General features: G+C 41.9%; 2 protein-coding genes and 1 long non-coding RNA gene across 5 annotated transcripts; 2 read left to right on the forward strand and 1 right to left on the reverse strand.

The window, feature by feature from the left end:
- Nucleotides 1–6,566: 6,566 nt before the first annotated feature.
- Dcaf5 (DDB1 and CUL4 associated factor 5) lies at nt 6,567–103,684 on the reverse strand. Of its 3 annotated transcripts, none has more exons than XM_048362913.1 (9): nt 103,422–103,681; nt 85,925–86,068; nt 83,034–83,070; nt 80,570–80,709; nt 78,470–78,599; nt 51,787–52,000; nt 28,967–29,033; nt 19,119–19,246; nt 6,567–11,176 (listed from the first exon to the last, which is right to left on the reverse strand). In XM_048362913.1, the coding sequence occupies exons 1-9, from the start codon at nt 103,633–103,635 to the stop codon at nt 9,407–9,409; spliced, it is 2,844 nt and encodes a 947-aa protein (XP_048218870.1). In that variant the 5' UTR covers nt 103,636–103,681; the 3' UTR covers nt 6,567–9,406. The 3 variants fall into 3 exon arrangements, with proteins under 3 accessions (XP_048218870.1, XP_048218871.1, XP_048218872.1); XM_048362914.1 differs by having other exon boundaries at nt 103,601–103,667; XM_048362915.1 differs by lacking the exons at nt 6,567–11,176; nt 19,119–19,246; nt 28,967–29,033 and adding an exon at nt 50,599–51,213 and having other exon boundaries at nt 103,422–103,684.
- Nucleotides 52,329–52,893, forward strand: LOC125363631 (cyclin-dependent kinase 2-associated protein 1-like). Its single transcript, XM_048362916.1, has one exon. The coding sequence runs from the start codon at nt 52,333–52,335 to the stop codon at nt 52,660–52,662; it is 330 nt and encodes a 109-aa protein (XP_048218873.1). The 5' UTR covers nt 52,329–52,332; the 3' UTR covers nt 52,663–52,893.
- An 831-nt stretch (nt 103,685–104,515) lies between the features above and the next one.
- Nucleotides 104,516–111,771, forward strand: LOC125363632. Its single transcript, XR_007213256.1, has 3 exons — nt 104,516–104,793; nt 109,670–109,731; nt 111,244–111,771. It is a non-coding gene; the product is annotated as an uncharacterized LOC125363632 (long non-coding RNA).
- The last annotated feature ends 10,613 nt before the right edge of the window (nt 111,772–122,384 follow it).

The raw sequence follows: 122,384 nt of genomic DNA on the forward strand, positions 1-122,384 counted from the left end.
AAACGAATCACATGCTCTGAGTTACACAACAGTCCCACTCTAGTGTAAAAGGCCAAAGGCCACCTTCTTCCTTCTATTGTATGATCCAGGACCCTCCCTCAGCCCCTCAAGCCTCTTGTCTTTCTGTGACTCACTACTTCTCTTCTAGGGCACCTGAGTTCTGACTCAGAGCATGGGGCTATGTGTGTGTGGGGAGATGATTCCTTGGAACCAGAAAGGGGCTAAGAGTCTGGTAGACAATTTGTGAAGTTGTAATATGCTTGCCAGTTCCTCTCTGCTGGGACTGAGGGGTGACAGCAGCAGAAAGATCAGTAACCAGAAATGGGCAAGAAGGGACATGGGTGGCAGGGTAAAGGGGCATAAGACCCAAGCACAGTGCAGAAATTGGCTTTCAGACTCACCCTCTGATTCCACTGTCCTTCAGAACGTGGTGCCCAGTTGCCTTCCTCAATAGGGGAGTTTGAACAGCAGAAGCAGCCTGGGGAAACTGGGCAACTGAGCCCATCCTGAGCTGCAACATCACCCTGAGGACTGAGAGGAAAAGTTCAGGTAGCCAGGCTGGGTGAGTGATCACATGTGTGAGCTAGGCCCCTGTTTTCCTTACACTCATCCTTGTAACAACCTGGGCTGCTGAGCTGGCTGCTCATGGGGTTGGAAGAGGGAAAGCAAGAAAGACAGTGGGAAACTGGATGCCGGTGGCTCACACCTGTAATCCTAGCTCCTTCAGGAGGCTGCGAGCAAAGGACTGAGATTTGAAACCATCCTAGACAAGGAAAGTTTGTGAGATCCTTATCCCCAATTCTCTAGCAAAAATCTGGGAGTGGAGTTGTGGCTCATGTGGTAGAGCATTTGCCTTGAGTGAAAATGCTAAGGAACAGACCCTAGGCCATGAATTCAAGCTCCAGAAGTGGTGTGCATGTGCCTGTACACATGCACACACACACACACACACACACAACACACACACACACACACACACACACACACAGATATGAGCTGAGACAAGCTGCTTATTACTGCTACTTTAGGAGAAAGGTCTTACCACAACCCAGGAGACAAGAAGAGAATGATGGGGCTGGGGATATAGCCTAGTGGCAAGAGTGCCTGCCTCATATACACGAGGCCCTAGGTTCGATTCCCCAGCACCACATATACAGAAAACGGCCAGAAGCGGCGCTGTGGCTCAAGTGGCAGAGTGCTAGCCTTGAGCGGGAAGAAGCCAGGGACAGTGCTCAGGCCCTGAGTCCAAGACCCAGGACTGGCCAAAAAAAAAAAAAAAAATACAACAAGAAGAGAATGATGGTTTGGATTTGCAACTGGGTATATTCCACTTAAAACTTGTCCTTTCTTCTGGCCCTTTCTTACAACATGAAAGGTCTTCTCCTATTCTTAAGCCCCTGAATACCTAAAACCCCAAAGAATTCAGTTTCCATCCTCTAGTCCCTTTTATCTTTTCTTCCAATCCCTAGCACATTTACTGCTGTTCTCTGAAAGTCATCCAAAGGATTTATTTACTCCCAGATGCTGAAACACCGGAAGAGCATTCAACAGCCAGGGGGAGTGGTCAGAGTTGGTAGGAGAAGTCTAGGCTCTGAGTGTACAAGGTTTTTATTTAAAAAAAAAAAAAAACCCTCTGCTCAATTCCACCTTCCTCTTTACAGGCCATTTGCAATTCCTTGCTGCTGTGGCCTGCTGTGATCAAAGCCCTAGCTGGAGTCACACTTGCTAAGGGTGGGAATCAGGAACCTGGTCTAGAAAGCACTAAAGACAGGAGGCTAGCTGGGCCCACCACTAACATTGATCTATCTCTGAAATGGAGCAGACGTGGTTGATGGAACTACCCAACTCAAAAGTGCTTTGACCTTAAATGTAAAACCATTGCCCCTTTTCCATCAGTAATGCAAATTCCTCCCTTCACATTTCTCTGCTATTCTCTTCCAATACTACATGGCTCCAACATTCCTAATCCTGCTTGAAGACATAGAGGACCAGCAATGAACTCTGACTCCTTTCCCCTTGGCCTATTCAGATTTCCTTGCTGGTTTTTTTTTTTTTTTTTTTTTTTTAATGAACCTTACCTCCCCCGTACTGGGATTTAAATTCAGGGTCTCGTGTTTGCTGGGAAGGCATTTTATCAGTCTGTTGGTGGAGCCATACACCCAGACCTTTATGCTTTAGGGACACCCAGATTATTTGTCAAGATGGGATCTCACTTTTGTTTGTTTTTTGCCAGTCCTGGGGCCCCTGGCTTCCTTTTTGCTCAAGGCTAGCATTCTACCACTTGAGCCATAGTGCCACTTCTGGCCTTTTCTGTTTATGTGGTGCTGAGGACTCAAACCCAGGGCTTCATGCATGCTAGGCAAGCACTATATCACTAAGCCACATTCCCAGCAGGATTTCATTTTGCTGGCTTCAAACTGGGTTTCTCCCAATTTCTGCTTCCTGAGTAGCTGGGATTACAAATGTGAGCCACCATACCATCTTGGTTTAGCTTCTTCTTCCATCAGATCCTAAAAAGTATTTAACACCAGGCACCCGTGGCTCACACCTGTAATCCTAGCTACTCAGGAGGCTGAGATATGAAGATCACAGTTCAAAGCCAGCCTGGGCTACAAAGTCTTTGAAAATCTTATCTCTAAGTAACTAGCAAAAAAGTCAGAAGTAGAACTGTAGCTCAAACCCCAGGACCAGTACACACACACACACACACACACACACACACACACACACACACACACAATTCTGCACGGAAAACTCTGGTTAACACTCTTCTTTGGCACACAGGGAATTTTCCATGGCTTACCCCTTTGCTAGTTCTCTTCGGATGGCCCAGTGCCAGGACAATGAATTTCAGCTCTGAAGGCCAGAGATAAGGTTGTGGTCCCAGCTCCTGATGTCTAGGCCATCTCCAGCACCACCATATTAAGACTCTAGCCTTCTGCTAATTCCAACCCTCGTAGGAAGGATCTGTGTGGCCTCTGGCAGACAGGCTTGCCTCTCCTTTTTCAAAGGTCCTCAGACAGAGCTGGCTCCCCAAGTCAGAAGTGGTGCCAAAGGCCTCAAACTCAGCTCTGTCAAGTTATCTATATTGGGAAATAACTTGCTCTTTTCCTGTGGTTTCAGATTAAGACACGCAAATAAACAGTACATTCTTTCTCTGAAGAAGAACTTACGTGACATATTCCTTGGCAGATCCCATCCAACTAAAGCCTTCTATGCACACATTGGTGGTATATCAGGAACAAATAAACAAAAGGATATGCCAATGACGGCAAATTCCCTATGCTGCATGTTTGTCGTTAATGTGTGTATAATTTCTATTATATATGTATCTTATATATCTCATTTGTTTATATATGTATATATATGTAATATATATGCTCCATAGGCTTATTCAGTCCTCTGACAATAAGCAGACTAGTTAGGGTACCATTTTACAGAGTATATTGAGGCTTTGAGCAGAGTACACTTGCCAAAAACACTGGTCTACCAATTTTTCTGGTGAGCATTATTTATCAAGAACGTGAATGCTGAGCTGAGAATGTAGCTTAGTGGCACAGTGCTTGCCTTGAATGCATTAAGTCCTGGGTTCGATTCCTCAGTACCACATAAACAGAAAAAGCCAGAAGTGGTGCTGTGACTCAAGTGGTAAAGCACTAGCCTTGAGCAGAGAGGCTCAGGGAAATGCCCAGGCCCTGAGTTCAAACCCCAGTAATGGCAACAACAAAAAAAAGAAGAAGAAAGAAAGAATGAGAATGCAGCCAAATGAAGTAGAGTACACCCATCATTCCAGTACCTGGAAGCTGGAAGCTGTATGGTGAGTTTGAGGCCAGCCTGGTGCACATCGTGAGATTCCTTTCTCAAAAAACCAAAAAACACCTGAGATCTAAGTGGTGGAGTGCTTGCTTGAGTTTGCCTTCTAGCACTGAAAGAAAAAAAAAAAAAGGAAAGAAAGAAACAACAACAAATCCATTGGGTGCTGGTGGTTCTGGATTGTAACCTTAGCTACTTGGGAAACGAGATCTAAGGGCTGTGTGGTTCAAAGCCCTTCTGGACAGGAAAGGCCATGAGACTCTTGTCTCCAGTTAACCACCAGAAAACTGGAAGTGGTGCTGTGGCTCAAAGTTGTAGAGCCCTAGCTTTGAGCAGAAGAGCTCAGGGACAGTGCCCAGGCCCTGAGTTCAAGCCCCACCATCAAGGGGGAAATCAACAAAACAAAAACTTTATCACCACCTTCTGATCTCCATGGCCACATGCATATAGGTAGGTACTGGAATGGAAGGAGTCATATTTTAGAGCGGAGAAATTTGTTTCTTAAAGAGTATGGGTGTCAAGGCACAGGCTACTTCACTGAAGACCCAGTAGAAAATCCCTGTCTTGTCAGTTCAGAGCTATTTCCATTCATAGATCTGTTAAAGGTGGAGCATCTAGAAATGTCAGAAAATATCAACTCTGAGACATGAAAATAAGGTAAGTGAAAAATGTAGGAGCAAGCCCTTTATATAGGGTCACTAGCCAGTTTAGGAATAATGAGGCATGCAGATGTTATCCAAAGAAAACCCAGCTCTATCACCGATAGCCACACATGTGGCCAGTGTGGGTACATGTTACATACACTGGTGTTCTGGTCATGTCTGATTTTTTTCATGATATGTATGCATTCTAGCAAAAAGATCTGCAGAGAAACTTTCTGCTTTTTTATTGACTCCCATTATAAATGAAAGGTTGCGCTTTGGGAGTGTACTTCAGGCCAGCTGCAAGCCATGCTGAATGCTGGCTTTATAGATTAGGAAGCTGCAGAAGAACCACCTAACGCTTCATGTCTCCCACAGTAGTCTCCCTGACCCCCTTCCCTTCTCCATCTTCCCTCTCAATTTCCCTACACCACCACACTTCTCTCCAGCCCAAGGCCTCCACGTGGGCAGCTGAGAACCTTAGCATTTTCTTGTCTTTCCCTAGCTGTGGTGGGGTATTAACAGGGATAGATAAAGGTTGGCTGGAATGCTCCATTATGACTTGGCCCACGAAATAATAAAAGATTTCTCAACTTCAGCTATTTGAAACACTAGCCCACTTCCTTATGTGATAAGCTCTGAAGAATCCTTCTGCAGTCCAATTAAACCCTGTTATGAATCAAGTCATTTCTCCCTGTTTGCCCTGACCATATTATGTAGGGAAGCTTATCTTTGCCCCTGCTTCAGTCCTGACAAGCATCTCACTAACCTTTGTATTAACAATGAAGTACAACGAGTACAGATTGATCAGATTTTCATTATACTCTCTTCCACATAAGCAACACTGGTTCTTTGAAAAACTTTCTACATGATAGGAAACTATAGCTTATTCAAAGCCAGTATCTTTAAGTTGGGTGTGGTAGTCTATGCCTGTAATCCCAGCACTCAGGCTAAGGCAGAGAGATGGCAAAGTTGAGGCCATTCTAGGATAGCACAGGCTATTTTACTTTGACTCAAGAAAAGAAAAAAAAAAGCCCCTGGAGGCAAGTCTTCCTCACCTTGGTGTTTCTACACTGGCATAAAGCTTTGCTCAGGTCAAAAGGGAATGGGGGTGGGGTGGGGGGAGTAAAGTTGCAGGGGGTGTGTGTGAAAGTGGGAGAAAACGAGGGGGGTAACACTCTTCAACAAGAAATGTACTCATTATCGTATATAACCGAAACCCCTCTGTACATCACCTTTACAATATATTATTTTAAAAAAGGGATGACAGGCACTTGGTGGCTCATATATATATATATATTTGTAGCTACTCAGGAGGCTAATATCTGAGGATCAAGGTTCAAAGCTGCCCTTGGCAGGAAAATCTGGGAGATTCCAATTAACCACCAAAAGCCAGAAGTTGAGCTGTGGCTTAAGTGGGAGAGCACTAACCTTGAGCCAAAAAGCTAAGGGACAGTGCCCAGGGCCTAAGTTCAAGCTCTAGTGGGTGGGGGTGGGAGGAATGACAGCCTTCCTTTGCAATTGTCTCTTTCCCTGACCAGTCTTAGTTGTTATGAATATTTTGATAAAAACAAGACATGAGTTTCATCCATTTTTAGGAAAAGATGTTTGCTAGGTGTGGTGACACATGCCTGTAATCTTGGCACTTGGGAGGCATAGGCAGGAGGGTCTGGAGTACAGTCAGCCTGGGCTACATAACAAGAGCCTGTCTTAAAACATCATTAAAAAAAGGATGTGAAAGCCATGCTTGGGACAGGTCAGGAAAAGCAATTTGGTATTTGGAAATAGCAGTACACATGCTCGCGTGGGGGGACGGGAGGGGAAATGGGTGCTGCTGATGGTTCTGTCCCTTCAGTGCAATGCTCCTCAAGCTCCAACTCATTTGGAGGCCCTCAAAGCCTGGCAAACGAGAGCAAGTACTCACCACCCCCCTACCCCACTTGTTGTCAGGTGTAACCTTGTCCCAATCCTAGAAATGACAATTATGGTGGTCACAGGTGTGGAATGTCTCTACTGTTCACCATGGCTTAGAATCAAATTTCCAAGAATGAAAACAACAAAGTAAAGGGGGGGGGGGCGTTCAAGAAACCAAATCTTCCGGGAAGAGAAGAGGACGGGACAAGTGAATAACCGTTTATTTGCATATACACAAGAGAAGAGTCGGCCTCGCTGGGTGAGGAGAGGTGGGACAGTGAGGAGGTAAGGCCAGCAGAGGAAGGCACCTTGACAGACAACAAGACTCTCAGCTCAGTAAATTGATCACAGTTGCCAACTTCATTTTCCCCAAGCCAACAACTTATATAACTCATTTACTTGCTGTCCACGAGAATCATTTACAAAACCAGGTGGAAGTAAAGTGTAGAGAAAGGGTTTTATCTATCTGAACCTGCGACTTTAAAACTTTATGTACAGGATGTGAGGGGAAGGGGAAAATATAAGACACACTTTCAAATAGTTATTAATCTATCAGTGCTCTCTGCCCTGCTAAGGAAAATACTTATCACGGGAGCATTTGGGGGTTACGTGCATCTCAAGTTGGGACCTCAATTCTACAGTGGTGCAGGCAGAGGAGCTATAGGAATAGTTCTGGCCAGGGGTTCAGGACCAAGATCACACACGTAAGATGTGAGGCAACTAAAATAAATACCCACTTCCCAGATGCTCAGTGGGTTTGTTCTGGGGCTCAATCTTCTGGCCAGTGGAACTGCAATGCGGCACATCTCTCTCAAGGACGGAAGGCATCCTTCTGAACCCATATTCTTTGACTTTTAGGCAGGCGCTCTATCACTTGAGCCATGCCTCCAGTCCTTCTTGACTTCTATAGTTAACCAAAATAAAACCTGACTTTATGAACATTAGGAACTTCTCTTTTGAGCAACCAAAACAAAGTAAAGGCTTTTTAAAAATCAAAGACCCAGTTCTGCACCTGGGGACTATAACCATCAACAGCTAGTTACCAAGAGAACTTCATTTTTTTTTTCTTCTTCCAGAATATGTGAACTGTCTTTAGGAGAAATCAGAAGAGGCTATCTGTTGATCAGGTTAAAATAAAACAAACTTTAAGGATTGGGCGTGCTGACTAAGAAGGGGAAGAGAAACACACACTGAGTGGTTATTTCTTTTTTGTATATAAAGGATTAAAAATTCAAATTTAATACATTTTGGAAAAGCAAATGTAAAATGACTTGGGCTTATAAAACCAGAATTTACAATTATCTGTGAATAGTCAAAGACAAATTATAGAACCATTTAGGTTACAAATTCAGAGTAATTCTATTCGTTACAGAATCACTATCCCACTTCCCCAGTAAGAGTCCAGTTGTTGAACCATATGCATCCCTGCCCCACACGCTCCATCTCCTGCTAACACAGCACTTCACACCCCAACCACAGCACACACATTCTAGGCACACCTTCCCTTGCAGAGCGAAGATGGTTACCTCCTCTACGCTTACACCAAGCATATAGAACCCAGCTCCACCACTAGACTTCATTTATGGTTTAGCCCCCACAGGTCGAGGTCCCAGCAGGCCAGATCCTTGGTAGACAAGGAGTGCTGGGTCAGTGAGGCCAACTGGGCTTCCAGCTATCTAACACCTCTGCACTGAAGTTATTGTTCTTTCTCTTCCTTGTGTTTTTGCCAGTATTCTGCCTTTAGTGTCATCCATGCCAACAAAACACCTGGTCATTCCTAGGTTTTCCTGTCTTAACCTTTCAAGGAGGGATGCTAAACACCACTACAAGGCTGAAAATCTCTCTCTCTCTTTTTTTTTTCCCTCTTAGTCATTACATAGCTCAACAGAACTGAGTCTCTTGTGGAGCCAGGGGTGAAATCAGATACCCCTCTCCCTATATCCTCTGCCTCCTAACAGACCTACTCAGTAAGAATGTCACTTTGAGATGCCTACCATTCTGCAAAGATCAGTCAGAACTCCGAAGCTTCTTTACTGTAAGCCTGAGGAAAGACACCAGGCCCACCAACACTGACAAATGGTTTTGAGTTGAATCAAAAGAATATGGTAGCACACTGTTTTTCACTACATTTCATTAACACACCTCTAACATCCACTTTAGTAGTTTGAGCACAGAGCTCTTGAAAGCTGTGTTTTCCCCTTCTTTCAATATGTCAAGCCTCCATCACATGAATCCAAGGAAGTACCTGCTGGCCTACAAGCCCTGACCTAGTGCCTGACTGGCTACTTTGTGTTATCTGCGACTAGTCATATTGTATGGCCCCTGTGCAGTACACATCGCCACACACTCAGTTTGCAAACAGCAGAATTTATTAGGGAACTATGTGCTCTTGAGTCTGATCTTACATGCTAACCTCTCACTAGCATTAAAAATGCTCTTTTAGTATGTGCACATTTAATGTTCAATGAAGTGTTCCTTTGAGAAAATATGGAAGATTCCTGTAAGAAAGGAACAGTGCTCTCCCCTCCAGTGTAGCCAGTGGGCTGAAAGCCTCTTTGCTTTCTGCCAGCATAAATCTACAACTCACTGGCAACGCAATCTGATTGAACAGAGTATTCACCATTAACACCACAACCCCTATGGCATGTGAACAGGTGAGATGGCAAAAATTACAGACCCACAGATTCTTGCTGATGGCTAAAAGAAAGGTAACATGAGACAAAGAGCTCACATGCACCAGTGCACACATGCACACAAGAACAAGTCAAACGTCCCAACAGGGATTTCCTTTCCCAGAACCTTGCTCTCGCCTCACTATAAAGGAGCCACATGGATTTGCTCCTCAACACAGCACAAGCCAATGGCTAGACATTCAAACCCACTGGTGAATGGTGAATAGAAGGGAGCAGCAGTGGACACAAAATTCTAGGCCCTGGTTTTATGTGCCTTTAATACTTTTTTCCTTTCCTCCGTGTTCACTAACAAGATAAAATGTGTAAGGCTACTGTTTGTAGCTGTTTGTTTTCCCTTTGTATTTATCATGTTTTCAATTTCTTCTCTGAGGAGGAATTCTCTGAATCTGTGTCTTCTAATTCAACCCGGTGCCTTTTGAGGCCACTGTGGCTGTAAGCAGCCCGGCTGCTGTCTGGGGCTGAGCGGTCGGTGGGGTCCTCTCTCGTTCCAGCACTGGCGGCCTCGCTGGCCATTCCGGACACACAACAATCTTTGTGTAGGAGAGTCCCTGACACAGACAAGTTATCATGGTCAGTGCTGGAGTGTCCTGGGGAAGAAAAGGCCACTGCCTCTAGTTCCCCAAAGTTTTGCCCATTGTTGTGGGGGTGTGGGGGCCAGGGGTGTAAGCGTCCATTGTTGTGGTTGGCACAGATGGTTTCAAGGCTCCTCTCCTCACTGTCATCAGACTGGGTTCTGGGGCGGTTGCCAGACCCACCATCAAGAATAGAGCCAGATGGCTTAGGGACTGGAAGAGAGGGTGACTCCTCAGCCTGGCTGCTCAGGGCCTTGCTTAAGGACTTTCCATTGAGTTTCTTGGTTTCAAAAGAGTGTTCTAGAGAGCCACCATTGTTAGTGTCCTCAGAGGTGCCCTCTGGTACCTCTGCCCAGGAATAGCTGCTGTGCTCATGACCTGGGCCATTGCTAGGATTTCTAGTGGAAGTCCCTTCTTTAAAAGCATCCTTGCTAAGCCCTTCAGGGGGCTGGTCCTGGCTCCTCTGGGCCACAGCTATGTTTACACAGGCTTCCTTACTAGAAGAAGGGACTGGGTTGTCTTTGTGGCTGGTTCCTGCTCTCCCTTCATCTGCCTCCCCAGTCACAATGGAGGGCTCTCCATCTTTGTTATTTGAGTAAGAGATGTAAGAGTAGCGGAGCCATTTGTAAGCTTTATAAATCTTTCGTTCAACCGATTCTATGTTGGAAGTTGGTGATGCTCGGTTTGGCTGAATCTCCAGGGTGGAAGTGCTCCGCTCAGGGGAGGAGGCGGGGGAGGAGGAAAGGTCGTCCACCTTGATCTGGGGGTAATCATAGTTGTCTTCTCCAATGTAGGTGTTTGTGGGCTTGATTGGAGCACTAGGCCTCTCTTCTCGGGGTGTCTTTTGTCGCCGACGCATGGCATTTCGCTGCCGGGTGGAGGCTCGGCGTTCATTCAGTTCCTCTTCATCCTCTGAGCTGCTGGAGCTGCTGGAACTGCTGGATTCATCTTCAGGACTGGGTGACCGTGGCCGGGGGAAGAGATCTGTGTCCAGTTCAACCTCGCAGGCATTCTCTTCTGAATCGGACTCGTTGGACAGAGCCAGAAGGCGTTTATCCTGGTAGCGCCTCAGAGCAGACAGGCGCTGCTGGCGGGACGCTGTGTCCTCACATGTGGATGTTGGTGGGGTCGGGGCCACGGCATTTGTGCTGTTGACCCTAAGGGGGCCCAGGTGGAAGGCATTGTCAGCAGACTCATCTACTGTGGGAGGCGGGGAGCGAGGCAGTGAGGCCGAGGACTCTGAGTCAGTGTAGCCTGAGCGCTCACTGACTCCTGCATGAAGTTGAAGGATAGTACTTTCACTGAGGTCACTGTCTGAGTCGGAGCTCCAACCCTCAATTTCTCGGCGAACCAGGGAGTCAAAGAAGGCCATCATCCGGGGGTCTTCCTGGACTGACTGATTGGCATAGTCGTGGGACAGACCACTCCCACTATTCAGCACAAGGCTGATGTATTCTTCATGGGTGTAGAGGCAGCGGGAATCATCTTCAATCCGGCCATCGAGGTCTCCAGTACATCCTGGCTGCTTGTAAGGGCTCCAGATCTGTATAGAAGATGAACAACAAGAGCAACTAAGACTGATTGGAAAGTGATCTATATTTGGTAGTTAAAAATGCCATGAAGTCAGAGCTTTTTTTGCATACTCTATGCTATCTTAAAGTCACTACCTTTAAAAGTGTATTCTTTGCCAGGCATGGTGGTACATGCCTGTAATCCTAGCACTTGAGAGGTTGCGGCAGGGGGATTGTAGTTTAAGGCCAGTTGGGGCTACACTTTGAGACTCTGTCTCAAGAATCAAGGCCAACGAGGCATACTTCTCAATCAACAGCTGAGTACAGTGGTACCTGCTCACAGGAGGCTTAGCTTGGGAAGATGGCAGTTCCAGGGCAGTGGAGGAAGAAAAGTGTGAGATTCCAATCAATGGAAACAAACATGCCTGCTAGCTGTGAAGGGAAGCCTAAAACAGGGAGATCTTAATTTAGGCATGTGCTCAGAGGGGAAGCAAGACCCTCTTTCAAAAATAAGTGCAGGGGGGGGAGGGAAGGTGGGAGAAAAATGAAGGAGGGGGGTAACAAGTATGACAACAAATGTACTCACTAACTTACATATATAACTGTAACCTTTCTATACATCACCTTGACAATAAAATTAAATTCAAAAAATAAAAAATGCAAAAAGTGTGGAGGTGTAGCTCAGCAGCAGATTGCCTGCCTAGAAAATGTAAGGCCCTGAATTCAAACTCTAATATTTCCAGGGGGAAAAAAAGAACAACAACCAAAACACCAAAAAAAAACCAAAACCCAATTCAAGAGGCAAATGTTAGGAAAATCATGGTTTGAGGCCAGCCCAGGCAAAAATGTCCACAAGACAAGTGGTGTGCACTTGTCACTCTAGCAATGCAGGAGAATAAGACTGGGAGGATTTTAGTTCTAGGCCGGCCAGACAAAAATTTTTTTAGACTCCAACTGAACAGGAGAGGTGCACAGTACTCATCCCAACTACAGTGGGAAGTTTAAGTAGGAAGAGCATGGTATGGGCAAGCCCCAAAAGTAAGACCCTATCTTAAAAATAACCAGACTAAAAAGGACTGGAGGTATGGAAAAGTGGTCAATTGCCTGCCTGGCAAACCTGAAGCCTCTAGTTCAAACCTCAGTACTGTCAAAACAACAACAAAAAATTAGCAACAACAACAACAACAAAACATGCTTTCTAAGACTGGATCATGTAGCTGCAAATGGAAACCGAGGATCTCAGAGTTAGGTGGGAAAAAGCATGATTTAGAACAGAATTAGCCTTGTATCTGGAGGCCTACGCACTGTCTCTAGGTCCAAGATGGCCACATTTTGTCTCTCTTGCAACTTCTCTCCCCTTTGGTTTCCTCTATTTGAAACCTGGGAGTTATAATCCTGATCTAAAATGTTGGAAGGAGGAGACTGGAAGACTAGTCAGTGTGTTAAAGAGATCTTCAGAAGATTAACACTGTGCACAGAGAGGCCCCACTTGTTCAAAGTGGAAAACAGACTCAGCAGTCAGTCCTCTGAGAGTGTTTCAGTCTACAGCTCCAGTCTGCAACTCTACTCAACTGCAATATTTCTATTTTAACCAATGGGAATTGCTTATTGGAGCTTGATAAGAATAGCCCACTGCCTACACTGCAGCTCCCACTTGGACATGCAGGCATCAGTTACCCAGGAAACTGGGTTCTCTTAACCAGGGAACTATTGGTTTGCTCCGCTGTTCTGTTAGCTTCAGAACAGGTAAGATGCACCCTGCAGGAGTGATGGCAATCCCATCCCTAACACATCTCCACTCTCTAATTAGACACATGGACTCACAGTTACCAGGTGACAGAACTAGGATTCTAACTCAGGTCTGTCTGATTCAAAGGCTCAACTTCACAGGTTGGATAAGTTTGCAAAACTAAAGTTAAACATAATTAAGCTGTCATAGCAAACAAGAACGATTAACTCCACCTGGTCGCCAGATTGGTCCATAGAGCTGCAGAAAATCTGTTACATCATTGAGTTGCTGTGGCAACTCAATAAATTCTGGGTGATTTTCTTGCCTGACAGGCTGATGTTTATCTTTAGATGGCATCTAACCCAAAGAAGAGTAACCTCCCATTCTCCATTCACTATCAAAACAAAAACGTTTCCCCCAAAGCCATCTAAGGATGAATTTGCCTCCTTGTGGGGACTGTATTGATGCGCATTCCTCTGGTGCTTTACTTGGCAATTTCTGGAAAATAGCGTCTCCTTGGAGGAGTTCAAAAGAGGCTGAAGTAATCCAGAGCAGCTTCTCCAAAAATTCCCAATTCAGATTCATTCTTCAGTTTTGTTACCTATCTCCAATTCCTGTCCTCAGGTGTTCTCCTCTCTTTAGCTTCATAATCTCACTCAGGGGTTTTAAGGTGGTGGTTTACAAACTCTGGAGTGCCCAAGAATGACCTGCAGAACAATGCTGATTCTGAGCCCACTCTTTATTTATTTATTGGGGGGGGGGGGTGGAGCTTGCACTCTGGTACTCTCCCACTAGAGCCATGCCTCCAGTCTGGCATTTTTTTTTTCTGGACAATTAAAGATGAAGTCTCAGGGACTTTTCTATATGGGTTGCTGATCCTTGGGTCTCAGCCTCCTAAGTAGCTCATGGATTTGACCCACGAGAGCCTGGATGAAGTTCTACTCTTAAAAGATTGTTGGTCTTCACCCTTAAAGTATCAATTTCAAACATTGTGAAGTAGTTCATTTTTTGACCTTGAATATCAACAACTCAAAATCAAAGCAATGAAAAAAGAAAACCCAAACTCAACTTCCTATTACTTATTAAATGTGGGCAGGCATGGTTCCTCATTGGAGCTAGATTCGGAAAAAAGGAAGAGGGCTGAAATTTCGCTCTCATCCTATGAAGAGTTTGTTCAAAGCCTGAGTAAAAAGATAAAGTTATATTCTTTTTCCAAGAACATTCAAGTGGAAAGCCAGTTAAGTATCAACTATCTGAGTGGCCACCCCCTGGCTTGATATATCAGCTATATGCTCTCTTCTCTCTGTTTGTCTGTGTACTGTGTACCTATGTATAAGGTCCTAAACTGCTATTGGAGGGATTATTACATTCTCTAATGAGGCTTCTAAGGCCTTCTGGAGCCTGCTTCTTCACTTAACCTAATTGTTTTTTGGTTTTTTGGTTTGTTTGTTTTTTTGTCGGTCATAGGACTTGAATCCAGGACCTGGGTACTGTCCCTGAGCTCTTTTGCTCAAGGCTACTGCTCTACCTCTTTGAACCACAATTCCACTTCTGGTTTCCTGGTGGTTAATTGGAGATAAGATTCCTTTCCTGCCCCATGCTGGCTTTGAACTGCAATCCTCAGATCTCAGCCTCCTGAGTAGCTAGGATTACAAGCCTGAGCTACCAGCACCTAGTATCAATTATTTTAATAGGTCTTATGTGCTCCTGTTTCTGAACATGTTTGTTTATAAGCACAATGCCTAGCACACAGTAAGCAGGGACTAAATGTTTGGTCCAATGGAATAAATAACCATTCCAGCTATTTGGGATGTTCCTCCCATTCTCAAATATTATCCTTTGCTGAAATTACCTCAGATTAGGGGAAAAAATCTCTCCTTCCTATAGTACTTTGTGTCCCTTGAGCACTTGTTGCATCTCTCATTATGTTGCATTTTTCATGTGTTCTCATGTTTCCTATTTTTCCCTCTTCATGTTCCCCATAGGACATAGCACAATGGCTTATACAGGTATATATCACAAATATGGGGAGAGTAAATAAATATTGGGCTTTGAGGGGAATAATGCCAGGATTTGCCCCATTCCCCCATATTTATAACACATTTACTAAATGTGGGCATTTGAAGAAATGGAAGATCTACTGTGGGTTGGGGCAGAAGGTTGGTCCTACAAAAAAGATTCTTCTCCAAGCTAAAAAGTGGTAGTGAAGGATAAGGACAAGGAGGAAGTAGAATATAAAGAAAAAGGCAGATCTCATGCTGGTCTAGATACTCTGTGAGCCACTTGACCTTCTCAGAAGTACTAAGCAGGAAAGTGGCATGTGTCTTAACAGCAATTGTCAGACACTGGTAATTCCAATTTCTAAAGCAATACTGGGTGGCAAGTCCTCACTTTAGAGTTGAGAGCAGACTCAAGGACACTGAGACTCAATGGACTTGCAGGATAATGTAAGCAGAACTAAGGGTAGTGCTTCCACTGGCCAGGTGATCCTTCTCCTTCCCACTTCCCCTCCTGCCTTTGAACTGGGGCCTCCAGCTCTCACTCACAGTTGACAGTCTACCATTTGAGCCATACTCCCACTTCTGGTTTTTTGCTAGTTAATTAGACATTAGGAGTCTTAAGATTTTTCTAGTCAAGATAGCTTTGAACTGCAGTTTTTCAGATCTCAGCTTCTTGAGCAGCGAGGATTATACGCATGAACCACTGGTGTCTGGCTTAGCCTGGAACTTGTTTTAGCCTCCAGAGTATTGGGGGTACCATCATGCCTGGCCTGCAATGCTTTTAACACTGTGCCATTCCCAACCAGATGGTGAATATATAAGACATCTGTGGGAGCAAAGCTGAGAACTCCAGAGCTTTTTGCTTTCCTTGTCACTATTGTCATCTGTGCAGACTTAAGGTTTCAAATGGCTAAACGTGCCTCCTGGTTCCTATGGGAACCTGGGAGCAGTAAGCTCTGTAGCTCAGTCTGGATAACCTCACAGAGAAAACATTTTCTTCTCTCTCTTGAGAACTTGGCTAGTGTCCAACATATGACCTTTGGGGTAAGGATTTCAGTTGACTAAACAATAACTGGGGAGGACTTAGCACAGAAGCATCCCAGAGTGTATGGCCAAACAGGAATTTCTCTTCTAAAGGAGATGCCCAAGCAGAAAGCTCTCTGAGAAAGAGAATGACGTCAACAGGCCTAGAGAGGACGTGTTACAGTGCCAACCCATTAGTCATAGGCCAAAGGAGAGGAGAAAGCAATGTGAGGGGCAGGGCTACTTCAATGACTGCCCAAGTTGAAGGGCTACTGAGATGCTCTAATCAAGCTTCCCATACCTTCCCACTGCTAGCAGGGTGAGTGTGGGGCATAATGTACTAGCTCTGTCCTGCTTTGCCACTTACTAACCGTTGTGACCTCAGAATAGTAACTTATAATGTATATCTCATCATCTGTAAAAAGAAAAAGTTGCTTAAGTGATCCACAAATCCCACTCTAGGCTTCTGGGGAAACAAGCACAGCCATGAAAGTCAGCCTTGATGCCTGGGAGCAACCAGGGCTAAACAGAAGTCAGAGTGAAGATAAATAAAAATGTTGACTCATATACCAATATTATATTTCTGCCACCAAATACAACTTTAATTCCAGACAGTTAAAAAAACAAAAGTAAAGAAAATGAAAATTATTAGATCATCATAAACAAGTTTTGACTTTTTCTTTCAAATCTGTCTCAGGTTTTAAGAAAAAAAAAACCTGAGGAATCTAAACATTTGTGGGGCCCATCAACACTCGTTAAAAGTAAAACTATCGGGGCTGGGGATATAGCCTAGTGGCAAGAGTGCCTGCCTCGGATACACGAGGCCCTAGGTTCGATTCCCCAGCACCACATATACAGAAAACGGCCAGAAGCGGCGCTGTGGCTCAAGTGGCAGAGTGTTAGCCTTGAGCGGGAAGAAGCCAGGGACAGTGCTCAGGCCCTGAGTCCAAGGCCCACGACTGGCCAAAAAAAAAAAAAAAAGTAAAACTATCACAAGGCCCTCATGTCATCATTCTCTTGAGCCCCTATTTTTTCTGATGTGGAAAATGGGTTACTAGTACTACTACTATAATGTGAGTGATGGGAAGCGGGCTAGCCTCCTATGGACATTTGCCAGGCTGGTCTCTCTTGCAGATACAAAGATAGTGCTTAGTGGAGGTGAATTCATTCAGTTGTCCACTTCATGTGTTTAGGATTCATATTCAAATAGTCCCAATCACAACCACATGCAGTAAGTGTAGGTATGTGTGTGTATCTGTGTGTGTGTTACCTAAAACAACATATCCTAAGACAACTTAGCTATGGTTCTGATGATCAGTTAAAATCTGTGCCAACTAGGACAACAATTAATGCAAAGTACACACTGACAAACTGAAGAGATAGTGGCTCTCCTAACTTTCAAATGAGGTTTTGACAAAATTCATCATAATCAAGATAAAAGGCAACTGAAAACATCACACAGCGTACAAGGTAGTGTCTAGAACATAACATCTGTTCAAAAGCCTGGTGATTAGATTTAAAAAACAGTTCTGAAGCCCAAGGTCATAGGGAGGACAGGGGACTTTAGAACTGTAGCTCTAGCATGTTTGGAAATAGCTCGAGGGTCATAAATTCTAGACTGAGACTGCTACAAAAAACCCACACTTAGGCCGGGTGTGGTAGCTCACATCTGTAATCTTAGTGAGGTAGAGTTTGGGAAGATAAAAGTCAGAGGCCAGCCTGGGCAAAAAGTTACCAAGATCCCATCTCAACCAATAAAAGCTGGGCATGGTGGTTTGTGCCTGTCATCCCAGACATGGGAGAAGTGTAAACAGGAGAATAGTGGTCTAGGCTACCCCAGGTATGAATCTGAGATGCTATTCTAAAAATTGCCTATAATCTTAGCTACTCAGGAGAGTGAGATTTGAAGATCACAGTTCAAAGCCAACCTGAGCAGAAAAGTCTGTGAGACTCTTACTTTCAACTAGCCAGCAAAAAGCCAGAAGTAGGGCTGTGGCTCAAGTGCCAACCAGCCTTAAGCAAAAAATGTTAAGCAAGGGCACAAGGCCCTGAGAATTCAAGCCCCAGGATCAGAACAAAAGCAAAAACAAGAAACTAAAAGCAAAATAGAGGTTGGTGGCATGGCTCAAGTGTTAGAATAGCTGCCTGGCAAGAATATAGCCCTAAGTTCAAACACTACTACTGTTCTCCCAACACATAATTCCATGTTAAAAGAATGTTTATGTTATATGCTTTTAAACGTAGCTATAACAATGCACGTATATGTAAACTATAGAAAGCTATCTGTGTTTACACATACTTACTGATCTAGAGTCCTTTACCAACAAGTAGAAGAAAAGACATTTATGTTTTTTATAGAATTATGTATACAAACATATATATATATAATAAAACACATTCAAAACAATTCTAGAAAAATATTTTCAATCACTTTCATTTATTTGCGGGGGGGGGGCTTTAACTCAGAGCCTGGCCACTGTCCCTTAGATTTTATGCTCAAGGCTAGCACTCTATCACTTGGGCCACACCTCCATTTCTGGCTTTTTGGTGGTTAATTGGAGACAAGAATCTCACATATTTTCCTGCCAGGGCTGGCTTTGAATCTCAATCCTCAGATCTCAACCTCCTGAATAGCTAGGACTATAGGCATGAGCCGCCAGTGCCTAGTTTCAATCATTTTTAAAGTATCAACTTTCTAATATTTGGTGATATGTCAAAATTATTGAGATTTTTCTTTTGTTTTTAAGACATTGTCTTACTATACAGTCCATGTTGGCCTCTAACTTACTATATAGCCAGGCTAGCCTTAAACTCATGATCCTTCTGCCTCAGCTTTCTGCATGCTGGGAAATTCAGCATGTGCCATCATACCTAGCAATCATCAAAAAATTTGATAACAGGCTGGGAATGTGACTTAGTGGTAGAGTGCTTGCCTAGCATGCATGAAGCCCTGGGTTCAATTCCTCAGAACTACATAAACAGAAAAAGCCAGAAATGGAGATGTGGCTCAAATGTTAGAGAGCTAGCCTTGAGCAAAAGAAGCTCAGGGACAGTGCCCAGGCCCTGAGTTCAAGCCCCAGGAGTGGGGGGAAAAAATTAAAAAATTTTTGATATTTCTTTAATTTACTATGTTTAGATATGAGATCTTATACACGATGTTCTAGTTTATTCTAATTATGAACTATGGATTCTCAGAAAAGGCAGAAAGAGAAGGTGCCTCACCTTGATAATCTTTTCTACGCCAGAAGAGCAGATCATGTAGGTGTGGGGATTAAATCGAACCTGGTTAACAATGGACCGATGCCCTTTCAGCACCATGAAGGCTCCATTGACCACCCTGCCAATGCCACCTGGGAAGATGGAAGGAAACAAAACAAATGAGGAGATGGGTACATACATTCCAGTAATGGCAAATAAACAGCTCTGAACAGAAGCATGGTCTAGCATGGTCTGTACAACTTTGCATGTTTTATGCAAGGATACTTGGTAAATAAACAAATTGAGATAAATCCTTTCATTGGGTTCTCTAGGAAAAAGCTTTAAGGAGAAAGCTAGAGCTAGTAAAATGAGGTTTGGTAAGGTAGATAACTCCACTGGTAGAATTAAGAGTTTCCTACAGTGGGGCTGGGAATATAGCCTAGTGGTAGAGTACTTGCCTCGTATACATGAAGCCCTGGGTTCGATTCCTCAGCACCACATATATAGAAAAGGCCAGAAGTGGTGCTATGGATCAAGTGGTAGAGTGCTAGCCCTGAGCAAAAAGAAGCCAGGGACAGTGCTCAGGCCCTGAGTTCAAGCCCCAGGACTGGCAAATAAATAAATAAATAAATAAATAAATAAGGCTTACTACAGTAAGGGACAAAAGACTGTTTCTCCTCATGGTATATCTAAAAGAGGTGCCCAAGCAACCTTTTTGCATTTTCTAAAAGCCTGAATGAACAGTTACAGGGTTGTCAAGTTTTGAACTATAAAAAGACATATAATCAAGGATACTGACAACAGGGAGAGCAGTGGCTGCCTCTCAGGGACCATGTAACCTGTTAAGAGATGAGAGAAACCAGATGGGAACAGCCAGTGCTGTCAGTAAAGCTTAAAGAACTCCACAAGCAGTAATGCTTAATGTACAAAAGAGCCCATTATACTGAGTTCTTTCATCATATGTACTTCACATATGTTTGCAGCCAAGTACTTGTGGCCAATTAAAAACAGTTGTTTTTCCCAATTACATGGGAAGACAAAACAGATGCCTAAGCTTAACTCACTGAGAGTGAATGCATGCCTACAAAAAGGGACAGACACAGCATGTGCACATGTAGGCCCACGAATGCACACTTACAGCTGTTTCCATCCTTCCACTTCCACAGCCTATTCCCAGTGGGGTGGGTACAGTGTTTTGATAGTGAAAATTCATGTGTCTCACTTCCATTCAGGGAAACATTTGTCAAATAAGGGAACACTTGAAACTACTGATGAGTCAAGAGCAGCATAACATATTAGAACTGCTCTATCTGTGTCCAAAAGAGAGACAGTCTTGATTTCTAAGGAGTTTTTTTTTTCTCCTTCTTCTTAATTTTCTGAACTTCAAAAGATTAGGCAAAAAGTTTTAATTTAGCATGTCCAGCTAAGTGTAAAGTGCTTCTTGATCAGAGACAACCCCCTCCACCATTCTTCCCTTAAGAAGCTTTTTGTTTGTCTGTGGCTTGACACTCAGGCCTGAGCTGTTTTGCTCGAGATTGGTACTCTACTACTTGAACTACAGATCCACTTCCAGCTTTTTGATAATTAATCAAAGATAAGTCTCACAGACTTTCCTGCCCTGGCTGGCTTTGAGTCATCATTGTCAAATCTCAGCCTCCTGGGTAACTAGGACCATAGGTTTAAGCCCAGTGCCAGGCTTTAAAAAGCAGTGTTAAAAGGAGGTGGGCGGAGTATATTTTTTCTTTGTTGTTGTTGTTAGTACTATTGGAGGTTCGAACTCAGAGCCTCATGTTTGCTAAACTGGTAGATACTTCTGAGCCATGCTGCTAGTCTTGTTTTTCACTGGTTATTTTTAGGACAGGATCTTACTTCTTGTCAAGGTGCACCACAGACACAGGATCCCCTACTTTTAGGCATCCAGTCAGCTCACAGGTATGTTACCACATCCAGCTTCCCTTCTATGAAAGTTTCCATGACTCTTTTTCCTAGGTTGACCTCAAAGCTTCATCCTTCCATTCTTAGCTTCTCAAGTAACTAGGATTACAAGCTTGAGCTACTGTCACTGACTACTGTCACTGGCTTTCTTGTATTCTTTTTTTTTTTTTTTTTTTTTTGGCCAGTCCTGGGGCTTGAACTTAGGGCCTGAGCACTGTCCCTGGCTGCTTTTTTTTTTTTTTTTTTTTTTTTTTTGCACTCTACCACTAGGCCATATTCCCAGTCCTTCAATGGCTTTCTTAATGAGGAATAACAATCATTCGGTAACCAAGAATTCTCACAATAACCCTAAGAAGGTTGACATTATTTTCTTGTTGATAATGTTAATATCATTATTTTACAGATGAAGAAATAGATTTTAGTAAGACTAAGTATTTTTCCTAAAGTCCCTAATTATAAGATGAATGCATCAGGAATTTAAAACCAGTCTTACCAACTCAATTACATTATACTTCTTACCATTAACAGTAAAGGTCTTTGACTAGAGGCATATATCAGAAAGCCACTCTATGAAAATAGTAAGTCCCCCCCCCCCACTCTTTTAAGCAAGAATTCGTTTAGATAGAAGGGAAATATAGGTATTTTTAAAGATACTCATATCCCCAACATTTTGTCAAATCCATTACTTCCATACCTCAGTTACTAAGCAAATGCTCTGGAAATCAGAGGTCTACATTGTTCATTAACAATGTCATATATTTGATAGCAAATCATTTCCAGAAGGTTCCTGAGATCATTAAAATTCAGAATATAAAGCAAGTACAGAAGGGATTTTACAGAAGAAAAGACAGAACTGCTGTTATGTAACTCACCTAGAAGTACTCTTCTAGTTAGTGGAAGAACTAGACTTGAATCCATGTAGGATTTCAAGATTAATGCTCCTTCATTATAATATACCACAGTGGCTCTATATGTAACAGTTAAGTCTATTTATTTTATCTTCAGAATTACCATGTAAAAATAGACCTCTTCTAACCTACTTCAGAGGCAGGAAAAATTCTGATAGGCTTTTCTTTGCTATAACACAATTCTCAATTCTATTCCTCCCTCTCATTTTAAAGGAGATTTTAGAAATTATTTGACATCAACTAAAAAAATGGTATATAATCTTGCCAGGTAGCAACTTTCACAGTGGATATGGGTCTTACATCTAGAATGTTCTCCTCAGCCCACTCGGAATCCTATGTGAGTTACTCAATATATTAAGTCAGAACTGTTTATATAATAAACAAATCTCATTTTTCAAAAAGTTGTGAAGCATGGGGCTGGGCTTAGTGGTAGAGTGCTTGCCTTGCATGCATGAAGCCTTGGGTTCAATTCCTCTGTACCACATACATAGAAAAAGCCAGAAGTGGTACTGTGGTTCAAGTGGTAGAGTGCTAGCCTTGAGCAAAAGCAGCTCAGGGACAGTGCCCAGGCCCTGAATTCAAGCTCTAGGACTTGCAAAAACAAAACAAAACAAATTTGTGAAGCATTAAAAAAAAAAAAAAGACTGATAGAGTCTTTGGCTCACACTCAAGATTTTCTCAGCATTTAGCACACTCTGTGAAGCACATGCTAGATATTCAATAGCTGCTAAATGCTTGTCATCTAGCATGAAGTAGTGATTATGCCATTAAGGTATGTAACAGTAAGCCAGCTTCTCCTTATGTGCCTATTCTAGTATCTTATATTGAACAGAGAGAGAGAGAGAGAGAGAGAGAGAGAGAGAGAGAGAGAGAGAGAGAGAGAGAGAGAGAGAGAGAACAACGAGAGAGAACAAGTTTTCCTTTCTTGGACCATAAGGAAACATTTAAGTCTAAGAAGCAGGAGTAGCTGTGCCCTAGGGTCTTAATTTCTTATCCTACCTACCCGAAGACTGAGATCAGGAGAATCACAGTTTGAGGCCAACCCAGGCATACACATCATACTCCTTTCTCAGTCAATAGCTAGGCATGGTGGTATACATCTGTCAACCTTGGTACACAAGTGACTGAGACCACAAAGAACATAACTCGAAGCCAGTTGGGACAGAAAAATATGCAAGACTCTATCTCAGTGGAAGAAATTGGGAGTACTGGTTACATGTCCATGATCCTAGTTCTAACAGGAAGTGAAGAAAAGCAGGATGATCATGGCCCAGGTGTGTGTAAAGGTAGGAACCAAAACCTCAAAAATATTTAAATAGGAAGCAAAATCTCAAAAATAACCAGAGGAGAGAGAGCAAGGGAAAGAGTGACATTGTCCAAAAAGAAATATACTCTTTACCTGACCTATGTAAACTGTAAGCCCTCTGTACATTACCTTTATAATACAGTCTTAAATCTCAGTTTGTGGGCTGGGAATATGGCTTAGTGGTAGAGCGCTTACCTCGTATACGTGAAGCCCTGGGTTCAATTCCACAGCACCACCAGAAGTGGCACTGTGGCTCAAGTGGTAGAGTGCTAGCCTTGAGCAAAAAGAAGCCAGGGACAGTGCTCAGGCTCTGAGTTCAAGCTCCAGGATTGGGAAAAAAAAAAATCTCATAGTTTTACAACTGAATAGATTTTAAACCTGTGCACTAACTGCTAAAAACGAAGAAATTAATATAAAAAAGAGATATTAATAATTGAAGATAGGAGCTAAAAAACATGTATGAAATTGTGCTTAAAAACCACACAAGCTGAGGTCCAGGGGGTTTCCAGCTGAAGTTGACCTAAAGAGATTTTACAATGGAGACAGAGCACAGTTGTGGAAGGGATGAAACGACAACAACAACAAAAAAAACTGTATATAGATCTAGACAATTCTATTTCCCTACTTGGCTCTTGGAACCACAGTTAACTGCCAGGCAACTAGTCTTCCCACAGGAGAAAATGCTTAGGGACAGCGCTCAGGCCTTGAGTTCAAGCCCCAGAACTGATAAGAAAGAGGAAGGGAAGGAAGGAAGGAAGGGAGGGAGAGAGGGAGGGAGGGAGGGAGGGGAGGGAGGGAGGGAGGGAGGGAGGGAGGGAGAGGGAGGGAGGGAGGGAGGGAGGGAGGAAGGGAGGGAGGGAGGGAGGGAGGGAGGGGAGGGAGGAAGGAAGGAAGGAAGGAAGGAAGGAAGGAAGGAAGGAAGGAAGGAAGGAAGGAAGGAAGGAGAAAAGAAAAAGAAAGAAGCCTTATAATATTATATTTGGTTTTTTAATTACATACTTGCATCACTTAAATTAACTAATTAAATTACTTAATTACAAAAATGGCAGAAGTAGAAAAAAAGAGCAAGAAGGAAGTTTAGAAAGAAAACAGAAAGACTCAGGAATTTAAGAAAGAAAAGTCTGGGTGCTGGTAGCTCACACCTGTAGTCCTAGCTACTCAGGAGGCTGAGATCTGAGGATCACAGTTTGAAGCCAGTCTGGGCAGGAAAGACCATGAGACTCTTTTTTTTTTTTGGCCAGTCCTGGAGCTTGGACTCAGGGCCTGAGCACTGTCCCTGGCTTCTTTTTGCTCAAGGCTAGCACTCTGCCACTTGAGTCATAGTGCCACTTCTGGACGTTTTCTATATATGTGGTGCTGGGGAATCGAACCCAGGGCTTCATGTATACGAGGCAAGCACTCTTGCCACTAGGCCATATTCCCAGCCCACAATGAGACTCTTATCTCCAATGAACCACAAAAAAAAAAAAAAAAAATGGAAGTGGAGCTGTAGGGCTCCAGTGGTAGAATACTATCCATGACCACAAAAGCTCAAGGACAGCACCCAAGGCTCAGAGTTCAAGACTGAAGACTGGCAAAAAAACAGGGAGGAGATGTTTCAGAATTGTAGTTATTCCCCAAATGAGCTGAAGTTTGCTAAAATAATATTTTTAAAAAGGTGCTTTAGTAACATGTGGAGCAAGGAATTTCCGTGATTGAAGATGTAATGTTGAAGAAAAATCAAACTTCTCAACTACAGTTAGCGAATCCAACAAGAGGGGCAATCATAAGGCCCTGGTTCTTATACACAGAGAAACCCAATGTTCTAGAACCAGCCAGAGCCTGTAAAAGCAACTGGCTTTTAGCCAAGTGTACTTGCAGTAGGTTGTAGGTTGTATGGATTTCAAAAGAGCTTATGTGATACTGACTATACTTTCTGAAATACCATGCACCACACTTCAGAATACACAGTCAAATTTTCTCCACTGGCCTAATCAGACTATTATACATCTGTTAATTCTTTCAGTTAGTCCTCAAACAGAGGTAATACTAATTCAGAGAAGAGAAATCAGAAGCAAAAGAACCAACATCGTTTCTTTGAGGAAAATAAGCCTGTGGGCACATCTCTGAAGGCCATCTAGAAGAGGACATCAGAGCTATGTTATTAGAAGAGGAGATATGAAGTGATGCATGTGCACAGGGAGAAGTGGAGATATAGCAAGAAGGGGGGGGGTGTTGCCATCCCACTCGCACTCTGACTTTGGACTTCCAGACTCCAGAACTGTGAAAAGGTAAATTTTGTTGTTCAAGGGGCCCACAGTTTGTGTGGTACTGACAGACTAAGTGGTGCATAGCCTGATGCAGTACAGAAATGGCCAACGAGGGCTGGGGATGTGGCTTAATGGTAGAGTGCTTGCCTCATATGCACAAAGCCCTGGGTTCGATTCCTCAGCACCACATACACAGAAAAAGCCAGAAGTGGCACTGTGGCTCAAGAGGTAGAGTGCAAGCCTTGAGTAAAAAGTAGCTCAGGGATAGTGCTCAAACCCTGAGTTCAAGCAGGGAGGGGGGGACAGGAGGGGGAAGGGAGGAGGAGGGAGGAGAGGGAGGAGGAGGGAGGAGAGGGAGGAGGAGGAGGAGGAGGAGGAGACGGGAGGAGAGGGAGGAGGAGGAGGAGGAGGAGGAGGAGGAGGAGGAGGAGGAGGAGGAGGAGGAGGAGGAGGGAGGAGGAGGAGGAGGAGGAGGAGGAGGAGGAGGAGGAGGAGGAGGAGGAGGAGGAGGAGGAGGAGGAGGAGGAGGAGGGAGGAGGAGGAGGAGGAGGTAGGAGGAGGAATGGCCAAGGGGAAGAAAAAGAAACAAACCTACAAAACTTCTTAATTTTTTCCCCAATTCATTTTTTATACAAATATGAGAAAGAAGGCAAAGAACAGTCCTGGAAAGAAGGAGGAAGAGTATTCTTTTGCTATTTTAAAAGTCTTAATAACTAAAAGCTTTCATGTTCAAGTAAAAGAAAAAAATACAACTAAACCCGAAGATTATTTCTCAGGTGTTCAGTCTAGGATTTGTGGGGTGAGAGACTTAATCCAGAATGACATCCAAAAGGTAAGCTGCTTTCCAAATCTAGAAAGTGAATGCCTTTCTGTAACTTATTTAGTAACTAGACCAAATTAACTGCACAGTTATACCCAAAGTAGTCCTCAAAAAGTTTAGAAAGGCAAATGTTTGGTAACCATATTTCCATTTTTTAGCAACAGGCAAAGCTTCCTTCAAATGTGTTTGAACACTAGACAAATTTAGTGTCACACATCCAACATAATCCTCTTGTTCTTCTAACAGCCATTTTCCAGCTCCATGTCATGTAACATCCAGAGCAGACAGTTATTTGTATTGAAAGTCCTACCATAAGGTAACACTATGCAGGTAAGGTATTAATATAAAAAATAAAATTTGAGCTGGGGGTGGTGGCTCAAGGTTGTAATCCTAGCTACTTGAGAGGAGGACATGAGGAAATTGTGGTTTGAGAAAAGCCCAGGCATGTAAGTTTTCAAGACTCCATCTGAATCACTGGCTCCATCCGCAAGCTGTCTTATGCTTGCTATCCCAGCAACCTGGGGGAAGCACAAATAACAAAATTTTATCTCAAAATAAACCAACACAAAAAGGGCTGGCAGAAAAGCTTAAATCGTAGTGTGCCTGGCTAGCAAGCATGAGGCGTGATATTAAAACTCAGTTCTGCCAAAATTAAAAACACTGAAATTTGAAGGCTTAGATTCAAGCTTATGGAAGGAGCTGGGTGCTGGTAGCTCACGCCTGTAAATCCTAGCTACTGAGGAGGTTGAGATCTGAGGATCACAATTCAAAGCCAGCCGGGCAAAGTCTGTGAGATTCTTAACTCCAATAAACTCCTCAGCAAAAGCCTGTAGTGGTGCTGTGTCTCAAGTGGTAGAGCACTAGTCTTGAGTACAAAGAGGCTCAGGGACAGTGCCCAGGCCCTGAATTCAAGCCCCACAACTGACCAAAACACAACAACAACCAAGTTCATGGAAGGCCATGGGCTTTTCCGAGAATATATCTAGAGCAAATGCAAAAATATTTCTTTGGTGTATGGGTTACCAAAACCTCAGGTAATGCACCTGTCCATCAACAGAAAAGCCTCTTTTAAGCGAGACCAACAGAAAGAAAAGACCTAACAACTGTAAAATAACAAGCAGGATATGGAGATGGGCAATAAAGAAAAAGCATGTGAATGCAAGTATGTGATAGGAGAGAAAGGAAATAATAGAGATTTTTAAAAAATAATAATTACTTATTTATTGTCAAAGTGATGTACAGAGGGGTTACAGTTTCATATGTAAGGCCATGGGTACATTTGTTGTACTATTTGTTACCTCCTCCCTCATTCCCCCCTCCCCCCTGCCCCTCCCCATCAGTTGTTCAGTTGGTTTACACCAAATGGTTTTGCAAGTATTGCTTTTGGAGTCGTTTGTCTTTTTATCCTTTGTCTCTCGATTTTGATATTCCCTTTCACTTCCCTAGTTCTAATACCAGTATATACAGTATCCAGGTGAGATACAGTGATAGCGCCGGGACAACCACAGGAAGGGGATACAAGAGGATCATCAACAAAAGAAGCTACGGTTTCACATGGCATGTTGAAAGTAATTACAACAGTGATATAACATTCGTTCCAATAAAATGGGAGTTCATTTCACTTAGCATCATCTTTTTTTTTTTTTTTTGCCAGTCCTGGGCCTTGAACTCAGGGCCTGAGCACTGTCCCTGGCTTCCTTTTGCTCAAGGCTAGCACTCTGCCACTTGAGTCACAGCACCACTTCTGGCCTTTTTCTATATATGTGGTGCTAGGAATCGAACCCAGGGCTTCATGTTTACGAGGCAAGCACTCTTGCCACTAGGCCATATTCCCAGCCCACTTAGCATCATCTTATGTATTCATAAGGGTATAGCTACTGGGCTCTAGTGATCCTCTGCTGTGACTAGCCTAAACCTGTGCTAATTATTCCCTATGAGGGAAACCATAGAGTCCATGTTTCTTTGGGTCTGGCTCACTTCACTTAGTATAATTTTTTCCAAGTCCTTCCATTTCCTTACGAATGGGGCAATGTCATTCTTTCTGATAGAGGCATAAAATTCCATGGTGTATATGTACCACATTTTCCTGATCCATTCGTCTACTGAGGTGCATCTGGGTTGGTTCCATATAATAATGGAGATTTATGAGGTCTAAAGAAAGGCTTTAGGGAAAAAAAATCTAAGCATCATTTATAACAGGTAAGGCTATGAGTGAAGAATACAGTTAAATTTAGCGTCTAAATTTTATTTTAGAATTCTTTTAGTCACTTTTCTTTTCTTTTTTTTTTTTTTTTTTTGGCCAGTCCTGGGCCTTGGACTCAGGGCCTGAGCACTGTCCCTGGCTTCTTCCCGCTCAAGGCTAGCACTCTGCCACTTGAGCCACAGCGCCGCTTCTGGCCGTTTTCTGTATATGTGGTGCTGGGGAATCGAACCTAGGGCCTCGTGTATCCAAGGCAGGCACTCTTGCCACTAGGCTATATCCCCAGCCCTATTAGTCACTTTTCTTATAAACTCCTTAAGTTAAAAAAGAAATATTTTCAAGTCCCATGACCAAGAAGAGAAATATATTCCTATGTAAGTCCTCTTGGGTCACTGCAGGCCAAAGGCAAGTAGAATCAGCCATAAGAGTGGATTCATCCTTAATACATACACACCTGCTTCTGGATCTGCAGGAATTCTCCACATGTATAGGTTGAAGTCATCAGAGCCTGAAAGGATATACTGTTGGGACAAAAAAAATTATTATTTTGCAATTGGACATACAATTATCCAAATATAATAAATACTACATAACAAGACATACAGATTTATGATCCAACTATTTGCAGAGATACACTTTTACAAAATGCACAAGATAAACAGGCTTATATTTATAAGGCAACATAAAAACACTTGTGGATGCCAGGTGCTGGTGAATCACACCTGTAATTATAGCTACTCAGAAGGCTGAGATCTGAGGATCACAGTGTAAAGCCAGCCTGGGCAGGGAAGTACCCATGAGACTCCTATCTCCAATTAACCACTCAAAAAATGGAAGTGGAGCCGTGACTCAAAGTGGTAGAGTGCTAGCCTTGAAAAAAAGAGCTCCGGGACAATGCCCAGGCCCTGAGGTTCAAGCCCCACGACTGACAAGAGAAAAAAGAAAAAAGAAAAAAAAAAGGCATTAACTAAATGTGAAATTGATCCAAGTGTCCATTACAGAATTTGGTAAAAGTATAATGGAATATTTATTATTCAGCCTTCAAAATGGAGAAAATTCTTATACATGCTGCAAGATAGGTGAAGCTTGATGACATTATTCTACATAAAAGTAAGGTATACACAGAAGAAAAAGGACAAATATTAACTGATTCTACCTGAATGAGATACTGGAGTAATGAAGTTTATAGAAGCAGCAAAAAAAATGTGGCTTCAAAAGGCCCCAGCAACACAATAGCCAAAATATGGAAACAACCCAGATGCCCCTCCACAGATGAATGGATCCAAAAAATATGGTACTTATACACAATGGAATACTACATAGCGATTAGGAATGGTGAAATATTGTTATTCGCAGGGAAATGGTCAGAACTTGAACAAATAATGTTGAGTGAGACAAGCCTAGAACACAGAAAACAAAGGGGCATGATCTCCCTGATATATGACTGTTAACAAAGGGAGATGGAGAGACAGTAGAGACCAAGTCTGTGAATACTGTATATGTTCTTGATACATTGTATATTGCATATATGTCTACCTGACCTAGACAAGGGATAGAAAAACAGGTCGTAAGATATCACAAGAAATGTACATACTGCCCTACTATGTAACTGCACCCTCTTTGCACAACACCTTGTAAAAAAATTTATGTTCAATTAATAAAAAAAAAAAAGGCCCCAGCAAGCCATTGGCCCTCACCTGTAATGCCTAGCTACTCAAGAGGCTGAGATCTGAGGATTGCAGTTCAAAGCCAGCCCACCTAGGAGCATCCATGAGACTCTTATCTCTAATAATCTAATCAGAAAAAGCCAGAAGTGGTGTTGTAGCTCAAGTGGTAGAGCCTTGGGCAAAAAGCAGCTCAGCCATAGTGCCTAGGCCCAGAGCTCATGCCCCAAGATTGGGGGGGGGGGGGGGGAAGGGCCTCAGCAGCAGGTACACAGTTTCAATTTGGGATGATAAATGTGTTCTTGAGATAGATAGCAGCTATAATTACAAAATAATGAATATACTTAATGCTACTAATGTTATTAAATTGTATGTACTCTTTGTGTGTGTGCTACTCCCGCACTCAGGGCCTGGGCACTGTCCCTGGCTTCTTTTTGCTCAAGGTTAGCACTCTACCACTTGAGCCACGGCACCACTTCCAGTTTTTTGTTTTGTTATGTTTTTTGGTGGATGATTAGAGATAAGAGCTTTCCTGCCTCAGCTGGCTTCAAACTGCCATCCTTAGATCTCAGCATCCTGAGTGACTAGGATTACAGGTGTGAGCCACTAGTGCCTGGTTGGACTGCACATTTTTATTTATTTTTGTGTTGTTGGAGATTGAACCCAGAGCCTTGCACATGTCAAACTACTAAACTACATTCCCAACCTCTGCATTGTACTTTTTTCTTTAAGACACTCACTATCTTGCTATTCTCCTGTCTCAGCCACTCAAATGTACCACACATACCACAATGCCCAGCTTGAACTATATATTTTAATTGGTAAATCTCACATTATACATACCTTACAAGACAATTTGATTTTTTTTTTTTGCCAGTCCTGGGGCTTGAACTCAGGGCCTGGGCACTATCCCTGAGCTTCATTACTCAAGACTAGCACTCTACCACTTGAGCCACAGCACCAATTGTGGCTTTTTCTGTTTATGTGACACTGAGGAATCAAACCCAGGGCTTCATGCATACTAAGCAAGCACTCTACCACTAAGCCACATTCCCAGCCCACAACACAATTCAATAAAAAAAAATTAATGCAGAAAAAGTCTAAGAGCTTCCCAGAGATATTTTTTGCAGGGCCAACCATTCCAACCTTCCTGGCTGCCAGTGACATCCTTGAGCAGGAAGTTATTGCCCAGGTAACCACAAGTTAGTGCCAGGGGCACAAGCAAATTTTTATGAGACAGATTCATATGAAAAAACATACCATTGCCAGATCTATTCTAATTTAGATTCATAAAAAGCATTATCTAATGTTAACAAGCTTCAAGTAAGCAATTCTGAGAGCTTATTTATTTCCAAATAGTAACAAAACTGACTTTAAGTTGAGGTGAAGCTTACTTTTGTGTTTTGGCCCCATTTGCTTATTTTTTTTCCTGGTGGTAGGGTGGGGAGGGAAGAGGACTTGCTGGGTCCTGGTGGCTCATGTTGGTAATCCTAACTACTCAGAAAGCTGAGATCTGGAGGATCACAAGTCAAAGCCAGCCCAAGCAGAAAAGGCTGTATGAGTCCATCTCCAAAAGCAAGTCAGACTGGAGGCATGGCTCAAGTGTAGAGCACCAGCAAAACCAGTAAGCCAACAGAGAATGTGAAACCCTGAGATTAAGCCATGATACTGGCAAAAAGAGTGAAAGGAAAGGGGAAAGAGGGAAGGAATTAAAAGAAAAAAAAGGGAGGAGAAAGATGGCGCCGAAAGAATAGGGAGGCACCCCGACTCGCACCAACTGAATAGCGAACTGGGAACTCCAACACCCAACACTCCACCAAGAACCCAGCAAAACCAGCATCCAGAAGCAGTGGAGAAACGCAGGAAAACAAAAAGGAGCAAAAAAGAAGAACCGAAAACCTACACGGAGCCGGAGATTCATCAGGGCACCCTCCCCCCACCAGCCGACCCTGGCCCAAACAGGGTCAGGCTGGGAAAGGGAAACCCGGCGATCGGCAGACAGGTTGCCAGGAGCGCAGAATCCATATAGCGGGAGACCCCACGGACACAAGGCAGGGTGCGGACCAAGACACACCCGGCAGCGACGAAAAGTTCGGGTCCACACCGGACTCGGACAAGGGAACCCAGCGCGGCAGAAAGAGGGAACGGGGGAAGCCACCACGACACTTCGCCAACCCCTGAAGGGCCAACGGCGGCGCGGGACACACACACAAAGCAGCAAAAGTGAGTCCCCCATAATCCCTTCCCCCAACGGGAGACCCAAGCCCGACAAAGAAGCTATATCTCCCTCCCTCCCCCTCCCCACTCCCGTGGGAACAAAGAACCCCCAAATCAGGCGGGAAGCTCCCATCAGGCGCTGGGAAGCCAGTCTAGCAGGGGAAGGGCGGAACAGCCCCAAGCCCCCAAAGGTTCCTGAACTGGCAGAACCGGCCCCGTCCCCTTCCCAACAGGGGCCGGGGGACGGCCAGCAGGGCAAGCCCCACCCGAGGCGCCTAGACCTTGCGGACTCTTACAACTAAAATCACAGGCGCTGGTGGGCAATACCAGCCCAGCAGGGTCACCTGAGCCTGATCTCGTTCCCCCTCCTCGCAGCGGAGGCGAGGTCTGAGGGTGCCAAGCCACACCCAGACAGTCGATCCCACTGGGCCCCACACATACTGCCTCCCCCCCCAACGGACTCGCGGGAGGGTGCAAGAACAACCCAACAACCCAGGGCTCGCTCTGGGAGGCAGACCCCGCTAAAGTGCCTGTTGTAGGGGACTCACAGTGCACAGGAGGGCGGGGCCCCAGCGAAAGCGCCCGCTCTGATAGGCATGCCCTGCACTGGTGGGCGGGGCCACAGCGACAGCACCTGCTGCCGTAGACACGCCTACACAGAAGGGAGGGAAGATCTACACAGACCTCCAGATGCGCAAATCACAAAGAAACATAACTCAGTTCATCAAAGGACAAGCCAACTCGCCAGCTCCAAAAAGCAGCACGACTGAAGAGGAGATGGAGAATAAAAAAGCAAATGAGGCCATGTTAACAGGAATGATCGAAACCATCAGAAATGAAATCAGAAAACAATTCCAGGAGTTTAGAGCGGAAATCTGGAAGGACACCCAGGAAGCCAAGAAAGAAATGGAAGCAAAACTGGATACAATGCAAGCCTCGTTTAAAGAAATGGAAGCAAAAATGGATACAATGCAAGCCGCCTTTAAAGAAAATCTCCACACCCTGAGAATTGAAATGCATGAAAAAATAGATTTAAAATACAACTCTTTAAAGGAAGAAATTTCCACGATCAGAGCTGATATGACAACCATGAATAGCTCTCTGACATCCATAAACTCCGCAATTGAAACCATAACACAAAGAGTGGACCATATGGAATCCAGAATCTCTCGCCTGGACGATGAAGCAGCTGACAACAACCAGAAAATGACCACACTCCAAGAAAAGGTGAAGCTTCAGGGAAGATTAATCCAGGAACTAATGGACAAACACAAGAGATATAATCTGCGCATAATTGGAATAGAAGAAGGAGCCGAATATCAGAGCAGAGGGCTTAATCATGTTCTCAATAAAGTTAATGCAGAAAACTTCCCCAATCTCACAGGGGACCCCATCCAGGTATCCGAAGCCTATAGGACACCTGGCAGGCCAGACCCCAGGAAAACCACCCCAAGGCACATAATATTCAAGACTACAGACCTCAAGATTAAAGAGCAAATTCTGAATTCAGCCAAAGCGAAGAAGGAAACTTTTTTCAATGGGAAGAGGATTCGAATAACATCCGACTTATCCACACAAACTTACCAAGCTCGAAGTGAGTGGAAGAACACCATCCAAGTACTTCAGAATAACAATTTACAACCTCGGATCAAATATCCAGCGAAACTGGAGTTCACATTCGAAGGGAGAACCAGATCTTTCCACACCAAAGAGGAGCTAAAGGAGTATGTGAATAAAAAACCAGCCCTACAGCGAATATTAAGAGGGGAAGCCCACCCAACAGAGATCGTAAAAGACACACAGACAGAATCAGAAAGAAACTTCAATAGCCAAAGTCCAGCAGAAAGACCAGCTCACTAAAGACAAGAAGAAAAAAAAAAAAAAACAGGAAAAAACAGCCCAACAAGAAAATGGAAGGAGAAAAAACACCCTTATCCTTGATCTCTTTAAATATAAATGGCTTAAACTCCCCGATCAAGAGGAGCAGACTGGCAGAATGGATCCACAAACAAAAAGTTGACATCTGCTGTCTACAAGAGACCCACCTTACAGCAAGGGACAAAAACAGGCTTCGAATGAAAGGATGGAGCAAGATCTACCAAGCAAATGCACCCACCAAAACGGCAGGTGTAGCCATTCTGATCTCAGACAAGCTGGACTTCTCTTTAAAGTCCACTCAAAAAGACAAAGAAGGACACTACATATTAATACAAGGAAAAATCCAGAATCAAGACATCACGGTGATAAATGTATACTCACCGAACAAAAGAGGCCCGACATATGTCAAGCAAATTCTCACAGAATTACAGAGCAAGATAGATGCAAACACAATCATAGTGGGTGACTTTAATACTCCTCTCTCTCCAAGAGACAGATCCAACACCCAGAGGATTAGTAAGGGAGCTGAGGACCTAAATAACACCATTTCCCAAATGGATCTAACAGACCTATATAGAACCTTCCACCCTACAGAGACCCAATACACCTTCTTTTCAGCAGCCCATGGATCATATTCCAAAATAGACCACGTCATAGCCCACACAAAGAACCTCAGCAAATACAAAAGTATTGACATCATCCCATGTATTATATCTGATCACAGTGGATTAAAGGTAACCCTCAACAACAAAGGATACCACAGAGCCTATACACACTCTTGGAGGCTAAACCCCACGCTGCTATCCAACACTTGGGCCACAGATCAAATTAAAGATGAAATCAACGAATTCATAAGCCACAATGACAAAGAAAACACATCACAAAGAAACCTATGGGACACAGCTAAGGCAGTACTGAGGGGCAAGATCATTGCACTCAGTACCCACATTAAAAGAATGGAAGCAGAGCAGGTGAATACCCTCACGATGAAACTAAAACAACTGGAGAAACAAGAAATGACAGAATCTAAAACGACTAGGAGGGGAGAGATTACAAAGATTAAAGAAGAGATAAATCTGATTGAAAATAGAAAGACCATTCAACAAATAAATAAGACTAAAAGCTGGTTCTTTGAGAAAATAAACAAAAGTGACAGACCCCTTGCAAGACTCACAAAAAAAAGAAGAGAAGAGACTCATATTCGTAAAATCAGGGACTCCACAGGAAAAATTACAACAAGTACACACGATATCCAAACAATCATAAGGAGCTATTTCCAAAACCTCTACTCAGCAAAAAACAATAATTTTACAGAAATGGATCAATTCTTAGAGAAGTACAAACTGCCCAAACTGAACCAAGAAGAAATAAATCAACTAAATAAACCAATAACTTACGGTGAGATACAGGAGGTAATCAAGAACCTCCCTACTAAGAAAAGCCCAGGCCCAGATGGATTCACCAACGAATTCTACAAAACCTTTAGTGAGGAGCTAATTCCAATACTCCTCAAACTCTTCCGCGAAATAGAAACGGAGGGAGAAATCCCAAACTCATTCTACGAAGCTAATATCATACTCATCCCCAAACCAGGCAAAGATCCAACAAAAAAAGAGAACTACAGACCAATATCACTAATGAACACAGATGCAAAGCTCTTCAATAAAATATTAGCTAACAGGATCCAGAAAGTGATCAAGAATATCATACATCATGACCAAGTAGGCTTCATCCCTCAGTCACAAGGATGGTTCAACATCCGTAAATCAATCAATGTAATTCACCACATAAACAGAACTAAAATCAAGAATCACATTGTTATCTCAGTCGATGCCCAAAAAGCCTTCGACAAAATACAACATCCATACCTATTAAAAGCTTTGGAGAGAACAGGAATAGATGGAACATTCCTCAAAACAATAAAAGCCATATACAACAGACCAACTGCTAATATCATATTAAATGGAGAGAAACTTAAATCATTCCCCCTAAACACAGGAACAAGACAAGGATGCCCACTCTCCCCACTTCTGTTCAACATAGTACTGGAATCCCTAGCCATAGCAATAAGGCAAGAGGAGGACATCAAAGGGATCCACATCGGCAAGGAAGAAATCAAGTTATCCCTATTCGCAGACGACATGATCTTATATCTCAAGGACCCAAAAAACTCAGTACCCAAACTCCTACATCTAATAAACCAATTTGGCAAAGTAGCAGGATACAAAATCAATCCACAAAAGTCAGCAGCTTTTCTGTACACCAGCAATAGACAAACAGAAAAGGAAATTATGGAAACAATTCCATTTACAGTAGCCAAAAAAAGAATAAAGTACCTAGGGATCAACTTAACCAAGGACGTGACGGACCTATTCAATGAAAACTACAAAAATCTAATAAGGGAAATCAAAGAAGACACAAGGAGATGGAAAGACCTCCCATGCTCATGGGTAGGCAGAATCAATATAGTGAAAATGGCCATATTGCCCAAATTGCTATACAAATTCAATGCAATACCTATCAAAATCCCAGCCACATTCTTCACTGAAATAGAGAAACCAATCCATAAATTCATATGGAACAGCAAAAAACCTAGAATAGCCAAAGCAATTCTAGGCAAAAAACATAGTGCAGGAGGTATCACCATACCAGACTTCAAGCTCTACTACAAGGCCATCATAACAAAAACAGCATGGTATTGGTATAAAAACAGATCGGAAGACCAGTGGATTAGAATTGAAGACCCAGAAATAAAACCGCACTCTTACAGCCAACTGATATTCGACAAAGGAGCTAAAGACATACAATGGAATAAACATAGCCTCTTCAACTACTGGTGCTGGGAGAACTGGGCAGCCATATGCAGAAAACTCAAAGTAGACCCAAGCCTATCACCATGCACCAAGATCAACTCAAAATGGATCAAGGACCTCAACATCAGACCTGAATCCTTGAAACTACTGAAGGACAGAGTAGGAAAGACACTAGAACTTATAGGCACAGGAAGGAACTTCCTGAATAGAGTCCCAGGGGCACAACAAATAGGGGAAAGACTCAACAAATGGGACTACTACAAATTAAAAAGTTTCTGCACAGCTAAGGTCATAGCCACCAAAATAGAAAGACAGCCAACGATATGGGAAAGGATATTTACCAGCACAGCAACAGACAAAGGCCTGATATCTGTCATCTACAGAGAACTCAAAAAACTAAGCCCCTCCAAGCCCAATAAACCTATTAGGAAATGGGCAAAAGAGCTAAAGAGAGACTTCACAAGAGAAGATATAAAAATGGCAAAGAAACACATGAGGAAATGCTCAACATCCCTGCTAGTAAAGGAAATGCAAATAAAAACAACCCTGAGATACCACCTCACCCCAGTTAGAATGGCCTATACTCTGAACTCAGGAAACAACAAATGCTGGAGGGGCTGTGGGGAAAGAGGAACCCTTCTCCATTGTTGGTGGGAATGCAAATTAGTACAACCACTTTGGAGAACAGTATGGAGGTTTCTCAAAAAGCTCAATATAGACCTACCCTATGACCCAGCCATACCACTCCTAGGCATCTATCCTAAACAGCAAAACGCAAGATATCAAAAGGACATTTGTACTTCCATGTTTATCGCAGCACAATTCACAATAGCCAAAATTTGGAAACAACCCAGATGCCCCTCCACAGATGAATGGATCCAAAAAATATGGTACTTATACACAATGGAATACTACATAGCGATTAGGAATGGTGAAATATTGTTATTCGCAGGGAAATGGTCAGAACTCGAACAAATAATGTTGAGTGAGACAAGCCTAGAACACAGAAAACAAAGGGGCATGATCTCCCTGATATATGACTGTTAACAAAGGGAGATGGAGAGACAGTAGAGACCAAGTCTGTGAACACTGTATATGTGCTTGATACATTGTATATTGCATATGGGTCTACCTGACCTAGACAAGGGATGGAAAAACAGGTTGTAAGATATCACAAGAAATGTACACACTGCCCTACTATGTAACTGCACCCTCTTTGCACAACACCTTGTAAAAAAAATTTTATGTTCAATTAATAATAAAAAAATTAAAAAAAAAGAAAAAAAAGGAAAAGAATGAAAAAGAAAAGGGGGGAAATGGGCAAAGGATTTGAGTAGATATTTCTCCAAAGAAATACATCACAGCCATATGCAAATGCAAAGTACACAAAAAGATATTCAACATCCCTCTCATTAGAGAATTGCAAATCAAAACGAGACAGCACTTCAAAGTCATTATAATGGGTATCAAAAAGCAAAATAGTTCCTTAAAAAAATCCTTTTTATTGGGTGCCATTCTTGGGGCTTGTACTCAGGGCCTGGATGCTACCCATGAACTTTTTTGCTCAAAGCTGGCACTCTACCACTTGAGCCACAGCTCCACTTCCAGCTTGGTGGTTAATTGAAGATGACAATCTCACAGACTTTCCTGCCTGGGATGGCTTCAAACCATGATCCTCAGATTTCAGCCTCCTGAGTAGCTAGGATTACTAGCATGAGCCACTGGCACCAGATACAACAAATCTGGGTATATATTCAAAAAGACTGAATGTTACATAAGAGATATTTGCCATCTGTGTTCTTAGCAGCACTATTCACAATAGCCAAGTGGTGTAAAAACCCAAATGTTGTTAACAAGAATAAACAAAACGTGATATGTACATATAAAGGTTATTATTTAGCCTCAAATAAGAAAGAAATTGAGATACAGGCTATAACACAGATGAATCTTGATGCTACTGTATAAAGTAAAATAAACCAGTCACAAAGGCAAACAGTGTATGATTCTACTCATATGGGATACCTAGAATAATCAAACCACAGAGACCAAGTAGAATGGTGGTTGCCAGAGGTTGAGGAGTTAGTGTTTAATGGATATAGAGTATATCTTTGGGATGACAAAAAAAAAAGTTCTGAAAACAAGTAGTGATGGTTGGTTACTGCATAATTAGTTTGTTGTTGTTGTTGTTTTTAAACTTCAAGAGAAACAAGGGAGGGGAATGAATCCTGGCTCTGGCTTTTAGAGACCATCCAGTAACTTCCTGAAGTTTATGATAGTATCTGGTTGACACTATCAAGAACCCGGGGTTGGGCTGGGAATGTGGCTTAGTGGTTGAGTGCTCGCTCAGCATTCATGATGCCCTGGGTTCGATTCCTCAGCACCACATAAACAGAAAAAGCCAGAAGTGGCACTGTGGCTCAAGAGGTAGAATGCTAGCCTTGAGCAAAAAGAAGGCAGTGACAGTGCTCAGGCCCTGAATCCAAGCCCCAGGGCTGGCAAATAATAATAATAATAATTATTATTATTATTTAATGAAATTAAATTAAATTAAAAAAATTAAAAAGGACAAGGCTGGGGCTGGGAATATGGCCTAGTGGTAAAGTGCTTGCCTCATATACATGAAGCCCTGGGTTTGATTCCTCAGCACCACATACACAGAAAATGCCAGAAGTGGCGCTGTGGCTCAAGTGGTAGAGTGTTATCCTTGAGCAAAAAGCAGCCAGGAACAGTGCTCAGACCCTGAGTTCAAGCCCCACAATTGGAGAGAAAAAAATGGAGAGGGGGACAAGGCTGGGCTTATCAGAAATTTTACTATCTCTTTGTGAAGGATCTGTATTTTCCCATTTGCCCAAGACAGACCCCTGAAATGGTGAAAGGGAAACTGCAGCCAGAATGCTGACTCAGAAAACTGCCTTAGAAGGAAGAGACCTCTTCCACAGAATTAAAGCCACTGGATTTAATAAAACATCTCCTTAAGTAATACAGAAAATGCTTACAATGTATAGGGATATGGCAAGTTCTAATCTCTCTTCCTCCTGAAATTTCTCTTCCACCTACTAGAAGAGAATAATTTGGGATGATTTCTAACATACTGGAATCACAAAATGCCCTAAGGAATTCATTTATGGCATTTCATGGTTGTCTGCTGGACCACTGCCAACATTAAAAAGTTGGCTGCCTGGGAGATTGCTGACTGTGACAGACTGAAATAAAAATGAGTTCATTCCTCTATTCATTAAACAAATATTTACTGAATGTCTAGTATGTTTTGGGCAGTGTTCCAGGAAAGGGAACACAGAACTAACTAAAGAAGATCCTTTTCCTGTCCTCACAAAGCTAACATTTTACTGAGCAGCAGAAGAAACAATTATATACATATATGATGTGAGTAAAGGGGAAAAGTTAACCACAGCAACATATATATTTACATATATGAAAAACTATAATGGTGGGGGTAGCTAATTTCCGTTTTATATAGAGTGGTCACAGAAGGCCTTTCTGATAAAATAAGCATTTTGAGCTGAGCCTTGAAGGAAATGAGAGGGCAAGTTATGTACATTCTAGGAGGGGCCATAGAGTTCTGCATTATTTTAAAATGTTACCATTTGAAGCTCTTTTTTTAAGCTATGCCAAAGTAAAGATGATTAAAAGTAAGCTAGGTAGGAGCTACATTAACATCCCCAGAGCAGATGGACAGATTCCTCTCCTAAAGCATATTGAAACAGTCATGGCCTCTCGGACTTGGGCTGATTCACCTCCAGCCTAAGTGAACCCTGCTAATGGTTATTGTTAAAGAGAAGCAATGGGGCATTTGAAGTCTTGGAGGGCCATCTCACAAATATTTTGTTATGGGATGTAAGAAAAAATGAGTAAGAAAGCTAAGACAAAAGTTTCTATGCTAATCACTACCAAAAGAAACTCAAAGTACATAATTAAATCTTATGAAACACAATAATTATTCAAACTAACCATAAAATTAAGTTTCACACCCCGGAGAGTAGCGGATGTCTATTAATTTCAGCAACTTGGGAAGCTAAGGCAGTAAAATCATGAGTTTGAGGCTCATTCATATATCCTTGGATACACAGCAAGATCTTCTCAAAACTAACTATATAAATAAATAGAGCATCATTGTATAAACACCTACAAATGACTACTCAGTTTTAGCAAAAACAAATACTGTTAGGCATGGGAGGATAGCAAGTTTTTGAGACCAACCTGGGCTATACAGTAAGTTCTAGAGCAGCCTAGGCTACACAAAGAGACCCTGTTTCTCACAAAACCAAAACAGTAACTATAAAAATAATAAATCTCCAAAATTAAAAACCAAGACCCTAAGTTTATGAGTGGTTAGGGACATGAGTATGAAGAATTCATTTACATTTTCTAAGTTCTTAGTATTTTTTCTTCTAGAGCACAGAGTAAAAACCATAAATTAAAAACTTACTTCATAAAAATCTTTACCTTGTATCTTAACTGGGCAGAACCAGAAGGACTCCAAAGAAGGAGAAAGAGGTGGGGCACCAGTGGCTCATGCCTGTAATCCTAGATTACTCAGGAGGGGCTGGGATGTAGCTCAGTGGCAAAGTGCTTGCTTAGCAAGTGCAATGCCCTGGGTTCGATCCCCAGTACCAAAAAAAAGAAAAGACAAAAAAAAAAAAAACTAAACTAAATTACTCAGGAGGCTGAAATGTAAGGACTTGTTTCAAGGACAGCTAGGGTGGGAAAATCTGGAAAGTCCATGAGATTCTTATCTCCAATTAAGCACCCCCAAAGCCAGAAGTGGAGCTGCGTTTCAAGTGGTAGAGCACTAGCCTTAAGCAAAGAAGCTCAGGGACAGCTCCTAGGCCCTGAGTGTAAGCCCTAGTACCAGCACAAAGAGAGAGAGAGAGAGAGAGACTTTCAAATACTCTATTTTAGACAATTGAGCACATTTCCCCAATACTCTGAGTTGAAGCAGAGGCAGAAAATTCATAAAGCACTTGGGATCAAAGGAGAGTTACTTATTTTTAATGAGACTTCATGGGCAAGATGAATGAATGATACCAATATAAAAACGAGCACAATCCTTTCTAGCTGGCTAAACTCTGACCCACTTAACTGTTCGTTAACTTTGTTTTCTAAGAGGGCAACCCATTCATTGATCTGAATATAGACTATACATTTTAAGTAGAGTTAACATGAGGCTAGAGCATTCTGGTCTTTAATCCATTGTTTATATTGAAATACTAATTTGATCCGTCAAGAAAAAACACACTATGACCATCACCAGAAACCATACATACATACATACACTCTCTCTCTCTCTTTCTCTTTCTCTTTGTCAGTCAGTCCATTAACCTTTGCAGAAAACAGCCACTCAAGTAATACCTGTACTTTCTGATACTATTATAATGCCCAACAATCCCTCCAAGAACTCCTGCCCCCTGTGTCTCTTAAGTAATACACCCTCTAGAAAGATCTCCCTTTGCAAGGTGTTTTGAAAGATAAACAAACACCCAATGAAACTCACAAAGTCCAGAAAATGAAAAAACTTTTAGTAGTCTGACGTTTAAAAAAATCATCTGTATATTGCCTACCACAGGGAGAAGGGGAGATGCTTATTAAATAGAAACTTCCTAGTTGGGCACTGGTGGCTCACACTGGTAATCCTAGCTATTCAGGAGGCTGAGATCTGAGGATCCCAGTTTGAAGCCAGTCCCAGCAGGAAAGCCCACGAGACTCTTATCTTCAATTAACCATAAGGAAGCAAGAAGTGACACTGTGGCTCAAAATGGTAGACCACTAGCCTTAAGCAAGAGAGCTCAAGAACAGGGCTCAGGCCCTGAGTACAAGCCCAGCAACCAACAATAGATGGATGGATAGAGAGGTGGATAGACAGACAGACAGACAGACAGACAGACAGACAGACAGACAGACAGGTAGATTGACAGAGAAGCTTCCTGGAAAAAAAGCAAATTGTACCATAGCAAGCAGTGCAAACTATGTCTCTCTAATACCTTTATTTAAACCAAAGGAAAGACACATTTATGAAGTCCCTAGCATTTAAAAGCTTTGTATGGGGGCTGGGAATATGGCCTAGTGGTAAAGTGCTCATCTCATATACTTGAAGCTCTGGGTTCAATTCCTCAGCACCACATATGAAGTGACACTGTGGCTCAAGTGGTAGAGTGCTAGCCTTGAGCAAAAAGAAGCCAAGGACAGTGCTCAGGCCCTGAGTTCTAGCCCCAGGACTGGCAAAAAAACAAAACCAAACAAAAGCTTTGTATGTTTTAGAAACATATATATGAACAAAAATGTCCCCCATCTGAGTAAAAAGAAATAATTTAGAAGCCAACAGTAAGTCAGAATCTATATCAACAGGCCCTATTCTAGCAGAAATAACTCACTGCTCTCTTGACAGACTATAGATGGACAGACATACTGCTGTGTGTATATATACATATATATGTACATACATATACAAATGGATGGATATACTCTCATGTGTATATATACACATGTATATATATGCATGAAAGTATGTTGTGATGTTCATGTTTTCACAGAATTTGATTGTCTCAAATATCTAATAGAGAAGGAAATATATCAATCAGTTACTATTCACTGAATACTGATCAACTTACAGTTCTCTCTACGGGCTCCTTCCACAGTAACTGATTAATTATTCTGTAATAAATGGCATGCCTGTCTAATTAACTATATTGACTAACATAGAAAAACCAGATGGCTCTGTAGTTTGATCAGTAACAGAGGAGACTGCTATTTAACATTTAAATAAAACATAACTCATTTCCCCTCTGACCTTTTGTCAGAGGAAAAAAAATATGATGGAACAATTTTGTGATGTGTTCTCTAGAAGACCATATCTAGATAGGTTTGCTAATTGGGATGAAATATACCTTTGATCCTATCATTTATGCCCAAATTTTATGAGCTGCCAAAAATATTATCCACAGAAAGCAGAGCCAATTTTCTTTGGAAATGAGCAAAACCATGTATTTATTTTACTTGTGGTAAAAGAACGTTCCACTGGTTCTCAGTGAAAGCATGCAAATATGCATACCCATTAGATTAATACTATTTTCGCATGCTAAGTTACATTATTCTTGCTTCTTTGGCTCACTTGCCATTTCAGCTCCATTAGCCTCCTGGAATCCTTTGGGTTATTAAAATAAACAACCTTTATGGGCTCTGAGTAGGCAAAGTTCTATTAATAAAGAAATATTCCATAATGGTAGCCAATAACAGTCAAATAATCAGTAGGAAAGGAATAAAAAAAATGATTCTAAATCATAAACAGTTGCTATAACAATGTAGTTGGCATTACTTAAAGATGAATCTTTGACAGACTGCATTTTGGAAACCTGGGCTTAGTTTGATAGGTCACCAACCAAATGGCCTTCAGTATCCAGTCTGCTCTCTGTAGTCTTGGTTTTGGCATGTGGGGACTGAGAAGTGAGGAGGTGGTATCACTTGCTTCAGTCCATCTGTGAGTATTTATACTCAAGCAAAATCCTCCAAGCATTCTGAGGAAGGAATAGTATTTTTATTTATCTCCAAAGCCTGAAGACACTCAAAACAAGAGGCAAAGCTACTGAAAGTCATATCTAACTAAGGAGACTAGGCAGGTAGAGAAGGGCAGGTAGAACAACTCATCCTACTTCATTAATGTCTACTTCCTATTGGGGCCCATACTTCTTTTCAGGGGAGAACTTATCATGTCATGGACCAGATTATATTAGTTCTATTTATTCCTAACCTAAAAAGAAATCCAGGTCTCTTAGTGTTCCTTTTCAGCCAATTATAAATCAGAAAAGAGCTGTATATACTTTTTATGACTTTTACGTTCCAAAAGTTTTCCAGCAAATGGACTAAAGGATATTCCTATCCAAGAAGAATATCTTAATCTAGGGTTGATAATACCTGAGACCCTAGGTTCCTGGAGTTTCATAAATCCCTAATGATATACATTTTTCTGAGATGACCATTTATAGCTTTTAGACTTTCAAAGAGATCCAGGGTTCAAAAGGAGTTTGAAATGGCTAATATAAAAAACAAGTTATTTTCTTTCTCTATTTTTTTGAGGTAAGATCTTGTTCTGTAACACAGCCTGACCTCAAATTTTATATGATACAGCTGCCTCAACCTTTCAAATGCTGTTATCACAGATGTGCACTACCATGTATAGCAACAAGTTATTTTCAATCTACCCTTTCTTTGTTAAAAAAAAAGTCTATTTTACAAGAAATTCTTCTGCTACAACATTCTGTATTTAGCTCTTCATTATTAGCTTGTATGAGACCATATCACCACTTGATCTCAACAACACGGGTGGCAGTATGTCTATGAGGAAGAGGGCACAATTATAAGCAAGAAACTGAGTTTAATCCTACAACTGATTAGAGCATCCATTTCAAATTACTCTAGGCTTCATTTTCATAGCAAGAGCCAAACCTTTCCAGTTCAACTACATCCAAAGGTCTAAGATGATTTAAATATATATATACGTATATATATACACACATGTGTGTACATATACACGTATATATAGCACAAGCCACAAAACAAATTAAAAAGATGAATCCCAAATGTTGAATTTTTTTACTAGTAAAAGTATATTTTTATTTCAGATAACATATGGCATTCCAGAGCCCCTCCCTCTAAATGGGTGTCATCAGGGCTGAACAGAAGTATAAAAAAGCAAAGCTATAAAATTTACAGGGCACTTCTCTGGCCTGGAGAGACTTACTGGTGCATTCCTGCCCCTTTGCTCTGCCCATACTCCATCAACACAGAGAGGCTAAGTGGTGATGTAATGTCTGAGACCAGGCCTCATATTCAAGGCCATTTTGTTGGATTCATAGGGTAAAAGCTAGCCTTTTGGGGTTGAGGTAGAATGAGTTCATTATCATGATTTTAGGGGTCTTGCCTGCTATTTGTCAAGATGAAAACAAAAGCCTGTATAAGAAATTCCACTACTCAGACAATCCAATGAAGAATCCTTAAAAAACCAAACAAAAAACAACTTTCCCATCCCTCTTTCAGCAAGATGTAAGGACTAGCAGACCTAATAATAGATGAGACTAGAGCAGAAGATTTTAAACTAATCAGCCTGTTCATCTCCAGGCACACATGACACTAGTCTGAGAGATGACTTCCCAGAAGCCTGAACTGCTCAGCTAGAATCATAATGTAGGACAAGACCCATTTAAGGAACTGTGAAAGAGAGAACAAAAGCCAAGTTCAGTCTTACAAGTATGCACCAGAAATGCTAGCAGGTGGAACACCCATTCTTTCTAAACTCCATTAAGAGGTTTACTCATTGAAGCTACAGAGAACCACTGAGAGTAAAGCTTAGAATACAAAAGTGTACCCAGTCAAGCTTCAGGGAAAACAAAACAAAACAAAATCTAAGCATTTTATGAAAGTAAAGAGAACCCTTGGGTTTAGGCAGCCTCCACCCGTGAGGAATGGTTTTTGTTGCTGTTGTTTGTTTTTGGTCAGTTATGAGGCTTGAAACTCAGGGTCTGGGTTGCTATCTCTGAGCTATTTCCCTTAAGGCTGGTACTCTACCACTTTGAGCCACAGCTCCACTTACAGTTTTCTAGTGGTTAATTGGAGATGGGGATCTCATTAACTTTCCTGCCTGGGCTAGTTTGGAACCATGATTCTCAGATCTTAGCCTTCTTAGTAGCTAGGATTACAGGTTTGCGCCACCAGTGCTCAGTTTAGGAATGTTATTTTAATGCAAGATTTCTCACTATATTCTGAAACCAGAAGTTCAAGGAGTTGGGCCTAGTGGCATGCATATATTCCCTACTACTCAAAAGATTGAGAAATTTGGGGCCAGCCTGGACAACATAGTAAGAAACTGTGTCAAAGGGAGGGGGGAGAGTTCAAGCCTTTAGTTTTTATTGGTAGCCCCCATGATATCATACTGTGAACAGTAAATTTTTGATAAACATTTACTTCCTTTTCTTAAAGTTGGGAGGGGTGGCTGGGCACTGGTGGCTCATACACATGGCTGAGATCTAATGATCATAGTTCAAAGCCAGCCCATGCTGGAAAGTCCATGAGACAGATTCTTATATCCAGTTAACTACTGAAAAGCCAAAAATGGTGCAGTGGCTCAAAGTATTAGAGTACTATCCTTAGGCACAAAAACTCAGAGATAGCACCTAGGCCCCAAGTTCAAGCCTCAGGATTGGCACCAAAAATAAAAAGTTGGGAGTAAGTTTTGTTGTGTTGTTTTTAAAAACATGATAAAAGGTTCAGTAAAAACTAGGAAAGGAGCCAGGCGCTGGGGCTCATGTTTATAATCCTAACTACCAGGAAGCTGAGATCTGAAGATCATGGTTTAATACCAGACCAGGCAAGAAAGCCCATGAGACTCTTATCTCCAAAATTTATCACAGAAAAAAATGAAAGTAGTGCTGTGGTTCAGGTGGTAGAGTGCTAGCCTTGAGCACAGAGAGACTCAAGGGCAGAACCCAGGCCCAGAGTTCAAGCCCTATGAGAAGCAAATCCTGGCTGGGCTATAAACTCACTATATATATGGCACCAGTATACCTAACCTCCTCATTTGTGAAAGTTTGTACAAAATAATCTATAATAGCTCCATGATTAGAATTCATCTACAGTGATGGTAGTGGACATAGAGAAGATAAAGGTTAATCATATTTCATACTTCACTCCCTGAGCCTAATTTTTTAGTGTTAATTTAATTTTGAAACTAACAAATTATCTAGGAACCCAGCACAGTCAAAAAAGAAGTATAGGATCTCTGACATAATATCTGGATCCATTTGTGTGGCCTGAATAATGACTTGTAATTAAAAGTCAGAAGACTATCTTCTATCTTAGATGGATAGGGTTACTTCTTTTCTTGTCCGTGTTCATTCCTATTATGAAAATTCTCAGTTCCTCTCTAGGATGGTTACACAGCCTATGACTAAATGAAAAGTTACAAAGAATGAGTCTCAGATAGTGGATGTTCTCAGAGTTCAAAGGAACAAGGTCAAACATAAAGACCATGCCTGTAAGCTCAACTACTTGGTAGGCTCATATGGGAAGATAGCAAGTTTGAGGCTGAACTAGACATCATGGTTAAGACCCTATTTCAAATAAACAAATAAGTAAATATCAATATAAAGAAAGGGTAGGCTTTAGAATATGAAAGCAATAAAAATTTCCTGTCTGGACTAGATAAAAGAATATATACATTGTGCAGATCATACTGAACTGTGGCAGCTGCTGCTATAGCCCTGTGTGTGGAAAATCAGTGCCTATAAATCACACCTTCAAAAAACACCTTCCAGGACTGAGACAATAAATTTAGCCTCTCATGTAACCCTTAGAACTCTAAGCTCAGTGAACTAGTTTCACTGTAAATCCATTATTCAATTCATGCAACTGAAGTCCTCTGGAAGTTGACTAGGAAAAGTGATATCAATCAATTCTAATTTACAGTAAGAGAAGATATAGGTCCAGAAAATGCCACACAGATTGACTAAAGAGATGAGAGTCACTTCAACAAATATTTATTGTGCTTTCACTGTGTACCAGAATAGACAAGATGACCATAAATTAGCGACAATTCTTAATCCCTAAAGGAGTAAACAGAAAAGCCAAACATAAATTTCTATGCTTCCTATTTCCTAAATTAGATCCAATAATCTATATGGAGAATATTAGCAGACTTAAGAGTAATTGACTGGTACAAAAGCTAGAGTCAATAATCTTTTGCATCCTCCATCATCTAAGAAAAACCACTTAATGCAACCAAAAGCCAGTGCCGTTTATCTGAGTACATTATATCCATAAATTCTTTTAGGACAAAAGTCACAAATCTGAATAGAGAAAAATCAAAAGGCACTCAATGTCTTTATCATCACATAAAACTTGCAAGATAAAAGCAACTATGGGGCTGGGGATATGGCCTAGTGGCAAGAGTGCCTGCCTCGGATACACGAGGCCCTAGGTTCGATTCCCCAGCACCACATATACAGAAAACCGCCAGAAGCGGTGCTGTGGCTCAAGCGGCAGAGTGCTAGCCTTGAGCGAGAAGAAGCCAGGGACAGTGCTCAGGCCCTGAGTCCAAGGCCCAGGACTGGCCAAAAAAAAAAAAAAGCAACTATGTCTTCGATATATACCTTTCATAGCTCTGCCTCTGGTAATATCTGCCCTAAATGCTTCTGGGCAAGATAGGTAATTATAATCTGAATCAAAGGTCCTCAACCAGGGGCAGTATTGTCCCAGGGGCAGTATTGTCCCAGGGGATACCTGGCAATGTCTGGAAACACCTGGGGTTGCCTGGAAAGCAATTAAGAATGATGATATACTGGCATCTAGTGGGGAGAGGTTATGGATAGTATTACCCTATCCTAAATGGCACAGGACAATCCCACAGAGCAAACTCACACAGCCAACATGTTGACAATGCTGAGGTTGAAAAACCATGGCCTATGTGCTCTACATTTTGTTCACAGGCCTTTGATCTGAGTGTTATAGGAACTCCATGAAGACAGGCTTTGACTGCTAATATATATAGTCTGAGAAAATATAATATCAATATCCATTTTCCTTTATCTCTTTTACTTTTCCTTCTGCCTATGTTCATGGCAATAAAGTCTAATGAACTATTATATTTAATGAATGCTCTTGAATAGTCAGTAAAATAAGAACCACATGCATAACAGGTTATCAAAAGATGGAAAAAAATAGCCAGGCACCTGTGGCTCATGCCTACCTATAATCCTAGCTACTCAGGAGACTGAGATCTTGAAGACTACAGTTCAAAGCCAGCCAGGGTAGGAAAGTCTGAGACTCTCATCTCAAATTAACTGCCAAAAATACTTGAAATATAGCTGTGGTAGAACACTGACCTTGGGCAACAAAAGCTCAGGGACAGCGCTCGGGCCCTGAGTTCAAGCCCTAGGACCAGCCAACAAACAAATGAATAAATAAAATAAAGAAGAATGAAGGAAAAGAGGCAACTTAGTTGCCATTTCCACAGCTATAAGAAGCTACAACAGCCATTCTATGTAACAGATAATTAAATGCTTTATTGTGATCATTTCCTCTCTAGAACTTGATTCTCCCCACTCAAGAAACAATCAATCAAATAGGCCAATAATAACTAAGTCATTTAGGCTGCTTGGTCTCCCCAAGAAGACATTAACAAGACCATCTAATGGTCTCCAATATGGATTTCAGCTAAGTAGGCCCTAGAATTCCAACTTGAATATGAATCTTGAATTTAAATGTGTATTTTCTATCCATAAAAGGGAAGTTTCTATCTCACAAGTGTTAAGAAGAAAATTTTCACTTACCTATGTGCAAATCAGTTCAACTACTATATCCACTAATCTTTTTGTTGTTGTTGTTGTTGTTGTTGTTGTTTTGGGGCTTGAACTCAGGACTTGGGTGCTGTCCCTAAGCCTCTTTTGTGGTCAAGGCTACCACTTGAGCTATAGTGCTTCCGGTTTCTGAATGGTTAATTGGAGGTAAGTCTCACAGGGACTTTTCTGCCTTGGCCAGCTTTGAATCACAATCCTCAGATCTCAGCTTCCTGAGCAGCTAGGATTACAAGCATGAGCCATTGGTGTCCGGCTTCCACTCATCTTTAAACTACAGTATTAGGGAACCTCTAGCAATTCAGAGAGAAAAATTCTAACTTCTAACTGTAAAAGCAAAGTGTTGGAAAGTTCTCAAATAATTGTTTCCTTTATGCCTCTAGCCCATAAACGACTCTATATAGCTGGTAAAAAATAGATATCAAATTTGACATAGTTGAAGAGCCCAAAGATGAGAAAACATCTTGCTGATGAAAACAAGAGTCTAGGAATAAGGACTAGCAATAAGATTCATTATCTTTTAGAAGAAGAAAAAAGTCTATTTGTCTACTTGGTCAGTCTTTCTCTGTACTGTCTTAGATCAAATACTAAGACCAATTCAATTGACCATTGACACAAAACTTTAGAACTTCTATGGCCAAGACAAGTTCAAGAATATCAAGTATATTTTTAAACTACCAGCTTTAAACCAACCTCAGTATCTCCACTTTCAGTGACACTAAGAAAAGGCTGGGAATTCACTGCTAGAATTCTATAGTCCCAGTTATGATGCTAGTAGTAAAAACAAAGAGAGTTAGCATCTGGCTCTCTATCAAACAAAGCTGCTCAGCTTATTTCTTCCAAGAAAAAGTTGTCATCTCAACCAGCCACCCTATGTACATGTGTCCTAGATGCTATGCTTCCCTACTATGTTTGATATGAAAAAATTGAAACTGTCTTTCACTAGTAGGCTAATTTTCATGACTCTCTTTCTTTGGAAATGCCACATTCAGAGAATATTAAGTATCCATTCATAAATGCAGTGGAGCTGGGTTTAAAAACACAACAACACATAGTCAGCATTGAAAGTATCTTGTATGCACTGACAATTTGGTCAAAGAAACTCACAATGAGTACCTGCCTAGAAAACATCAGGCCAAGTTCAAATCCCAGGACAACCAGAGAGAGAGAGAGAGAGACAGACAGACAGACAGACAGACAGACACAGACAGAGACATAGAGAAACAAACAATGAAGTCAGAAGGTCTCAAGACTCTTGTTTCCTCTCAATTGTTTCTATTTGATATGGTACTAAAAAGACCAGTACAGAAAGATGTAAGTATCTATGGGGCAGGAGGTACTAACCTGGTCACGATCTCCCGCAAAACAACAACTTTTCATAGTGCATGAGTTGAAGTAACCCTGATTGTCAAACTGGAACACGGGCAGGCGTGAGTGGATGTCATAGAGCACAGGGGGCAGACGCCGCCGTAGGGCCAGCAGCTGGGTCCCATTGCTGTTGAATCGCACACTCATGGCACTTTGGAGAGATAGGTTGCCACCATAGCGCAGGAGAGAACTGGAAGGTAGAAAGCACAAGGGGAAAACATATGACTGATTAGACGAGAATTTACAATGAATTAATTTTTTCTCGTGTCCAAGATGTTTATATCATAAGACAAAAATTTGCCATAGCTGATGTGTCTAAAGATGAGAATACCTCATTGGGTGCTGGTGGTTCATGCCTATAATCCTAAACAGTCAGGTGACAGAGATCTTGAAATTGATGTTAAAATTAACCCTGGGCAAAAAAATTCAAGAAGGACGGGAGCGGGGACGTGGGGCGCGGGAACGTGGGGCGCGGGGATGCGGGGCCCGCCGCCCGCTGCCCGCCACCCGCCGCCCGCGGGGATGTGGTACAAGCCCAACTTGGCCGCGCACATGCCCACTGCCGCCCTCAACGCCGCTGGGAACGTACACTTGCCGTCCACCAGCATGGCAGCATCCTCCCAGTACCGCCAGCTGCTGAGTGACTACAGGCCGACCTCGCTGGGCTACACGCAGGAAACTGGGAGCAGTCAGGGGCCCCAGAGCAGGTATGCAGAGCTGCTGGCCATCATTGAAGAGCTGGGGAATGAGATCAGACCCACCTACGCAGGGAGCAAGAGCACCATGGAGAGACTAAAGCGAGGCATCATTCAAGCTGGAGGCCTGGTTCGGGAATGCCTGGCCAAGACCTAACGGAATGCCAGATCCTAGCCCCCTGCAAGAGGAGCAGGCACAGCGGCTCTCCTGATCTAATGAAACTCTTGTTTTCAAAATGATTAACAGTTTAGTATTTTCTCCTTTGGTTCACTGAGCTCTGAACCTGGTCTTGAAGAATGGGAAAAGATTTCTCAGTTAATTAGAATTTGCATTTTAAGAGATTACAAATGATTCAGGGTTGTTGTTTTTAAAGCACTGATTTGAGAAATGCATGTGAAGTTATTTTACAGCAAACTTTTTTTTTTTTTTTTTGGCCAGTCCTGGGCCTTGGACTCAGGGCCTGAGCACTGTCCCTGGCTTCTTCCCGCTCAAGGCTAGCACTCTGCCACCTGAGCCACAGCGCCACTTCTGGCCGTTTTCAATATATGTGGTGCTGGGGAATCGAACCGAGAGCTTCATGGGTAGGAGGAGGCAAGCGCTCTTGCCACTAGGCCATATTCCCAGCCCTTCACAGCAAACTTGTTTGCCCCCAAGATACCAGTGACTCCCTTTAATCTTGTTTGACTAAATTTACATCACTGAAACTGCTTTTGCTCCTTTCCATAAACTCCTACCCTCTGAGGACTTGGTTCTAATGCATACCCACTGTGGAGTAGCTGGTTCCATTTGCCATACTGTGTAGATTCTGCTTCCTGGAAATTCTTTTCTGCTTAAGCATTTGCATGACCCTTAGTGCTTTGAAGTCAGTCTTAAAAATGCACAAGTTATAAATACAGAAGAAGGAGCAACCTACCAAACCTGAAAAGCGCCCTGAACATTTTCAAACTGCCTGTGTGTACATTTCACTTCCACACGTACTGTATGTTGATCAAAACATCTGGAAGACTAAAACTGTTTGCATCTTTGTATTTATTACTTGATGTAATAAAGCTTAATTTCATTAACAAAAAAAAATTCAAGAGATTCTTATCTCCAATTAACCAACAAAAAAAGTGACCAGCAAAAAACTGGAAGTGGTTTTCAACATAGTGCTGGAATCCCTAGCCATAGCAATAAGGCAAGAGGAGGACATCAAAGGGATCCACATTGGCAAAGAAGAAATCAAGCTATCCCTATTCGCAGATGACATGATCTTATATCTGAAGGACCCAAAAACCTCAGTCCCCAAACTCCTACACCTAATAAACCATTTTGGCAAAGTAGCAGGATACAAAATCAATCCACAAAAGTCAGCAGCTTTTCTGTACACCAGCAATATACAAGCAGAAAAGGAAATTATGGAAATAATACCATTTACAGTAGCTAAAAAAAGAATAAATTACCTAGGGATCAACCTAACTAAAGACGTGAAGGATCTATTTAATGAGAACTATAAAAATCTAAAAAGGGAAATCAAAGAAGACACAAGGAGATGGAAAGACCTCCCATGCTCATGGGTAGGCAGAATCAATATAGTGAAAATGGCCATATTGCCCCAATTGTTATACAAATTCAATGTAATCCCCATCAAGATCCCAGCTACATTCTTCACTAAAATAGAGAAAGCAACCCATAAATTCATATGGAACAACAAAAGACCTAGAATAGCCAAAGCAATTCTAGGCAAAAAAAGCAGTGCAGGAGGTATCACAATACCAGACTTCAAGCTCTATTATAGAGCCATCATAACAAAAACAGCCTGGTGTTGATATAAAAACAGACCTGAAGAACAATGTATTAGAATTGAAGACCCAGAAATAAAACCACACTCTTACAGTCAGCTGATATTCCACAAAGGAGCTAAAGACATACAATGGAATAAACATAGCCTCTTCAACTACTGGTGCTGGGAGAACTGGGCAGCCATATGCAGAAAACTCAAAGTAGACCCTAGTCTATCACCATGCACCAAGATCAACTCAAAATGGATCATGGACCTCAACATCAGACCTGAATCCTTGAAACTACTGAAGGACAGAGTAGGAAAGACGCTAGAACTTATAGGCACAGGAAGGAACTTCCTGAATAGAGTTCCATGGGCACAACAAATAGGGGAGAGACTCAACAAATGAGACTACTACAAAGTAAAAAGTTTCTGCACAGCGAAGGACATAGCCACCAAACTAGAAAGACAGCCAAGCATATGGGAAAGGATATTTACCAGCACAGCAACAGACAAAGACCTAATATCTGTCATCTATAGAGAACTAAAAACACTAAGCCCCTCCAAGCCCAGTAAACCAATTAGGAAATGGGCAAAGGAGCTAAAGAGAGACTTCACAAGAGAAGAGATAAAAATGGCAAAGAAACATATGAGGAAATGTTCAACATCCCTGGCAGTAAAGGAAATGCAAATAAAAACCCTGAGATACCACCTCACTCCAGTTAGAATGGCCTATACTCTGAAATCAGGCAACAACAAATGCTGGAGGGAGTACGGGGGAAAAAGGAACCCTTCTCCATTGTTGGTGGGAGTGCAAATTAGTACAACCACTTTGGAGAACAGTATGGAGGTTCCTCAAAAATCTCAACATAGACATACCCTATGACCCAGCCATACCACTCCTAGGCATCTAGCCTGAACAACAGGTTCCAAGATATCAAAAAGACATCTGCACTTCCATGTTTACTGCTGCACAATTCACAATAGCCAAAATATGGAAACAACCCAGATGCCCCTCCACAGATGAATAGACCCCAAAAATATGGTACCTATGCACAATGGAATACTACATAGCGATTAGAAATAATGAAATATTGTTATTCGCAGGGAAATGGTCAGAACTTGAACAAATAATGTTGAGTGAGACAAGCCTAGAACACAGAAAACAAAGGGGCATGATCTCCTTGATATATGACTGTTAAGGTGGGGGGAGGGGGAGACAGTAGAGACCAGGTCTGCGAAACCAAAAACTTCTTGTCAAATGTATTTCCCATAGGTTTGGGTCAGCGACCGTACATTATGTAACTAAAACCAAACAACTACTCAACATATAAAGGCCAAAAATAAACCTCTCAGTGGATCACAACAGCTCAAAATGTATGTATGTACGTTCATATAAGACAAGGATAAGCAAACTCTATTGTCAACATTACATTTAAAGCCCTAGATGAATCTCCTTTGGCGTAGGCCACAAGGCTACTGTATTTGTTTTGGGTACACTGTGTAATAGATAGATAGATAGATAGATAGATAGATAGATAGATAGATAGATAGATATCTACCTGACCTAGGGAAGGGAAAGAAAAACAGGGTGTAAGATATCACAAGAAATGTACACACTGCCCTACTATGTAACTGTACCCCTTTTGCACAACACCTTGTCAAAAAATTTGTTTAATTAATAAATAAATTATTAAAAAAGTAAAAAAAAAAACTGGAAGTGGAGGTGTGACACGCTCAAGTGGTAGAGTGCCAGTCATGAGCAAAAAAACGCAGAATAAGAGTGTGAGGACCTCAGTTTAAGCCCCTAGGACTGTCACCGAGAGAGAAAAGAGAGAGAGAACATACTATGCATTAGCAAGACACTGGTGTCTCTTTTTCCATTGAGAATGTAATGTATCAATAAGGTTTGTTAGAAGACAATAATTAGGGTAAGAAGGGCTCCTTGTTATATTGATGTAAATTACTTAAAATATGAAGTCCTTAAAATTTCCAAAAGTGAATTTTCAAGAAAGGGATATTAAAAAAAAAAAACTGAAAAGAGAGACCAAAATCATTAGGTATTTTGTTACTTAAGCTAAGTGTATAACCAGAGACATTTGTCAGAATTCCAAGAAGTCATCAACTGGCTAATCATAGATGGCATTTAAGTGATACACTTATTTTTTTGTATTAGAAACACAAATGTCGGAGGGAGAACAATAGACAACATTATTTTTTATTCTAGACTCAGGTTGTTTTTTATGTCAGGGACGTCCCGGGCTTGAACTCATAGCCTAAGTGCTGTCCTAGAGTCTTTTTACTCAAAGCTGGTGCTCTATCACTGGAGCCACAGCTCAATCTTTGGGTTTTTGTGGTTACTTGGAGATAAGGTAAGTCTCACAGACTTTCCTGCCACAGCTGGCTTCCAACTGCAGTCCTCAGATCTCAGCCTCCTGAGTAGCTAGGAATATAGGCAGGAGCTACCAGCTCAAGTGGTAGGGCACCAGCCTTGGGCAAAAAAGCTCAGGAACGGTGGTACCCAGACCCTGAGTTCAAGGCAGAGCACATGCATGCGCGCACAGACACAGACACAAACACACACACACACACACACACACACGCATGCAGGCACACACAGGCATATCAAACACTTAGTTTTTGAATTATTAATCTATTGACAAAAAGTTGTATTCCATGATATAACCAGAAGGTAAATATTTCATTTAAAAAAGTTAAATACATCTGGGTATTGGTGTCTCATGCCTATAATCCTAGCTACTCAAGAGGCTGAGATCTAAAGATCAAGGGTCAAAGCCAGCCCCAGTAGGAAAGTCCATGAAATTCTCATCTCTAATTAATCACCAGAAAATTGGAAGTGGAGCTGTGGCTCAAAGTGGTAGAGCACTAGCCTTGAGCAAAAGAGCTCAGGGACAGTATGCAGGACCCCTGTTCAGGCTTTACCTCCACTCCTCCCCACAAAAAGCTCACTGACAGTGCCCAGGTCCTGGGTTCAAGCCTCATGACCAACAAAATAATAATAATAAATGAAAAAATATAAGGAAAAGTGACTTGCTTCCCTCTATATTCCCAAGTTTATATTTAGTTTTGAAATATACTTTGGTGAATATATATGATTTCATTTATCCTTAGCTTCACCAGGGAGTAATATATTCTGATTCACCTAATATTCTGCTGCAGTTTACACAGTATAGTCCTTAGTATTTCTTTTGATGACACAGAAGATAATTTCAATATTACAGGCAACTAGGATGGCCACAAACAGTAACAATTACACAACACACATTTTAAAAGAAAGAGCTGTCTCCATGTGTTTTATCTTTCTGGAAGTAAAGATCCTTGAGTGCCCAGACCCTATATTATAGAAGGATGAGTGCTTACTACTCATGCTATAACCAAGTTCTCTCTTGTTTTCATGTTCAGCTCTTAGAACACTAAGTTACTGGTAAGAAAGAAAGTGAGGTTAGCTATGTGTATCAGAAATACTACAAAAAGGAGTTCCTGGCAGAACTGATGATTTACTCACACACAGACAATGTTGTCATGGAAAGTAAATGACCCCAGTAGTTTTAGAGGAGGGAAAATAGTTTATAAATTCTAGAAATTATAAGACCTAGCAAAGTCCTCAAGACACCTAAATTAGAGCTTAAAAGATACTGTTTTTAAAGAAGTTTTGTTTCTGTTGTTTGTTTATTGGGGGGAGGGGGTGTGTACACAGCATATATCCACTGCTCCAGCACTTGAACTCAGGGCTTGGGTGCTATCCCTGAGTTTTTGCTCAAGGCTAGTGCTCTACCACCTGAGCCACAGTTCCACTTCGGGCTTTTTTGGTGTGTGTGATTAACTGGTCTGTGGGCTTTCTTGCTCCAGCTAGCTTGACCCTCAGATCACAGCTCCTTAAGCAACTAAGATTAAAGATATAACCAATCAGTATCCCAGCAAGGAGGAAGTTTTAATAGCATGTTACTAAGTGAAAGCTTAAAGAATTACATTCTATTAGAAAAGATAATGTATTTTCTTTTTGTTTCCTCTTTCTTTTCCTTCTTGTGCTCTTCCCTCCCTAAAGAAAGTGATGGGGGTAAATTAAGAAGAAGAAACAAGACAGGAAATATCCCTTAAGAAGTACAGGGATAGCTGCCGACCTAGTGAGGTCACAAAAACAGCCTGCACAAATACCAACCACAGTCAGCCCTGTGCCTCCCACTCTCACAAACCAGTCTATTACTAAAGGGAAGAATGCTGTGGTATTACAGATGCATATGAAAACAAGAGCTTGGGTAAAACAGCCTATAATGCTCTTATGAGTAGAATGAAAGAGAAGAGAGAGAAGACTTATAAAACTATCCCTAGAACTCTTAGACATAGAAGAGAAGCATAGTACTCCTATGGTCCCCAAATCATAATCCCTACAGAGAAATACTCCTATAATGGTCCTGGTTACAAGCCATATTCACTCCCATATGGAGAATAAATGACAGGGCTATTAAGAGCCCAGTCATTTCCTCTACAGGCTGCCCTGGAGGCCTCAGGCATGTGTGTTATCTAAACACTGAGCTCAAAAACAATGAGAGGCTTTCAATCTAGTATCAGCACAGAGTGTGCAAACAAACCTACATCTGTAGGACTGAGGAAGGGTGGAGGTAGAAACAAGACTCAATAGTCATACAAGCCCCATCAGCCATAGCAGCAATGTTTGCATCAGCCTAAGTAGCCTGTCAGGAATCTAGTCCTCTGGCAAATGCCCTTTCCATATGTTACTCGTCAGAGCTATACAAAAGTCTGCCTAGGACAGGCCGCGTGGGCTCATTCTACATCCCCACCCAAGCTTTCTGACTCTTCATTTGTAATCTGGCTATAATATAGTGGTTTGTAGACTCTAGGATAGTCACTAATTTTTCTCTGCCTATGCTTCTGAGCAGAGAACAGTGGCCTCTCACACAAAGAAATGCACAGGAATCTTGTTCCTAAAATGCTCAGGTTACTAAGTTCAGAGCAGCAGCTACCAGCACTGAATATTTCATTTGTGGACAAAATATGTGATTCCTTTAAGGGGGATGAAATGGCATCTACAATCTAAAAAAAAAAAAAGGATCAGTGTAACTTCTCAGCAGGAGGTTTAAAGTTAGCCAACCCTAGCCAGAAGGATGATCTAGTACATCAGGAAGATGAGCAATTTGTCTCAGATAATATCAAAGATTCCAAAGTTCATGGCCAAGTTTAATATACATAAGAAATCTTGGGGGCTGGGAATGTGGCTTAGCAGGAGAGTGCTTGTCTGGTATGCATGAAGCCCTGGGTTCAATTCCTCAGCACCACATAAACAGAAAAAGCCAGAAGAGGAACTGTGGCTCAAGAGATAGAGTGCTAGCCTTGAGCAAAAAGAAGCCAGGGACAGTGCTCAGAGCCTCAGTCCCAAGCCCCAGAGCTGGCAAAAAAAAAAAAAAAAAGGAAAGGAAAGGAAAGAAAGAAAATAAATCTGTAACCACATATAGTAGCATATGCTTATATGCTTATAATCTTAGCACTTGGGATACTGAGGCTTGGGACTGCCAGTCCCCAAGCTAGCTAGCCTAGGCTATATGGTAAGATGCTATCAAGTTTAGTGGTAGTAGTAAAATCATCTAGAGTGTTTTAAATTTTAAGTTCTCAGGATCTCACACCAAGGTATTCAAGCCCAACCTAGGGAGTGGGCCCTGGTGTCTGAATTTAACAGACAACCCTATTACACAGGTGACTTTCAAACAACACTTTGAGAAACATGATTGTTTTGGAATTTGGGGGTGGGGAAAAGGAAAACCAACAAGTTTTCCCCCCAATGAAATGCTAACTATACAACATGGAAGTTTTTACAGTCTCATGTTGATTAGTAGAAAGACTTGAATTTCTTTTTTTTTTTTTTTTTTTTTTTTTTTTGCCAGTCCTGGGCCTTGGACTCAGGGCCTGAGCACTGTCCCTGGCTTCTTCTTGCTCAAGGCTAGCACTCTGCCACTTGAGCCACAGCGCCACTTCTGGCCGTTTTCTATATATGTGGTGCTGGGGAATTGAACCCAGGGCTTCATGTATACGAGGCAAGTGCTCTTGCCACTAGGCCATATTCCCAGCCCCAGACTTGAATTTCTTTAAAGATCAGAATATCATTCCACCAACAATGCCTGCAACTTTTTTTCCTATCTTCAACACATTCCCTCAAAGAAGAAATGTCTCATTATTCTCTAGAACTGACAGTACTAGTATACAACAAAAAGGCCTCAATCTTGACTAGCTTTCAGGATACTGGTCTTGAAGATAGTTGATAGATGCCATTACACACTCAAATGACATGAGCAGCATGTTGAAAGGAGCAGTCAAGCACGTTGAAACGAGTTCAAACAAATACCTTCCTAGGCCAGTCTCTAGTGGCTCCCATCTATAATCTTTACTGCTCAGGAGGCTGAGATCTGAGGATCTCAGTTCAAAGCCGGCCTGGACAGAAAAGTCTGTGAGACTCTTATCTCCAATAAACTACCAGTAAAGCCTGACATAACGTTGTGGCTCAAGAGGTACAGCACTCAACTTGAGCAAAAGGTCAGGGACAGTGTCCAGGCCTAGAAGTCAAGCCCCAGGACTAAGAAAAAAAATTACACATACATACATACACACACACATAACATACATACACACATATACATACAAAAACACACACACACACACACATATGAATGAAGGAGGCAGTGTCCAAAGGTCAAACATGAGGAAGACCTGAGATGAAAAATAAGAGCAATCTCAGAACATAATAGTCTTTACTATTATGCTCTCTGGTGTTTTGTTTGCTTGTAGTTGTCTGTCTGTCTGAGGTCCAAAAAAAAAATCTCATTTGGACTTCTTTATGACTCTAGTGGTATTAAAGTATTTAGCCAAGGCTAAGACCTTGGAACAAAAGCAATAAAGGCCAAGGCTGTTTCCAGGGAAAGTGATTGGGAGTATCATGTCCAGCATAATACAGGGAATTGAAAACGCTTCCAAGTTCAGATTCTATGAACCTAGATTACCATAAATCCCTAAGTAATTCATCTGATACTGATGGTCTCATGGTGCCAATTAAGACTTCCCAAAGCCCAGTGGCATGCATTTCCTCATAGTTTCTATGTGAAAGTTCCTTAAGAAGTCAAGGCACTGCTATTCTAACTCAGACATCAGAACTAGTTTATACCAAAAATAGAGGCAAAGGTGGATTCTTTGGATGGGGCAATATCTCATTAGATTCTGCTTTAGGACAAGATGACTTATAAGGAACATGGGTATTTTATACTCTAAAACGCAATGCATAAAATATGACAGGTCCCAGAGGGAATGAGATTAAGCATATTTAAGTATCTGTAGAAATATCACCATGAAATCCTCCTCTGTATAACTGATATAAACTTATTTTTTTAAAGAATATGAATCCTAGAACATGCTTTTTAACATACTAGTTAAAAAGTGAGCACATTCAGGGATAAGGCCCTGATAATCCCTTAACCGTTGTGTGGGGGTGTGGGGGGTACGGGGCTGTCCCTAAGCTTTTTTGCTCAAGGATAGCACTTTACCACTTGAGCCACAGCTCTACTATGGGCTTTTTTGATAGTTAACTGGAGATAAGAGTCTTACAGACTTTCTTGCCCAAGCTGGTTTCAAACCACAAATCCTTAGATCTTAGAATCCTGAGTAGCTAGAATTACAGGCATGGGCCAGACACCAGCAATCATCTCTTTTATATAAACTGGCCAAAAAACCTGGCCTTTGCTAGTTTGTTTTCATTTTAAGTAGAAGTCTTTACTTTTTTACCCATTCTGGCCTCAAACTCTGAAGCTCACATGCCTCAATCTCCTAAGTAACTAGGTCTACAGAAACACCCCAGTATGAGTGTGTCCAGCTCTGTTTTTCTAAAACAGTAAAATCCTCAGTCCCAGATTGAAACTTCCCTAAAGAGAATCACAACTATTGGACAACCAACCTGAAAAAAACACATTATAATCTGTGACTGAACAAATGTACTGTCATAACCTGAACATGATTCACCATTAAGTTTCTCTGCCTGGAATATATTTGTGAGTTCATTATACTTTTTGAATATCCAGAAATTTAAATTTGACTGAGGTTGGAAGTAGAGTCTGACTAAATTCTGATACATTTCTTTACATAACCAAATTCATTCCTTCCTTTCCTTTCCTTTTCTTTGTTGGTCCTGGGGCTTAAACTCTGGGCCTGGGCACTATCCCTGAGCTCCTCAGGCCAAGGCTAACACTCTATCACTTGAGCCACAGCACCACTTTCAGTTTTCTAGAGGTTAATTGGAGATAAGAGTCTCACATACTTTCCAGCTTAGGCTGGCTTTGAGCTGGCTTTGAACCGTGATCCTCAGATCTCAGCCTCCCTGAGTAGCAAGGATCATAGGCGTGCACTACTGGTGCCGGGCTAGCCAAATTTCTTTACATAGCCAAATGGCATATAAGCCATGTCCATTAAGTATATAGACAGTAGGCACGGCAGTGGTATCTTTACCTCCCATAAAAGAAACACGTCTAAAGCTGGTATCCTAGAGCCTAGTTTTTGCTTTTGGCATAGAGATCCCAAAAGCTACACAGGAAAGATCCACATCTCAAAATGAATTATGAGGTACATAACACAATTTTTCTGGAACACTTGTAACTTTCTTACAGGATTATGGATTCAATATGTGGTCATACGAGTTTATCAGATAGCCTGGTTCATGCAACCCCTCTTTAGGTTGGAGTTGTAGCACAATGGTAGAGTCCTTGTCTTGCATGCAAAGACCTTGAGTCCTGGCCCAGCTTTGTAAAACAGGGAAGCATTTGGTAAGCAGTCATTTAATCATCATTTCACATAGCATCAGCCCTGACCTCCATGTAAAAAGCTGAGGAGAGAAAGTTCAATGAACAGTGGTTGGCAAAATAAAAAAAAAAAAAGAAAGAAAAACTAGGGGAAGGAGGGAGACTGAGATAGCAGTTGCTACAGCAACACTAACAGTACAGGAGTGGGTGGAAAGACATGCAGGTATACAGATAGTCCCTGAGTCAGGAGGAAAAACTGAGATCAGGTACACTGACAATGCTACAAAGCTAGAGGAATGTTAAAAGAGGAAAAGATCAGTCTAGAAAAACAAATTCTAAGCAGAAAAGGGTCAGGAAACAAAAATTACAATTTGGTAGTTTGTAAGAACTCTTATGCAATGAATTAGAAACAAGAGAAGGCCAAGGAAAGAAATTCTTCAAACTGCTGACTGATGAGACTGGGTAATAAGGAAAAGCAGATACTCACTGAAAATAATCACCTCTGGTGCAATACATGAATGCCCACATAGACACTTTTCAAAGTAACCCTTTATAATAGATTTTATGTTGTATCCAGCACATCCACATTTATTTAGCATAAATTTGCTAAACAATGTTTACTATTGACTATATACAATGCAGACTTTCAGTTCTGTAATTTTTTGTATTCAATAAATACTTGTGACCACTTGCATTGATTTCATGCATTGAGATCTTGCTACCTAGGCTCCCTATACTTCAGTTTATCCTGAACCAAGGGGCCAGAGACATGTTGAATCATGAACCCAATTACATTTATTCCTTATTTGTCTTTTTCCACAAAAATCACTCACTCTTGGATCTTTTCCTTGGGCATCCCAAGTGCCTAAACAATGCCATATACATACCAAGCATTTAATAAATAATTGTTAAATGAATTATCTAATTAACCATAAGCCTCCGTCTATAAAATTCATGTCGATTTTTTTTTTAAAGCTTGGGGCTAGGAATATGGCCTACTGGTAGAGTGTTTGCATACCTGAAGCCCTGGGTTCGATTCCTCAGCACTACATATATAGAAAAAGCCAGAACTGGAGCTATAACTCAAGTGGTACAATGCTAGCCCTGAGCAAAAAAAGAAGCCAGGGACAGTGCTCAGGCGCGGAGTCCAAGCCCCAGGACTGGCAAAAAAAAAAAAAAAGAGAGAGAGAGAGAGAAGAAGAAGGAAAAAAAAAGCTCTACCAAGGGTCACATGGTTCCTGACATTTGACTGCCAACAAAATCTATTTTTTAATATAAATACAGACATATTGAGCTAGGCTGTAGCCTAGTAAGACATTGTCTCCAAAAAAATACCTGCAATTCTAGCACTCAAGAAGCTGAGGCAGATCTTGAGCTCAAGCCAGTCTAGAACTATGTAGTGAGTTTAAGGATGCTAGGGAAACATAGTGAAACTGTTTTAAAGGAAAAAACAAACAAACAAACAAAATAAAAACACATGCTAGGCACCAGTAGCTTATGCTTGGAATCCTAGATATTTGGAAGGCTGAAATCAAGAAGATTCTGGTTTTAAGCCAGCTCAGGCAGAAAAGTCCACAAGACCCCAAGTTCTTTTCAACCCATAGCTGGGTATAGTGGCATGTGCCTGTCATCCTAAGCTATATGGGAGGCTGATTATGGTGCTAGGCCAGCCAAGGAAGAAAAGTCTGAGAATCCATCTCCACAAGAAGACAGCTCAACAATTCACAATAGCCAAAATATGGAAACAACCCAGATGCCCTTCCACAGATGAATGGATCCAAAAAATATGGTATTTATTCACAATGGAATACTACATAGCGATTAGGAATGGTGAAATATTGTTATTCGCAGGGAAATGGTCAGAACTCGAACAAATAATGTTGAGCGAGACAAGCCTAGAACACAGAAAACAAAGGGGCATGATCTCCCTGATATATGACTGTTAAGAAAGGGAGACGGAGAGACAGTAGAGACCAGGTCTGTGAAACCAAAAATTGCTTGTCAAATGGTATTTCCCACAGGATTGGGGCAGCGACCCAACAGTATGTAACTAAAACCAAACAACTACTCAACATATAAAGTCAAAAATCGACCTCTCAGTGGAATACAATAGCTCAAAAGCTATGTATGTACGTTCATGTAAGTCTACTGTCGACATATTGTCTAATATCAACATTACATTTAAAGCCCTAGGCGAATTTTCTTGGGCTTGGCCACGTGGCTACTGTATATGTTCTTGATAAATTGTATATTGTATATACGTCTACCTGACCTAGAGAAGGGAAAGAAAAACAGGGCATAAGATATCACAAGAAATGTACACACTGCCCTGCTATGTAACTGTACCCTTTTTGCACAACACCTTGTCAAAAAAATTTGTGTTCAATTAATAAATAAATTAAATTAAAAAAAAAAGAAGATAGCTCAATGTAGTAGCACATGTCTATGATCTCAGTAATGACAAGAAGGATGAGTGAGTCACAGATCAGATGTGCATCTAAGCAGAAAGTAAGATTGTATCCTAAAAATAACCAGTAAAAGGCCAGGTGCCGGTGGCCTATACCTGTAATCCTAGCTACTCAGGCGGCTTCAATCTGAGGTTTGAAGTCAGCCTGAGCAGAAAAGTCCATAAAACTCTCATCTCCAATTAACTACCAAAAAGCTAGAAGTGGAGCTGTGATTAGCTACGAGCAAAATGCTCAGGGACAGTGCCTAGGCCCTGAGTTCAAGCCCCAGGACCAATATAAAAATAAATAACCAGTGAAAAACAGGGTTGGAGATGTAACTCTGCAGTACCGCACCTGTCTAGCAAGTATGAGGCCCTATGTTTTAGTCTCCATAAAGCAAAGGAAAGGGGAAAAAGAAAAAGGGGAGGGGAAGGGACATGTTTTTCGGTCTCATCCATTTACTACATTCTCCTCCCCCTCCCATGTTTGGTGCAAGTAGTTAATGATCAAGTAAAGCTCTGACCTAAAGCCCAAAGACAGTGACTCTAAGTAAATTTGGTAGTAAATTCAACATGAACCTCTGAATAACCATGCTTATACTGTACAAGATAAGCAAAGATGCTAAGTCACTTGTGGTATTTATATAAAATCCAAAAACTCACACATCCTAGTCCAGACCAATAATCCAATCTTCAGTATACATTTCAGGAAAAAGCACTTTAATCAGTTCCTTAAAGTTTGATAATGACTATATTTTAGGATACAGGGGCATGAAGGCCTCTAGTGAACAAAACTGATTCTTTAGCTCCATCATGTGGCCTAAAAGCTAGAAAGCAACCTAATCAGAATACATATATCTTTCTTCTATATAAACTACCTTTCTCCCAGAGAAAACCCTTACAACCTCATCTAAGAATTTTTTCCTTATATACAACACCTTGATCCATGCCACTATAAACAGAGATTATAAACCCATAAATGTTATAGAAAACTGGCTTTCTGAAAATTCAGACTATAAGTACTAATTCAATATTTACTATATTTCCATAGCATTCCAAGAATAGTGTTAGGCACTAGAGATCTAAGGTGAAACACAGCCCAGTCCTTTAAAATTCACAGAAAAAATAATAATAATACAAATTAGCACACATGCCTCTTTTTTGAGACACAATCCTTGCACGTTGGTAAGGACAAAGACTAGTTTAGGTTGGAAATGTGGCTTAGCATGCATGAAGCCCTGCGTTCGATTCCTCAGAACCACATATACAGAAAAGGCCAGAAGTGGCACTGTGGCTTAAGTGGTAGAGTGCTAGCCTTGAGCAAAGGCTCAGGGACCAGAGCCCAGGCCTTGAGTTCAAGTCCCAGGACTGATGGAAAAAAGACTGGTTTACATTACAGATAAGTCATAAACAATGGCAAAAGTAGTGATGACACATGTAACATGAATACAGCAGACAGTAAGTGCTTGCAGAGATTTTTTAAATATAGAAATACTTTCCAGGGCTGGGGATATAGCCTAGTGGCAAGAGTGCCTGCCTCGGATACACGAGGCCCTAGGTTCGATTCCCCAGCACCACATATACAGAAAACGGCCAGAAGTGGCGCTGTGACTCAAGTGGCAGAGTGCTAGCCTTGAGCAAAAAGAAGCCAGGGACAGTGCTCAGGCCCTGAGTCCAAGGCCCAGGACTGGCCAAAAAAAAAAAAGAAATACTTTCCAATAGTACTAGACTCCTATAGAAGTAAATTTCATTCATTAGATACATGCTCAGTGCCAAAACTATGCTGGATGCTAGGGGTATGATGAATAAAGGAAGCTTAGTAACACAAAGTTCTAGCAAGAATGTCTTATGGGGGCTGGGAATATGGCCTAGTGGCAAGAGTGCCTGCCTCGTATACATGAGGCCCTGGGTTCAATTCCCCAGCACCACATATACAGAAAATGGCCAGATGTGGCGCTGTGGCTCAAGTGGCAGAGTGCTAGCCTTGAGCAAAAAGAAGCCAGGGACAGTGCTCAGGCCCTGAGTCCAAGCCACAGGACTGGCCAAAAAAAAAAAAAAAAGAAGGTCTTATGATAGCTTAATAACCATCTGATCTTGTTAAGTAGGAATTGACTGAGTGGTTAAAGAAAAATGAAGTAAAAAAGAGATCTTGGGTGAGATATTTCATACCTAGCACTCAACAGGAAGGATGATTCTGAGTTGAAGGCCAGCTTGGGGGGCAGGGGGGTGGGGGGAAGAAAAGGAAAGAGGCAAATGGGGAGAAGGTAAGAGGGATAGGAGGAGAGAGAGAGGGAGAGGGTAGGTGAGGGGGAAGGGAGGGGTAACATTTATCTTCTTAGAGCATCCTATATGATAGGTTCTGAAGGTATGGTGAATAATGATAACAAGAAGCTAAAGCTCAGGGACAGGGCAAGAGCAAAAATTGTGTTTTAGGGCTGGGGATATGGCCTAGTGGCAAAAGCGCTTGCCTTGTGTACTTGAAGCCCTGGGTTCGATTCCCCAGCACCACATATACAGAAAATGGCCAGAAGTGGCGCTGTGACTCAAGTGGCAGAGTGCTAGCCTTGAGCAAAGAGAAGCCAGGGACAGTGCTCAAAAAATAAAAAATAAATAAAAAATAAAAATAAAAATAAAAAATAAAAATAAAATAAAAATTGTGTTTTAAGGATATGTGCTATAAGCAACAAGGAAGGTAAAGAGCCAATGCAGCCAGCTCTTTATGGAGTGAAATGGGTATGAAATGGAGCAGGGGCTTTATGATACTGAAAAGATTAGCCTGGAACTAGCACAGAACAAGGCTGCTTACACCAGAGGGAGAGAGAGACAGGAGAGTTATACAGGACTCTAGGATTTTAGCCAGGATTATAGTAAGAGTACAAAGAAAGAAGTTCAGAAAGGTATATAGTGCTAGGGAGAAAAAAAAGGCTTTCGGTAATATGAGACATTTGCCTAAGTATTGTGTTGGTGTACATGACAAAGCTAAGTCAGAAAAGAAAGAAAGGGGTAGTTAACTAGAAGGCATGTCTTCAACATCCTGACAACCAGACATTAATAAACCCCAGCTTTTCAGCCTTGAGTTTGTAATGTTGTCTAAAAGGCTAGTTTCTCCTAATTCTCTTCTTTTTTCCTGTTTGCCCCTGCAAGCCAGCTCCTTAAAGAGCTGATCCTGCTGCTACAGCCACTGGAATTACAGGGAAGAAGGTAAGTACTCACTTGAAGCAAAAATGACCTTGGATTTTAAAATGAAGAAGCAGCTGGGAACTGAAGCAGCTGGGGACCGGTGGCTCACACCTGTAATCCTGGCTACTCAGGAGGCTGAGATCTGAGGATCTTTGTTTGAAGCCAGTCCTGGCAGAAAAGTCCCCAAGAGACTCTTATCTCCAATTAACCACTCAAAAACTGGAAGTGGAGCTGTGGCTCAAAGTGGTAGAGTGCTAGCCTTGAGCAAAAGAGCTCAAGGACAGCGCCTAGGCCCTGAGTTCAAGCCTCATAGACCAAGCTTATTTTTAAAAGTAACACGGGCTGGGTAAAGGTCAGTGGTAGTGTGCTTAGCTAGCATACATCGAAGTACCAGGTTCAATCATTAGTTCCATGAAAAACAAAACAAGGGGCTGGGGATATGGCATAGTGGCAAGAGTGCATTCCTCGTATACATGAGGCCCTGGGTTCAATTCCCCAGCACCACATATACAGAAAATGGCCAGAAGTGGCACTGTGGCTCAAGTGGCAGAGTGCTAGCCTTGAGCAAAAAGAAGCCAGGGACAGTGCTCAGGCCCTGAGTCCAAGCCCCAGGACTGGCAAAAAAAAAAAAGAAAACAAATAGAAAGATATACATAACACAGTAAGCTGCACTATTATTTTATGTAAATGTAGCCAATGAATTTTTCAGTAGGTAAATACCAATGAAACCACTCTGGATCAAGACTTCAACCTCAGATAGCTATTCTGACATCTATAACCTGCCTGTGCTTTGAACATCATATATAAACAGAATCATACAGTACAGACAACTTTGTACCTGGATTTTGTCATTCAATATCACAACTGTGAGGCTCATCCATGTCGATGTGTATATTTATAGTTTGTTCTTTTCTTATTATGCTGGCATAGTATTTTATTGTATGGTTATTCCACAGTTTCTTTACCCAGTTTTCTTTACTGGACACTTAAGTTGTTTTCAGCTTTTTGCTATTAGGAATAAAGCAGCCAAGAATACTCCTGTCTTTGGTTGGTGTTTTTTTTTGTTTTGTTTTGTTTTTTTTGCTGGCCCAAGGGCTTGGACTCAGGGCCTGAGCACTGTCCCTGAGCTTCTTTTGCTCAAGGCTAGTGCTCTACCACTTGAACCACAGTGCCATTTCTGGCTTTTTCTGTTTATGTGGTACTGAGGAATCGAACCCAGGACTTCATGCATGCTAGGCAAGCATTCTACCACTAAACCACATTCCTAGTCCCTTTGGTTGTTGTTGGGTTTTTTTCAGTCTTGGGGCTTGAACTCAGGACCTGGGCCCTCTCCCTCCCTGAACTTCTTTTGCTCGAGGCTAGCACTCTACCACTTGAGCCACAGCACTACTTCCTACTTTTTCTATTTATTGGTACTGAGGAATTGAACCCAGGGCTTCCTGCATGCTAGGCAAGCATTCTACCACTAAGCCACATATGGTTAACTTCAGTAGATGCTGACAAATAGTTTTCCCTAACAGTTCTACCAGTTGAGATTTGCCTTGAATATATGAGTTTCATTTGGTCCACACTCTTATCAATATTATTCTTTATTGGCTATTTTGGATAAATTGCTTGGAAAGCACCTGTTTAACATTTCTGCTGGTTTTAAAAACAAACTTTTGGCCAAGTGCCAGTGTCACACCTGTAACCCCAGCTACACAGGAGACTGAGATCTGAGGATCACGGTCCAAAGCCAGTTAAGGCAGGAAAAACCATGAGACCCTTACTCCATTGAACCACCAAAAAAGCTAAAAGTGGATCCTGTGGCTCAAGTGGTAGAGTGTTATCCTTGAGAAGAAAAAATAAAGCTTAAGGACAGTGCCTAAGCCCTGAGTTTGAGCTCCAGGACCAGCATCCACACACACCAAAAAAAGAAAAAGAAAAAAGAAACATAAGTTTTAAATCAGGTAACTGGTGGAACACATCTATAATCCTAGCTACTCAGGAGGATTCTGAGGTATGAAGGCTGCGTAGGTAGAAAAGTACAAGAGACTCTTATTTCCAATTAGCCAACAAAAAGCCAGAAGTGGACTGTGGCTCAACTTTTGCTCAGCCTTGAGTGAAAATGCCAAGCAAGAGCAAGAAGCCCTGAGTTTAAGCCCCAATTAAGGCATTTAAAAAACATCTACATTTTTGTTTTACTGATTTATTCATACCTTTGGATACAAATTATTGTACAATATATGTATTATGAGTTTATTATCAGTCTGGTTTATCTTCTCACTTACTTGTATCTTTGGTAAAATTTATTTGTTTTTAAATTGCTTTATTTTTGTTGCCAGTCCTGGGTCATGGACTCAGGGCCTGAGCACTGTCCCTGGCTTCTTTTTGCTCAAGGTTAGTACTCTATCTCTTGAGCCACAGCTCCACTTCCCACTTTTTTCTATATATGAGGTGCTGAGGAATCAAACCCAGGGCTTCATGTATACGAGGCAAGCACTTTAAAATTTATTTTAATGGAATGAATCTGGCTTATCTGTTGTTGTTGTTGTTTTTTTTGGGGGGGGGTCAGGGGGCGGAGTATAATGTTCCTGGGTCTTGTTTAAGAAGTGTAAGAAGCTGGTTGCTGGTGGATCACATCTGTAATCCTAGCTATTCAGGAGGCTGAGATCTGAGAATCACAGTTTAAAGCCAGCCCCAGCAGGAAAGTCCGTAAGACTCTTATCTCTATTAAACTACAGATTTTAAAAAAGGCAGAAGTGGAGCTGTGGTTCAAGTGGTAGAGCTCTAGCTTTGAGCGAAAGCAACCCAAGGACAGTGCCAAAGCCAGAGTTCAAGCCCCAAGACTGACACCAAAAAAAAAAAGTATGAGAAGTCTTTATTTACTCTGATAACTTTGTCTATTCTGAAAGAAAGGAGGAAAAGGTCAAGAGAGCCTCATTCTTTAAACAAACCATGAGCTACCCTCTTGCAGTCTTTGATGTTAAACCTTAGGCTCTAGCTTCTCATAATAGAATGAACAACCCTCAAATGTAATATGGCAAAGACTGCCTAGCTTGTTCAGAAGAAAATTTATCATGAATTTGATTTCTGCAGAAAAGGAATTGGCACAGGAATCAAAGAATAGACATTTAATCTAGAGAATCCTACAAAGTCCTCAGAGAAATTTCCTCTGACAGTAGGAATTTACACTCACTGACCATCTTCTGATGTGTCATTTACACAACACCTAAAAGTGCTATCTTATAAAGTGAATCTTTATAGAGATTCCTGGTTTGCCCTAATTTTATTATTAAGTAAGATAGAACAACACTCTTTATTATTCTTGTCAAAGCAAGACATTGGTACTTGTCACAGAACTAACAGTTTCTGACAGAAGCTAAAAAGAATAGAAGGGAAAGACGAGGTGGGAGAGCCAACAGCCTAAACAGTTGAGGAAAAGCATGTGACAAGTAAAGTGGCAGCAACAGTGGAAGAAACTTTTTCCCAAATCCTCTAGACATTAGAGAGCCTTCATTCTGAAAACTGTTCAAAGGCCAATACAACAGTCCAAGCAAGACAAAAGAGGTACTGGCAGTAACCAAAAGGATGATTCTGAAAGGACATCAGAAAAGGACATCTGAATGAAATAAAAGACACCTGGTTCAAATAAGAAACATATGTAAAGTTATAGATGTGAAGTTTTCTTTCTTAGACAATTATATTCACGTTTTCCTTCCCCATGGCCTACTCTTTACCACTAACATCCCTAAAGCTGACCCTTCTAACTGTAATCTCTATGAAGCTGGGTAGGTAATGTGAAGCAAGAGTTGCAACTGTATTAAGACATCAAGAAGTAGTGAGAAAATTAGAACTTTTGTTGTTTTGGATTTAATTAAGTATTGCTAGCTGAAGCCAGTTTGACATAGAAGTGATGTCAGACTGATGAGAGAGAGGTGTGCAGCCTGATTAAAACCAAACCCTGAACCCTTTTAAAGAACAATAAAACATAATTTACGTGCTCAGAAAAAAAAGTAGTGAGACTCTTAACATATAGTAATGTTTAAGGAGCACCTCTAACTTAGTTTTGGCTGAGTGCTACCATATGACAAAAAGGCTGATCTCTTGACTTTTTCAAGAGATGATAGAATTACAGTTTCTCTGTTTAATTTTCTGAACTTAATTTTCTAAAGTAATGCTGTGGGTTGAATATGGTCCATGGGCAGCTGGTTTGTAACTCCTGTTCTAAAGCTACAGAGCAAAATAAATACAACATGTGAGTTTCTAGGGATAGAAAAGAAACTTGGTGATCCAGCATGAAGTCAGTGAATGGATCATGAGACAGTGAAAGGGGTTAACATTTAAGGATAGACAATCTAACCAACTTATTTTACCTCACTATGCCTTAGGACCTTTATCATTAAAACAAAAATACTATAATTATTAAAAATAAATAAAAATAATAAACCCTACTTCATAGTACTGTCATAGGATTAAATAAGGTACTCATATTATTGCCATTATCTTAATAATGAAAAGTGAAAGAATTTGCTCACCATCACATAGCTACTAAAGAATACAGCCCGATTCCTATGTAAGTTGTAGTTTCTCATCCTACATCCTAAGCCATGAAGATCATCTGCTTCCCTTACCTCACTAGGCTTGTTTCTTAATCTGTTCAATGAGGAAATCAGATCAGATGACAAGTAAACTCCTTTCTACTGCTAACACTTTTTCTTCCATCCAGTCTTCTCATCCACTGAAGCTCAGAAGTGGGTCAAAAGTAAGACCCTGTTAACAAATCTACAAGTTTCCAAACTAAAGTACAACAATATAGCTTAGATTAGAAGTAGGCAAGAAAAAATATTCAAGAATTGAGTAATACATAGGTTGAATTAAAAAAGAAAAGTGTTCAGTGAGAAGCCCCTCATTGCTTCAGGAGATCAAGTGTTTCTAGGAGGCCAGTAGCCCTTCAAACAGGCTCCAAATTCACTCATAAGTCCATGCCTATTATAAGCTTTAAGTCATTTATAAGCCTTTTAAGGAAATCACAAATAGCTCAAAACCTAGAATCTTCAAAATACCAAACACTCTTATCCTTTTAAAATCAAAGATCTCTATAAAAACCTGGTAAAGTTCTCTGTCCTAAGGGGGAAAAAAAGTGACATATGTTTACTCAGATACATGAGCATACACAATTCTACCTGCAATTATAAGGGATTAATCCTCTAAAGCTCCTCCTACATTTAAGCATTCTTGAAATAGATCTTGCTCTCCTAAGGGATTTGTCCTCCCAAGGGACTCAGACCTGCCCCAAGATCTGGATTGGAGTTTCTAAGCAACTGTGCTAGCAAGACAAGTTATGTCTTGAAACAAAATAATCCTACATGGGGGAAGACAAAGGGCCCTCCCTCCATATCAACTAATACTGAGGGAATTCAAATGAAAAGACCTGTAATTTAATCCTAAGCTCCAGTGGATATAAAATAAAAATTGGCTCCAATAATATTTCATACAAAGCATCTTATAAGACATGAGAAGGTAAACAAAAATATCCCGAACTGTTTCCACCGAACTGTACTCATCCTCTATTTATTACCAAAACAGATTATGTCAAGATTGCCAATTAGCATTATGAAATGACTTTTCTCCCATAAGGACTTTGAAAACTATAGCTTACCCATGAAGCCACAAAACCTTAGTCATAAATGAAGAAGAAATCAAAACAAGAAGCCATCATTTCCTCCCAGGAAGACTAGCAACAGTGTAAAGTATTGGTGAAGACCTGGAGAAATACATAGCTTCAAATATAACTGGTAGTTTTGTGAGTTAACATAGTCTTTAGCAGTGGAATCAGTCTGACAATTTTTATCAAAAATTTAAAATCAGGCTGGGGATATAGCCTAGTGGCAAGAGTGCCTGCCTCGGATACACGAGGCCCTAGGTTCGATTCCCCAGCACCACATATACAGAAAACGGCCAGAAGCGGCGCTGTGGCTCAAGTGGCAGAGTGCTAGCCTTGAGCGGGAAGAAGCCAGGGACAGTGCTCAGGCCCTGAGTCCAAGGCCCAGGACTGGCCAAAAAAAAAAAAAATTTAAAATCAGGTTAGGCATATGATTCGCAACTGTAATCCTAGCTACTAAGCTACTTAAATTCACAAGATTAAGGTTTGAAGCCAGTCTGAGAGAATTGATCTAAAAATTAACCAGGGGGAGAGGGAATGTGGCTCAGCAGTAGAGTGCTTGCCTAGCATGCATGAAGCCCTGGGTTCAATTCCTCAGCACCACATAAACAGAAAAAGCTGGAAGTGGAGCTGTGGCTCAAGAGGCAGAGTGCTAGCCTTGAGTAAAAAGAAGCCAGGGACAGTGTACAGGCCCTGAGTCCAAGCCCAAGGACTGGGGAATTAAGCAGGAAAAAGCTGGTTTGGAGGCATGGCTCAAGTGATGAGTGCCAGCTGAACAATCAAGTCAAGTAAAGGTGAGAGGCCCTGTACCCCAGTACCAGCAAAACAAAACAAAACAACAAAACCCTATAATCCTAATACTCAGGAGGCTGAGGGAGGAGAATCAAGAATTCGAGGCCACCCTGCTTGTAGCCAAGACTATGTGTAAAAACAGAGAAAGGTTTGAAACACACACCCTTTGATGCAGTGATTCCCTACAGATATTTTATAAAAGTGGGCCAAAATAGATATGCAGCCAAGTTGAACACAACATGTTTATAATGGCCTAACACTGTAAACAAGAATGTTCTGTTTATACAGAAGAAACTCCATCATGATGGCATATCATGTAACCCTTCAAAGAGTGAACCAGTAAGTGCTGATATAAAAAGATCTCTCAGACATAATAACTAGACAAGAAAGTTGAGAACATTAAGTATTGTGACATGGTTCCTTCAGTCTAAAATTTTTTAATGATCCATATACATCCTGGTATCTGATTCAAATTATGTTCTAGGATATATAAGAAACTTCTCACTGTATCTAGAAATAGTGACTACAGAGGCCAGGCAGTAGACGAAGCAGGTTGATATACAGTCAAAATCATCTAAGAAATAGAGATAATTTGAAGATAGAAATAATCATTTAGGCCTAGGCCTTCCCCTGTCCCTTCCTCTGCATGTCACCCCACCATGTAGACTTGAGATTGCTCTCAAATATCCTCCTCCTCTCCCTACTACTTAGGAGACATGAAGATGTGGTGTGTCTTTTGAAGAATGAAATTAAGTTGTGTAAGGAGACAAGGGGTAAAAGGAATATGGCCCCTCAACACACAGCTGGAAACTTAGTAGGGAGACTGGATTAGAAATGGGAGAACACATTGTTGGTGGGAGTGCAAATTAGTACAACCACTCTGGAGAACAGTATGGAGGTTTCTCAAAAAGCTCAATATAGACCTACCCTATGACCCAGCCATACCACTCCTAGGCATCTATCCTGAACAGCAAACCCCAAGATATCAAAAAGACATTTGTACTTCCATGTTTATTGCGGCACAATTCACAATAGCCAAAATATGGAAACAACCCAGATGCCCTTCCACAGATGAATGGATCCAAAAAATATGGTACTTATACACAATGGAATACTACATAGCGATTAGGAATGGTGAAATATTGTTATTCGCAGGGAAATGGTCAGAACTTGAACAAATAATGTTGAGCGAGACAAGCCTAGAATACAGAAAACAAAGGGGCATGATCTCCCTGATCTATGACTGTTAAGAAAGGGAGACGGAGAGACAGTAGAGACCAAGTCTGTGAAACCAAAAACTGCTTGTCAAATAGTATTCCCCACAGGATTGGGGCAGCGACCCAACAGTATGTAACTAAAACCAAACAATTACTCAACATATAAAGGTCAAAAATTGACCTCTCAGGGGAATACAATAGCTCAAAAGCTAGGTATGTACATTCATATAAGTCTACTGTCGACATATGGTCTAATATCGACATTACATTTAAAACCCTAGGCGAACTTTCTTGGGCGTGGCCACGTGGCTACTGTCTATGTTCTTGATACATTGTATGTTGTATATATGTCTACCTGACCTAGAGAAGAGATAGAAAAACAGGACGTAAGATATCACAAGAAATGTACACACTGCCCTACTATGTAACTGTACCCTTTTTGCACAACACCTTGTCAAAAAATTTGTGTTCAATTAATAAACAAATAAATAAAAAAAAAAGAAATGGGAGAACAAAACATGCTCTTCTCAAGACACTCCACTCAAACTTTCCACTGGCAATGTATAGCTCAGGGCCCTACTCCAGCTGCTAGCTATCCACTGTCATTGTAAGTAAGGAGAAAGCTAGCATAATTATCTATGCTAACTATGGTAAAAGGCTAGCATAGTTAGTTCAAATTCTGTCTGAGAATATGGCCTAGTGGCAAGAGTGCTTGCCTCGTATACACGAAGCCCTGGGTTCAATTCCTCAGCACCACATATACAAAAAAACAGCCAGAAGTGGCACTGTGGCTCAAGTGGCAGAGTGCTAGCCTTGAGCAAGAAGAAGCCAGGGACAGTGCTCAGGCCTTGAGTCCAAGCCCCTGGACTGGCAAAAAAAAAAAAAAAAAAAAAAAAGTGCTTGCCTCATATAATATGGATGAAGCAGAACAGTTGTTCCTAAACAGTTTGAGGAGGCAGACAACACTACTGCTGAACCTATAAACTGTTGTTGTCTTCTTCACAGATAGGAAACCTCCATAAGCACACAATGTAAAGGTGTTATGGGGCTTGCCTCGACATGCAATAGCCAGGTGTATATGCAACGGAGAAGACTAAAGAAATCTCTGCTGCCCTTTGGAGCCACAGGAAAGCCTGCTTGACAGGGCTGGGCTACACAGGTCTGCTTTTCCAACTCTAACTGCCCACTGGACCAGCTAGACTAAAAATCAAGGAGGATAATCCTCTATATTTAATTGCCTCTTTTATCTGAAGCCCATAAGCCATGAAATAAATTATAACCTTCCTTCCTTTCACGACAGTCTTCTGAAATACTGTTTTACAAAGGGTAAATTACTTCCATGTAGAATTTCCAGAGGAGCTAGCTCTCTTTTTTAAAGCAAGAATAACTTTACCTACAGGTAACCATAAAAATTCCCTCAGAATTTAAGGAACACAAAGAGCCTCTTACTTGCCTCCATCCTCAAATCCTTTAAAAATGAAAATTTCCCCATTGATGCTTCATGTTATCAGGTCAGAATTGTAAGTAGTACTTGTTTAATAATGAAAAGAGGAAAAACAGATTAGATTCCTAATACCATGGCATAGTAGCTAATCATCTTTAACTGTTGTACTTAATAATCCTTTTGAGAAACTGAAAAAAAGCAAACAAATTACATTTCTAAAAAGTGTTTTAATCTATACTATATAACTTCCATATAATTTTGAGCTCACAATTCTTCTGAAGCCCTTCTAGGAACCCTCTCCAGTCTAGGACTAAGAGCCTGTAGGTAAGAAGGAATAAATTTGGTACATCTTTCCAAGAGCTCCTGTGCATGTGCGGAATATGAGGGATCTCAAGAGAGTTCTCTCTATCCTTCAGACTACTACCTAGAACTGACTCTATCTAGAGTCCAAATTGAAATGTATGACTCCCCCTCAACAAGAAATGTGGATTTTTCATTCGCTCTCTGCTTAGAAATAGGTTCTCCTGGCTTCAGAAAAGCAGAACATGTTAGCTGATGACCAACTGAGAGCACCTGCTAAACAGCTTTTCATACTTGCTGATTATTCACACAAACTGAGAAACGAGGAGAAGGAAAGTCTAAACACATTATGAATCAAGGGGGCTCACCTCTGAGGTTTTCGAATATCCCAGAGTCCCACTCCTTCTTTTGAATTGGCTGTGGCCAACAACCTGGGTTCCACTGGGTTAAACATGACACTGTGAAAGGCTGATGGATAGTTTGCCAGACAGAAGGGCTCTGTGAAAAAGAGAAATTACGATCAGTTCACCCTTTGGGTCATTGGCAGGCAGACGATAAGCAAGAGTGTGAGGGCAAGTAGGAGCAAACTCTTTAATGACCCATAACTTCACTGTGAACATATCCCACAAGGCACCCTTCCTCAAGTCTCCGGAGCCCTGCACACACTTTTGCCAGGCAGAAAGTCTCACAACAGTAACTTAAACATGTTTGACAAAATTTTAAATCATAACACTCAGGAAACTATATAACATCTGAAAGGAGGAAGCTGTTTTATATTAGTAAAACTAAATTCCACAAGAGCTTTAAAAATTTACAATCCATTTCCACTAGATTCAACCTAAATGTATTAGATAAAATTGTAAGTTTTAAACTGCAAATGAAATTGATAAAGACAAAGCAAAATGGTGAAAATATTAAGATAAGGTAAAACAATGGTGCAGTTTTCCCCTCAGATTCACAATACTCCCTAAATGGCTAATGCCCTAAATGCTCCCTAAATTCCTAACTGTAGAATTTTTATGATTTGATTCACTACTAGAATATTAAAAAAAATAAGTTATATGTGGTAGTATACCTCTATAATCTTAGCATTCAAGAGGCTGTTAGGTAAGAGGATCATAAGTTAGAGGCTATGGCCTGGTCTACATAGCAATATCCTTTGTCAAAAAAACCAAAACCAAACAAAAAATTAAAAAGCTCAATACTTCAACTTAACATGCATCTAGCCAATTCCTAGTCAACTTCATTTAGTACTCCTGTATTCCTCTGCATAAATTAGCAGTCTCCAGGTGAAGGAGAAATCAGTTTGCTACCTAGAAGGACATATTTCTATGGAAGCTATTAAAGCCAAAGACAGCACCTCTCTGTCTATGATTAACATATGCAGTCCTGCACAGGACCTTGGGCAGCTGAAGAACTCAGTCATCTTAGCCATCAAACAAATAGACAAAGAAGAATCAAACCTACTAAGTACACAGAGAGTCAGCCATAGCACTGTTCACAACCAGGTCTGCCTGACTGTAAGGACAAGTTTCTCTGAACATCAATAATGAGTACAGCTAAGGCTGGGAATGTGGCTTATGACAGATTGCTTACCTAGTATGCATGAAGCACTGGGTTTGATTCCTCAGCACCACATAAACAGAGAAAGCTGGAAGAGGCACTGTGGCTTAAGTGGTAGAGTGCTGGCCTTGAGTAAAAGAAGCTCAGGGACAGTGCTTAGGCCCTGAGTTCAAGCCCCCAGGACTGGCAATCCACAGGCAGGATGGTAACTGTGTACATGGGTGTGATTGATTATTCAAAGACAAACTAAACCTGGAGTTGGTAAGGGTGGTGGCAAGAGGGTGGTACTGAGGAAAGAGCCTTTGAAGAATGAGTTACAGAGAGCAATCTCTCCGCAGGAAATGAGCTGAGAAGATGTATTTCCTGAAGAACTTTAGTAGAGAATGTCAAAACAAGTTCTTCATTTCACACTTGAAAGACTGAAAGAATACAATGGAGGAAATGCTCAGTGACAATTCTCCTTACAAAGTGCTTTGCCCTCTTTCTACAATCCTATGCAGGTATAAGGGAAAGTTCTGTGGGCTTTTTTAAAAAGAGCAAGACCACTAGTATGTCTACAAGAAAGTGCACACCACATTCATTCTCTGTAAACAATTAGGAGTTAGTTATGTGTCAGTATCACACAGAGCTGGCCCCTAGAGGCCAAGCCTCTGTGATGAGGCACCACAGTTGTTGTTCCTAGGGGCACTAAATACCACAGTGCAAGAGTTTGTGGAGATTCACAGGTAGCTAGAGAAGAGATGGCAAAGGTGCCTCACTTCTGACAATTTAGGGTAGGAACCATGCCACATGTAAGAGTCTCATAATTCTTCTCACATCCAGACACTCATAAACTGAATCTGCAATAAACTTGACATCAAACTATTCAATATATAACCCAGTGACCTTTGATGCAGTGACCCTACCTCCATGGGGAGACTCCCGGATATCCCAAATGAGAACCCGGCCATCATCTGAGGAGCTGGCAAAAATGTTGTCATTCACTGGACTCACTGACAAGCCATATACTGCATCTTCATGAGCAAACACATCCAAGGTCTCACTGCTGAGAGAGAAAACAAAAGAAGCACACAGGCATATGTGTGTATGTGTATGTATATATGTATGTATGTTAAATATGTATACACACACACACACACACACACACACACACACACACACACACACACACAGCATAAAGTCTCAGCCCATGGTTACTTTCATTCCCAGGAGTAAGTTGATTTAGTTAAATCAAAAGGATATTGTAGGGGGCTGGGGATATAGCCTAGTGGCAAGAGTGCCTGCCTCGGATACACGAGGCCCTAGGTTCGATTCCCCAGCACCACATATACAGAAAAACGGCCAGAAGCGGTGCTGTGGCTCAAGTGGCAGAGTGCTAGCCTTGAGCGGGAAGAAGCCAGGGACAGTTCAGGCCCTGAGTCCAAGGCCCAGGACTGGCCAAAAAAAAAAAAAAGGGATATTGTATTTCCTGAAAGATCAGTACTCAATTTTCAAATGAAAATGTGTGTGTATACTACTACATGTAATGTAATATATAATATTTATTAAAGCATAGTAAAAGTATGTTTCATAACTTTCACAGTAAAAGTATATTTCACAACTTTCACACTAAATACAAATATTTTAAAGTAACTCAGCAAGTGCAGTGGCTCATACCCATGATCCCAACTATTCATAAAAAGGACACTGGGAGCCATGAGCTGGTGGCCCACACCTGTAATCCTAGCCACTCAGGAGACTGAGATCTGAGGATCACAGTTTGAAGCCAGCCCAGGCAGGAAAGTCTGTGAGGCTCTTATCTCCAATTAGCCACCTGAAAACTGGAAGTGGTGCTGTGGCTCAAAGTGGTAGCCTTGATCAAAAAAGCTCAGGGGCAGCTCCCATACCCTAAGTTCAAGCCCCACAGCATGCAAAAAGAAAAAGAAAAAGACTTTGGGAAGATTGCATTTGAAGCTAGCTAGGGCAGAAAAGTTAGGGAGACTACATCTCAACCAGTAAGCTACAAGTGGTGGTTCACATTTGTGGTCCAGCTATGTGGGAAGAATAGAAGATCATAGTCTGAGACCAAATATAAGACCCTAACTTGAAAATAACTGGAGGTGTGGCTCAAGAGATAGAATGCTTACCTAGCATGCATGAGGCCCTGACTCAATGCACAGTACTGCTCCCCCCAAAATAAAAAACCAACAATAAAAACACAGTCTGGTACATTACAGTAAGAATTCAAGGGGCTGGGGATATGGCCTAGTGGCAAGAGAGCTTGACTCATATATATGAGGCCCTGGGTTCAATTCCCCAGCACCACATATACAGAAAACGGCCAGAAGTGGCGCTGTGGCTCAGGTGGCAGAGTGCTAGCCTTGAGCAAAAAGAAGCCAGGGACAGTGCTCAGGCCCTGAGTTCAAGGCCCAGGACTGGCCAAAAAAAAAAGAAAAGAATTCAATAAATATTACCTATTACTATTTCTATTACTAAACACGATTTCCCTTCGCCTTTTGATCTCTTTAAATTTGTACCTAAACTAATTTCATACCAACTTTTTTTTGAACTGGTCCTGGGACTTGAACTCAGGGCCAGGGCACTGTCGCTGAGCTTCTTTGGCTAGCAACTCTACCACTTGAACCACAACACCACTTCTAGCTTTTTTTATTTGAGATAAGGGTCTCATAGACTTTCCTGCCCAGGTTGGCTTCAAACCATGATCTTCAGATCTCAGACTCCCAGGCTTGTGTACCCAAAAATCAAAACTTTATCTCAAAACTATTATAGGATGCAGGTATCAGTGGTCCAAGCCTATAACCCTAGCTATTAAGAAGCTGAGATCTTAGAATCTCAGTTCAAAACCAACCATGGCAGACAAATCTGACTGTTATCTCCAATTAACTAGGAAAAAGCTGGAAGCAGAGGGTGGCTCAAGTACAGAATGCTGGCTGTGAACATAACAGCTGAGCATGAGCTTCAGGTCCTGAGTTCAAGCTTCAGTATTCTTACAGAAATCTCTCTCCAAAAAGAACCATTGATTCCATGTTTTTTTTCCAAAAGCTAAATAGAAGATTTTGATCTACAGAATTATTTACCATTCTTCATATGAAAAATACAAAACTTCACCAGATCCCTGTGGCTCATGCATGTAATCCTAACAACTCATGAGGTTGAAATCTGAAGACTGTGGTTCCAAGCCAGCCCAAGCAAGAAAGTCTATGAGACTCTCATCTCCAATAAGCCACCAGAAAACCAGAAGTGGCTCTGTGACTCAAAATGGTAGAACACTAGCTTTGAGAAAAAAAGCTCAGGGACGGCACACAGGCCCTGAGTTCAAGGCCCACAACTGACAAAAAAAGAAACTTCACACATCAATAATCTATTTACCTTTCAACATCATGAAGGATAACTTGCTCATCATTTCCTGTAAAGGAAAAAAAAGCAGACATTGGTAATTCCTGAAAGTCGGTCCCTGCCCACATTACAGTGTAGTATTTTAAAGTTTTGGGGGACAAAATATCAACATAGTCAAGATTAATACAAGTCAGATTTATTAATCAAGAGATTTATAAAAATAATTTAAAGTTAGGGCAATCTCATAGAGAATTTTTTTAATATAATAGCAATAAGGTATAATATGATAACAGTTCCCCAAATGCATTATCCCAAGGATTAGAGGGGAAATTAGCCACTAAACAAGGGTAAATTATCAAATAAATCCACTTACTCAAGTCAGCTTTTCCCTTTCTACCAGCAAAACATTCATTAACTATGAAACCTGGAAGGAAATCTGTAACATTTCCAAGTTTCAGCTATTTACCTGAGAATAAGGATAATCATTATATCTACTTCAGAGGGCTACTATGAGGCTATAAATACACTCAGAATAAGGCTGAGCATTTGATAAGCCCTCCATAAAAGTGTGCTACTATCCTATCCTTATCGTTTTGTTGCATTAAAATTTGATGACTTGCCATAGGCTGGTGGCTCATACCTGTAATCCTAACTACTTAGGAGGCTTAGATCTGAGGATCATGGTTTGAAGCCAGTCCAGGCAGGAAAATCTGTGAGATTCTTATCTTCAGTTAACTTCCCAAAAAAGCTAGAAGTGGAGCTATGGCTCAACTGGTAGAGCACTAACCTTCAGCAAAAAGCAGCTCAGAGACAAGGCCCAAGCCCTGTGGGACCCAAGCCCCAGAAGCAGCACCAAGAAAAAAAAAAATCAATGACTGTGATTCTAAATAATAGAAATATTTTTCTCTACAACTTCCTCTTGCATTTCTTCTTTTTCCATCAAGGGATCTAAAAGTACTATATTCAAAATGCAGCAGTGGTACACAGTAGACACTATGTTGACAATGAACTATATAACTTGTGGGTGAGGATGGAAGGGCCAAAATGGGAGAGAGTCAAGGAAGTGGGGACACTGTACAAAAAGAAATGTGCTCATTACCTGACTTGAGTAACTGTAACTCCAAAAAAAGAAGGAAACTGGGGGAAAAAAAAAACACCTAAAAACTACAATAAAAATACTGTTATTTGGGGCTGGAAATATGGCCTAGTGGTAGAGTGCTTGCCTTGTATACATGAAGCCCTGGGTTCGATTCCTCACCACCACATATATAGAAAAGGCCAGAGGTGGTAGAGTGCTAGCTTTGAGCAAAAAGAAGTCAGGAACAATGCCCAGTCCCTGAGTTCAAGCCCCATGACTGGCAAAAAAAAATACTATTTAAAATGTACCTTTAAATGGTGTATATGGCTAAAATATAAAAGCCTGAATATAAAAAGATAGAAAGTAAAAAATATCCTACTCCGGGCTTAAATGCATAATCAACTGTCACAGGGAAAACAAGTGTAGCAGTGAAAGTGTGGCCCAGGCCATCTTAAATTTCAGTCCTAGTGGTGAAGTATATTGTGATTGCATGCCAATGAGATGGAAAACTCATATAACTCCTTCCAGGTGTCAGGCGTAGGCTAGGTACAGCACAAATTCCGCTCAGTCCTTGAGAAATTGTTAGTTTAACTGCACAAATTAATAGCAGCAAGAGGATTTGTCCTGCAGTGATATATCTTGGCTTTGAAGACAATTCCTTCATATGCAGGAACAAAGTACATGGGAAAATGAGGCAGTTGCGGAGAGAAATACCTGAAAGTCTTACCAAAGGAAGATTTATAGGGGCAAGTGGGGCAACTAATATAGAAGTATAGCCTGAGCAAAAGGCACAGGTAAAATAAAAATAGTACAGTGCAGAGCACCCTTAAGACTGCAAGTAGTTTAGGAGGTTACAATGTATGTCAATGGCAAGGGAAATGAGACTATAAACTAGGAAGAGTAGAGTTTGGACTATTCCTTAGACACTATAAGGTCAAGGTTTGAATAGTCAAATCTTTGTTTTAAAATCTTTATTTTAAATCTAGCAATGAGTGGAAAGAGAGTTAGAGATTGATAGAAATAACAGTGCTAGGGATCGGACACAGGGCCTTGAAGTACTCTACCACTAGGATATTATTCCCAATCTGTTGAATTTAAATGTCTTGCAAACATAGGTGGGTGCACAGAGGAGTAATCTGCAGCTCAGAAGAGGTCAAGCCCAGAAAGTTGGGCTAAGAGGCTGGCTTAAGCACTAGCCATTCCAATTGTATCATAACAGAAGTCATCCATGAGTCATGACATCAAATTGAATCACAGCCAATGTTCTAAAAAATTATATATGCCGGGCCCTGGTGGTTCACACCTGTAATCCTAACTACTCAGGAGGCTGAGGTGTGAGGATTGTGGTTCGAGGCCAGCCCAGGCAGAAAGGTCCTTGACACTCTTGTCTCCAATAAAGTACTAAGAAAAAGCTGGAAGTGGCACTGTGGCTCAAGTAGTAGAGCACTAGCCTTTAGCAAAAGAAGCTCAGGGACAGCACTCAGGCCCTGAGTTCAAGCCCCAGGACCAACACAATAAACAAACGAATGCATAAATCAAGGGTATACTGCAGAGAGTAAGCTTAAGTATTATATCATGAGTATTTGTCTGTCTGTGTGTGCATGTTTCTGTGGACCAAACTACAACTTAAAGTTTTCTGACAAAGAGAAAGAAAGGAAGGGAGAGTGAAGGAAGAAAGGGAAGGAGGGGAGGGCTATCTAAACTAGTCTAATAGAGAAAAGACAAGCTATTGAAAACCAGTAATTCCACAGCTACATTAAACAAAGGGGAAATTTTAAGAAGTTATTTTAGCACTTGTTTCTCTAATTTCAGCCACAGTTAGTTTCCCAAGGTAGAATCCTCTTACCTCCAGAGAATACTTTGGTATTCCCACTATTGAAAGCCAGGCAAAAAATATTGGAATGGTGCTCTCCTTTCAGTTGTATGGGCTTCACCCTGGAATGGATGGCTTGTTCCATGTGCCATAGCAGAACCCGACGGTCATCTCCTCCTTGAGAGGGGAGCAAGAATCTAGGGTTAAAACAGCTGACTCTACAGGACTGACACTTGGTTTTGCCAACCTCACCTCCTATCCTTTCCAAAACTATATCACCCCAACACTGTATGATTTCAATAAAACTCACAAACCCAGGACTTACCACCATTCAACCATGGGGCACATGACCTCTAGGCCATAAACACTCTCCTGGAATTCTATCTTAAACCAGTATAAAAGTACAAGCTGTGAAATTAAGACCACCACCCCCACAAGCCACCCTATCCCTGTCTTTCTAGAGGCCCAGCTATTGAATTCTGGAGTAATATTTCTAGCAAAACAGTTTTCAAAGCAATCTTCAGAGAGATCACCTCTGATCACCTCATTGACTATGGGCCATAATATGAAAACTAATGAATTGCCTAACCCTAGTAGGAACTAGACAGAACCCAGTTTCATGAAACCCAGTTCAGCTCTTATCTCTGTATAACTTTGAATAGTGTGAATTACACAAGTAATATTACACTGTATAAGACAGTGCCTGGGCTGGGAATATGGCCTACTGGCAAGAGTACTTGCCTTGTATACATGAAGCCCTGGGTTCAATTCCCCAGCACCACATATATAGAAGACGGCCAAAAGTGGTGCTGTGGCTCAAGTGGTAGAGTGCTAGCCTTGAGCAAAAAGAAGCCAGGGACAGTGCTCAAGCCCTGAGTCCAAGCCCAGGACTAGCCAAAAAAAAAAAAAAAAAGACAGTGCCTAAAGGAGGAGAATATTTATGTTCTGTATATTTACAGGGGCATTAAAGATGTTTACAAGGATTAACAGACTTAATGATTACTTCTAAGAAAGGAGAAGAGAAGAAGAGAGAAGTAGAAGAAAGATTGAAGCCAGGTGCCAGTGGCTCACCCTGGTAATACTACCTAATCAGGAGGCTGAGATCTGAGGATTGCAGTTTGAAGCCAGTCTGGGCAGGAAAGTGCATTAGACACATCTCCAATTAACCACCAGAAAACCACAAGTGGTAATGTGAAGTAAAAGAGTGCTAGCCTTGAGCAAAAAGAGCTCAGCATCAACCAAAGGAGGAGGAGTGGAGCTGGGAATGTGGCTTAGTGGTAGAGTGCCTGCCAACCATGCATGAAGCCCTGGGTTCAATTTCTCAGCACCACATAAACAGAAAAAGCTGGAAGTGGTGCTATGGCTCAAGAGGTAGCGTGCTAGCCTTGAGCAAAAAGAAGCCAGGGATAGTGCTCAGGCCCTGAGTTGAAGCCCCCAGGCATGGCAAAATAAAGGAGGAGGAGCAAGAGATGGCACACACATATAATCCTAGCACTGTAAGGCTGAGACAGGAAGATCATGAACTCAAAGCCAGTCTGAAAGTTGGTTGTGCTGGTGGCTCATGCCTGTAATCCTAGCTATTCAGGAAGCTGACATCTGAAAGAGTTAGTGACTTTTTTTCTTTTAACGATGTTTTTATTATCCATGAAGATACTGCTAAATAGGAAAACATCTTTAAGTGTGCAAACAGCCATGAAAGGATGTGTATAAAAACACAAGTCAACCCCTCCCACACAAAAAGCATGAATTTAGAAAAGCACCACATACTGAATAGATTCTATTTCCTTTACTCTAAACAGCCTTAAACCTATCAATTGGCATTATAAAACAGCTGAAAAGGACAGATAGGATGACATGATTTCCAAAGGTTGCAAGATAGCAACAAAAATCTCTCACTTGACTCCTGGTTTGATCATACAGACCTGCTTCTGAAACTCTTATCTCCAATTAAGACAGAAGAGGAGCTGTGGTTTACATAGTAGAATGGGGTAGCCCTGAACACAAAGGCTAAAGGGATAGACCCAAGCCCTGAGTTCAAGTACTAGGACTGGCACCAAAAAATAAATAAAAAGCCAGCCTGTGCTATATAGTGAGACTGACTCAGAAGAAAAAAAAAGTGATTATAGCAAAGTTGCAAGATATAAGGTTTGTAAGATTAATGCGCAAAGTCATTCTCATTGCATCAGAAACAAGATTTGAAATTTGGGGCTGAGAATGTGGCTTAGTGGTTGAGTGCTTGCCTAGCATGCACGAAGTATGCATGAGGCCCTGGATTTGATTCCTCAGTAACACATAAACAACAACAACCAAAAAGAAATTAGATTAAAAGAGGAAAAATATTTTACAAACCTGAACATGAGCCAGGTGCCAGTGGCTCACACCTGTAATCCTAGCTACTTGGGAAGCTGAGATCTGAGGATTGCGGTTCAAAGCCAGCCTGAGCAGGAAAGTCTGTGTGACTCATCTCAAATTAACCACTAGAAAAACGGAAGTAGACTTGTTGTGGCTCAAGTGGTAAAGTGCTAGCCTTAAGCTGAAGAGCTCAGTAACAGAGCCCAGGCCCAGAGTTCAAGCCCCATGACCAACAAAAAAGAAAAATCAAAAAACCTGAACATGTATGGTTCATCACTTAAAGAAAAAAGATCTGAAATTAATAACATTAACAATGATGAGGCATGCCTCACCATTACAGGCATGCCTGTAATCTGTGCTCAGGTAGATGAGTATATGGGAAATCTCTGACTTTTCTCTTAATTTTGCTATGAACATAAAACTACTCTAAAAATCTGTAAGTCTTACAAAGCAAACAAAAATACATTGAAAGTACATTTAAGGAATTATCAAGTCCAATCAATATTGTTCTACATTTCTTTACATCTAGATATTTCATATTGAGGAAGTATTGTTTCTTAGGTATAATAATGGTATTGTGGTTGTGTTAGAAAAATTAAAAGGCTGTGAGCCAGTGTCTCACACCTGTATTCCTTGCTACTCAGGAAGCTGAGGATCACAATTCAAAGCTAGCCTAGGCAGGAAAGTCCATGAGTCACTTATCTCCAATTAACCACCTGAAAACTAGCAGTGGTGCCACAGCTCAAAGTGGTAGAGCACTAGCCTTGAGTGGAAAAAGCTCAGAGACAGCATTTAGGCCAGAAGTTCAAGCTCTACAACCAATGAAGAAGGAAGGAAGGAAGGGAGGGAGGGAGGGAGGGAGGGAGGGAGGGAGGGAGGGAAAGAAAGAAGGAAGGAAAGAGAGCAAGAAGGAAAGAGAGCAAGAAGGGAGGGAGGGAATAGAAAAGGAAAAAGAAGGAAGGAAGGAAGGAAGGAAGGAAGGAAGGAAGGAAGGAAGGAAGGAAGGAAGGAAGGGAGTGATGGAGGGAAAGTCCCTTGTGTAATATGGAACACATCTAGAATTTCAAAAGTAGAGAGATAGAGAGATAGATGATTAATAATAAGGACATTATTAAGACGAAAACACTATTTTGTTCTATTTATGGCAAAGAACTATTGTAACTGAGGATACCTCTATATTTATTCACTAAGACCTCTGCCAAGCAACATAATCTGTCTTGAATTGGAGCAGCTTAAGGAGAAAAAAAAAAACCTGTTCAATTAAAAATAGAGTATCTATCCCTTGGCACTCAAAGTCTTGGCCTAAGTATATTCCCCCATCACCCAGACAGCATTATCTAAATGTTCTTTCTAGGCATTTACAGGATGATTTAATTTTATCAAGTAATTTACTAATTCAAAATATATGATTGTTGAATGCCTTGGATTATTTAAGTTTCATTAATACTTATGATAATGACAATCCACGTTATCTTCATCTTGAAAATAGTAGAACAAAAATGATCACTGTGGTAAGGCCTGCCTCTTCTCTTACTCTTCAAGGAAGTATAAGAAGATATAAAGTGTATCTCTACCTTCTTTCTCCCCGTCCCCCATTTTCTTAGGCAAGGTATTAAGAACCTTGTACAAAGTCCTGGTGTTGGCAGCCAGTAGGTACAAATTGAGGCCTACACTGAAAATGTTTGGTTATTTTATAAACCAGCAGAGGGAGGAGAACAGCTGTGTCCAAGCCACTGACCTCACAAAGCAAAGGAGGGCGGTAAAAAATATGTCAGTTCAGATGCAGAAACAGCTGTATAGTTCTGTTTCCTTGACAGACCTAGTCAGTTTAAAAGGATGGAGATTTATTAGACAGTTCCACACAGACTCATAGACTTGCAAAGAGTCTAAGTAAAATGATCCTTTAAGGTAACATGTGAGCCTAACAGTTGGGTATTAATGCAATCGGTCTCAGTAAAGAGGGGGCTCAGGTTCAGCCTCTCCAGGGTATATAAAACAGAATACAGGGGACGTCTCAGGAAGGCTCCACCCTTTGGATTGGTATCAATGCCCAAACCAGACATGGGACAATCAAAGGCCAGGCTGGTATTGTTTTTTGAGTTTATCTATTGTTGTTATTTGGGAGGGGCGCATTTTTATTGTTATTGTAAAGGTGATATACAGAGGGGTTACAGTTACATAAGTCAGATAAAGAGTACATTTCTTTTTTTGTGGTATTGGGGATAAAGCCCAGGGCTTTGTGTTTAGCTAAACAAGTGCTCTACCCCTGATATACAACCCCAGCAAAGACCAGGCTTAGAGATAATTGTGTAGGTTTAGCTGGGTGCAAGTGGCTCATGCCCACAGTCCTAGCTACTCAGGAGGCTGAGATCTGAGGATCACAGTTCAAAGCCAACTGGGGCAGTAAAGTCCCATGAGACTCTTTGTTCCAATTAACCACCAGATAACCAGAAGTGGTGCTAAGGCTCAAAGAGGTAGAGCACTAACTTGAGCGAAAGAGCTCAGGGACGTGCTGTCCAGGCTCAAGCTCCACAATCCAAGCACAAAAAAACACCCCAATATTCTAAGATGCCATCCCACTCCAGATAGTGGCAGCCATCAGGAAAACAAAAAACAACAAATGGTGAAGTGGATGTGGGGGGAAAAGGATTGCTCAATACACTGCTGGTGGGAATGTAAACTAGTGCAGCTTCTGTGAAAATCAGCATGTAGATTACTCAAAAGTCTAAATATCTTATGACCCTGACAGACCACTATTGGGCATGTATCAGAAGGAGAGCAAATCAATTTATCAGAAAAGCATCTGTATATCCATGTTTATCAAAACACTGTTCATGACAGATAAATGGATAAAGATGTGAGATATTTATCAACCATGTTTTCACTTATATGTGGAAGCTAGATCCAAAAACCATTCATACTCATGAACATGTACATAAATACTTATTTAGATGGCTAAACATAGAACATAAGCTAAGAAACTACTCAGGAGGAGAGGGAAGAATGAAAAAAGAAAAAAGGGGACTATAAAATACATTGTAAATATATATGAGAACAGCATAAAGATACTCAAAAGCTGATAATCAAGCTGATAATAAGATTCTGTACATGGGTGGAGAAGGGGTTTGCTGGCAGGGAGGGTAAAGAAGTTTGACTATTGTCAAACAACAAGGAAACCTGTTAGGAGGATGCTATTTGCCTTTTTTTTTTTTATTTGTGTGCTAGTCCTGGGGCTTGAACTAAGGGCCTAAGCACTGTTCCTGGCTTCCTTTTGCTCAAGGCTAGCACTCTACCACTTGAGCCACAGTGTCACTTCTGGTTTTTTCTATTTATGTGGTACTGGGGAATCAAGCCCAGGGCTTCATGCATCCAAGGCAAGCACACTACTGCTAAGCCACATTCCCAGCCCAGAAATGTACTCTTTACCTGACTTATGTAACTGTAACCCCTCTGTACATCACCTTTATTATACCAACTTAAAAACAAACATATAATGATGATATATAATGTCAAGATTTGGAAAACCTGGCTAGTGATGAAATGTTATAACATTTCCCTAGCACTCAATAGCCTTGAGCAAAAAAAGCTCAGAAACAATGCCTAGGCCCTGAGTTCAGGTCCCAGAATAACAAATGAACAAACTAAATAAATAAATAAATAAATAAATAAATGATAAACTTGAGTAATGAATTTTAATGTAGTGTTCCATGACTACTTGCTCTCTCCTAGCAAGCATAAGGCCTGAGGCCAATTCCCAGTAATATATAATACACACAATATATATAATACAGGCCCTGAGTTTATCTCTAAAACCACCAGGCTATGACAAGTTCTTCAATATCTGAATATATATAGCTAGATATAGATATCTGTAGACATCTATCTATAGATAGACAGATAAGTAGATAGAATAGAATATCTTAGTCATAGGACCCAAGTCTAAACACAAAATTCATTTGTTTCAAATACATCATATTCAAATACATTAACCCATAGGTAATTTTACAGTATTTTTAGTACATCTCAATTTTGATTGTGACCTATCACATGAAGTCATGTGTGAAATTTTATAGTTGTAACATTATGTTAGAACATAAATTTTGGATTTTGTAGTATTTCCAATTTCAGATTTTTAGATTTGTGATGTTTGCAAAATTAGATTCCAATTACATGATCATTAATCCTTGTCAACAATGGAATTCTGTAACAGTAAAATTACAGACAAAAAAAATCAGCTCACAAGTGAAAATAGTAAAATTAGGACTCATACTAGTTTATTTCTCTATGAACATGGCTTTGTGCATGCTAGACAAATGTTCTACCACTGAGTTATTTATTTTTTCTCATGAGTTTAAAAATATATTATCAACATTTAATACTTAAATATTCATTCAAAGATCACCTAAATTCAGCTTACATACCTGAACTTTGGAAACAGTACAACCTTTTCTTTCCTGAGGACTGAATACAAGCATACTAGGCAAGCACTCTACTTCTTGAAACACACATCAATTCATTTTTTATTTCTATTTTGTTTCTCAAACAAACTCTTACTAACTTTTCCTGGCTCTGCCTCCAGAACTGTTTGAACTGTAATGATGCTCCACCATTTTCTAGTGTGTAAGCAAAAAATGGTAAACAATTGAGGAGTAAACAAGAAAGGAAATTTCGGCCAGATGCCAATGGCACCTGTAATCCTAGCTACTCAGAACCTCGGTAGACCGAGGTTCAAAGCAGCCCAGGCAGGAAAGTCCATGAGACTCATCTCCAATTAACCACCAGAAAGCCAGACATGGAGCTATGGCTCATGAGGTAGAGTTCTAGCCTTGAGCACAAAAGCCCAGGGATAACACCCAGGCCCTGAGTTCAAGCCCCAGGGTCAGCACAAAAATAAAGAAGGGGACTTTCATTTTCTCACAATAATCTAAGGCTTAATCCTAATTAGTTCTTTATTTCAAAAAACAAATGTGTGTTGGGGGGGGGGGGGGTATGCCACATGCTCAAGGCCTCACAATCGCTAGGCAAGTGCTCTGCCACTTCAGCCAAGCCGCCAGACCTTTTTTGCTTTTGTCTATTTTTCAAGTAACATCTCACAATTTTGCCACTGGCCATCCTCTGATCATGATCTCCCTTTCTAAATTCAACTTCCAGTAGACAGAAGATACCAAATTCAATCCAGGGTCTTATGCACACTAAGCAAGCCTGGAAAATGTGATAACAACATAAAGATTAAACATTTTTTATCAACAATAGAAATACACGTACTATTTGCTTTGCTCAATGCATGAGAATAAATGTACTTCTAAATGTACTTATTCCTTAACTTGGAATTCAGAGAGATGAATCCATGTGTGTCAAGTTATATAGGTCAATAGTTTCACTAATCTAAATTACAACCAACCCCATCAATAATCAGTGAGTACAACTGTAGGGTTAGCTCAGTGATAAAGCAGTGTGCTTAGCAGATGAGAGATTCTGGGCCGATTGCTAGTGGTTCATGCATGTAATACTAGCTACTCAGGAAGCTGAGATCTGAGGATCATGGTTCGAAGCCAGCCCAGGCAGGAAAGTCTATGACACTCTTACCTCCAATTAATCACCAGAAAACAAGTGGTGCTGTGGCTAAAGTGGTAGAGTGCTTACCTTGAGCAAAAAAGCTCAGGGACTGCACCTAGGACCTGAGTTCAAGCTTTAGAACTGGCACAATAGTATTAATAATAACTGAATAAACAAAAAGTGAACTCATAAATGAATTTGGTGAATGAAGGTATGAACTAGGACTGAGACTTCTATTAGATACTCTTAGGAATTAAAAACACATTAGAAAACCAATTCAAGAATAATCCTTAGAACAACACTGAACTCAAAGACAACTTTGTGTATATGTGTGCTTGCACACATGCTAGTACTTAGGTTTGAACTCAAGGCCTAGGCACTGTTTCTTAGCTTTTTCTTTCTTTTTTTTTTTTTCGGTCATGGGGCTTGAACTCAGGCCTGGGTGTTGTCCCTAAGTTCTTTCACTGAAGGCTAGCACTCTACCACTATGAGCTACAGCTCCACTTCTGTTTTTTGAGTGGTTAATTGGAGACTCTTCAGCCTGGTCTGGCTTGGAACTGCAGTCCTCAGATCTCAGCCTCTTAAGTACCTAGGATTACAAGTGTGAGCCACCAGCACCCAGCTTAGCTATTTCTTTTTTTTTTTTTTTTCCTTTTTTTTTTTCCCAGCTTAGCTATTTCACTCAAGGCTGGTACTCTACCATTTGAGCCACAGCTCCACTTCTGGCTTCTTGGAGGTCAACTGGAGATAAGAGTCTCATGGACTTTTCAGCTTAGGTGGGCTTTGACCCAGAATCCTCAGATCTCAGCCTCCTGTATAGCTAGGATTACAGGGATGAGTAATCAGCACTAGGAACTGAGCACAAAGACTTCTTCAAAAATCATATTTTTATTATTTTTAAGTAGTTGTAAAAGGCAGTTACCAGTCAACAAATCAGTTGATGAGTCCAACACATATTGATCAGTATCATCCTTTTATTCCCCTAGTCCTTCCCAACCCAATCCTTCCCCTCAATTTTCCTAATTACATAGGATATATGTTGAATATTATGACTGCATTCTCTCCCCCTCACCTCGCTTCCTCTCTTCATTCATCTACCCCCTTCCCATTGTCATACACATACACACACACACACACACACACACACACACACAATGTCTAACTAACAGTGTGCTGATGGCTCACCTCTATAATCCTATCTGCTCAGGACACTGAGATGTGAGACTCTTATCTCTAAATAACCAGCAAAAACAGCATGGCTCAAGTGGCAGAGCACCAGGTATGAGTGGAAAATTTGAGCAAAGGCACAAGGCCCTGAGCTCAAACCCCAGTACAAGCTTGAAATAAAAAGTCTAGTAAGACTGATGATAGTGGCTAGAGGCTTGGCTCTGCTGGTAGAGTGCCAACCAATGAGCAAAAGTGTTAGGTGCCAAGTTTGTATCCAGTCTCAGATCTTTAAAAAAAAAAAAAATGACAGACTGGTCAGATGGGCTCATGCCTATAACCACAGCTACACCAAAAACTATAGGTAGAAGAACCAGTCTAAGACCAGCCCAGGCAAAAATGCAAAGCCTCTATTCCAAAATTAACTGAAGCAAAAGGACTGGGAACATACACAAGTGGTAGAATGCCTGCCTGGCAAGCATGGTACCAAAAACAAACAAACAGAAGTGATATAACATGGTTCTTAAATATTTTCATCTTTTACAGATATTAATTAGCTGACTGAAGAATGAGTTACATAATATATACAAATACTCCTATTAGTTTATACTTGTTGTATAATCTCTATTTTCATTTTTGGTGTGTATTCAGTCCCAGGGCTTGAACTCAGGGCCTGGATACTGTCCCTCAGCTTTTTTTATTTTCATTAAATACTGTTTTAGATGTTCAGAGACACAGAGGCATTGTGCCTGTGTATTCCTCCCTTAAGAGTAATTAATTCCTCAGCTTTGTGGGTCAATGCTGGTGCTCTACCACTTGAGTCACAGCTCCACTTCTAGCTTATTTTGCTGGTTAATTGGAGATAAAATCTTACAGACTGTCCTGTACAGTCTGGCTTCAGAGTGTCAACCTCAGATCTTAGCCTCCTGAGTAGCTAGGATTAAAGGTGAACCCATTGGCACCCAGGTCTCTATTTTCATGCCAAAGTCTAAAGGCCATATCCATAGGCTTTCTTTCTTTCCTACCAAACCTCATAGGCAAGAACAATTTTTGCTATATTAAGCACTACAAACGAGAGAAAAATCAACTATCTATCAAAGAATAATAAGGCAGAAGAAAAAACTTAAAAAGGGTCATGCACTGTTATGAGAGTTAAATACTTCTAAAATGACAGCGTCTTTAAAGCATAAGTTATATTTAATTCATCATCCATGTCCTCATAGTTCCTGTCCTATAAGTAATACACACTCAAAAACTATTTGTTGAACTACAAATAGATATTAAATATAAAGAATAAAATTTAACATCCTCATAGCAATCGATTAGCAGTAGAGGTCAGCATTCTAAATAGGGAGAGAAAAAAGAGGAGCACAATAATAGATTGAAGACAAAAGAAAAGGAAAGGAAGGGCTCAAAACAAACAAAAACCTCATTAATGGATGGCCAATCACCTTTTCTTTTTTTTTTTGCCAGTCCTGGGGCTTGGACTCAGGGCCTGAGCACTGTCCCTGGCTTCTTTTTGCTCAAGGCTAGCAGTCTGCCTCTTGAGCCACAGCGCCACTTCTGGCCGTTTTCTGTATATGTGGTGCTGGGGAATTGAACCCAGGGCCTCATGGATACCAGGCAAGCACTCTTGCCACTAGGCCATATCCCCAGCCCCGGCCAATCACCTTTTCAAAAGCAGCTGTCTGCCCATCACTAGCCATATTTCTTCTGATAACTTCTGAGGCAAGAAACTCACTTTAACTAAACGTACGGGTAGATTTAAGTCAAATTTAACTTTTATTTAAAGACAAATACTATCTATAGATGTTTTTCTAAATTTTTATTGCTATTATAAAGGTGATATAGAGAAGTTACAGTTACATAAGAGTATATTTCTTTTTGGACAATATCACCCCTCCTCACACAGATAATGTGCTTTATAGACTAATTCCTTTACGAAAACCTGATTCCATTACATGTGATATAATTAGTGACTGAGCAATAGGAAATGATCATTAATCACTCAAATTATGCATGTAGTTATAATCACTGATATTACTTGGTCCTTTAAAAAAAAAACAAAGCTTATCCACAAAGATCTTTTTTTTTTTTTTCAGTCATGGGGCTTGAACTCAGGGCCTAGGCACTGGCCCCTGAGCTCTTTGAGCTCCTTTGCTCAAGGCTACCTACCGCTCTACCACTTCTTGGTTTTTGAATGCCTTATTGGAGATAAGAGTCTCATGAACTTTCCAGCTTGGGCTGGCTTTGAACTTTGACTCTGATCTCAACCTCCTGAGTAGCTAGGATTACAGGAATGAGCCACCAATGCCCAGCCCACAAAGCATTTTTAACAGTTCAATTCATGGAGCTCTTTCTCAATTTGGCATGACGTACTATGTTATGTGCAGTATGTTAGATGTTGATGTCAGTTTCCTAAAAGCTTTTTTTTTTCTTTTTGCTCAGGGCCTGAGCACTGTCCCTAAGCTTCTTTGTGCTCAAGGTAGTTCTCTACTAGCATCCCTTCCAGTTTTTTTTGAGTGGTTTGTTGAAAATAAGTCTCATGGGGGCTTTTCTGCTTGTCTGGCTTCAACCATGATCATCAGATCTCAGCCTCCTGAATAGCTAGGATTATAGGCATGAGCCAGTGCTAACCTAAAAGCTTTTAGTGAGGTCAGGAAAAACAGTAACAGCAACAGTGGTAGTAGCACCTAGAGAAAGACTGAGGATAGGCCTCTCATTGTATTTCTTGCAGACTTGACTACAACCCTGGTGAGGTTTTGTCCTCACTACATAAAAGAGCAAATAAACACAGAGGTTAAGTGACTTTCCAAAGATAACCTACTCACCAAGTAGCTACACTGGTATTCACCCCAGGCAGTTTGAGTCCAATCTTAATCTCACTACATAACTATGAATCCCTATAATGCTCAATGAGGCCAGGGTCATATGTGAAATAAAATAGGCTAGTTATCTCCCTTTATAAAATATTATAGCCAAGCAACTAAAAAATACCTCTCCAGTCACAAGTCCTACTTAATTAACCATTTTAAACAGCATAGTTGCTGAGCAGCATAGCTATTTGTAAAGCTTTTGAAAGTACTTTTTTCTGACATTTAGTGTAAACACACACACAGGAAAATCATAAACTCCCAGTATAGTTCAAAACCTCATACTTATGAGTTATTAATCTGCTAGCTCTATCAATTCCAATGCCTGAAACTTCACAGGTAAGATAATGTTAAAACCATTCTTATCCCCAAAGTGCCAAATCTTTACTTTTGTTCACTACTAAAATTTTGCTTGCATAATACTTTACAAGATATAAAAAAAAGCAGATTTACAATCCAAATCAGATCCACAAAGAGCTACTTTCTGATAATGTTTATTTTCTCAAAGAAAAACAATAAACTGCCAAGCCATGCGCAGATGGCTCACACCTATAATCTTAGCTACTCAGGAGGATGAGATCTGAGGATCATGATTCAAAGCCAGCCTGGGCAGGAAAGTCCATGAAACTCTTATCTTCAATTAACCACCAGAAAACCAGAAGTGGCTCCGTGGTGCAAAGTGGTAGAGTGCTAGCCTTGAGCAGAAAAGCTCAGGGGCAGTGCACAGGCCCTAAATTCAAGACTAATGACAAAAACAAAACAAACACACACACAAAAAAAAAACAGTAAACCTACACAGAGTCTCACAACAAGAGAAAAACCACTAAGAAGCAGTGAAGGCAATGGAGAGCTGACAGTACAGATCAGTACAGCACAAGTAAAATATAAAATAGGGGCTAGGAACTTAGCTCAGAAGTAGAACATGTGCTTAACAAGTACAAGTCCTTGACTTTAAGTCCCTGCACTGAAAATACTTATAGTTACAAACAAATAAAAAGCCCAGCATATGCCCTAAATATATACAGTATCCTAATATTGTTAGGCTCTCTTTAAAGAAGCACTTTCAACATATAATGTTGTTCCTCTATCTTTATGTGGAACTTAAGTTCATGTATATTCTACAAGCCTGTAAAAAAAATTCATCAAACATAGGCCAAACTTATAAAAAGTAATATTCACTTAAAACTAAGTAATTTATAATAAAAAGCATTTTCATACATAATATTACACTGACCATTCACTATCATCCTGTCAGGGAAATCCATTATCCCTAGTTGTGAATAAGAAATAAAGTGATTTATCTCATACCACACAACTTGTTAACAGCCTCCAATTAAAATCATGTGGCATCGTATTATGGGTACTTTCCCCACCCCAGACAGTACCACTTTAAGTCACATATGGATAGTCACAGAACTATGCAGTCTGACTAACTGGCAAGGTCCAATAACAATACTATAAGAACAATTGTCAGCTATGAATGACACTACTGTAAGTGTTATGAACACAAAAAGGAAAAACTCAGTGTTTGCTGAGAAACCTGGTACACTTCTCTGTTTATCCTATACTTTGCCCTTCAAAGTAGGCACTGGTATTCCAATGGTACACCTTAGAAAACAGGCTCAGGAAGGTAACTTAACTAGCCTCACACTTGTTTCTATCATAATCTCACTTCCAACAGAGGACCTTCTGGTCCTGGGTTTTTGCTTTGTTTTATGGCACTGGGGTTTGAACCCAGGACTTAAATGTCAAGCAAGCTACTTACCACTTGACATTTGAAACAAGCAGGGAGTAATGGGTATTTGAAACTTTAAAACATAAAAATAGGGATGGGAATGTGGCTTAGTGGTAGGGTGCTTGCCTAGAATGCATGAAGCCCTGGCTTCGATTCCTCAGTATCACATAAAGAGAAAAAGTCAGAAGTGGCGCTGTGGCTCAAGTGGTACAGTGCTAGCCTAGAGCAAAAGGAAGCCAGGGACAATGCCCAGGCCCTGGGTTCAAGGCCCAGGGATGGCAAAAAACAACTACAACAACAACAAACAACATAAAAATATTTTAATCTAGTAAGTGCTTTATTCTTGGTTGTTGACCAGAAAAGAATAGCACTGTGATATGACACAAGACAGGAATAGTGGACACAGGGTTAAAAAGCATTGCTACCATGTGGTGATGATGCTACCATGCCCAGCATCAGTCCTGATTGTCTGTTTACTCTTGGGATCTATGGGCCTTGAGAAAGACTAGCTGTTAAGCCCCTCCCCCCCCAAAAGTGGTGTGTGCTTAACTAATAGCATCTTATATTGCCAGAGTAATCATACAAAAATTTTCCCCCTGGGCTTAAGTTAATTCTCTCAAATAACGTGTGTTAGTTGCTGGAAATTTAAGCCTGCCAAACAGTACATGAAAACAGTGAACTATGAACAATTTATCATTTTAATCACTACTCTGAGGATTTTAACCAATCCAAAGAAGACACAAGAACAGTATGCACACTAGTAGCACCAAAAAAAGTTTGTGTGTATGCATGTATGTATGTGTGTATTTATTTTTCCAGAATCCATCCTGTCACAGACTATTGAGGACAGATTTATTAGTTTCAAAATATTATATGCTTCCCTTGGGTAGTAATTGCTAATGAGGAATTCTAATAAGAAAAAAATGTAAGACAGGCACTAGCTAGCTTTGAGCAAAAAGAGCTCAGGGACAGCACTCAGGCCTTGAGTTCAAACCTCATGGCAGATAAAAAGAAAAAGAAAAAAATGTAAACATGATTATTTCAGATAGTTTTGGAAACATTATTGAAGGATTTCTCCAGAAAAACAATTAATTAGCTTTAACAAGTTAAAGTGTATTACAACTCCAAATCATCCCTTTCTGAAGCTAGCAGGAGGAACTATCTCTTCACACAAGCTATTCTCATAATGATAAACAGCTAATAAAGCTTTTAATCAAATCTCTATATTCTGGGAACAAATAATAAAAAGTAGGTCTCTCTTTACCAAACTGCAGAGGTCAACAGAAAGGACTAGAACAAGGGCAGGTGCAGATAAAAAGAAAACGGGAAGAACTGAGCTAGAAAAAGAGGGAGGTGGACAGAGGAAGAGGTTAGCAGGCTGGGACCCAGGAAGTACTGATGAAAATGGGTAACTGACCTAGCAAAGGAAAGAAATGACTGCCTAGGCCAAATTTTGACCTGTGCAAAGGACTCTTCTCTCCTACAGGCTAAAATTAAATCAAAGGAAACAAGCTGGCTTGTAATAGCAGAAATGGAGTTTGTTTAAAATATAAGGGAAGATCTTGCACAAGAGTAAAGCTAGGGCTAAGAGTATATATAGCCCCTGGGGGATACAAGGCCTAGAGTTAGCTCCCTCACCACCCACACACATGCACACACTCTATAGTTTTTTAACAAAGGAAAAAAGTAGTACTTTTTAAAATACATTAACTTGTCAGGCTCTATTCAGGAGGCTGAGATCTGAGGATTGTGGTTTAAAGAAAACCTGGGCAGGAAAGTCCATGCGCCTCTTCTCTTCTATTAACTACCAAAACCCAAAACCAAAAGCTAGAAATAAAGCTGTGGCTCAAGTGGTTAGAGCACCAGCTTTGAGCAAAAAAGCTTAGGGAGTTCCGAGGCTCTGATTTCAAGCAAGGTAACTTTATTTTTGGTGGTAGTGCGTTCGAACTCAGAGCCAATAGATCTGCTGTTTTAATGTGCTAAAGAGGGCAATGTGTGAGTAGTTGTTATTTAATTAGTATTCTGGGCTGATAGGAAGAATGCCTTGTATTCCTTCCACCAGAAGAATTTTGTCTGGGAACATCTCTGCTTTTAATACATCAGTGTCAAAAAGATAGTAACTGAAGTACAGAAGCAGCAATAGGGGGAAAACTAGCTTCTTTTAAAAAAAAAAGTGTCTTCTCCATTTTTGTCCTTGAAATTTATTAGATAACATTGTATTTGGAGGTGTGGGAGAAGGAAGCTTGGTGGGCAAGGGTCTGCCTTGAAGAAGGGCCGTGCGAACACAATCTGGGCGGGAAGATGGGGTCCGTTTCTGGAGACACCTGCAGGTTCACGTCTGAACTCGGCCCCGCTCCCCTCCCCAAGCTGGACCGCGCGCCCGCGGCCACTTCCGCCGGCTGCCGGGGAAGGCAGCGGCGCTGCCATGATCCCGCAAGCTCTGGCCAGCTGCCCACTGACGCAGCCTCCCGGGCCACGGGGATCCACCTGGGGGCAGCTCGGCGCCACGTCCGGAGCTGGGCTGGCCGGCCGGCCCTCCCGTGGCGGGAAGGGCCCCGGAGCAGGGCAGGAAAGCCGGCGATCGCCACCCCCCGCCCCCCGCCCGGCTGGGTATCGAGGAGCCGCCCCCTCCCCCGCGTCCGCCCATCCCCGCCCGCCCTCGGCTCCGGCCGAGACCCTCGGAGAGGAGGGGGTGGCGGCGGCGAGCGCCCCCACCGGCGGCAGGCGCAGGTCCCCTCGGGGGCAGCGGTCACCGCCGCCCGCCCGGCCGGGCCTCCCCCGGAGCAATAGGCTATCGATTCAGCCGCCTGTCGCTAGGAGCCCCGGGAGAGCGAGGCCTACACCGCCGGGCCGGAGCCCCGGCCTCGATTTCGCCACTTTCCCCACACCGGAGGAGGGGGAGGTGGGGGATGGTGGCTGGGTGGGGGGGCAACCAGGCCCGACTGGACGGGAGTGGGGAGAAAGGTAGAACCCCCAGCAACATCAAGCGGCTGCGGGAGAAGAGGCGTGCGGGCGGCCGGGCTCCCGCCAACAAGTCTCCCGGGGGTCCGCAGCCTACCCCCCCACCCCCTTTGCCTGGCGAGTTGCGCATTCAAGTTCAGGCTGGTGTCCCTCAGCCCCCGGCGCCGTCGTCACTCACGGAACCATAATAAAAACAAGACGCGGAAGAGGCCGGCAGCGCCAACCGAGATGGAGCCGGGCCCCGAAAGTCCCATGGGGGAGGGGGGAGAGGACGGCTCCTAGCGACCCGCTCGCCGACCCCGGGGTCGCGGCCCCAGCCCCTCGGCGTCCGGGCCCTGTCACCGGCCAAGGCCCCGACTCCATGACACAGGGAGGGACGCGGGGCTCGAGCTCGAGGCCCCCCCCCCCCGGCCTCGGGCGCGCCGCGGACTCGTCCCCCTCCAAACCTCCCACACAGCCCCCCGCACCTTTTCAAGTACGCGGAGGAAGAGTTTGCCGTGCAACTTTGTCGAGCCGCTTCACCTCGCCCCCATCCCCGACCCCCCCCCCACACACCTCCCGGACGGACGGAGAGGGGAGGGGACCACTTTGCACCCGGGGTGACGCGCCTTGAGGACCTGTCAACCATTTTAGGCCTTTTTGTAGAGACATATAGAAGACATCCTCCCCAGCCCCTTCCTTCCTTGCCCTCCCTTCCCCTGCAAGGGGTTTGGATGTGACACCGAATGTCCACGGCTGGAGAAGGGGTGAGGGAGGGAGGGTGGGATGGGGGACGGATGGCAGGAGGGGAGGCGACGAGAGGCAGCCAGGGGTGGATGGGGGGGGGGGAGGAGGAAGGCAGGAAGGGGGACGGAGCCGCGGGGGAGGAGAAGGAAGGGGGTTGATTTACCTGAGACCAGCCACTGGCCTCCATTGTTGGAGAATTCAATGGCATTGACACAGCCGAAGTGGCCGAGGAGGTCCTTCTTGTAGAGGTTTCTGCAGCCCCGCAGGCGTCTCCTCTGAAAGTCCTGAGTGAGCAGGGGGTCCCCATGCAAGCCCCGCTGGGACAAGAAGCCCACCACTGACCTCATGCTGCCCCCCAGGCCAGCTCTCCTCTTCATGCTGGAACCGCCGCCGCCGCCGCCGCCGCTCGCGTCGCCGCCCCTCCCTCGGCCTCCCGCGCGGCCGCCGCTCCCCCCCGCCCGGCTTCCCCCCCCCTCCCCGGCCGCGATCCCGAGAGTTCTTTAACCAGCCATGGCAGACACAGAGAGAGGTGTGGAGACGCTCCGTGGCGGGCGTTCGCGGCTTTCCGGCGGTCCCCTCCCTCCCTCTCCCCCTCCCCTCCCGGTCCCCCGCCCGCCCGCCCGCCCCCGAGGCTCCGCCCTCGGCGGCTCCGCCCCCTCCAGCAGCTGATCCTCAGCTGCGCTCGCGCTTCCGCGATGCGCAGCCCTTCCGCCGGCCGCCGCGGCCCGGACGGAGATCGCGGGCGCCCCGGCCCGCCCCCCCCCCCCCACCGGCCCCTACCCCTCCCCGGAGCGGGCGGTTGCCGGAAGACCGCGGCGGCGGCGGCGGCGCTTCCCGCGCCCCGGAGCCGGTGGACACTGGACGGCGGCCGCGCTGCCAGCCCGGCGCCCCGCGCTCCGAAGTTGAATGAGTTGAACAATCACCGGGGCTTCGGGAGGCCCTGCGCCGGGACCTGGGGGACGGACGGGGGGGGGGGGCAGCTGGCTGGGATGCGGGGCTTCCCTCCGTGCATCTCCTCCGGTGGTCACCCTGGGAATTAGGACTCGACGTGTGCAGAAGGTGGCCGGGAACTATAACGGCGCGCCCGTCCCCTCCCCCAAAACCATTGTAACACAGCGCCCAGGTCAGCTCTCTTCCTTCCTCGCTCCCTCCTGCCCTTGGACGGTGGGGGAAGCAAAGCTGGTCTGTCTGGTAGGCAATAGAGCGGTACATGGGGGGAAAGAGGGGGAAAGGGGCTAAGGAGTGAGAAGGGGCTGGGGCTACGGACCCGGGGTAGCAGGTGCTCCGTATACTTGGGAAGCCCTGCAAAGTGCCCCTCCAACCCACCCCCCAATTAAGGCCAAAGTCAAGTTGAGAAAGTTCCGTGAAGTAGAAAGTTCTTTTGTCCATTGATTCCGCATTTATATTTGCATTGCACATAGCCATGTCTCATTTCGTGGAAGTCGGGAGCTCCCAGGTTAGGACCGTCGACCAGCAGCGGCTGTCAGGCCAGAAGCAGCTGCCCTGCCTAGGGAAGGAGTCACTGGCTTGACCCGGTGAGGAAACTGGGGTAGTGCTTTGGATGATTAGCAGATACCAGTTAAAAGTAATGTTTTTCTCTCTTCCTCTCCCTCCCACCCCCATGTATGTAATAGTGTCTCTCCTCTCTCTTGTCTCCTCTCTCTCTCTCTCTCTCTCTCTCCTCTCTCTCTCTCTCTCTCTCTCTCTCTCTCTCTCTCTCTCTCTCTCTCTCTCTCTCTCTCTCTCTCTCTCTCTCTTCTCTCTCTCCCCCCACTCCGGCTTTTTCTCACGAACTTTCCTGCCGGGTTGGCTTCAAACTTCAATCCTCACATCTCAACCTCTTGGATATCTAGGGTTACAGGCGCAATCCACCAGCTGCCCCTGGCAAAAGTCCCCTTTTTAATGTAATACTTTTTCTAGAAACTATCTTCTGTCAATTAAATGGTTATTAACTTGAAATAGGCAGGTATGGGTCAGTTTTGCCCTTTCAATTTAGCAGGAATTGCATCCTCTAAAGCCGAGGTACAACCACCACTAAAAGATGGGCTGAAGAAAAATTTTAAAAAAGGAGATAAAATTGTCAAAAAAAAACAGACTCGGCATAGCAGAAGCCCACCTGTTGAGCAAAATTATCCACTTGACAAGAGTAATCATCTCTATTAAAAAAATATGCAAGTATTTAATTTGAAAAGGTCCATAACTTTGCTAAACTTATCCAAAATTTACCAAGTTGCAGAAGTTAGATTTTAATGGTATTGATATTATTCCCCTAAATAAGAAAATAAGTGGGGGCTGGGGATATGGCCTAGTGGCAAGAGAGCTTGCCTCATATACATGAGGCCCTGGGTTCAATTCCCCAGCACCACATATACAGAAAACGGCCAGAAGTGGCACTGTGGCTCAAGTGGCAGAGTGCTAGCCTTGAGCAAAAGGAAGCCAGGGACAGTGCTCAGGCCCTGAGTCCAAGGCCCAGGACTGGCCAAAAAGAAAAAGAAAATAAGTGGGTAATGCTTTCTTTTAAGGTGTTTTGCCAGGTATCGGTGACTCATGCCTGTAATCCTAGCCGCTCAGGAGGCTGAGATCTAAGGATCACGGGTTTGAAGCCAGAGTAGAACAGTCTGTGAGACTCTTATCTCTGTATTAAGCAACCCCCAAAACAAAATCAAAACAGAAGTGGAACTGTGGTTCAAGTGGTAGAGTGGTAGCCATGGCTAAAACAAAAACAAAAGACTCCAGGACATAGCCCAGGCCCTGAGTTCAAGTCCCAGGACTGGCATACATACAAAAAAGTGTACTCTCAGGGCACTTTATAGTAATCAAGTGTTTACTCATCCTACTCATCATGTAAACTCAACAGCATGCCAGCTGAATTAGAGATCCGTAGCATCTTTCCATCCTAGCAATCTAGTAATGTTCATTTGATTGCTTATTTTGGTAATTAAATAATAGTCTCCCTGACTCTGCTATAGGCACTCATAGAGCAAGGACTATGTCTCCTTTGCCAAAGGTATGTATCAAAAGCATAGACTGGAACTCAGTGATCACTTTAGAATTTGCTGAATACATGAATGAACGTAAGGAATGGGGACGAATTTAGAGGACAAGGTAACTTACAATTTTAGTGTTAAATGTGTGGACCTTTTTTTTTTTTAATCTTACAGCCCTGGGGGCTTGAACTCAGGGCCTGGGCACTGTCCCTGAGCTGCTTTCGCTCAAGGCTAGCACTAGTACCACTTGAGCCACAGCCCCACTTCCAGCTTTTTCTGTTTATGTGGTACTAAGGAATCGAACCCAGAGCTTCATGCATGCTAGACAAGCACTCTACCACTAAGCTGCATTCAGCCAAAATGTGTTGACTTTAAGGTATCTGACCTTCATTCCTGGAAGATCACTCATTATAAGACCAATTCCCTAGCCTTTACTTAACGCATTAAAAAACAGGGCAGCCCAGTGGCTGGGAATATGGCCTGGTGGTAGAATGCTTGCCTCGTAAAAAACAGGGCGCCTTCTGACTCCTTCCAGTTAATAAGCTATTATTTTTACTTGCCTTCTTTGTCTAGGGGTAGGGGAGATATCTGCACCCAATAATGATGTGTTTGAAGTGGCCTTTACTGTGGCTATATATTTAGACACACCCTCAATTCCCCCTCTTAAATAAATAGCTTTTCTCTACAATTTTCTTTATGACTCTCTTTTCCCCAATCCATGGAAAAACTCTTGCATTTACCTCAAGCTAAAAATAGTCCAGGACCTGGTCACATGACAAACCAATTGAAGGACTTTGCTGGAAACTTCCTTAACTGTTCCAAGACCAGCCAGAACAGAAATGAAAGACCAACCCATTTTTATGTCCTGCTGATACTCTGGACAGCTTTTAGTAAAGAGAGTGAATAAAACTTCTTTCTCAGCCAGGCACCAGTGATTCATGCCTGTAATCCTAGTTACTCGGGAGTCTGAGATCTGAGGATCACTGTTTGAAGCCAGCATAAGCAGGAAAACCCATGAGATTTTTTATGTCTTAACTATCAAAAAAGCCAGAAAGTGGAGCTGTGGCCCAAGTGGTAGACTGCTAGCCTTGAGCAAAAGAAGCTCAGGTACAGTACCCAGGGCCCGCTACCAGCACGTGAATAAAGAAAGACTTCTTTCTCCCCCTTTTTTTTTAATTGTTTGTTTGTTGTGGGGCTTGAACTCTGGGCCTGAGCACTATCCCTAAGTTCTTCAGCTGAAGGCTAGCACTCTACCACTAGAACCACAGTGCCACTTCCGTTTTTCTGGTGGTTAATTGGAGATAGGAATCTCATAGACTTTCCTGCCTGGGCTGGCTTTGAACTGTGATCCTCAGATCTCAGCCTCCTAAGTAGCTAGGATTACTGGCACCCAGCTCCCTGTTTTTATAAATAGACTTATCAGATAAATTTACAAGGCATTTGGTTTAGTGTGAATTCCAGGTAGACAATTATCAATTATGTTAACTGTATCACATACTTGAGATGTACTTGTGCTAAAATAATTGTCCATTGTTTATATTAAATTTAAATTGAATTGGTCTTCCTGCATTTCTATTTGCTAAACCTAGCAACCCTATCTATTGTAACTGATTTCAAAAGATCAACTACCATGGTATCTCTATTTGTCTTATTAAGATTTCTTTTTCTTCTTTTTCTTCTTTTTTTTTTTTTTTTTTTTTTTTGCTAGTCCTGGGGCTTGAACGCAGGGCCTGGGCACTGCCCATGACCTTTTTTTACTCAAGGCTAGCACTCTACCACTTGAGCCACAGTGCTACTTCCAGCCTTTTCTGTAGATGTGGGAAGAATTGAACCCAGAACTTCATGCATGCTACGCAAGCACTCAACTGTTAAGACACATTCCCAGCCCTGCTGGTTCTTTTGGAGAATGAATCTCAAGGACATTTCTGCTTGGGTTAGCTTCCAACTGCAATCCTTAGGATGTAGTCTCCTGAGTAGCTAAGATTATAGGTGTGAGCCACTGACAGCTTCCTTTTTAAGACAGATGATTACAGCCATTAATTTCTTTCCAAGCACTCTTCTAGCTACATTCTCAAGTATACTTAGGTATTTTGCTTATTTTTACCTATTCCTTTTAAGTATTTTCTAATTTTCCTTGCAATTTCTTCCTCGATTCATTATTCATTGAAGAATGGATTAATTTCCCCATCTTTGTGAATTTCCCAAATGTCCTCTTATCCCACACCTTCTTTGAGGTCCACCATTTCCATGCTCTGGAAAAAAGAGTGTCATGGACTTTTTCCTGCCCCGACTGACTTCCAAAAGTGATCCTTAGATCTCAGCCTCCTGAATAGCTTGAATTACAGGCAAGAGCCACTAGGTCATTTTGTATATGTTATCAGTGGAGTCTTATAGTAAATAAATGGATTCTCTTGGCAGTGCCCTCTGATCTGATTGACTATTATGAAAATGAGAGTGAGAGCAAAGTAGGAGAGTTCTCCTGGAGACCTGAAGGAGAGCTGTGATCTGAAGGAGAAATAGGTGTGAATGAGGCAAAGTGAATTGATTGGGTGAGGTGCCCCCAGGCAAAGTAATTGTCCTAGGGTAGTAGAATACAGAGGTAAGAGAAAGCCATTTGTGGCTGAAGCACCTGGAATGAGATCTTGATAGCAGACAACTGCAGTTTTGTACCTGCTAAATTCCACAGAGTTTTGGCCTTTAATTAATCTAAGAGACATTAAAGGGTTCTAAACTGGGTGTATATGTGATTATGATTGAACATGCATTTTATAAGATGACTTTGGACACTTTGAAAAGATTAATGCTCAGACTAGTTTTGGGTAGATGATTTGGCAGTTGGGAGCAGCACAGTGAAAGAAAGGTGGAAGCTCAGATAAGGCTAGTGATATGCAGTAGGAAATAGATTTAAGACAAAAAAAAATCCACAACAATTTACAGTTGGGTGTGGTATTACTGTCATTCCAGCTACTTCAGAGGCTGAGGCAGAAGAATCACAAGTTCAAAACCAGCTTGGGGGGGTGGCTAGGAATATGGCCTAGTGGTAAAGTGCTTGCCTCATATACATGAAGCCCTGGGTTCAATTCCTCAGCACCACATATATAGAAAAAGCCAGAAGTGGTGCTGTGGCTCAAGTGGTAGGTGCTAGCCTTGAGCAAAAGAAGCTCAGGGACAGGGCCCAGGCCCTGAGTTCAAGCCCCAGAACTGGCAAAAAAAAAAAAAAACAACAAAAAAAAAACACCCTTATACTTTCCTTCCCCAAATGTTCACTGTTTTTAAAAATGTATTTAGATTTTAGATGGAGCAGCCGTATGTCTGACTGCTGTCTAGCCCGAGTACTAGTAGTCATGAAAAGTCTAGCATTCCTCTCCCTAGCTGACCTAGCTGAATCTCCACCCTACCCTACCTAATCTTGTTTATCTTTCAGGACACAATGCCTGTTCTGGACATCCGGCTGAAATGCTTCCATTTAAGATGGCTGCCAGTGAGGTCAGACAACCTCTAACTTTGTTATAATTCCTTCTGCCTGCTATTCCTCCCAGGGCCAGTTGTCATACTGATGACTTAAAAGAACAAAAAGAGGTGGCAAAAAGTTTTCCAGGAAAACCTCTGCTCATTCCAAGAAAAAAAAACAAAATAATGAATATCCCTTCTCTTAATTGGCCTATCTTACCCCCTCATTTTTTTAAACCCCTGTATCCATAACCTCCCGACCCCTAAATAGTTGAAATGTTGACCCTTCTCCTTATTCTTTACTAGGAACATGCCTCCTTTGCTACTCAATAGCACTTAGTCTCCTTATAAGTTCCACAATTCTAAAAGGTTTTCCCTTTCTAAAGTTTGGGGTCAAAAGCTGGTAATAAGCCAGGCACCGTTGTCACACCTGAATCCAGCTGTACACAGGAGGCTGAGATCTGAGGATGAAGCCAGCCGTGGCAGGAGAGTCAATGAGACTCTTATCTCCAATTAACTGCTAACATTTTAAACCAGAAGTGTGTCTGTATGGTTCAAGTGGTTGGGAAGTAGCCTAGAGCACAAAAGCTCAGGGATAACACCTAGACCCTAAGCTCAAGCCACAGGACTGGCATGCGCACAAAAACAAGTTGGTAACATATGCGGGGGAGGGGGGGAGGGGAGGGAAGGAGAGAGAGAGAGAGAGAGAGAGAGAGAGAGAGAGAGAGATAACACCAAGCTAGGTGTGCTGATATACACCATCATCCCATACTTAGGAAGCTGAAGGTGAGTGCAAAGTCTGCCTAGGCTAATATAGTAAAATATTGTAAAAAAAAAAAAAAAAAAAAAAAGATGAAATTATCAAAACATCAGTGATCTCAGTCAGCAACTTCAAGAACCAGGTTGGGGGCTGGGGATATGGCCTAGTGGCAAGAGTGCTTGCTTCATGTACATGAAGCCCTGGGTTGATTCCCCAGCACCACATATACAGAAACCAGCCAGAAGTGGCGCTGTGGCTCAAGTGGCAGAGTGCTAGCCTTGAGCAAAAAGAAGAAGCCAGGGACAGTGCTCAGGCCCTGAGTCCAAGGCCCAGGACTGGCAACAAAAACAAAAACCAAAAAAAAAAAAAAAAAAAAAAAAGAACCAGGTTGGGGCAGGACCTCAGAGGAGATTAGCTAAACAGTACATGGAAAGGAAAGGAAAAGAGATGGGAAGATAAGTACATGGAAGAGGGTGTAGCATCCAGGAAGGGTGCTGGTTTGTTTAACAGAGGAAGGAAAGAGAGCTGAAAAACCCATGGAGAAGTTCTTCAGAGGAAAACATAGCTAAAACCAGACAAACCAGACTGTGTGATATCCAGGGAAGAGTTCTAGGAAGATGCTCAGGCCAAAGGCATCCAAAGCTCAGGAGCCATTTGGCCATAGTTAGGAGAAGGACAGCTCCCTACTGAACTAGATGGCAAGGCGGACAGGATGGGTGTATGTGACATGGGTTATACGTTTGGAAGAGAGAGCATGGGACTGCCACATGAATTTTTTCTCTGGGAAGGAGAGCCAGGCCATCCACTGAGCATGTGGGACAAGGACTGGGGATGTGAAGTTGATGAGAAATGGCAAGTTTGAGTAAACAGTGGGAACTACATGACCTAAGTGGGATGATGTGGAGGGCTCACTTGGAACACCTCAGGAACCTAGCCTGTGATATGGCTTTCTAGAATAACATACATGCTACCCAGAATTGGGGCTACACAGAAGGGTCATACTTAGGCTCATTAGAGTTTGGAGGTTTTCCAGGTAAATAAAATGGGGACAAAAAGGAAAATAAAGTGAAAACAATTGTTCCCTATAGAATTTGGGGTCTGGGCCAAATATCGAAATGGTGCAGTGTCCTCTACATTAGGAGATAAGAAGGGTTGAAAGAAAGCTGATGAGGGTCAAGGAATGAGGGTCCCAATAGGTTAAGTTTGGTGGAAGCTGTTGCAGGAATAGTTTAGTGGATGCAGGGAAAAGATCTTTTCCCATCTCCTAGGTGAGGGTTGAGGCACCCATAACTAGAAATGAACAAGAGAAAAAGCCCACGTAAAGAAATAGCCATGGGGGACTGGGGATATGGCCTAGTGGCAAGAGTGCTTGCCTCATATACATGAAGCCCTGGGTTCGATTCCCCAGCACCACATATACAGAAAACAGCCAGAAGTGGCGCTGTGGCTCAAGTGGCAGAGTGCTAGCCTTGAGCAAAAAGAAGCCAGGGACGGTGCTCAGGCCAAGTCCAAGGCCCAGGACTGGCAAAAAAAAAAAAAGAAGAAGAAGAAAAAAAGAAATAGCCATGGGCCAAAGAAACAGTTAAACTTGTGTTTTTTGACTCTAAGTTTGATAAGTGGACAGAAAAAGGGAGTATAAACTCATACTGAGGGAACTTGGCAATGTCTGTTTACTCAGATTTTCTGTGTCCCTTCATCTTTTGAAATAAGGATGTTCCTTTCCTCTTAATAGAGGAGAGCATCTCTGCTGACCTGCCCAATGGGAAAGTAAGAATGACCACCCACCCTTTGCCATTTTCTCAAATTCCTTCTGCCTAAAATATATAATATGCTATATTTTTGGATAGGGTATCCTAAACTCCTGGAAGAAAAGGTAGGGTCTCCTCAAACCTCAGTTCTCCTGTCTCTTGCCACCTAAAGTATCAGGAATAACAGGAATGAGCCATTGTGCCTTACTGGTCTCAATTCTTCTTCTTTCTTCCTCTTGCATACTGGGAATTCAGGCCTGTACTATCTTACATGGCTCTGGTGCTGGAGACTGAATGTAAAGTCTTGAGCATGCAAGGCAAGTTCTCTACAATTAAACTTCATGCCTGGGGGCTGGGAATATGGCCTAGTGATAAAGTGCTCGCCTTGTATACATGAAGCCCTGGGTTCAATTCCTCAGCCCCACATATATATTTTAAAAAAGCTGGAAGTGGCACTGTGGCTCAAGTAGAGTGCTTGCCTTGAGCAAAAAGAAGCCAGGGACAGTGTTCAGGCCCTGAGTTTAAGACCCAGGACTGGCAAAAAAATAAATAAATAAAGACAAGATAAACTACATGCCTAGCTTCAGATATGAGCCTTCTTTTTCCTTTTCTCATTGCTTTGTTGTGGAGTTCACTTTGTTGTTATTCTTTTTTTTTTTTTAATTTGCTGATACTGGGCTTTGAACTCAGAGTCCTTCCCTTACTGGACTTGTTTGTCCACCTGGTACTCTACCACTTGAGCCATGCCTCTAGCCCAGCTTTTTGAAGGCTATTTGGTGATGAAATGTCATGGACTTTTCTGATCTGTCTGGCTTTAAACCAAAATCCTTTGGATTTCAATTTCCTGAGTAGCTAGGATTATAGGCATGAGCCACTAAGACCTGGCTTTTGTTTTGAGACAGGGTCTAATTATATAGCCCAGGCTGATCTTCATGCATCAGTTTGTCAAAAGTTGGGACTACAGACATAACCCACCACACATGGCTTATAAGCATTTTAAGTGATTTATATATATACACATACATATACACATGTATATACACATGTATATATGTATATGTATTGTCAAATCTTGGTGCCTTGCTAAGTTATTTATGGATTCTGACAACCATTGTAATACTCTGAAAAGAAACTTCTAGCAGACCTCTAAGTAAAGATAAGTGTCTTCATTATTTTTACCATCTCCTCATAGACCACTGTCTATCTTATAAAGGTCCTGGTACGTAAGAGTCTTATTTCTACAAAAATGAATACATTGATGTAATCACTGGGTATCAAAAATATAATACAGAGGCTGGGAATATGGCCTAATGGCAAGAGTGCTTGCCTCATATTCATGAAGCCCTGGGTTCAATTCCCAGCACCACATATATAGAAGATGGCCAGAAGTGGCACTGTGGCTCAAGTGGCAGAGTGCTAGCCTTGAGCAAAAAGAAGCCAGGGACAGTGCTCAGGCCCTGAGTCCAAGGCCTAGAACTGGCAAAAAAAAAAAAAATCTAATACAGGGAGCACCACCATCACTCCATCTGTGCTGTAGAACTCCTATGTCTGTCTTAAAAGGATGCCAGTATCTATTTGCATATTACATATTAGCAAAGCCAAATCACTTTCTCTTTTTTTAGATTAAAAAATATAAATAGAACTCTAGGATTGTCTTCCAAAATCCTAATGGCTTCTCATGTACACCCGGTGTTTTAAATGTTTTCTAGCATAGGGTTCCACAGTCAAGAGATAATGCTCTCTCTCTCTCTCTCACTCTCTCCCCCCACCCTTTTATCATGGGGCTTGAACACAGGGCCTGGGTGCTGTCCCTGAGCTTTTTTGCTCCCACTTTGAGCCACAGTGCCATTTCTGGTTTTCTGGTGGCTAATTGGAGATGAGTCTCAGGGACTTTCCTGTTCAGGCTGGCTTTGAACTGTGATCCTCAGATCTCAGCCTCCTAAGTAGCTAGGATAACAGGTGTGCTCCACCAGCACCTGGCTATACTTCTTTCTCTTAAGGATCTTATTATATGACATGCAGAAGAGGGGTATACAGGAAGTACTAAGGTAAATGAGTACAATATATGAAAGATGGTAATCAGTTTAAATAGGATGACCAGAAAATGTATCACTGAAAAATGAGACATCAGGATAAAGAATTCAAGTAGTTGAAGGAAAATCCCTCATGGATATCTTGGGAGAAGAACATTCTGTGCAGGAAATAGTAAGTACAAATGCTCTGAAACAGAAGAATACCTGCCACTGAGTTATACTCACAATGTCAATATATAGATAAGGCTATTTCTCAAGTTCAGTCAAGGCATATATGAATATACTGGAATATACTGGAACAATTTGGGGAGGAGCAGTTCTGGGATCGAATCTAAGGCCTGTGCTTTACAACCTGGATCCATGTCTCCAGCCCTGTTTTTGCTGGTTATTTTGGAGATGGAGTGTCCCAGAGTTCTCTGCCCTAGCAGGCTTTAAGTTGTGATCCTCCAGATCTCAACTTCCTCAGTAGCTAGGATTGTATGAATCACCATCACTCAGCTTGGCCTTTCCCCTCCATTTCCACTGGTTATTTGTGTGTGTGTGTGTGTGTAAGATTTTTTTTTAGCATATATTAATATTTTTGTTAGCATATACATTTCAGTGTCATTTCCATATATACATACAATGTACACCATCAAACTCACCCCCCCCTTTTTTTGCCAGTCCTGGGGCTTGAACTCAGGGCTTGAGCACTGTCCCTGGCTTCTTTTTGCTCAAGGCTAGCACTCTACCACTTGAGACACAGCACCACTTCTGGCTTTTTCTGTTTATGTGGTGCTGAGGAATTGAATCCAGGGCTTCATTGCATGCTAGGCTTAGTGGTAAAGTGCTTGCCTAGCATATTTACAATTATTTACCTTTCTGTCAATGCTCCTCCTCCCCACCCCCGGCCTGTAAAAGACAGTGGTAATGACATTCTCATAGAATCTCAGTGCATACAGGCAGCCTGACATCACCTCAGCCTGACTGACTGAGGTCATATTTGTCAGGTTTCCTCCACCATGTCGTTACTCTTTTTCCTTCTTTCCACACTGTACTTTAGAAAGGAATCCACATCTTGTCTTTGGTTTCTGTTACTCCAGGATCCCATCATCTCCATCAAAGCCAGGGAACCTACTTGGACCATAACATTTCCCTTCATCACATCCATGGAACAGAACACTGCTGCCATGAGTTTACAAGCAAACTGGTACCCATCTACTAATGCATGTCCATGCCAGTGAGGGGGGTGTCCTTTGGGAATCTTCTTTTCTCTTTTGGCCTGAGACCAGGACTCAGATTTGGTACCTGACACTTTCACTCATTGGCTAGTGCTCTGCCAACTGTGCTCTACCAACTGAGCCAGGCCTCCAACCCCCCTTTGGGATCTCTTAGGTGATGTGGTACATTTCACTTCATAGATGATACCTTTTTATGAGGCAAGCACTCTACCACTGGGCCATGTTCCCAGCGTGATACCTTTTTAAAACTGGGAATTTCTCCAAAATTATATTAGAAAATTCTTGAACTCCCATTATTGACCATTTCAGCCAACCAACCAAGTAATTATTAGAACCTATTATTATTATTAGAGCGGTACAAGCTAACACATTGAATGCTAGCTACAAAGGAAGCAGAGGTGGGAGGATCAGCCAGGAGGCCAGCCAGGTAGAAAAAGTTTTCAAGATTCTTATCTCAAAAAGCCTGGGCCTTTGGGGAGAGAGAAGGTGGGAGAAAAATGAGGAAGAGGATAACAAGTTTGATAAGAAATGTACTCACTATCTTACATTTGTAACTGTAACTCCTCTGTACATCACCTTGACAATAAAATTAATATTAAAAATAAAAGCTGAGCCTAGTGGTTCATCTTGTGTTCACAGCTACTCAGGAAGAAGAGACAGGAGGATTGTAACTGAAAGCTGGAACTTGGTGAAAGTGCAAGAAACATATGAGGAAATGTTCAACATCCTTGGCAGTAAAGGAAATGCAAATAAAAACAACCCTAAGATACCACCTCACTCCAGTTAGAATGGCCTATACTCTGAACTCAGGCAACAACAAATGCTGGAGGGGATGCGGGGAAAGAGGAACCCTTCTCCATTGTTGGTGGTAGTGCAAATTAGTACAACCACTTTGGAGAACAGTATGAAAGTTCCTCAAAAAACTCAACATAGGGGCTGGGAATATGGTCTAGTGGCAAGAGTGCTTGCCTCCTACACATGAAGCTCTAGGTTCGATTCCCCAGCACCACATATATGGAAAACGGCCAGACGGGGCGCTGTGGCTCAAGCGGCAGAGTGCTAGCCTTGAGCGGAAAGAAGCCAGGGACAGTGCTCAGGCCCTGAGTCCAAGGCCCAGGACTGGCCAAAAAAAAAAAAAAAGAACTCAACATAGACATGCCCTATGACACAGCCATACCACTCCTAGGCATCTATCCTGAACAACAGGTCTCAGGAGATCAAAAAGACATCTGCACTTTATGTTTATCGTTGCCCAATTCACAATAGCCAAAATATGGAAACAACCCAGATGCCCCTCTACAGATGAATGGAGCCAAAAAATGTGGTACCTATACGCAATGGAATACTACATAGCGATTAGAAATGATAAAATATTGGTATTCGCAGGGAAATGGTCAGAACTTGAACAAATAATGTTGAGTGAGACAAGCCTAGAACACAGAAAACAAAGGGGCATGATCTCCTTGATATATGACTGTTAAGGTGGGGGTGGGGGGACACTAGAGACCAGGTCTGCAAAACAAAAAACTTCTTGTCAAATGGTATTTCCCACAGGTGTGGGTCAGTGACCATATATTATGTAACTAAAACCAAACAACTACTAAACATAAAAAGGTCTAAAATAGACCTCTCAGTGGATCACAATAGCTCAAAAGCTATGTATGTACGTTCATATAAGACAAGGATAAGCAAACTCTATTGTTGACGTTATATTTAAAGTTCTAGGTGAATTTCCTTTGGCATATGCCACGTGGCTACTGTATATGTTTTTGGTACACTGGGTATTATATATATGCCTACCTGATCTAGGGAAGGGAAAGAAAAACGAGGGTGTAAGATATCACAAGAAATGTACTCACTGCTCTATTATGTAACTGTACCCCTTTTGCACAATACCTTGTCAACAAAATTTAATTAATAAATAAATTTAAAAAAGAAAGTGCAAGACCCTACCTGAAAATTCACCCAAATCCAATGTTAACATTCTATCTTCTATCCATTGTTTCACATATTTTCCACATTTCTGCAAATATAAATTAGCAAAGCCAGGCTTGGTGGCCCACACACCAGTGATCCCAGCACTCTGGAGCTGGAGGAGGAAGATCACAAGTCTGAAGTCAGCCTAAGCTACTGGGTAAGACATTGCCAAAAGAAAGGAAGGAAGGGAGGGAGGAAGGGGAAGAGAGAAAGAAAGAGAGAGAGAGAGAAAGAAAGAGAAAAGAGAGAAAGAGAAAGAAAGGAAGGAGGGAATGGAGGAAGGGAGGAAGGGAGGGAGGGAAAAGGACCTGGGCACTGGTGGCTCACACCTATAACCCTAGCTACTCAAGAGGCTGAACTCTGAGAATCACAGTTCAAAGCCAGCCTGGACAGGAATGTCCATGAGACTCTTTTCTCTAATCAACCACCAGGAAACAGGAAGTGAAGCTGTGACTCAAAGTAGTAGAGTGGTAGCCTTGAGCAAAAAGAGCTCTGGGACAGTGCCCAAGGCCTGAGTTCAAGCCCCATGACCACCACCATCAACAAATGACAAGAATAAATTATTTCTGTCCAGTTGAAATTGTGGGCCACACTAAGGTTTAATCCTAATTAGTTATTTGTAAATGAGGGTGATTTTTGCTCCCAGGATGCCTTTGGCTTTGTGTGGAAAAATATTTGGCTGCTACAACATGGATGGCAGGATGCTGCTGGACCTAGTATGTCTGGGTCAAATCAGAAATGCTACTTATCTTACAAGGCACAGCACATCCTTCACATGAAGAGTTACCCTGCCCGGCATGGTGAGAGACTCCCATCTACAGGGAGCTAAGGCTGATGGGAGTAGAAGTAGGAAAACAGACAGCCTGCAAATGATGTTAGCATTGTGCCTTCCAACAAAGAAAGGACAGTTGCTTCCTTTGTGGGTGGAAGTTTATAGAAAGGTGTGGGTGTTGTAAAACCATAACTTTCTTTCTTTTAGTCAACTAAATACCTCCATTCCAAGTTCTGATGTTCTGTCCATTTCAATCCATGCCTTGTCTTTCTCTAGAGAGATTGGCAAGGCTGTGAAATCAACTTAGGTTGCAATTCTAAAACCAGTACAATTAAATTTGGCTCCATTTTCAAAAGGAATAGCCCGCAGGAAGAGCAAAGAAAAGATTCTTTTAGAGCTGCCATGGAAGTTTTGTCCCTTGCCTGTGACTTGAATTGCATGTTAAGTGGCCTGAACTATTTGTCATTTCAAATTCTTCAGTGTGTGTAAATGAAGTCACCATTCTACCTATCAAACAGTCAAATGTATCTGCAAAATACTTGCCTGTGTGGTCAGTGACCCATAATCAACTAAAGGTTAAAGATTCATGATTTGTCCCATTGTCCCATTGACAAATTGCTCAATGGTACATTGAGGTTTAATGATGAGTAAATCAATTTGGAATCCCAAACCTGGGATTGGAGCAGGTACAGAGCAGTACAGAGCTCTCCTAATAGGTACAAGACTGTATGTTCCATTGCCAGCTACACACACACACACACACACACACACACACACACACACACACACACACACACAATATCTGAGTCTATTTCCTGAACAAGATTGTTTCTTGGGACAATTTTCTCTATTAGTCAATGAAAAAAAATGCATCATAAACCATACCAATTGTCCTTTAAAAATTATTTGTGGTAAAAGACATATACATAAAACATATCATTTACCTAGTTTAAAATGTACAGTAGAATGGAATTAAATACATTCATAATGCTGTGCAACCAATGTCACCATCTATCTTCTTTTTTTGTTAGTTGTGGGGCTTGAACTCAGGGTGTATGTCAGAGGTGCTGTCCCCGAGCCTCTTTGTGCTCAAGGCTAGCGCTCTACCAATTGAGCCACAGCGTCACTTCCAGTTTTTTGAGAGGTTAAATGAAGATAAGAGTCTCGCAGGGACTATTCTGCCTAGGTCAGCTTTGAACTATGGTCCTCAGATCTCAGCCTCCTGAATAGTTAGGATGAGCCACCAGCACCCGGCATCCATCTATCTTCATAACTTTTCTCATCATGTAAAAGTAAAACTCTGTACCAATTAAACAGTAATTTCTTATACCCCTGTCCTCAGGTTATAGCTACCATTTTACTCTATGACTTTTTTTCTTCTTTGCCGGGGATCCATCCCAGTATCTTGCACATTCTCAGTGCTGTGCCACTGAGCTATTTTCCAAATGAGCCCTTGGTCTTTTAAGACAGAGTCTTGCTATATGTAGATATATAGCACCCAGGCTGACATTAGATTCATAATCTCCTCAGCCTCCCCACAAGTGCTGGGATTACAGGCATGCTCTACCATGCCCAGATTGTCTATTTTTTTAAAAACTATTTTCACTATTCTAATTGCCTCTTTTATGCAGCATGCTGTATTTGTCTTTTTTGTAACTGGCTTATTTCTCTTATTTAATGGATTTGTATTCCACATGTTGGTCTGCCTCCCCCTCCCACGAGGGCTCCATGCAGATGCCCCCACCTGTCTAAGTTTCTACACTGGCACACCTGGAGGCAGTTACCTCCCCCTTCTCTGAGGTCACATCCGAATCCACTTGGCCACACCTCCCTGCCTGCAGAATTTTCTTCCTTTTTAATTAATATTTTGAGTAATATTCTGTGGTAGTTATTACCAAATTTTGCTTAGCCATTCATCTATTGATAGATACTTGGGTTACTCCCACATTTGAGCTATTATGAATAATGCTGCTGTTGAATATGGGTATACAAACCCATTTTCAAATGCCACTCACACCTCTAATCCTAGCTACTTAGGAGACTGAGATCTAAGGATCATGTTGGAAGCCAGCTTGGACAGAAAGATCTGTGAAACTCTTACCTCCAATTAAAAACACCAAAAAGCCAAAAGGGCAGTGATGGCTCAAGTGGTTGAGCCTTGAGCAAAAAAAACCTCAGGAACAGCACCCAGGACTAGAACAAAAAAAGACGGGGGGCTGGGAGGTAGCTCAGTGGCAAAATGCTTGCTTAGCAAGTACAACATCCCCAGTACAAAAAAAAGAAAAGAAAAAAATACAGTTAAAAACTGACAACAACAAAAACACCTAAAACTCTTTTTGCTGGGTGCTGGTGGCTCATGCCTGTAGTTATAGCAACTCATGAGGCTGAGATGTGAGGATTGAAGTTTGAAGTCAGCCTGGGCAGTAAGGTCCAAGAGACTCTCATCTCCAAATAACCACCAGAAAACTGGAAGAGGTGCTGTGGTTCAAAGTGGTAGAGTGCTAGCCTTGAGCAAAAAAGCTCAGGGGCAGTGCCCAGGCCTTGAGTTCAAGCCCTGACCAACACCCCCCTGTCTCCCCACCTCCCCCCCCCACAAAAAAAGAATTGTTGATGTCACAGATAATGGAGAACTACAAATGGAAAGTAGAAGGAAGAGGAAGAGGTAGGAATCTGAAGAAATTGATGGGGAGACAAAGGGTTAAAACAGATTACTGAAGCCCAGACTCTGAGTTGAAAATGCTGCCTGGCTTACACTGTACCTTAGTATACCAGAAGAAGGACCCTGTAATTTTGCCTCATACCTCTGAGAGGGGTTGTGGCTGGCAGGTGCTAGCTCCTCTGGGGGAAAGTGATGAGGCTTGCTCTGAGTGTGCAGAGAGATCCAGAGCTTGAACCCATGCTGCAGCTGGCATGGAGAGCTGTTGCCTGGGTGATATCAACAGAAACAGGAAGCAAACAGGCAGGCGCAAATCCTTTCTCCATTCTGCCTTCTGATCTCCCACTATTGGCAGAACCTAACAGAGAGCCAAGGCCAGCAAAGGAAAAACATAGACTTCAGGGAATCCCGATCCAGCCCCTTGGAGCAGACTGTAGAAGGCTGGGTCTGAAACTGAGAAACAATTTCTTCATAACCAGCATAGTTTTTGTTCAGATGGTATGCAAAAGGATGACAGGAGGGTATAGTTGTACATGTATAATCTTAGCACTCAGAAGGCTGAGGCAAGAAAATAACAAATTCAAGGCCAACCTGGGCTACATACATAGCAAAACCCTGTCAACTAGCAATAATAATACAAAATGAGGGAGAAGCAGCACTCTAGGACATTTCACAGGGTTCAAGCTTTAGTAACTAGATGAACTGTGGAGAGAGGTACAAGATATGCAGCATAAACAGGAGGAAGAGCTAGTTTGTAGCATGAGTAAAAATCTGTTGGGCTTGATAAATTTCATTTGAGAAATGTGGAGCCCAACATAGTACAATTCAAACTCTAAAGTTTCCTGATTGGCCAGTATGCAATTAAAAACAACAAAATCTGTCTGCGTGTACACATTCGTGTGTGTTAGACAATTTCTTATCACTATAACAAAATAACAAAATACCTGAGCTAATCCACTTGCAAGGATTCACATATTCCATGAAAAGGAATAGCATACAGCACACATTACTTGCCTCACATAGAACAGTTGTAACTACTGAGCAAAAGAATTTAATATATAAACAGATGACATTGTGATTATTATAAAAGATGGCATACATTGTTGATGACTATAGCATGATATATACTGGTAATGAGGAATATATTAGTTATTATTTAAACACATGGTCTCTCCTATGTACTATCATCATTTCACAATTAAGAAAAGTAATGTTGTAGCAAAAATGCTACCTAGCTAATAAAGATTGAAAAGAATTTAATTTATTTTATTTTTTCTTTTTGGTGCCAGTCCTGGTGCTTGAACTCATCTGAGCACTGTCCCTGGCTTCTTTTGCTCAAGGCTAGCACTCTACCTCTTGAGCCACAGCGCCACTTTTTTGGCCTTTTCTGTTTATGTGGTGCTGAGGAATCGTACCCAGGGCTTCCTGCATGCTAGGCAAGCACTCTACTGCTAAGCCACATTCCCAGACCCAAGATTAAAAAATTTTACATTGCATTTGTGAAGCCTCTATAGGCTTCCTCC

Source organism: Perognathus longimembris, chromosome 14, assembly GCF_023159225.1.
Source record: "Perognathus longimembris pacificus isolate PPM17 chromosome 14, ASM2315922v1, whole genome shotgun sequence".
Taxonomy (NCBI): Eukaryota; Metazoa; Chordata; class Mammalia; order Rodentia; family Heteromyidae; genus Perognathus; species Perognathus longimembris.

Coding starts and splice junctions, on each gene's coding strand:
- LOC125363631 (XM_048362916.1), top strand. CDS start 52,333: ATGTGGTACAAGCCCAACTTGGCCGCGCACATGCCCACTGCCGCCCTC.
- Dcaf5 (XM_048362913.1), bottom strand. CDS start 103,635: ATGAAGAGGAGAGCTGGCCTGGGGGGCAGCATGAGGTCAGTGGTGGGC. Junction 19,247..28,966: donor TCCTGCAGATCCAGAAGCAG/GTGTGTATGTAT, acceptor CCATCTTCCCAG/GTGGCATTGGCAGGGTGGTC. Junction 11,177..19,118: donor GCGTAGAAAAGATTATCAAG/GTGAGGCACCTT, acceptor TCTTCTATACAG/ATCTGGAGCCCTTACAAGCA.